This window comes from Nothobranchius furzeri, chromosome 3 (genome assembly GCF_043380555.1).
Source record: "Nothobranchius furzeri strain GRZ-AD chromosome 3, NfurGRZ-RIMD1, whole genome shotgun sequence".
Taxonomy (NCBI): domain Eukaryota; kingdom Metazoa; phylum Chordata; class Actinopteri; order Cyprinodontiformes; family Nothobranchiidae; genus Nothobranchius; species Nothobranchius furzeri.
This window is the reverse complement of record NC_091743.1, coordinates 82591278-82729992: the sequence shown is the minus strand read 5'-3', so window position 1 is coordinate 82729992 and position 138715 is coordinate 82591278. Positions and strand designations below refer to the sequence as shown.

At 43.4% G+C, this 138715-nt stretch overlaps 9 protein-coding genes across 21 annotated transcripts in view; 4 read left to right on the top strand and 5 right to left on the bottom strand.

Moving 5' to 3' along the window:
* The window catches only part of alkal2b (ALK and LTK ligand 2b), a 16891-nt gene extending 1512 nt beyond the window's left edge, over positions 1 to 15379 (top strand). The window contains exons 3-6 of the mRNA XM_054735024.2: positions 7256 to 7309; positions 9214 to 9294; positions 14074 to 14153; positions 14832 to 15379. Coding sequence (XP_054590999.2) covers positions 7256 to 7309; positions 9214 to 9294; positions 14074 to 14153; positions 14832 to 14870 — 254 coding nt within the window. The 3' untranslated portion in view covers positions 14871 to 15379. The remainder of the gene's footprint in view (positions 1 to 7255; positions 7310 to 9213; positions 9295 to 14073; positions 14154 to 14831) is intronic.
* Positions 15380 to 23469: 8090 nt separating this feature from the next.
* Positions 23470 to 33660, top strand: sh3yl1 (SH3 and SYLF domain containing 1). The gene is made up of 12 exons (XM_015957970.3): positions 23470 to 23611; positions 25575 to 25685; positions 25767 to 25880; positions 26813 to 26877; positions 26950 to 27062; positions 27343 to 27471; positions 27542 to 27686; positions 31470 to 31551; positions 31634 to 31690; positions 32169 to 32201; positions 32465 to 32497; positions 32701 to 33660. Coding segments are annotated over exons 1-12 (1092 nt in total). The 5' UTR covers positions 23470 to 23610; the 3' UTR covers positions 32910 to 33660.
* Positions 33661 to 37739: 4079 nt separating this feature from the next.
* si:dkey-190l8.2 (solute carrier family 22 member 13) lies at positions 37740 to 47523 on the bottom strand. Of its 2 annotated transcripts, none has more exons than XM_054734970.2 (10): positions 47198 to 47523; positions 46349 to 46446; positions 46008 to 46162; positions 45453 to 45621; positions 45279 to 45381; positions 45075 to 45214; positions 42765 to 42976; positions 41420 to 41528; positions 41108 to 41350; positions 37740 to 41023 (listed from the first exon to the last, which is right to left on the bottom strand). In XM_054734970.2, the coding sequence occupies exons 1-10, from the start codon at positions 47408 to 47410 to the stop codon at positions 40951 to 40953; spliced, it is 1515 nt and encodes a 504-aa protein (XP_054590945.2). In that variant the 5' UTR covers positions 47411 to 47523; the 3' UTR covers positions 37740 to 40950. The 2 variants fall into 2 exon arrangements, with proteins under 2 accessions (XP_054590945.2, XP_054590947.2); XM_054734972.2 differs by having other exon boundaries at positions 46349 to 46442; positions 47198 to 47390.
* Positions 47524 to 48376: 853 nt separating this feature from the next.
* Positions 48377 to 49957, bottom strand: LOC129154818 (required for drug-induced death protein 1). Its single transcript, XM_054735041.2, has 2 exons — positions 49612 to 49957; positions 48377 to 48630 (listed from the first exon to the last, which is right to left on the bottom strand). The coding sequence occupies exons 1-2, from the start codon at positions 49813 to 49815 to the stop codon at positions 48511 to 48513; spliced, it is 324 nt and encodes a 107-aa protein (XP_054591016.2). The 5' UTR covers positions 49816 to 49957; the 3' UTR covers positions 48377 to 48510.
* Positions 49958 to 50749: 792 nt separating this feature from the next.
* LOC107384615 (uncharacterized) lies at positions 50750 to 65094 on the bottom strand. Of its 4 annotated transcripts, none has more exons than XM_070549632.1 (15): positions 64898 to 65094; positions 63701 to 63972; positions 63242 to 63622; positions 62444 to 63172; positions 62284 to 62330; positions 62086 to 62194; positions 59979 to 60276; positions 59828 to 59903; positions 59611 to 59750; positions 59420 to 59523; positions 59171 to 59222; positions 58991 to 59076; positions 58601 to 58714; positions 51497 to 54782; positions 50750 to 51362 (listed from the first exon to the last, which is right to left on the bottom strand). In XM_070549632.1, the coding sequence occupies exons 2-14, from the start codon at positions 63875 to 63877 to the stop codon at positions 54765 to 54767; spliced, it is 2331 nt and encodes a 776-aa protein (XP_070405733.1). In that variant the 5' UTR covers positions 63878 to 63972; positions 64898 to 65094; the 3' UTR covers positions 50750 to 51362; positions 51497 to 54764. The 4 variants fall into 4 exon arrangements, with proteins under 4 accessions (XP_070405733.1, XP_070405735.1, XP_070405736.1 ...); XM_070549634.1 differs by having other exon boundaries at positions 62444 to 63169; XM_070549635.1 differs by having other exon boundaries at positions 63761 to 63972; positions 64898 to 65093.
* A 775-nt stretch (positions 65095 to 65869) lies between these two features.
* lipt1 (lipoyltransferase 1) lies at positions 65870 to 69929 on the top strand. 2 transcript variants are annotated; one of them, XM_015957968.2, is made up of 4 exons: positions 65870 to 65931; positions 66405 to 66948; positions 67082 to 67303; positions 69334 to 69929. In XM_015957968.2, exons 2-4 carry the CDS (start codon positions 66417 to 66419, stop codon positions 69744 to 69746), a joined length of 1167 nt encoding a protein of 388 aa, XP_015813454.1. In that variant the 5' UTR covers positions 65870 to 65931; positions 66405 to 66416; the 3' UTR covers positions 69747 to 69929. The 2 variants fall into 2 exon arrangements, with proteins under 2 accessions (XP_015813454.1, XP_054590975.1); XM_054735000.2 differs by lacking the exon at positions 65870 to 65931 and adding an exon at positions 65940 to 66174.
* A 647-nt stretch (positions 69930 to 70576) lies between these two features.
* Positions 70577 to 87640, top strand: eif5b (eukaryotic translation initiation factor 5B). Of its 3 annotated transcripts, XR_001572881.3 has the most exons (28): positions 70577 to 70696; positions 73313 to 73429; positions 73584 to 73641; positions 73714 to 73866; positions 75619 to 76123; positions 76191 to 76324; positions 76400 to 76477; positions 76548 to 76698; positions 76781 to 76873; positions 77135 to 77221; positions 77292 to 77351; positions 77445 to 77468; positions 81717 to 82006; positions 82088 to 82195; positions 82278 to 82388; positions 82454 to 82521; positions 82611 to 82752; positions 82818 to 82949; positions 83022 to 83204; positions 83274 to 83435; positions 83615 to 83746; positions 83829 to 83960; positions 84094 to 84170; positions 84245 to 84409; positions 85660 to 85798; positions 86827 to 86988; positions 87060 to 87249; positions 87393 to 87640. XR_001572881.3 is itself a non-coding variant. In XM_015957963.3 (27 exons), the coding sequence occupies exons 1-27, from the start codon at positions 70662 to 70664 to the stop codon at positions 87165 to 87167; spliced, it is 3606 nt and encodes a 1201-aa protein (XP_015813449.1). In that variant the 5' UTR covers positions 70577 to 70661; the 3' UTR covers positions 87168 to 87356. The 3 variants fall into 3 exon arrangements, 2 of the variants coding, with proteins under 2 accessions (XP_015813449.1, XP_015813450.1); XM_015957963.3 differs by lacking the exon at positions 87393 to 87640 and having other exon boundaries at positions 87060 to 87356; XM_015957964.3 differs by lacking the exons at positions 77445 to 77468; positions 87393 to 87640 and having other exon boundaries at positions 87060 to 87356.
* Positions 87641 to 93816: 6176 nt separating this feature from the next.
* bco1l (beta-carotene oxygenase 1, like) lies at positions 93817 to 105837 on the bottom strand. Of its 2 annotated transcripts, XM_054734950.2 has the most exons (12): positions 105677 to 105812; positions 104600 to 104784; positions 103112 to 103240; positions 102891 to 103020; positions 100063 to 100210; positions 99833 to 99980; positions 98677 to 98897; positions 98157 to 98423; positions 97972 to 98077; positions 97801 to 97895; positions 94267 to 94378; positions 93817 to 94185 (listed from the first exon to the last, which is right to left on the bottom strand). In XM_054734950.2, exons 4-12 carry the CDS (start codon positions 102926 to 102928, stop codon positions 94031 to 94033), a joined length of 1290 nt encoding a protein of 429 aa, XP_054590925.2. In that variant the 5' UTR covers positions 102929 to 103020; positions 103112 to 103240; positions 104600 to 104784; positions 105677 to 105812; the 3' UTR covers positions 93817 to 94030. The 2 variants fall into 2 exon arrangements, with proteins under 2 accessions (XP_054590925.2, XP_015813453.3); XM_015957967.3 differs by lacking the exon at positions 104600 to 104784 and having other exon boundaries at positions 105677 to 105837.
* Positions 105838 to 112506: 6669 nt separating this feature from the next.
* The window catches only part of LOC107384612 (kalirin), a 50142-nt gene continuing 23933 nt past the window's right edge, over positions 112507 to 138715 (bottom strand). The window contains exons 34-58 of one of the 5 annotated variants that reach the window (XR_008560033.2): positions 138638 to 138715; positions 138438 to 138549; positions 138164 to 138357; positions 137823 to 137924; positions 137373 to 137527; positions 136721 to 136823; positions 135335 to 135496; positions 135074 to 135260; positions 128562 to 128618; positions 127495 to 127598; positions 127288 to 127419; positions 127100 to 127213; positions 126472 to 126542; positions 126327 to 126393; positions 126145 to 126248; positions 125996 to 126065; positions 122716 to 122802; positions 122503 to 122595; positions 121984 to 122034; positions 121365 to 121442; positions 119933 to 120118; positions 119681 to 119852; positions 116709 to 116854; positions 114639 to 116628; positions 112507 to 114446 (exon numbers count right to left, since the gene is read on the bottom strand). The exon at positions 138638 to 138715 is cut by the window's right edge and continues 15 nt beyond it. Coding sequence is in view for 4 of the 5 variants with exons in the window: in XM_054735062.2 (XP_054591037.2) it covers positions 116443 to 116628; positions 116709 to 116854; positions 119681 to 119852; positions 119933 to 120118; positions 121365 to 121442; positions 121984 to 122034; positions 122503 to 122595; positions 122716 to 122802; positions 125996 to 126065; positions 126145 to 126248; positions 126327 to 126393; positions 126472 to 126542; positions 127100 to 127213; positions 127288 to 127419; positions 127495 to 127598; positions 128562 to 128618; positions 135074 to 135260; positions 135335 to 135496; positions 136721 to 136823; positions 137373 to 137527; positions 137823 to 137924; positions 138164 to 138357; positions 138438 to 138549; positions 138638 to 138715 (2811 nt within the window). In the remaining variant the exon portion in view is untranslated. Of the gene's footprint in view, positions 116629 to 116708; positions 116855 to 119680; positions 119853 to 119932; positions 120119 to 121364; positions 121443 to 121983; positions 122035 to 122502; positions 122596 to 122715; positions 122803 to 125995; positions 126066 to 126144; positions 126249 to 126326; positions 126394 to 126471; positions 126543 to 127099; positions 127214 to 127287; positions 127420 to 127494; positions 127599 to 128561; positions 128619 to 135073; positions 135261 to 135334; positions 135497 to 136720; positions 136824 to 137372; positions 137528 to 137822; positions 137925 to 138163; positions 138358 to 138437; positions 138550 to 138637 lie in introns of all 5 variants that reach the window. The other 4 variants (XM_054735062.2, XM_054735072.2, XM_054735071.2 and 1 more) reach the window with 4 other exon arrangements.

The window sequence follows — 138715 nt, the reverse complement described above, 5'->3', positions numbered from 1 at the left end:
AGAAGAAGTACCATTGGAGCTAATACAGCCATGAGTCATATTGATAAAGATGTTACAAGTTCCTTGGGGATCCTCTGGCATTGGTCTTATCCAAGCAGAAAATCTTATTTCACCCAATCTCTGGGTCCTTCAACTGTCTTTTAGCAAACTCCATGCTCAGTAGCTGGACGGCCTGAAGGGTTCTGGTCATCCCAAAAATCTTCCATTTAAGGATTATGGAGGCCACTGGGCTCTTAGGAACCTTAAGTGAAGAAGAGATATGTTTGTACCCTTGGCCAGATCTGTGCCTTGCCACAATCTGAGTTCTTCAGGCAGTTCCTTTGGCCTCATGATTCTCATTTGTTCTGACATGCCTTGTGAGCTGTACAGTCTTCTAGACAGGTGTGTGGCTTTCTTAATCAAGTCTAATCAGTATAGTCAAACACAGCTGGACTCTAATGAAGGTGTAGGACCATGTCAAGGATGATCAGAAGAAATGGAAAACACTTGAGTTAAATACATAAGTGTCACAGCAAATGATCTGAGTACTTAGGACCATGTGATATTTCAGATAGTCTTTTTAATAGATCTGCAAAAATTTCAAAAATTCTGTTTTTCAGTCAATATGGGGTGCTGCGTACATTAATGAGGAAAAAAACTAATGTAATACATTTCAGCAAATAGCTGCAATATAACAAAGTGTGACAAACTGAAGGTGGTCTGAATACTTTCCGTACCCACTGTAGCCCATTTATAAGTGTTTACACACTCAGCTGGTTGTGATCAAACCAGCCAATCAGCAGTAGATCAAAACATCAACATGAAGTGTTTTTCATGTTTCTATAAACACACTGAATCAGCTTGTACAGATTTATTGTGTTTAGTACCATCTCTAAATCACACAGTTAATAAGCAGAGTGCAAATCCAACCTTTCCTCTGGATTTTATTACCCAGCAGACAGCTGAACTGTTGCTTGTCACCTTTACCTATCCACTCAAAAGGAACCTAAACTCTGGTTAGCCTTTCATTAAGATGGGCCCCAAAACAGCTGGAGACCTGGAGGAGAGTTAAAGAACAACCCAGTAAATCACCTTCAGATAGACTTTTGATTTTTTCATCAGATTTGTTTTATCTGTAGCTTCATGAAGGCAGGGGCGCCTCCAAAAAATTTTGATAGGGGTGGCCAGATGGGGCCAAAGAAATTTTTTTGGGTGGCACACCAAATTGGTCTTTGTGGTAACTCTGGTTGAATTTAGTCTGTGGCGATTTGCTGCATTGTGCCTTTGTTCATTTTGATTAAAATAACAGTATGTATCCAAAACATTTACCTTAAATTTTACAAACACAAACATTTTAGAAAAATACATTTCAGTTATTTTAAATGTTTTTCCTAATTTAATTAAAAACTGTAATTTTTGGTTAATTCACCTGTGTTGCTGTGCTCACAAAAAACCCACAAAAAACTATGGAGATAAAAACTTTTATAAAATGGTGGGCAGCAGAAACATATTTTTTTATTCTGATTATTTCTTTACTCATTAATTGTAATATTTCATTTTGTTTTACAATTATGTCTTGATAAACAAGATAAATATATCTTTTGACTGAACATCAACATGATTTGTTAACACTGGCTTTTCCTGGGGGGCCACCCCTGACCACCCCTTGGGGGCACCCTTGCACAAAGGTCCAGGCAGTCTTTTCCTGTCACTTTGTAAAATAATGAGTTTGAGTCCAACTCATCCAACTAACTCTCTTCTCCTGAACCTTCTATTAGACATTGCTTTAAAACCTCCACCTCAGCCACATTGCAGCTATTTCAGCTGAATCAGAACCCCCTGCTGGACTGGACCAATTGACACAGACATGTCTTGTTTATTTCCTAAGGATTTTACTCATCTAGTTAAGTCTGTGATGTCCAGTCCTCCTGCTGATGTGCTCTTGCTTTAACACACCTGAATCTGTTGGTCTGTGAAGGGATCCTGCAGAACTCGAATACAGGCTGAGGAAGTGCAAGGAGCAGAGGGACATTTAATATCTGCAGGACAATGGTGCTCAGGAACCAGACTTGGACTGGTGAGAGTCGTTTCAACACTGTAGGCAGAGGATGACTCTCAGCTAACAGCAGCTAACAGCCAGAACAATCTCCAGTTTAATTTCCCAGGGTTGATACAGATTTTACAGTCATCGAAAATACTAGAACTCTTTCAGAGTTTTGAAGGGGCCTGTACCGTTACAGTGATAATATGTATTTTTTCTGATGATGGGTGGGTAGTACATACCTGAATCATTGCAAGTACGCAGTATTTTTGTGTTTGAGTAAGACCTTAACAACGGATGGCCATTAAATCCCTGGGAGAGCAATCTCCAGCAAAATGACAATCACATAAGACTCCTTTCATCAATCAATCAATCAATCAATCAATCAATCAATCAATCAATCAATCAATCAATCAATCAATCAATCAATCAATCAATCAATCAATCAATCAATCATCAATCAATCAATCAATCAATCAATCAAGTTTTATTTATATAGAGCTTTCCGCCACCCTCAGAGGGGTCCAAGGGGCTGGACAAGAAAAGTAACAAAGATAAAAGTAGCAAGTCATAAAAACTTTAAAAACAAAATGAGAACTTAGACATTTGTGAACAATAAAACGCCAATGAGATCAAATTTAGATAAAAGAAAATTTAAATTATTTAGTTAAAAGAAGGCAATAAATAAACAAACAAACAAATAATTAAATTCATTAATTAATTAAAACCAGAAACCAAAAGCTTTAAGAGAAAGCCTTCCTATAAAAATTTGTCTTCAACTTGCTCATAAAGACTGTTTGATTGTGAGTGGGAGATGGTTCCAGAGAGAGGGTGGAAGAACTTGAAAAGCCCATCACCACGAGTCTTAAATCGGGTGCGAGGGACGATAAGCAATTTCTGGTGAGCCGACCATAATGACCTTGAGAGAACATGCTTTATTAAGAGCTTCGCTAAGTATGTGGGGGCACTGCCTTGGAGGAACTTAAACACAAAAAGTAGAATTTTAAACTGTGCCCGGTATGAGACTGGGAGCCAGTGAAGAGAATCCAGCACTGGAGAAACACGGTATCGTTTCCTAGTTCCAGTCAAAAACCTAGCAGCACTGTTCTGCAATAATTGCAGGCGATGCACAATAATCTGACCCAACCCAGTATAAAGGGAGTTACAATAGTCAAGCCTAAAGATCAAAAACACATGGAGTACACGCTCCAAGTGAGTTCTGGAAAGAATTGTCTTGAGTTTAGTAAGGCGACGTAACTGAAAAAAGCAAGACCGAACTACTGAGTTGACATGAGAGTCTAATCTAAGAGCATAATCTTGTCTCACCCCCAGGCTATTGACAACTGGCTTCTGTAGTCATGAGAAGGTGCACAAATCTACAGTAGAACATAAATCTGAGCTGTAGCCTGGGTGAAACATGATAAATTCCGTTTTTTTGTTCATTAACATACAGGAAATTAGCTGCAAGCCATGCCTTGACCTCATTTACACAGGTCTCAGGGTTTAAAAAAAGAAGCTCCATTCCCCAGAGACAGTGGAGAATAGATCTGGCAGTCATCAGCGTATGAGTGGAACTTAATGCCATGTCTGCGGAAGATGGACCCTAACGGCAACAAATAAATTGCAAAAAGCAGTGGTCTGAGAATTGAGCCCTGTGGAACCCCTCAGCAAAAAGCCTCCCAAGAAGAGAGAGCTTCCCCCCAATCTCACACAGAATCTCCTACCATATAGGTAGGGGTGAAACCATTCAAGGGCATACCCAGTGATCCCTACACATAGTTCCAGGTGATCAAGCAGTGTCACCACCATGTCAAAAGCTACCGTAAGGTCCAATAAAAAAAGTGCCACAGAAAAACCCTGATCTAAAGATATACAAATGTCATTCAAGACCCTTAGCAGGGCTGATTCAGTGTGGTGCCCATGCCTAAATCCAGACTGGAAAACCTCAAATAAATCAGAGTCAGATAAGTGAGATACCAGCTGCTGGTTAACAATCTTCTCCAAACTTTTAGAGGCGAAAGGGAGGGTCTAGATTAGCCTATAATTGTCAAGCACTGTAGCATCAGCACCAGTTTGTTTGAGGATTGGCCACACCACTGCGTATTTCAATGAGGATGGAACAACCCCAGAGCTCAAGCTACCATTTATAATGGTACCAAGAAATGGGGCCAGGACGGAAAAAGCCTCCTTCCAGAGGCGGGGTGGCAGAATGTCCAGAGAAGAGCCTGATGGCTTCTGTCCTGATACCAGCTTACTCAACTCAGAAAGGGAAACAGGTTCAAAAACGCTCAGGGTAGCCCTCGATGAGGCAGCAGGAACAGACTCAGTAGGAGAGCCGAGGATAGATGCTCTAATATCAGAGACTTTCCTAACAAAAAAATTGAGAATGTCTTTACAATCACCAGCAGTAGAAATAGATGTAAAGCCATGTTCCTGATAGACCAACACTGTGTTCAGTGTTTTGTAAAGGATCCAGTTATAATTGGGATTTGTGTCAATGATAGCAGCATAATATGCAAATCTTGCATCCTTCACAGCATCCTGATGAGCCACTAATGATACCGGAAACATCTCATAGGAAAGCTGCAAGCCACACTTTTTCCATTTTCTCTCTCAAACTCTGCAGGCTCGTCTGGAAGCCTTGGTGCCATCAGAGAGCCAGGCTCCCCACTTGGCCTAGACTTTCTAGTTTTGAGAGGTGCAACAGCATAAAGGACTTTTTTACAGAGCAAATCAAAATGCTGAGAGAACTCCTCAGTGTTACTGGACTCAGTGGTCCGACTTTCAGACCTAGCAGACACACGGCTGACAAACTGTAACATTCTCAGCATTTAATACTCTAGAACTATTGACAGGAACATCGGTCACCGGGGCGAGGAGAGGCAATGTAAAGTCACAGAGAATGGTAGAGGGGTCAGAGAACACAGGTGGCAAAGTCACAATATTAATAGGGGTGAGGCCAACAGAAAAAAACATGTCCAGCGTGCGGCATTTAATATGGTAGGGCCAGTGATCCACTCTGTTAAATTAAAAGAGTCCAAAACATTCATAAAGTCGTTGACAACGAGTGAAGAGGTGAATGTGTAAAACAACATCAATGCTGAAAGTTTTGTAATCGTTTGGTACAAATCAGTAAATGCATTTTGTACTCACAAGCTCCAGAAGAAGGAAACATTGCGTCGCCCAGAGACTTAGATTCTCTACCGTGTATTTTTGACCTGATTTTTATGGTTATTTGTTACAAAGCTGCCATTATTTTTCAACAACATTTCAATGTGTATTTCCAGAGATTAACAGTAAAAACTACACATTGTCTCTTTAACTGTACTTGTCACATTAATGTAGCACAGGGGTGAAAGACTCTGATAGAATTCATGATCGTGAAGATCATCATCACTACATGGTCCTGAAACCTTTATAAGCTCACATGAAAGTTCTTGAAAACAGTTTGAATTTAACATTGGTAAGTTTAAGAACGCTGAAAAGCACCAATTGTTTTCATGGTTCTACTGGACTGGTTCTGTTGGGTGTTTGATCAAAGTGTCTCTGTCCATGGTGCTGATCTGTGTTTTACCTGTTCTGGTAAGTCAGTTCCTTGTGAGGATGAAGGTTTGAGTCATACAATCTTAAACTGAAACACAGCATTATCATGACTCAGCAAATGTTGTTCAGTTCTTTTGAGATTTGAGCTCCTTAAAGAAGATCTCTTCAACTTCAGCCTGATTAAATAAACCCCTCTTTCTTTCCCTGGTCAGCTCACACAGTGGCTCTTCATCAGATAACGTTTTTAAGTTAGGGAGTACATATATTATCTCTCTTTTTCTTTTCCAGAGAGTCAATTTGGAGATCCAAAACACAAAGAAACGTTCTTTGCATACCTGACAGGTATGAACATCTATGTATCTAAATATAGGTGATTGAGTTCATTTTTTTAATAAAATAAAGAAATGTGTTAGTTTTTAACAAGCAACAAACTTTTTCTTTTTTTTTTTTACCATGTCCTATCCGGCTGTGAAGCAATCAGAATTGATACCTGAATACAGACGACAAGCCTTACAGTTTTATTCTCACAGGTGGCGCTTTATAGCCTCTGCTATTATGCCACTCCTGATATCAAAAACCTTATTAGAAATATGTTGGTTGTTTTAAATATCAACGGACACGGAGACAGAAGTGTAAGAAAAACGGGGAGAGAGAAGGAAGAGGTGGGGGAGGGGGTTCACAAAAATGAACAATAAATGATGAACAAGAATCTGCTTCTAGACCTGGATAGAGAGAGAGAGAGAGAGAGAGAGAGAGAGAGAGAGAGAGAGAGAGAGAGAGAGAGAGAGAGAGAGAGAAGGACACAAAAATACAACAAGACCAAAATATCACTGCGCCAACAGCTTGAGAGTTTATAAAAGTCATTGTTCCTGAGAAACACAAGGTAATAATTAGAAGAAGAAGAAAATATAATTTCTATAGCGCCTCTCAAGATAAAAATCACGAGGCGCTTCATACTGCATTCATACTGCATTTAGTGCCAACCACAGCCTTAAGACATGTGTGGAAAATGCCCAAGTCCATCCTTTTTAGAGCACCATGTGAGCACCTGTGTGCATACACGCACTTGTATATGTAAGGTTTCGCCATAGGAGCGTCCAACAGTGAGTGTGAGGGCCCACAGACCTGCCCCCAAAGACAGGTGGAAGATGGAGGAGTTCCAAGCCCTAGAGATCCAAGGGTCTTCCTGAAGCACAGGAACCCCAGGGAGACAGCCGCCGGAGATGCCCCAACCCTCCTTCCGAAAGGCGCAGAAGATTACCCCGGCCCCGGGGGTCGCGACCAGCAGCCACCAGACCCCTGGGTGATTACAATGGCAAGTCCCCAGGCTCGCCCACAGCCATCCACCCCCGAGCTGGCTGAACTTGGAACAGAGCGGCCCAGGACCAGAGGGCTACAAACCCTGCTGGGTACCTGACAGAGCCCAGGGATCCAGACCCCACCAGGCAGCCACCGGGAGCGAACCGACAGATCTCAAAAGCTTCCTGCATTACACAGCATTATCATGACTCAGCAAATGTCCTTCAGTCCTTTTGAGCTTTGGGCTCCTGAAGGAAGAAGAAGAGCTCTTCAACTTCAGTCTGATTAAATAAACCTTACTTTGTTTCCCTGGTCAGCTCACACAGTGGCTCTTCATCAGACAAAGTTTTACAGTTAGGTGGTCCAAATATTATCTCTGTTTTTCTTTTCCAGAGGGTCAATTTGGAGATCCGAAATACAAAGAAATGTTCTTCGCACACCTGACAGGTATGAACATCTAACCTCTGTCTCTAAACATAGGTGGTTGAGTTCGTTTTTCTTAAAGAAATAGAGAAATGTGTTTAAATTCAGAATGTAGAGAAGATGCTCCTACATTTAATTAGAACCCATTAAATGTGAAAAATCATAAAGTATGAAATATCACCTTAATGGATCTTTAAGTAAATTTAATCAGAAGATCGGATCTTTTTATTGCAGGGATTGAGCAACACTTCGGGTTAACTTCAAGAAAAGAGTCAAGTTTAAAAAGTTTAAAGATTTATTACTAAACAAATTAAAACTAGACTAACTTTAAACACTGTGTTTATACACTAATGTATGGTGTAACTAAGGTGAAATAAGACTGAGAATGGTGTGTGTGTGTGAATATGTTCAGAACCAGCAGATCCGGAGAAACGATTAGTTCTGATGGGATTGAAGAGGATGTTTCGCGCTAAGCTTGGTTTGGGAGATTTATAACACACACTGAGACAACATTCTGTCGGTCTACATACCCTTGGCGGAAGCCCCCGTTAGATCAGGAATGTCGAGGTCCAGCTTGACCTCCTCTGGCACTGAAGCCGGTGAAAAGCAGCGGCTGCTGACCAGACCAGTCTTGAGATACTTCCAGGTCACGACAGTTTTATTGGCATCTAGCGAGACCCAAAAAGGGGTCGTGATGGTTCAGCTTTTATTCTGAAAGGAACCGTTGCGGCAGGTGGAACATGTTACCGATTTAATCCAGCTTGTCGTTAGGTTATTTTGGCTGAAGAGGAAAGTTTACGGATTGGCCACTCCGACAACTTCTCTAGAACGCTTGAACTGAAGTTAAGATGACGTGGGCATAGTTTTATAATTTGGATGTTTTGATTTACGGTCAAATCAAAAAAGGACAGATTTACCAAGCACCAACAAATCCACGCCTAGCGTCAGATCTGGAAGGCTCTGATTGGATCAGAAAAAGGAAACGTGTCATGTGATTCTTAACATTATGTGGATGAGAATGTCTAGTAGAAATACTTAATTATATTACTTATTATAATACTACTGATCATAACATTGTCATTTCACAGATTGGTTCACATTTTATTATTGGACTAAAATTTTGTTTGATTAGCTTTATTAAAAATAGAGTTCTTCTGGTTTATTAAAAGAAAGAGTCCCTTGTCTTCATTCTTCTCTTGAGCTGGTAAAGGAAGACAGTTTAGAAGCAGAGCATGAGACCTTGAGCAATATCTCATGCAGATTAGTTCTGTGTCAGAAACTTCTGGTTTTGCTTTGAGCGGAGCAAAACAGAGCAGGGCCTTTTAGGTCAGAAATAGACAATTCATCACGCTACAAGAAGAAACTGGGGCTCTACAACAATCACAGCAATTAAAACTAGTTAATAAATTCAAACAGGATGCTTTTCAAACGTCATCAGGTTTTTCTTTATTGCTCATCAATTCCTATACATAACAAGGTTTTAATGCCACAAACTAATACAGGTATTTAAATCCCTGAATATAATCAAGTCCATCCTTTGCCTAAATCAGCTGCGGTGAACCCTTGTCCTCAGCAGGTTTTAGATGTTTCTCTGCTCCAACACCAGATTCAGTGGCTGAATCTCCTCCTCAGCAGGTCCTACAGAATCATATTCATGACAATTGATCAGTTTAAAGCAGAGAAACGCCTGAAACCTGCAAGATAGTGGTCCAGCAGGACCAGGACTGGACACATCTGGACTAAAGCAGGTTATTTGTACCCTGACTGAGTCAAACAGGTTATGCTTGAATCTGACTTTTAAAGTAACTAAGATATCATAGAATTAAAGTACAGTAACTGTAAACCACTAAAACCAGCTCAGTTCATCAGTGTTGAACATCACGGGTGTTTGATCCGGAACCTTAACAAGTATCCTTTCATGTCCTCAGGTCCTCTTTCCATCAAACCTCAGTGCCAGAAACAGTTCAACCGACTCTACCACAACACCCGGGACTGCACAGTTCCTGCCTGTGAGTAACATCACACTCCAGTCAAAGAGCTGCAGGTTCAAATCCTCTCACTGTCACTTAAACTACTTGTTAAAAAAAGCCATTTTCCAGGAATGGAGTTTGTTTGGTACATGGGAACGTGACTGACCTAGAACAACGCTAATGAAGTTCCAGTATCAACGTTTTATGCATAAAAATATAAAACACTAAATGTTTAAACAAACATGAGCTTAAAGCAGGTTTAAGAGAAGCAGATCTATCAATCCAGCATCGAATCAGTGAATTAAACACCCAGAATTTCACCAGATATCCTGGTTTTAGAGTGAGCCTGTGCTGGTTGCTGGTTAAATCGCTCGAGTATTCCCCGTTGTGTCATGTTCCTGAAGGAATCGTAGATAAAGCGCAGGATAAGGCGTGTTGTAACACTCAGAGTTACTCTGTTATCGGGCCAATCGTGTCACGACAGCTGCAGCTATTATGGTTTTAAATCACGCATGTAGTTTAATGTTTGTGTTGGAGCGAGAGGGAGGGAAGCGGTGAATTAGGCAAGCTGTGTGTGTGTGTGTGTGTGTGTGTGTGTGTGTGTGTGTGTGTGTGTGTGTGTGTGTGTGTGTGTGTGTGTGTGTGTGTGTAGTCAATCGGTAATGAGATTCAAAGCCTGAAAATCAGGATTTTTAATACAATAAACCTAAATCACATGTTTTAGAAACTCGTGGTTCTTTTGCTGTAAAACAGCAACACTGAACCTCCTGTACTGTACATCCTGTAGGTTTATCAGGTCTGTTTAATTTAAACTTTTACATAATCTATAATCTTATTTCATACACCCTTTAATATCATGTGAAAAAGCTGTATGCTACAGTTTATGTTCCAATTATTATGAAAATAAAATCACGGAGGTATTTGACGCCATTATATTAACTTGATCTTTAAGCTTTGATCATTTTAACGCAATAATCCTAAACAGAACTAATCTGAAGTAATCTAACAGCTTCGACTGATGTTTTGGAGTTTCTTGGTGTTTTTGTTTGTAATTACAAAGTTGAAACAGGAAGGTGTTTCATTCCTACACACCGTAACTTTATAACCATGAATGCTTGTGTCCCTGTTGTGCATCTTCATCTAGAGTACTATCACAGATTAGTGTGTGTGCGTGCACGCGTGTGTGTGTGTGGGAGTGTGAGCGGCTAAAGGTGAAAGTTACAGGAGCTGGTGAGGTTCAAACTTGTCCAGCGGTTGTTTACATAACCCTGACAGTTTATTGGCTGCCGTTTGTCAGACGACTCTAGTGGGAAGTTGTTTACTTTAGCGGAGTTGTCTTAACCTCGCCACAGAGTGCTGGTGTTGTTGTGTACTAAACGATGGGACTCAATGTGCCGTGCAGAAAATGGATAAAGTGTACAACTGTGACAGAACAAACTGAATCACAACCCAACCCAGGATTTACTTGGTCTAAGTGACTTGTGTGAAACCTGCAAACCATATTTTTATTAATTAAAGGAGGTCATATTTTGACAAGACAAGAGCTGTAAGTATGAACCTGGAAACTTTGCAGCTGTTGCCCAAAACCATCAACACCAACTTAGAGAAAATTGTCATCAAATTAATAATGTTTGTTTTGTGAAATAAAAAAAGAAATGTTAAAGCTGCTGCCAGTGGGTCATGACGGTGGCCATGGTAACCACCAGCGATTATATGATTTATACTTCTCCGTCTGCATTGGTGCAGACATACGCACGTCAAGGGCTGTCCAATTGAGTCACAGAGGCTGTCGGAGACACACCCAACTTTTTGACTATCCGTCAGAAGTGACAGACTGCAAGCTTGTGATTGGTCAGGACGGTGCTTCCGTTATATAAGTTAACACCACCATTACCAATTCCCTTGTCCAATACTTTTCTATACACAGAGGAATAGAGATTGTTTTTTCCTTCTTGCTGACATGTTTCCGCGACCAATGGCAAGGCTCTGACAAAGGCAACAGCGATAGCCGAAACATGTCAGCAAAAAGGTAAAAACAATTCTCTATTACTCTGTGAATGTAAAAGAATTGGAAAATGGAATTAGATGACCAACTCAGAGCAAACGTAGCAAAGATGTACAATGTGCACGATCTTGGACTGGATACATGACTGTAATGGTGGCAGGAGAACCCAGAAAAGTGTTGCACCTTCTGTTGTGCTGGAGGGGCATTGCTTGGCAACACTCCCCAGGTGACGGAGAAGTCTGAAGGGAAAACATCTCCATCAATGCGTGTGTGCGACTTCGCACTAAACCTTTACGCCCAGAATATATCAGACGAAGAAGTGCGACAATGCCCCGCGAAGCGCCGTGGGATAACGAGCGCTTCTATTCTGTGCCTCTGTTAACTTACGGTCTCGGTCCCATCAGCTGCAAAGCGCCGTGCAGCGATCGTTCCAGTGTGAGCTCTAATTTTTCCCTGAGTCGTGAATGAGCCGCGTCAATTCTGGCAGAAAGTCAAACCAAGCAGAAGAAGCAGGGCAATACATTTATCAAAATAAAAGAAGATTTTCAAAATAAAACATCACCATTGATAAATGTGATCATTTTTGTGTATCTAAACAGACAAGAGATAAAAATGAACAAACACACACACACACAGCACGGGAACGGGGTGGTGTGGGGGTTTGGAAAACAGTAGGTGTGAGCAGAAACGCTCCTTGCAAATTCTTACCTGATGTGAACAGAGGAGGGGTGGACAGCGCACAAATTTCGTGAACGATCCACTTCGGGCGCTTTGCAGCTGGTGTGTTCCGGGCGTTGGAGTCCGATTTGTCCAAGAAAACCAACATGAGGCTGAAAAATCAAAACTTTAGTATTTAAAGTGGCAGTGTGTAGTTTCCTGGCACGAGGGGGCGGTACATACATTCAGAAATGTATGTACTGCATTTCTGGGTAGTTTTACACCATATCGTTGTGACTGACGCTAGTTTAAAAAACTTTACAGTAAATGTTACCTGTGGAGCAGAAAGCACGCAACCTCAGTAGGACTCCTCAAACTTTAATGGTCCTTCAGTTAATTCCATCAAGAGAATGCAATGCCGATGGTTTTATGGCGCTGTAGTTTCCTGATCTGCTCGAGGTCCTGTGCCTTCCAATGGCATCATCATCTACGGCAATACCACTCAACCAAAATATGCTGCAACTCTTTTTTGATTCTGTTCTTTCACAAAGGTTTTGGAAAGGGTTTAGCAGTTTTGTTATTAAATTCATGTTTCTTACTGCCAAAATGTTTTTGAACATCCCCCAAAGACACCTGCACCCTTTGTACTTTAGACCCATCGACATATATACACTGGACAGCTCATGTCCATAGGCTCGTATTATCAGTTTTTTATCTGAACTGGAACGGGGCCACCACCGCCATTTTGATTGTGTGACACATCTCGTCACACCCAGACATTTCCATAAAAGGGGAAAGAGATGGAGCTGAGGGTGGGGCTGTAAGGCTGGGATCAAATGACGACACCCGTTGAACTGAAGCTATGTAGCTACATGCTAACCCAAAGCTAACATGGAGGTGGGAGCTAAGCTAACAGAGGTTCCATTTTATTAAACAGCACTAGTTCTCATGAAAACACGGTACCCGGTCGTGGCTCTTTGTGGACAAATTAGTTATTTAGTCGCACCCCACCACCAGTATTTTACAATTATGCAAATAAATAAATAAAAAAATGAGCGAGTTTATGTGATGGCTTACAGACGACTAACATCAAGCACTATCAACCAACTCCCTCCACATACTGGCAGCCCGTGCAGCAGACAGGTATCGCTGCGGTAAGAGATGCGCTGAGCTGCCGCTGAGGGGAGGGAGTCTGTACCGATAGTCCGAACCCAGCTCCACCAGCATGTCATATTTCAACCCATTTTCCAAAGTGCAGCATTGTTAAATGCATTGGGTTTTACCCTATTAAATGTAAATATCATGGTTAAACTGTACATATTAAAATGATAGTTAGCGAGCTACTTTGATAAGCTCAGCTAGCGTAGGAGTGGCAGTGACCTAAAATACATCAATATAATTTTACTTACCAAACGAAATTAAGTGGAGACTCCTTGGACGCTCTATTAGTGCAATTACTACCACAGCAAGTCATTTTGTCTCACAATTGCACAAATAATATGCAAAAAAGAACGCACAAACCGCACAACTAATGGTCTAAGTTGAGAGACTGAAAATCGCGGAAAAGTTTTAAGGCGAGGCCGAGGCGCAACTGAGGCCTTTCCCCGGAGCTAGCTCTGCGGTCACGTGGGTCTGGTGCTCATTAATTATACACAATTTATTTAATTTATTTCTGCTGTGAGATTGGTATTTTTAACATGGGAGTCAATGAGGATTTGCTCACTTCTGACACGAGCCCCTAGTGGATGAGGGTGGAACTGCAATTTTTGTCACTTCCTGTTTAGCTTCATATCCAGACCCGAATTATGGGGGCTTGTTTAGACCCGATGTTTATGGTTATATGTTACAAAGCCACTAATATTTTTCACCATTTAAATAATTTTCAACAGCGTTCCAATGGGTATTTCCAGAGATTAACGGTACAAAATACACTTTAAGGAGATTTGTTTATTATGATCTGTAGCGCTGATGTGAAATAGATCATTTTACTTTTAATTTTTATTACATCAGACAGCCTTTGACCCAGATGAATATTTTTTCAGGGCTTCCTGTCTTTACACACTCCATCACGACCCTAGAGTTGCAGGTCTTATTGTTTTAAAAGCTGGTTCTGGTCAAGTTTCTCAGACACGCTTTGTTCTTTGGTCCTTCTGCAGATTTTAGGAGATGTGTTCGTATGCTGACTCAACTGGCCAATAGCCCTTGCTGTGCTAAGAAAAAAAACACACAAGAGTTGGTAAGACTGAGCATGAACACTGACATTCATGTACACAGAGCAGAATATACATCCAGAGCCAGATCCTGGAGGCAGGAAGCTGGATTCTCAGTGCAGCTAAAAACAAACTAAATCAGTCGTGTGAATGAAAGAAGGAATTCTAATAATGTCAAACAGAAAGTTTAAATCTAAACCTCTGATGACACATCACTCTGAGTCCAGCGATGTCCGACCCAAAAGCAGCTTTATCTGGTATTTCTGCATCGCTGCTGGCAAACCGCCAACGCAGCACAGACCACAAGACCCAAGAAGAAGAAAATAAACACTGTCAACGCACAATGTGAACTTTGTCAAAATATGAGCAGAGCCTGATAAAGTAAATACTGGAGTTTAGCCATAAGATGTCTCCCAGCAGTGCACTCAATCTGGAACCAGGAACCCAAAGAACGTTCAGTGGTCCTCCAAGCAAAGATGAAGGGACGAGTTCAACAAAGGGGTGGGAATAGAGGTGTGGCGGCAGGGCTGATTGGAGTTTCAGAAGCTTCAGAATCAAATCAAAGATGTGGTGAAACAACCTAAACCCAAACCTGATAGTACAGCCTGATTCTGGTTCTGAGTTTCAAACATGACTTGGATCACCTTTGACCTCATTAAATAGCTCTTCAGGTTTCATATCTTCTCTCCTTTCTGCCTCTACAGACTCTGGACAGGAAGTGCTGGCTACGGGACAGGAAGTGAGGCTCCTGATCCAGGTTTTTCCTGTCTTAAGGACCACTTGAGGATGTTTCCCTCCCAACAGAACGCTGACGTTGGTCTAAAACCAAAGATAAAACTGTTTCCAACAATCAGATAATCGTCATCTCGTCTGGATTGACTCTTAAATCTGCAAACTTCATCAGAAACATCTGGCCTACTCTCACCTGGACTCTCCTGGTATCACATGGAATAAGTCTGTCTTCCAACTCATCCTTCATACTCACAAACAGTACATCGTCACTCCTGTTAGTGCAGATTATGTGGGTATTTTTTGTGTCCTGCTTCAGTCTTTCACTGGACTCTGAAGAAGCACCAGGAACCAAATCTTGAGACTCTAAACAAGATGTTTTGGTTTCTGATGGTGGACTGGAGAACCATGGTTGGAGGACACAACCCCTGAATGTATTTAATGGTTATTGTTGTAATAAAGAAAGATAATCTGGTATATTTATAATGTTGAGATGAAGCAGGAATAAAACCTGTTTGATATATTTGAGAAAAGTCTGCTGGTTTTACTGGTTCTGAGGTAGATTGATGAAACGGGTTTTAGTTGGTGATGTCAGCGCTCCGTGGTGCTTTCCTTTGGTGACCTTGCAGGAATCTTTTCCGGTTTAATGAAAGCCTCTGGAATGGGAGAGGAATTCTGATCAGCTGGTTTTAAATGTCATGGCTATAATCTGAATGCTTTGTTGATTACTATATTAGTTTCAACCTTGATCTTTTAGATTAGATTGAAATCCATTTGTTATGATGATTTTGTTTCTATTTTAGCTGAAATAGTTTGTGTCTGAAGTCAGAGCCAGTCAGAGGAGGACTCTGGTCACTGTGGCTTAATGTTGCGGATCTATCTGATAAGCCCATTTATGTCTTATTTTAGTTCTTTTGGTTAGATTTTGTGCTGATTTAACCTCAGCAGAGATTGTGGTGCTTTGAGTTATTTATCTATTAGTTTAACTTTGTTGTTTGATCATTTGAAAGCAGTTTATGAGTGATTTAGTTTGCTTTTGAAGTCATTTTACATCAGTTTTTAGTGATTTCAATATTGTTTTCAGATCAGATCAGATCAGATTTATTTATAAAGCACTTTTCAAACAAAGTGCTACTCAAATGGCTTTACAAAATGACCCCAGATTCCCATAACAGGTTAAAAACATTAACAGACATATGCAAGCACACACACACACACACACACACACAAGTAAAAATTATATTTGGCTGAGTCCAGATGAGCCAAGTAAGGTAAGGCAAGGAAACGCCATCAGAGGAGCCGTCTGCCCCGGCAGCATCAGGTCTTCCACACTAAGTCAGGGCGCTCAGTGGAGGGGGAGCCCCCACCTAAGCCCAGGAAGGCTGCAGGAGGACACACGAGGATTTATGGGGATTGGATGAGGAAAACGAAATAAAGAAAGTAAATCTGTGTTTTGTGATCAGTTTAATTTGACATGAACACGACAAACACGCTTTCTTGACAATCTTTGTGAGTAAAAAAATGTGTAGAAATTAAAACGAACAACGTGTGTTATTAGGGAAATAGCGGGCGAGCGGTGTTGATGCAGGATTGCGCATGCGCCGTGAGCGGTTCTGATACTTTTTGGGTCGCAGCTGCTCGCAGCGCCGCATCAACAGTGCGATACCCTCACGAGGGACGAGCGAAATATTAAACACGCCAGAAGTCCGTGCGACCTCACGACTGCTGATCGGCGGCTGGTCACGTGGTGTTAATCGCCTCTCGTAACCCCCTGTACACTACACGACCGCTCGGCGCAAAACTCGCCCCGATGTCATCGATTCTCGCACAACTGGAAAATCGGCTCAAAAAAGTGAAAAAGTCGCACAGTGTACGCCCGGCTTAAAACGAGGAATAAAACTGTAGTAAATATTTAGATAAAAGCTAACCTAAATAGACGGGTCTTGAGCCTGGACTTAGAAACATGAACGTTCTCTGCAGCCCTGAGGTCCTCTGGCAGCTCGTTCCAGAGGCGAGGGCCATAACACTGGAAGGACGCCTCGCCGTGAGTGTGTGTCCTGACTTTAGGGATGACCAGGAGACGCCCGCCAGAGGAGCGCAGAGGCCGTGAGGGTCCATATGGTAAAAACAGTTCTGAGAGATAAGAAGGCCCAAGACCATTAAGACACTTAAAAACCATTAGAAGATCCTTAAAATGGATCCTGAAACATACGGGGAGCCAATGCACTCTCGTCTCTCTCGTCTCTCGTCTTCCTCCGCTTATCCGGGTCCGGGTCGCGGGGGCAGCATCCCAACTAGGGAGCTCCAGGCCGTCCTCTCCCCGGCTTTGTCCACCAGCTCCTCCGGCAGGACCCCAAGGCGTTCCCGGACCAGATTGGAGATGTAACCTCTCCAACGTGTCCTGGGTCGACCCGGGGGCCTTCTGCCGGCAGGATATGCCCAAAACACCTCCCCGGGGAGGCGTCCAGGAGGCATCCTGACCAGATGCCCAAACCACCTCAACTGGCTCCTTTCGATCCGGAGGAGCAGCGGTTCTACTCCGAGTCCCTCCCGAATGTCCGAGCTCCTCACCCTATCTCTAAGGCTGAGCCCGGCCACCCTACGGAGGAAACTCATTTCGGCCGCTTGTATCCGCAATCTCGTTCTTTCGGTCATTACCCAAAGCTCATGACCATAGGTGAGGATTGGGACGTAGATCGACCGGTAAATCGAGAGCCTGGCTTTCTGGCTCAGCTCCCTCTTCCCCACGACAGATCGGCTCAGCGTCCGCATCACTGCAGACGCCGAACCAATCCGCCTGTCGATCTCCCGATCGACTCGATTCGAGAAGAGGGAGCCAATGCAATGATTCTTAAACTGGTGTAATGTGCTCCCACCTCCTGGTCTTCATCAGGACACGTGCTGCTGAATTTTGTAGAAGTTGTAAGCCTGAGATGCTCTTTTTAGGAAGACCAGAAAGCAGGGCATTGCAGTAGTCTATCCTACTGGTGATAAAAGCATGCATCAACGTCTCCGTATTGGCCCGAGAGAGAATGGGGCGGACTCTGGCGATGTTCTTTAGATGATAAAAACCTATTTTTGTGATATTTTTAATGTGTGGGATAAAAGTCAGCTCAGAGTCAAAAATCACACCCAGGTTCTTCACTTGTTCAGATGGATTAAAAGACAGAGATTGTAATTTCGGTAAAAGCTTCTCTATCTGGGCCTCAGGACCAATGACTCCTGGTTGAGCTGGAGAAAGTTCTCTGCCATCCAGGATTCAATGTCTAAAATACAGTTAAAAAGTGCATCCGTTGACCGAGAGTCATCAGGAGAAACGGAGATGTACAACCGTGTATTTGTTTTATCTTTGTTTTCTTCTGCTTGTGAGTAAATTTGACATCATTTTTCTAATTTTAGCTCTGCTGGACCTCCTTTATACCTTGTTGTTTATGGTAGCTTTCTTCATCAGTTATTTGTTGTCATTTTCACACAGTTTATTTTAGGGTTTTGTTGATATTTTCGTTTCTTCATATTTTATTATCCTTACACTGAAGAGCTATGGATGAAGCAGCTTTAGGGGAAGCAGCTATGGATGAAGCAGCTATGGAAGAAGCAGCTTTAGGGGAAGCAGCTATGGATGAATCAGAAAGAAGCAGCTATTGAAGAAGCAGCTATGGATGAAGCAGCTATGAAAGAAGCAGCTGTGGATGAAGCAGCTATGGATGAAGCAGCTATGAAAGAAGCAGCTGTGGATGAAGCAGTTTTAGGTGAAGCAGCTGTGGATGAAGCAGTTTTAGGTGAAGCAGCTGTGGGTGGAGTACCTGGATGCAATCCCAGATGTTTTTATCTGACAGGATGAACCACATTTCACGTTTGTTGACTTTGGCTCAGGGACAGGTTCAGGTTTAAAATGAATATTTCCTGTCAGGGCAAACCCTCAGCCATACAAAGCAACAAACACACACACACACACACACACACTCAAAAACATACAAGCCAACGTGCACAAACACACGCATACATTTTCTCACCCGCATGCTCCAAACTTTTTAAACCTTATTTTTGTGTTTAGAGAACAGAAATCCGGAGTTGTCTCTAGTGTAAAAATGACTCAAACATGTTCACAGCTGCGTGCGTGTGATGGACGTGTTGCTATGGTACCTAAGGGTAACAACACAGCTGGATTGATAAAAATTACGCTGTAATTAGGTTGAAGGTTTAATGATCAATTTAATTGTTTCTGGCTTCATTCCTCCTGTCATTTTATTCTAGTTAGGTAAACCGTGTGTGTGTGTGTGTGTGTGTGTGTGTGTGTGTGTGTGTGTGTGTGTGTGTGTGTGTGTGTGTGTGTGTGTGTGATTAGCTCTGCTGTGGTTTTGGCATCAGCTCCTATTATCTGACACAGTAACAGTTAGCGTGTCATAGTTCTGCTTCACATGGAAGCTGTCAGTCACATCCAGACATAGACCTGGTCTGACTCAGAGTCCCAGGCCAGGTCTTGGTCTGCGTCCAAAAACCTCTGATGAATGGATTTTTATTTTAATATTTTCTAGATAAAGATGATCTTCAGTCTGCTCCCGATTTTAATCAGAGCGTTAGTTCAGGGTTTAGATCAGCATCAGGCTCAAGGTCCTGACTAAGATCCATTCATGGAGTCTGGATTTCACTGAGGATCTCAATTGTTTACAGCTTTTGGTCCATTTTCAGGTGTTAGGACTGTTATGTGGTGGTCTTGGAGGATGGGAATGGCCCACGGTCCTTGGGAGTGGGCTGGGAGTCTTCTATGGTCATTTTTAATCAGTTTGACTCGACATTGTCTTATATTCTTTTCATTGTTATTTGGGCTGGTGTATGTGATGTTTCTACGTGTGTGTGTGTGTTTATGTGGTGTTTCTATGTTTGTGTGTGTGTGTTACTGTGTTTTTTGTATGCTTGTGTGTGTTTTTGTAGTGTTTGTACATTTGTGTGTGTTTCTGTGTTTCTGTGGTGTTTGCATGTTTGTGTGTGTGTTTCTGTTGTGTTTATATGTGTGTGTTTATGTGGTGTTTGTGTGTGTTTATGTTGTGTTTATATGTTTGTGTCTGTTTCTGTGGTGTTTGTTTGTGTGTGTTTCTGTGACATTTTGTGTGTTTCTGTGGTGTTTGAATGTTTGTGTGTGTTTCTGTGATATTTTGTGTGTTTCTGTGGTGTTTGTGTGTGTTTGCAGGTTTTGTGTGTTTGTGTGGTGTTTGTATGTGTTTGTGTGTGTTCTGTTGTGTTTATATGTGTTTGTGTGTGTTTCTGTGGTGTTTGAATGTTTGTGTGTGTTTCTATGACATTCTGTGGTTTCTGTGGTGTTTGTGTGTGTTTGTGTGGTGTTTGTATGTTTCTGTGACATTTTGTGTGTTTCTGTGGTGTTTGTGTGTGTTTGTATGTTTGTTTGTTTCTGTGACATTTTGTGTGTTTGTGTGGTGTTTGTGTGTGTTTGTAGGTTTTGTGTGTTTGTGTGGTGTTTGTATGTGTTTGTGTGTGTTCTGTTGTGTTTATATGTGTTTGTGTGTGTTTCTGTGGTGTGTGTTTGTTTGTGTGTGTTTCTGTGGTGTGTGTTTGTTTGTTTGTTTGTTTGTTTGTTTGTGTGTGTTTCTGTGACATTTTGTGTGTTTCTGTGGTGTTTGTATGCTTGTTTGTTTCTGTGACATTTTGTGTGTTTCTGTGGTGTTTGTGTGTGTAGGTTTTGTGTGTTTGTGTGGTGTTTGTGTGTGTAGGTTTTGTGTGTTTGTGTGGTGTTTGTGTGGTGTTTGTATGTTTGTGTGTGTTTGTGTGGTGGTTGTGTGGTGGTTGTAGGTTTGTGTGGTGTTTGTATGTTTGTGTGTGTTTGTATGTTTGTGTGTTTCTGTGACATTTTGTGTGTTTCTGTGGTGTTTGTGTGTGTTTGTGTGGTGTTTGTATGTTTGTTTGTGACATTTAGTGTGTTTCTGTGGTGTTTGTGTGTGTTTGTGTGGTGTTTGTATGTTTATTTGTGACATTTAGTGTGTTTCTGTGGTGTTTGTTTGTTTGTGACAGAGTGTTTCTGTGGTGTTTGTGTGTGTTTGTGTGGTGTTTGTATGTTTGTTTGTGACATTTAGTGTGTTTGTGTGTGCTTGTATATTTGTGTGTTTATGTTGTGTGTGTTTGTGTGGTGTCTGTAAGTTTGTGTGTGTGTTTATATTATGTTTGTATGTTTGTCTGTGTTTCTGTGGTGTTTGTATGTTTGTGTGTGTTTGTTTATTTGTGTGTGTGTTTCTGTGATGTTTGTATGTGTTTGTGTGTGTTTCTGTGGTGTGTGTTTATTTGTTTGTTTGTTTGTGTGTGTTTCTGTGACATTTTGTGTGTTTCTGTGGTGTTTGTGTGTGTTTGTGTGGTGTTTGTATGTTTCTGTGGTGTTTGTGTGTGTAGGTTTTGTGTGTTTGTGTGGTGTTTGTATGTTTGTGTGTGTTTGTGTGGTGTTTGTATGTTTGTGTGTGTTTGTATGTTTGTGTGTTTCTGTGACATTTTGTGTGTTTCTGTGGTGTTTGTGTGTGTAGGTTTTGTTTGGTGTTTGTATGTTTGTGTGTGTTTGTATGGTTGTGTGTTTCTGTGACATTTTGTGTGTTTCTGTGATGTTTGTATGTTTGTGTGTGTTTCTGATGCCTACCGGGTCTTTGAATGCTCTGCAGCCTTGTTCTTTCCTCTTGCTTTCAGGCAGTTCAGATGAGGTTTCTGCCTCTTGGACCCAGCCGCCTGATCTCCAGATGACTGAAGAAAGTTCATCAGAAGTTTAAGAATCAAACTCTTCTGCTTCCATGTGATACCTCGGAGAGCAGCGCTGCCTTTTCACATGACCGTGCACAGGCCTGCTCCGCTCATCTTTTTCCATCCGTGCATTCTCCATCTTTTATCTCCTCTGCATCAATTCAGAGTGCAGCTAATTTTAGTTTGAGCAAATGTGAATGTTTTTTTATTCGACCTGAGGACACCTCAGGGATGCAGCTTCTCTGTAGCACTCAGCCGTTGCCTTATTTATTAATAGTGACATGATTACATTAAGCAGCATTGCTGGGAGGTCAGTGACGGTGATCTGAGCAAACACAAAAGAAGAAAAAGAGCAATGAGTTGACTAACAGCTAAGGCAGGTGATGACTAAGCTGGACTATAGCCAGCTCTGCTTCTGTCTAAAGACTCACACTTTCACAGGTAGCTGCTTTAAATGAACACATTCCAGCACTCACACACACGGCAGCACACACTCGCCTCTGAGGAGGTATGTGACTGACAGGTGGTGGGCGTGGCCAGGTGAGGTTTGTGTGCATCTGAGACCAGCCGTGCCGTGGTGTGTTTGCTCAAACGCTGCAGGCTGTTTCTCTGTGATGTAAACAGAGTGTTCCACCAGAACCAGAGATGTTCTAAAGAAACGGATCAATGCGGGATGGGCTGAACCAGATGATGTACGTCTGCAGATTGCAAAGGATGGGTTTATTTGGACTGACAGGTTCTTCTAGCCTGGCCAGCCAGACTCTCTCTGTTTAATTCTGCACAGAGGCTGGCCAGGCTAAGGTTCTTCTGGTCTTAAACACATAAGAAACTCAAATATAACAAAAAGAAGCAAAGATGTGAATAAGAAAGAGATAAAACCATACACCAGAACCACAACGGGTCAAACACTCTACATATAGCTTCAACTACAAACTCAAACATAAACATATTACAGAGAATATAAGTACCTCAGACAGAAGAGATGCCAACTCGTCTGGACTGGTTCAAATATGTTCCTGAAGTTCTATAGTTAATTATGAGGTGGAGATCTTGAAAGGGGGGCCTTTTGGAACTGGTATACACTGGAGGACAATGTGGACTTGTGATAGACCAGCATACTCGGAGACCCGGGTTAGTCAGGTGGACTTCAGGAGTCAGAGAAGACTGGAAGATAAACAGGCTCTGATTTAGAAGACAATGGCCTACCAAGCGCTATATGGGGTCATCCCGGTCAAGAAAAGACCCAGCTTTTCAGAGAGCATGTCCCACCCTGGCTCTGCGTGTCTGTTTCTACACCATCACCCTGGTTCTGGAGTCTGGGTGGTCTCACATGAATGGAAACACATCAGAGAGACTGATGGCTGCGGTCAGATGTTTATCTAGGGAAGCTATTCAAGGAGAGGAGCTGGTAGAAATGATTAAAACATGGGAGTAAGGTCCTGAAAACTCACATCTTATTAGTTTACTGTTTTTCAGATTCGTTCAGGTACTAAACAGCTTTTAAATGACAGTAAAATATTAATTAATGTTGATAAAAGTTTCCTTAAAGTCGTATTTTAACAGTTTATTAAAGCTGTTTTAATGTTAGTTTAACACACAGTGAGTGTGTGTCGGTCTCTGTGATGGACGGGAGACCTGTCCAGAGTGTCCCCCACCGCTCAGCTGATGACTGCTGGAGATAGACACCGTGGACAGCCGCCTGCATCCCTACTGAGCATGAAGCGGTTCAGATAATGAATCGATTATAAAAGAAAGGTTGGGTGTGATCCGTGCGCCTGTCAGACTGAACTCAGGAAAAAACAACTCTGACAGGAACCCGCAAACAGACTCGGGAACGCGCCCAGCTGACAGAAAATCAACACTCCACCAGCTACGTGAGCATGCGCGCGCGGCACTTGTCAGCTTTACGTGCACACCTGTGGACAGTTGCGTGATTTCCGGCTGCTGTTGTCAGGTGAGGCGGAAGTGAAAAGCAGCGAGAAGCTCACCTGTCGGCAGGTAAACGACCACCGAAGAAAGAAAAGTAAGTTAAACCTGAAAGTGCGACACATTCAAACCTGAAGCTGGTTCTTTCTTTGTGTTCTGGTGGTTTCGCTCGGTGTCCGGTGGCTCTGATTTCAGGTTCCACCTGTTCTCCATTACACCTGCGAGTGTGGTCAGGCCTGCTGGAATAACTCACGTTAACCAGCAGAATGAACCTAAAGCAGGTGTGGGGAACCCTGGTCCATCGTGGGCCGCTATCCAGCATATTTTAATTTCAACCCAGCATCATCCCACCTGATTTCAATCAGCAGGTGATTAACAAGCTTCCGCGGAGCCTGAAAAGCTGCAGAACATGTGAATCAACCCCTGAATCAGAAGGGTTGGAGCAAAGACATGCAGGATACCGGCCCTCGAGGACCAGGGTTCCCCACTCCTGGCCCTAAAGTGTCAGAGTACACTGATTTAAGGGTGTTTAGGCCTAAATAACGAGGTTTGGGTTCTTTAAGGGGTCAGATGTTACTTTTCACACAGCAGGATGCACCTAGAACACCAGATCAGGCATAAAATGATTTGTATGTTTTATTTACTTATCATTTTTATTCGTAAATCGTTTAACAACAAACCCTTTACAGAATCGGCATCATGCTTCATGTCTGAAGGTGTAAAAAGGTCGTCCTGAGTTACAGGAGGGGGTTCTCCTGATTCAAGATGGCTGCTGCTGCTGCCCAGCATCAACAAACACCAACTATGTCAGGTGTAAACTCCCTCCCCCAGGGCCGGTATGTAGCATGTTTTCGTTAGACCTGCTACAACACACCTGGTTTAAATCAGCAGGCCTATCAGGCTTCTGCAGAGCTTGGTGAGCTACTGAGCAGGTAGATCAACCTTGTTGGAGCAGGGAAACGACTAAAACATGCTGAACACCGAGTCTCAAGGAAAGAAGTAGTCTACCACTGACCTACACAATGTTACTAGTGGAGTCATTTAACATGATTTCAAATCTGATGACAGATCCTCTGGATCATGAGATCCAACATTAGATCAGATCAGCTGGGCTCCATTCCTCTTGGACATGAAGACCCTTTCAATTCAAACTTAAACCGTATAATTTAGATTTCCTTTTTCAATAAGGTTAAATTTTGACACGCTCTGATATAAATCGATTACAAATGGCATAAAAACAAACTTAAACCAAGTCGGTGGTTTAGTGATGACAGCTGAATCCCCTTGTTCCTGTGGAGGACGTGGATGTGTCGCCGTGACAGGAATGTGCTACAGCAGCAGGTTGGATCATCTCTGCTCACTCACTCCCAAACCAACACTCAACTCTCCCATTCATCACAGGTTGTCTTTAAAACAGATTACAGACAGGAGAACGCCATGGTAACATTCAACAAATCAGCCATATTTATTATAGCTGATGCTAAGTTTTTTCAGGGAATTAAAATTGATATTTTGATTATTTTATTGTTAAAGAGCAAGTCACCCCCTACAAGAAACGTACTTCACTCCCACTTCATGTTTGAAAAATGCAACAAATGCTGTTGCTTGGCAGACCGAGAGGGCGGAGCCGCTAACAAATACAAACACACACAGGCTCACAATGGAATTATGACATCATAATATACCAGATGACATCATAGCATACCTCTTAGCCAATAGCGGTGGCAGGTTTAAATTCAAATACAGTGCAGAATTTTTCCCTGACGACGGTGCAACACTGACAGTTTTAGGCAGAATATTTGAATTTTAACCAAGATGCACTGAACTGCCAAATTATTGACTACACGTGCCTGTAGCATGATTAGACACTCGTTTATATAGTTTATCAGCAAAAAAAATGTGATTTGGGGGTGACTTGCTCTTTAATAAAGAGAACAAAGAACCCAAACATGAGTCACCCATCAGAATTAACACTTCTCCTCAATTTTATTTAGCTGTAGAGTCTTTGGGTCTCAGAGGTAAAGACAACTTTTAAACACAAACATGTTTCCTGGTTTCAGTGAGTAACCCCATCCCATCCAACCTGAAGTCTGAGGCCAAGAAAGCAGCCAAGATCTTAAGGGAATTCACCCAGATCACCAACAGGGTTGGCCCGGACAAACTCATCCCCCGTAAGGAGCTGTACTCTACTAACCGAGTAAACTTTGACCTCTTATAAACAATCTTTCAAAGGCAGACTTGTTCTGTTGTAGCTCATGTCATCGCAAAGGCTGAAGGTTTGGCCATCATCTCCGTCATCAAGGCTGGCTTCGTGCTGACGGCCAGAGGAGGCAGCGGGATCGTCATCGCCAGACTCCACGACAGACGTGAGTATGGCTGGACGCTGTGTGGAACGTACTCTCACTCAAACTTTGACTATGTTGCAACTATCAAGAAGGAAAAGGACACCTGTTAGCTGGTTTGTTTTGACCTACCATTATTCTTTCCACGTGCTTCCTCACCATTCGGCAAAGGAGAGGAAGTTGGCGTCCCTACCCTCAACTGTGATGAGATGGATTTTGTTTATCTGCGGGTGTACAGATGTTAACGGTATTGTATTTAGCCTTTAAAACATCGAGACTCGTGTGAGTCTTTGAGAAAAGGAGAAAGTTTTTCTTTTATTGTTCTTTACAAAATGCGAGCATGCACTAAAAGCAGATTGAACAAAATAATTCCAACAATTGCTTTAATTATGTAGAGTTTTGTGGTAGTTTAGAGCTGAAATATGAATATTAATGACATCCATAATTACGCAGGCTTGACATCTGGTCTGGGTTTGAGTTGTCGTCTTGTTGCCTCCTCATTTTCTGGTTTATTTTTTATTTATTTTTTTATCTTTTGTGATCATCACTGTTATCTCATTTGTGACCTTTAACCTCTGAGTAGTCCAATGTTGTGTGTTTTGTTTTCTGCTTTCGATGCAGTTTAGAGTTGTTATTTTTGGGAAACTCCTGTCAGGACCTCTGTGTTTTGGGACCTTGTGACATTTTGTGTTTACATGACAACAAACCAACCTCCCTGCAGCACCAGGCGAACCCAGTCATCTGACAGGGTCTGAGCTCGGTCCGGTGCTGGCAGGCGGATTCTGGTGTGATGGGACTCTTCGTGTTTTAGAACCTCCTGAAGGAGGTGAACACCCGTGGTGTTAAAGGAGAAGTCTGGAGAATCCGGGAACTCTTGAGTTGTTTTATGCAGTCAGAAGAATAAAAGCTGTCAGGATTTAAACCAGAAGCCTCGGCTGTAACGTTTTACTGTTCAGGTTGGTCAGCGCCTTCGGCCATCGGTATCGCCGGTCTGGGTGGGGGCTTTGAGATCGGTGTGGAGGTAAAACCATCTTAAACCAGAAATGTGTTTGAAGATGGTGAATTGTCCCTGAAAGCTTCGTGTTGTGTTCAGGTGTCGGACCTGGTGATCATCCTCAATCAACGGAGGGCCATCGAGGCCTTCACTAAGGGGGGGAACCTGACGCTGGGTGGGAATTGCACCGTTGCTGTTGGACCATTGGGCAGGTGAGTAGTTAAAGCTCCTCCCCTTCCTGTCTCTGTAAGGATTTGGAGACTCATTAGTTTTATCAGTGTTCTGAGACATGAAACAGAATCTGTTCACATTCAAATCTGATTTAATTGATCACCGGGGCATTTTCACCTAATTTATTCACCGATGAGGAAGTGCTCATCATTTAAAAGGCAACAAGATCATGCTCACAACGTAGATGGGGGAAAAAGCTGTGGATTAGGTTTTGAGCCAAACATGTTAAAAAGCACAACTCCACACGATCCTATGTCTCAGGAACCTGGAGGCTGACGTGGCCCTGCGCAGCACCGCCGCCGTCTTCACCTACTGCAGATCCAGGGGTTTGTTTGCAGGGATTTCTCTGGAGGGTTCCTACCTGATCGAACGTAAAGAAACTAACCGCAAGTATGAAGAACGGCCAGAATCTCACCTGCTGGATGGGTCATCATTCTTTAATCCAGTGATTTGGTTGCAGGTTTTACTCCCAGGACATCAGAGCGTCGGCCATTTTGAACGGTGACGTGGAGCCTCCGTCAGAATGCTACGACCTTTATCACATTCTGGAGGTCTACACTGAGGCCTACACCACCGACTGGCAAAACAAGCACATGAGGGCTAAGGTATGCTCTAGATCCAGAGTTTCAAACGGGAGCGAAGCATTTCACTGGTTATTGGCAGATATTATCACAAGTTAATTGTCTTAAGTGAACGTTGATTATGTAACTGTTGTTATGTAGTGTATTTTGGGGGTTTAATGATGATCAACAAGTGATCAATGTGATGATTCTATACAAACAGAATATCAACCTGACTGGTCTTTGAATGTTTAGCCAGAAGAATTTAGGATTCTTTGCTCATTCAGTGACCATAAACACACTTCGTATTCAGACAGTCAAGTATGTAATTAAAATAAACTTTATTTTCTAGACTAGTTATATTCCAAGACAAGTTATGAAATGGATGAATAATTGTGGAATGTGGTGTGTGATGATGGCATGTGATTTTTATCAGAACCTTGTATCTGAAAGAAACGGTGAGTTCTGGGTGGGAAAGAATTTGGTCTGCTATAACTGGAGAGTTGATTTATTAATAAAGCATCATCAGACGCAATCTTGCTGTGTCTACGTACCCCTTTTCGGAGACCCCCTTTGCAGATCCGCATGGTCAGGAAGTACGGTGAACCTCAACGCACCGAGCTTAGCAGAATAACCGCAACACGACCAGTTCCAGTCTAGAGATGTCTCCAGGTCACAACAACAGGTGGACTTGTTTTATGTCTCGAACGGACTCTTAAGGAGTCTTGCTGTGTCAGCTTTGCAGCATGCAAAAAGGTTTTGACTGTATGTCAGAGAGATGTTTCAAAGAGACTGGTCCCGGATTGGCCACTCCGGAGTCTCAGCTGGAAGCAAACTTACTCAACTCGGCTCAATGAGCTGAATAACTCAGGAAGTGATCTAAGTTTTATTCCTATGTTATGATTTTCTGGCAAATCACAACATGCCATGTTCAGGAGGTTTTACTGAACAAACCTCAGAACACTACTCCTCCAGACAGAAGATGCCCTGATCTTGTGGAAAAGAAAATTGCTATCTGTCATGACTGTAGCCTTGTGTCAGGAAGGTGTGTGTGTGTGTGTGTGTGTGTGTGTGTGTGTGTGTGTGTGTGTGTGTGTGTGTGTGTGTGTGTGTGTGTATCAGGATTACCTTGTCATATCAAACATTACTGATCATAACATATAAATCTTTCAACGTAATAATAATATTCATTTCAACCTCATTGATTTAGGCACAGATTAATCAAAACATTAACACATTGGCCATTCATTATGATTATTTAAGTATTTAATTTAACCATATTGTTTATTTCATTTCATCATTATTTTAACATAGAAGTTCATTCTTTATTCTGTGAGGAAAAGACTAGATAAGCAGCAGCTTGGCAGAAAGAACTTGGTGAAGCAAAACACTGCGTTAACAATCTCAGTGTCGACAACACTGTAGAACCTTTCTTGCAGCTTGGAAGATTAGAGGGCACCAGAGGCAGAATATGTCTGTAGATGACCGGATACTGAAGAGGTCAAACTGTAGATGAAAAATGACCCTTCCTGAACATTACAGTCGTCTTAGAGATTATAAATTATATCCAACAATCGACTTTTGAGAGAATCTTTAACACAGCTATGGATCTTTCTATAGATTTTGATGCATTAGTGTGAGAAATGTTCAGAAACAAAAAAGGACAACTTTAGAAAACTATGCAGGGGTTAGATGGGTCCTTGATGATGGAGAGTCTTCGTGAACCGCTCTGTAAAAACTTCAGTAAGTTGAAGTTTGTGTCGCCATTTTAGATTTTTTGTCCTTTGTTGAAACATTGCGTTGGAATCAGTCATGAAAACTACTGTAGTTAGGGATCAAGCATCACAATGAAGGTAAACAATCATGTTGCCATGGTGATGCTAACACCCTCTGGAGCATGGTCGTAATTTTCACTTTAGAAGTGGGGGGACATGGAGGGGGGGGGGGGGTATCTTTACAGTATGCTCTAATGGGAAACAGGCTTCAACACAAACGGTTGTTTTCCACTTGGTCCTAGAGCTCAACCAGTGTCAATTTAATATAGAGTAATATTGTTTTTGGATGGTAAAAAGTTCAGGGGTCAAAACTTGACTTTGGAAAAAGTGGGGGTGGCATGTCATCCCCCCCCCCCCCCCCCCCAATTACGTCCATGCTCTGGAGGTGCTGCTGGAGGCTTATGGAGGAGTTGATCTATCCACCAGCAGAACAAATCAAAGCTGGGCTGGGGGCGGAGCAAATGGCCGGGCCCTTCAAACCCTTAAAGGTCATGATAACATGATTTTAGCCGTGGCATCCTGTATTTGGTAGCTGGGTCTTCGGTGCCTGTTTACTGACCTAATATGATGTTACAACGGTGGTGGACAGACCAGCTGTGAATTCTGGAGAATCCCAGAACAGCCAGTGTTGGCCCTTCCCCCACCCCACCTGTTGGAAACTCCCCGCCAGGCTGCGGGAACGTCTAGCCTCCCACCCGGTGCTTTGAATGGACCGTTACGGCCACTTATTTAGAGTTTTTCCGGTCATTTACCAGTTGAAATTTGCGAGTTTTCTGATAATATCTGTCAGTCATCAGACATCCACGCAGCGCCGCCCCTCCCGATACGCCGGACCAGTGCTCCACGAGGGGCCACGTTTTGCACACAAGGCGCATCACTTCTGTGAGGCGCGATGCACCTGCAGCACCTTCAGTCCAGGCATAGGAGAGGGAAAAATAGACGAGTTATCCGACACCGTGCTCGTTCCCGACTGATGGCTGCGGCATCTGGCCAACCTGTGGTGAAATGTGCCGACAGGCAGGTGGAGCAGACAGTTGGAACCCAAACGGAAATGTAGTGAGCAAGCATAAGAAAGAAAATGTCAAAACAAGAGGAGTGTGCTTCATCTGAAAGTGGGCATGCTGTTGAAAAAAACTTTGTGGTCATGAACATCCCAACTGCTGCAGATCATGAGACAGAAGAGATGATCGTTCTGTCTGGATGTGGATTCACTAATCGTGTTTTATACTAATGAAAAAGGGAGAAGGCTGTTGAAATACTTTATTCAGAAGATTTTTTACGTACTTTATCATCATGCAGCAGCTGTCTGTCTCTTTCTGCGCCGTTCAGTGTGCCACCTTTCTGGAGTCCGGTGTCACATGAACAATCCTGTGCAACGGCTAAAAATTGAACAGTGTGAACCTGGCATTAGGGACATATTGTAGACTTTTTTTTTGACACATGGCCAGCTGTGAAAATTACATATTTTGATGCCCATTCTGATTGGTTGGTGAAATGCTACAGTAACCCCCGGCGAGGCGTTTTTGTAGCTCAAACAGCCCGACCCTGCTCCATCCATCTGCTTATTTCGTAGGTGAAGTTTATTGATCCTAAGATCTAGATGTTCTTTATTCCTGATTGTATGTTTTAACCAGTTGGGGGAACATTTTCTAAGTATGAGGATCTTTCATATGCCTCTCTTTTTGTTTGAATCTTTTTTTCACTCGTTGCTTCATTTAATAATGAAAAAATTTTAGTGATTTCTGGATGTTTAGGTTCCTTTAGGACTTATTACTGTCCCCTCTAGTTGTTTTAATCTAAACTACATCCAGCTTGATTTATTGTGGTTTTTATATCTTCAGTTTCTGAATGTTAAAAACATAGAATTGGGAATACATCCAATCCAAAATTTTTTTGGTTTTCTAACCCGACCAGGTCACTAAGTGTCTCGACTCCATCTTCTCCCAAACTCATCTCATTTCTCATCCTTCTGACTCCCAGATGCTAAACTGAGATGGGTCCTAGAGGGCTACTCGTTCAAACGGTGTTGTCCATTTGTGTGCTTTTTCTGCAGTCACTTGAAGCTCCATCCAGACCTCCACCTCCATCCCAGCGGAGACCTCAGAGCAGTTACCAGCAGCCAGCAGCAAGTTCAGGTGGAACACTCGTCCAGAACCATTTACTTGGGCCATGGTTCCTCTGATCCATGTGTGATATGTGTGTGATATGTGTGAACAGGAAAGAAGACTGGTCTCTACCCAACTGCTTCTGTTTACAGGTCTGAAACCACCACCAGTAAGTTACTTGTCCTTTTGTTGTAGTCAAGTGTGGATTTTAGATTTCTGGTGTAGTTGAGCAGGGTTTTCCACAGAATCCAGTGAGTGAGCACAGAATCCAGTGAGTGAGCACAGAATCCAGTGAGTGAGTGAGTGAGTGAGTGAGTGAGTGAGTGAGTGAGTGAGTGAGTGAGTGAGTGAGTGAGTGAGTGAGTGAGTGAGTGAGTGAGTGAGTGAGTCTTGTTTACAGCTTTAGGGTCAACAGAGGATAAATCTGTGGTTCTTGCTGTGATCTATGAGACTGCAGCGGCCTCTAGTGGTTGCTTAATGCTAAGGTTCCAACAGGAACGGAACCCAAAGTCAAATCTAGCATTTACAGGACAAGTTTACTCACCTTTGTTTATTTATTTATTTTTTGATTTAGTGATTTTTGTTTTCCTAAGTTGAGAAACGAAGATTATTAGAAACAGATTAACTGGATGTTTTCATTGTTTCAGCTCAGTTTGTCTCCAACAACCCTCCCAGATACGGTACGATAATTAACCTGACGTTTACACACACACACACACACACACACACACACACACACACACACACACACACACACACACACACACACACACATCGTAAATCTCACTTTCTGCAGGTTTACTTGTGTTACTTATCAAATATAAATGTAGATAACTCGGAAACTTTTATCTAATCCAAATTGAACCCCTTTTAATGAGCAGCTCTAATTATTTCATCTATTCTGCCAGAATAGAAGTAAATGTTGATTCTTCATTAATTTCAGATCCTTTTGACTCCATCAGCCCTCCAAGTTACGGTTCGTTAATCTTTAATGTTGTTTTGGTAAACGGGAAAACAAATTATTTGTTACTTAATGAATTTAGTTTAGTTGATGGAATTTTTAAAACTTTTATCTGCTTCTTTAATTCAAAATGTACTTTAGTCTAGTAACATTTCATTATTATTTTATTATAGCCAGACTATCTAGATGTTCTCCATTAATGATCGGTTCTCATACAGATGAAGGACTGTCATTGGCTGGAGCCACAGGGTCTCTGGTTGTCACGGCGACCCATCCCTTTACCGGTCAGCATCCTGGAGACCTGAGTTTTCAACCTGGAGACAAGATCACCGTCATCACGAAGACAGTGTCCCAGTACGACTGGTGGGAGGGGCAAACGGAGGACGGACGTGTGGGAATTTTTCCTGCTAATTTTGTCTCCTTTTAGTGTTGGGTGAAGGAGGCGGAGCTTAAAGGTCACCTAAAGGTTACATTTACAAGCTATTTTATTCCTAAAGTTGTTTTGGTTAGAGACTTAACAGATTGCTAAAGTTTTAGAATTTTCTCTCATTCGATTGAAATATGTGGCTTTTGGGACATGTTAACACCTAAAACACAGTTTGTTGCTTTGTAGCACGTAAGGGTTTCTGGTTTTTATTCTGTTATAGTATTTTTTTTAAGAATGGTCACTTTTTATACTTAAAAACAAATGAAGGTTACAATTCTGGGTGATTATGAGAAATGAACAAACGGGACTTGGAAATGAATTATGATTATTTAGATAATTCTGGTGTAAATCTTGAACATTTAGCTAGGATATTTTTCACTGTTTTGATTTCCAAGTATTATTGAGGTGATTATGGGTATCATTTTGTGTTTTATTCTCTACAGGAGAATCTGACACAATAAGTAAGTTTAATCTGATAAATTAACATAAATACCTTTAGTAACTAACTACTAAGTCAGAAATAATCTGTTAAAGATTAAAAGGAACTGGCTTGTGGGTCTGGATGCTGTTACAGGTTCTTTCTAAAGGTCTGAGAAGAAATTAGATTTATTTTTTTATGGGGTGTCAAGAGACTGAGTTCATGTGATAAATTTTAAATGGCAGCAGGGCCATTCTGTCTTTTACTTCTGTATGTGGTGCTTTGGAGCACTCATAGAGGTATGTTAATAAATTGCATTTTAATAAAATAAAATTTAGCAGTTTGTGTTTCTTGACATTTAGATGTTTCAGAGGTTATATTGAATCCTTTAAGAATATTGATAAGGTAGTGATGGTGGCAGAGGAGTTGAGTGCACAAGTGTGGAGGAGTTCTGCGGTGTGGTGGAGTTGCTAGTGCTAATGGTTAGTTTCTACTAGTTGAATTTCTCTGCTGTTTCCTGGATTCTAAAACAGCTCTCCATGTCATGAGAAGAGATGGGTGAACATTCGGTGACGGTGTGACCTGCCAGGATTCTCAAATCCTAGAGATTTACCATCTATTTTCTCTCAGATGCTAATGCAGGAGATAGGTGTAGGAGACTATTTTCATGTTCAGCCAACATGAAAAATGCAGTGACCAATTATACTGACCTGAATATAGAGCTCTGGACATCACATGACTCTCAGAGTAGACGCCATGTTGGCAGGCAATAAAGGTAAACAAAATTGACGGGATTGGCTTGGATTTTACTCCGTCTGAGTTTACTCCACACTTTAAAACTGAAGAAATTCGTTTTGTATAGTCAGAAATTAAATGGACTAAACATCTCCGACCCTTACCATGCCCCCGGGATACTTTTTAACACGCCAGAAGCTGTCGGAGCGGACGTCTTACAGGATTTGAGATACCCTGACATTTATAATTTCCTATCTAATTTTCCCTCCTACTCCGGAGCATCGCTAAGAGCATATAAAAGCCTGGGGGGATACAAATGGACTCAGTCAGGGTTTGTTGTCGGTATCCAGATCTGGATTCTTCCTGCAAAGGACAGCCCTGTTGTTACCGGGAGGGTAAATGGAGATTTTTGTTACCATTAGCCACAACCCGTTGCAAGGTTATGTCTGTGTGAAATGTTGTGTGTGTTCATAAACCTCAGAAAAATAACTTCAGTATTCTTTTTTTAAACATAGGTGTGAAACAGAACTGTCAACTTGCATCACTTAACTCTTAAGACGCCAAAGGTTCAAAATAGCGACAAGCAACATTTCTGACTGTAACGAGCCACAGTTGATCATTCACTCTGCCAGGAGGTGGCAGACATCTGTAACTTCAGTCTTAGGCACCTTTTATGTGTGTTATGTAAAATGTTGGAATAAATACAGTTTGAAATAATAAGTTTTAAAAGTGTCCTTACAAATGAAATAAACTGATATTCCTACTAGCTTCTAAAAAATATGATCCAACGTTTGCGGCGTTCTGGATCTTGGGGAATCCTGTAGAAGGCTCTTCCCTTATCTCATCCGTGTCTGTTCTGGCATCCTGGGGCACAACAGGAGTCTACAAAATTTCCCGTTTGATTGACTTTACTGACAATAACAAATAGCCTAGCTGTGGGTTACTGCCCGCCAAGATGGCGCCATTCGATTTGAACTGTTGCATGCCGGGAGAAGTGAAGTCAACTCCCTGAGCCCTATAGCACAAGAATTTTTTCATTGAAAATTATTTTAAAATGTGGGGTCATCTTATAATCTACGCATTCACACATGCTGATATTTGTCTGGGGTCTTTACACATCTGTAACAGCAAAGGGCGCCAGGCTGTATGTTCTCAACAGGAGAAGAAAATGGAGATGAGTGATCCGGAGCGGAGTTAAAATAGTATATTTGCTCCGTATTTGTTCCAACATTTATAATAGTTTATTTAAAAAGTGTTATTTTTTTTTTTCATTTCCTGAAGATAAGTCTTGGACAGGCGAGTCATTTAATATACGGGCCAATACGGTGATAAAACCACCTTTTTTTCAGGGAACCACACCTTTAACCCGTGTTGCGTGCGGGTGGTGGCAAAGGGTTCGGTGGCACCAGCGTCCAGCTGTGGCTACATTCTAGCTCATTGCCACCAAAGTGTGAATGTGAGTATGTGGGTGAAGAAGAAGAAAATATCTTTTCTATAGTGCCTCGCAAGATAAAAATCACGAGGCGCTTCACAAAAACAAAAAATGTAAAAATAAAAAATAATTCAAATGAGCAAAAAATAGACAATTGTGATTAAAAAAATATAAAGAAAGAGAGTGAATAGGAAAGAGGGAAATCAGTGGATCCTGAGGAAGGTGGAATAGGTGGGGAGAGCAGAATAAAGAGAGAGAGGTGAAGAAGGTCATACAAAAGCCAGCTTGAACAAGTGAGTCTTCAGCTGCTTTTTAAAGGAGACCACTGAGTCCACTGATCTCAGGCTCAGGGGGAGAGAGTTCCAGAGGCTGGGGGACACAGCAGCAGATGATATGTCACCTTTGGTCTTTAGCCTGGTGCTGCACAACCAGTAGGCTTTGATCACTGGACCTCAGGGACCTGCTGGGGGTGTAGGGACTAAGAAGATCACCAATGTAAGATGGTGCTTGTCCATGTAAGGCCCTAAAGACCAGAACCAGGATCTTGAAATGAACCCTGAAGTTGATTGGCAGCCAATGAAGCTGGAGGACAAGCGGGGTGATGTGGGTGTGTTTGGAGGACTTGGTCAGAAGCCAAGCACAGGCATTCTGAACCACCTGTAGACGGTTCAGGGAGGTTCTGCTCAGACACGTGAAAAGAGAGTTACAGTAGTCTAAGCATGAGGAGATGAAGGTGTGGAGAACTGTCTCAAGTTCAGAGCGGGACAGAATGGGACTCAGCTTAGCAATGTTCCTGAAATGGAAGAAGGAAGTGCGAACAAGAGAACTGACATGAGAATCCAGGGTGAGAGCTGGGTCAAAGGTCACACCAAGATTCCTGACAGAAGGTTTGGTGTGAGAAGCAAGCTGACCAAGAGAGTCTCTGACTTTGGGAACCAGCTTGTCTGGGGCACAGATGAGGATCTCAGTCTTATCATCATTCAGCTGTAGAAAGCTCCCAGCCATCCAGGTTTTGATAGAGTCTAAGCAGGTGTGTAACAGCTGCAGCTTAGACATCTCATGGGATTTAAAGGAGATGTACAGTTGGATGTCATCTGCGTAAAGATGGTAGGAGATTCCTTTGAAGGAGCTCAGGATATGCTGAAGAGGAAGCAGATAGAGGAGGAAGAGCAGAGGCCCCAGCACAGAACCTTGTGGGACACCATGGGTAAGGGAGGTGGTGGAGGACCTAAAGTTGGAGACGGCCACAGAAAAGGAGTGCTCAGAAAGATAAGAGGAGAACCACTCCAGAGCAGATCCTGATAGGCCTACCCAGTCTCTCAGCCTCTCCAGTAGCAGATGATGGTCAACAGTGTCAAAGGCTGCAGTCAGGTCCAGCAGGACCAGAACAGAACAGTCCCCTGCATCACTGTGAGTCAGAAGGTCATTAGAGACCCTAAGAAGAGCTGTTTCAGTAGAATGAGCTCTACGAAAACCTGACTGGAAGCTATCATAGATGTTATGTTCATCAAGAGCAGCTGTGAGTTGTTTAGCCACAACCTTTTCCAAGATCTTGGAGATGAACGGAAGTTTAGAGATGGGTCTGAAGCTGCTACAGAGAGAGGCGTCAAGACTCGTTTTTTTAAGAAGTGGATGGATTACAGCATTCATAAAGTAAGCAGGGACCTGACTAGAAACCAGAGAAGCATTAATTATAGAGAGCACAGTGAACTACTGGTTGTAATGTAAACCACCTTGGGGGGTTGTAGAACCCCAGAAGGCACTGTGCAGATACAGGCCATTTACCGTTTGGGCTTCTTTCCTGGTGGTCCGTCGTGCTGGAAAAGACATTGTTCTTCACCAAACTGTTGTTGGATGGTTGGAGGAGTTCCTCTGGGAGGATGCTTGGGTACCATTCTGGATTCATGTTTGTTTTGAAGTTTAACTGAGTCCACTCCCATCGGCTAAGAAGCATTCACCCACCCGACACCTACAAACATGTAATCAGATCTCTGAAAAATCACAGGAAGGAAACGTGATTTATAATTTTTTATATATGTTAATACAAACTGAAGAAAGTATTTTAAAACTGTAAAGGAGTTCATTTACATCTAATTAATGGACCATAAGACGTGAGATTCCATATTACATATGAAATCAACCTTGTGGACCTTGGGGTTATTTTAACCAAAAGATTGGAACTTTTTATTGCAGGGATTATGTAACACTTCGTATTAACTGAGAGACAAGAGAAGAGAGAGTCACCTTTAAAATGTTTAAGATTTATTTCTAAACAATTTGAAAGAATTTTAAACAAGACTAACTCTAAACTCTTAGTGATGAGTGGATCTGGTGTGAATGAGACGTGAGATGAATGGTGCGTGTGTGAGTGATGTTGTCATCAGAACTCTCGTATCCGGAGAAGCAAGTCTAAATGATGTTGTGATGTTTTGCTTTAGCTATGATCGGAGTTTGATCGGAGTTTCATAAACACATGAGAAGCCATAATTGTTGCTCCACACATACCCTTAGGATGAGACCTCCGTACAGATCCAGAATGTCAGGTCCTCAAACCTCCCTTTTGGTACCGGAGCTGATGAAACAGCATCAGCAGTACGACAGACTAATCTTTGGATTGTTTCCAGGTAAAAAGCGTCAGTTGGTTGACAGCGTCAGATGGACCCTGAGGGTCAGTGAGTTCAGCTTTTATTCTGAAAGGAACCATTGCTTGGTTGGAAAAATGCAACAGATTTTATCCAGCTTGTTGGTTCGTTGCTTAAAAAAAGAAGTCCGGGTGGCTGGTCCGATACTTCTCTTAGCATGCGGTGAACTGCAGAGAACAGGCCCGGAGTGGCTAATCGGGAGGGTCTGGAGAATTCCCGGTGGGCCGCGCGATGTTTGGGCCGCATGGGCCGGTGCTCTCGTTTTTGTTTTTTATCATTTTATTTTTATTTTTTGGTGCCGGTGTTCAGTCATGGCACTGAGGCCGCCGGGCTGATCTCATACGCTCCTCCCGGCTGTCTCTACCTGCAGGCTGCAGCTCGTTTTTTTTTCTTTTTGCCCAATATGCGCCTGTGCGCACCACGTGACCTCGCAGTTGACGGAAAGATGGAAAGTAGAAAGAGCAAGGGTGGCGCGGAGAAGGCAAGAATTAAAAAGAGGAAAGCGCTGGAAACAGATGCAGCTAAATGTGCAAAAATGAGCACCTTTTTTTCTCAAACAAGCTCGCAGTCTTTAACTTCAAATGAAGATAAAACGGGTAAGGCAAGTCAAGATGTTAAACTTTACCGGCTGCAAATCACCATTCAAGTTAATTAAGCATCAATAATGAATTATATGGCGTCATGACATAACGTTATGTAATATAGTCAACAGTATGATGTGACTGATGCCACCAAACTGTCTTGTAGCCCACAAGATCCAGTAGGCCTAATAAGCACCAGGCAGAAACCCACCATTCCAGAGTGGACATGTACAGGTAGGATTACTTATTGAGTCAGTGAACTGAATATTATTAAAATTTATATGATGAAAACTATCCTGGCTCTATATGAAAGTGTTCTAAAATGCTAGATGATTCAGCATTGATCAGAAAGCGTGTAAAAAGGAAAATGAATGCTGAATTGTGACAATTTTCACACAATGTAGTGTCAGAAGAAGAGCCAGGAGCCAGCAGTGAGGGTATTGCTCCTGTTGGGATAGAAGGTGAGCCAACTCATGTGCAAACAAGCAAACATTAGTTTCATTATAATAATTTTAATGTCCAAATAATAGTAGTGACCTGTTGTATTTTTATTAGTAAATGCACAAAGCCCACAACAGATAGTTATTAGAATGAAAGTAAAATGAAATAAGCCTGCATATTTTGCCATAGAAAATATTTTAATTGGTTACAAAAAATGTGTTTTCCATATCAAATGTGCTAAAGCTTTACAGATGATTATTTTAATTGTGTGCAGGTGAGTATAGGGAAACTGGAAAAAGTGTGAAAGGGAGTGCTGAGTCATTTCATTTTAAAGGTTTGAAAATCTCAGAACAGCTGTTTGAACAGAAGGTAGATTGTTATATTGTTAGAGAATGTGTTGTAAAGAACAATGTTGGAGATGTGCACTGATGTTCAAATAAACCTACATTGTAAAGCAACTCTTTCTTGCACTGAATTACAAGGCTTTACCGAGTAGTGTGCTTTTGTAGACTATACATATAAAGTTCTAACATGATTTTAATAATAATTCATTAAGTGGGCCGGTCTGGGGTCTGAAACTCCAGGGCTGAAAATGTGTCCCACTCCGGCCCTGGCAGAGAACTCCAGTAAACTGTTCAGAACTGTTGAGAACTGAACTTAAGATGGCGTGGGAACTAGTTTTATTAATCTGGATGTTTTGATTTCTGGTCGAATCAAAGTTGGCAGATTTATAAACACCACAGAGACTATGCCACGCCTCAGAAAGGAAGGTTCTGATTGGATGAGTAAACAATGTGTCATGCGTTTACATTACGTGTAGTCAGGATGTCTAGTGCAGCTAGATTAAAGTCATATTACTTATTAAAGCATATTAATCATAACATTGTTAGTTCACAGATTGGTCAGCATTATATTATTGACTAACACTTTGTTTGATTAGCTTTATTAAAAATAATTCTTTGATTTATCAACAAGAAAGAGTCCTTTATCTTCAATCTTCTCTTGAGCTGGAAAGGAAGCAGTTTAGAAGCAAATGCATGACCTTGAGGCAGTCTCATGCAGATTAGTTCTGTGTCAGAGACATCCGTGGAGAGAGGGTAAATAACCTTCGGGGGAATGGCACCTCCGTCACGTTACAAAACTAAAGGTGCTGCTGTTTAGATCAGGGGTGTCAAATATGCGGCCCACAAGCGGGTTAAATCCGGCCCGCGAGATGGTTGTGAAAACTTTATTTTCATACTTTACAATGTAGAGTGAAAATAAACTTATCTTTGTGAGCAAGTTTTCTCTGTAACGAGTATAAATAAAACAAAGCTGCGCTCAAGGCTCACACAAGAACTTGAATCACATCCTGAAGTTGGCCGCCACTCAGGATGTGACTTCTGATATTGATGTGCTGGTGAAAGCTAAAATGAGTCAAATATACTTTAAGTGCTGCATGAAACTGATCTTGCCATGTGATCTGTAAGCTCTTTGAATCACTAAGGAATGTTTTATTTATTGATTGATTTTTTTTTTTTTTTTTTTCAAATTTTCAAGTACACTTCAGGTGTTGTACTTGTACTACATTGTCCTCAGGCTCCAGCCTTGTTTTATATTGATTGTATTAAAACAAAGAAAACAATCTGAAGTTTTTTTTTTTTATTTACCGGCCCGGCGCACTTGGGACTAGATTTCCCTCCATGTGGCCCCTGAGCTAAAATGAGTTTGACACCCCTGGTTTAGATGATTTTCATGTCCTTTGGTCTGAATAAGAATGCATCATTTTATTTGTGCTCTCCAAAGAAAACGGTCAATTTGATGTTTGTGTGCCAGCTTTCTCTGAAGAGAGAGTTTCTGTTTTCATCTGGCTGCTCTGTAGCCTCCTGAACAAAAGAAAAACACATCATGAATTAAATAATCCATGCAGGAAACGGGTCGGCCAATCAGAGTTGGGACTGAATTCTTACTTTGGCCTGAGTAGGGCGTCCATGCTGGCAGGGTGAGACATGTCACAGTCCTCCAGTGAGTCGGGAAGTGGAACGCCGCTGGTTTCTGGAAGCAGCAAACACAGGCTACAGCCTACGATTGGTCCGCTGCTATACACAACCATGGCAACCAATGAGATGGCTCCATTTGGACCGGAGGGAACGAAGGTCGTGGCCAGACAGCCAAGACGGTAGGACAGGTTGACCAGGGATATGCAGCGCTGTCTAGATCAGATTTATCAGCTGTTACTGGAAATGTAAACAGGTGAAGGTGCAGAAAGGCGAGTCTGGTACCTGACGACTGTTGGAAACAGTTCTATGCTGTACAAAAGCAAGATGAAGGAGGCAGCCAGGATGCAGAGTTTTCCCAGCAGGGCCAGACTCATCACCAGCACCGGTTCACCTAGAAACCAGTTCATCACAAACTAAATGTAAAGTACATGGTGTCCATTTAAGGACATCCTCACATCTGGAGACGATAAATCTTCAGGCTTCAGACTACAACACAGATTTTCACCATTTGGGTTTAAAAACTAAACTAAATATCTTCAACTTTCACAACCAGAGTAAAGGTTTCAAAACGCTTCAAACATGGGAGTAAAAATGGATCCGGTTCTGAAGATGGACCTGCAGGTCAACAGCACAGGTTAGTCCTGTTTCTAACACCTTAGGCGAATTTCTAAATTAAAGCCCATCCTGAGTGTCCCTCTTCTAGAGTCGGTGATTCATGCCTTCATCACATCCCAGCTAAACTGCTCCAACTCCTGTTTATACGGCATCAGTAACACATCTCTGTCCAGACTTCAGCTCGTCCAGAATTCAGAGGCAAGGTTCCTGACTGGAGCTGGCAGAAGACAGCACATCACACCCATTCTTAAGTCACTGCATTGGTTGCCCGTTCAATTCAGAATCAAATTCAAAATTCTGCTCTTTGCATTCAAACCTTTGAATAGTCAGGCTCGTGCTCTTAGGTCCGCAGATCAGCTCCTCCTCACCGTCCCTAAGGCGCGTTTGAGGACTTGCGGGGAAAGGGCTTTTCTGTCTGTGCCCCAAAACTGTGGAAGTCACCACCCTTCAGGTTAGGCAAGCAACCTCGCATGCCGTCTTTAAATCTCAGCTGAAAAGAAATAATTTCTCCCTGGCCTTCGATTCATGAAGCATTACTCCTTGTCATCCCCCTTCAACTTTTGTTCTTTAATTTTAAATCCCTGGTCAGTTTGGTCGACCATTCTTTGTTGTACTTTTTTATATGGTTTTTCTGATATGACTGTTTGATGCTCTGTGTGCAGCTCTTTGGTTGGTTGTAATGCCATGTTAAAAGCTTCATAAATAAAAGCGGTATGGTAAAAGTTCATTTTAATAATTCAGCGTTTAGCAGAAAGTGATCCGGTACAGTTCTGGACAGTCTGAGTTTGAAGATGGTTCAGATGATAAAAAGTCTTAATCTGAGGTTAACTTTGTGTTTCTCCTAAGAGCGTCTGGTCTGATGTCAGATTTCCTCATATTTGATGCTTCTGAAGTCATCTGAGGCTGAGGAGGCCATTTTCCCCTTAGCATGCTGGTCTCTGGAGGCCTCCCAGCACCATCTAACCGGTACGAACTTCAGCTCCTTTCCAGCTGTTAGACAAGACTGGCTCACCGTTGTATCTGGACAGCAGTAAGGACAAACAGCAGGCAGACCCACTCAGGAACAGAGCCAGCATGGTGAGGAGTCGACGTCCAAGGCGGGCCAAAGGAACCAGCAGACCAGGAACCTCTGAGAGGCCAGAGAAAAACTGAGCGGCGTAAACACTAACGCCAAATGAGCCGATGTTCAGACAGATGCCATAGTACGTCAAGGCTACAGCGGCACTGCAGGGATTAACACAAAAGGTCAGATTATTCACTAAAGTTTAAAAAACAGCACGTTTGATTTGCTTTAAACTAAATAAAACCTTCAATACCAGCCATGATGTACCTACCCAAGAAGAACAAACACCAAGTTTGTAAAAAAAAATTAAAAAAAGCATAAATGGTTTTTTTAAATATTTTTCAAACAAACTGAATCTCAGGAGAATACCTTTTACTTGAAATAACCCAAATCACATAAATAGTTCAGAATTACGACTTTTGGTATTTCTGCCTAAATTTGAATCTTTAAGCTGGAAAACACTGAGGCAGAAGCCTTGAAAGGCAGGAGGAAATGAATAACATTGCATTAATTCTGAACAACTTTTTGTTTCTGTAAAAATAAAAAACTACAAACATTTTAGCCCAGAAGAAAAACACAAGTTTTGGGGGCTGTAAATGTTAGTTGTGGCCACAAGAGGGCAGGATTCACCTATGTTCATGCTGAAGTTAGAACAGAAACTAGATCTGTTTGTTTGTTTGCATTTTTAAACTTCCATCTTTGACAAACTTTTGAAAAATTTAGATTATTTTTATTTCCCTTCATATTTGTTTGGTAACACTTTACAAAAACGGACCCATTATTCACGTTTATTAGTGCGTTATTAACTATTAAATAAAGAATAACAACTGCTTAACCATATTTTGTAATGCGTTACTAAGCAGACACCCCCTCGACCCTTTGTCCTAACCTTAAAGTGCTAGTCACCCCCTACAAGTTCGAACTCCACTCCCATTTTCTGTTTGAAAAATGAGCCAAAAGAAGGCGTGGCCTGGCAGACTGAGAGGGCGGAGCCACTAACAAACACACACACACAGGATCACAGTGGCATTGTGACATCATAATGTACCAGCCAACGTCATAGGGTACCTCTTAGCCAATAGCCATGGCAAATTTAAATTCAGATGCAGTGCAAAGGTTTTACCTGAAGAGGGCGCAACACTGACAGTTTAGTCAGAATATTTAAAATGTAACTAAGATGCATTTAAGTGCCAAAAGATTGACAAAACGTGTCAACAGCACCATTAGACACTCGTTTATATAGTTTATCAGCAAAAAAAGTAGATTTGGGGGTGACTTGCTCTTTAAGGTCAACAATAACGAGAATGTCAATAAAGGGACTATTACGGTAAAGTGTTACCAATGTTTTAAACCTACTTAAGGATAAATAAATAAATCTAAATGTCTGAGGACTTAGAGAATGATACAGTCCTTACTTGTTGTTTTCCTCTCAGGATTTCTGTACAGCGTCCAAATTAATAGTAAAAATATTCCAGACAACATTTTACTGAGGAGACACGGTCCATCTCCTCTGAACTGGCTGATGGAGCTATTCCTGCTTAGGTTCATCTGAACGTGGGTTCGTGTTGCTTTAGTCCTGAACCTTTACCGGAGCTGACCCTCTGCTCTTTTATCTGACAACACTGATCCAAGAATTGTCGCCTCTCACGTGACTTGAAACGGAGCAGATCCAGATGTTTCCCAACCCGTTACCAGATGTGTGTTCCTTCTGTGTCAGATGATCCAAAAGTCTGTAAACAAACATCTAAAAAGCAACTCTGTGGTTCATTAAACTGAGAAAATGCTGATTTATTCTGTCAGTTATTTACAAATAATTACTTCAATAGTTAAAGATACTAAAGAATATCTGGTAGAAACTTTTACGTGGAACAGAAGTATCTTCTTGGTCCAGAGTAAGTTTTCTAGATGTTTCTTTGTGACAATGGTGATCTCTTTAATTATTGGTTGTTGATAACATTTTTGTGCTGAACTACTGAAGCCAGTCTAAAGTTGCTGTTTGACTCGTGTATCAGATGTTTTGAACGAGAGGACAAAAGTCAGAGAGCATGTGAGTCTTAATCTTTTCTCTGACTGTTTTTGTTGCAAAATCATGTAACTTTGAGTCTCAAGCCTGCTGAAGGCTCCTGTTGGACGCTGGAGTTCCAGACAAGGTCTGCTCCTACAGCCATGCTGTTTCAGGTCATTCGAAGATCTGAACTTTATTTTTGTACTTCTTGTTAATTTTACGTTCAATGGTAAGGTGTTATGTGAGTGCAGTACCTCAGGAAGCTCATGATGACCAGTTTCAGCAGGATGGATCCCAGGTGGGCTTTACCTGTGTGGGCGGGGCATCTACTGCCAGATATTTGTGTCTGAGCATCCGCAGCTTTCTCCAGGTCGGACTGAACCGAGTCCAGCAGCTGGACAAAAACAGGCACTCAGTCGTGTAGTTCACCACTTAGAAAGTTAGCCACGTCTTCTCACCAGGGTCAGATGCTGTTTATCTGCTGGGCTGTTGCCATGGTAACGCTGCAAAACATCCACATTCTTCTGTAGCAGCAGCCACCGAGGAGACTCTGGGATGGAGCTGGAACAACAGGAAAACCGTCAGCAGGTTTGAAATCACGGAAGCGACATGCCAGATGAGCATCAGCTTACAAGTAGAGGGGCAGACACATGAGCTGAGGTAGGGCAAGGGTCAGGTGCAGCTGAGTCCAGGTGGGACTGAGCCAGGCCAGCGGAGCCCCGCCCATCGTCCCCAGGCTGAAGCAGAATGACAGGAAGGCAGGGGGCCAGAGCCGAGCCGCAGGGAGAGTCCACTCCACCGCTGCCAGGAAAACACACAACAGAGGAGTCAGGAGGGTCAGGGACTGCAGAACAGTCCATAAATATAATAATTTTTACAATATTACTTTGTTGTGTTTATTTGAGCAATATTTTACTTTAGTAAGAGTACTTTGAGTCATCAGAAATGTTGTAGAAACTCATCACCAAAGGAGTGTGTGTGTGTGTGTGTGTGTGTGTGTGTGTGTGTGTGTGTGTGTGTGTGTGTGTGTGTGTGTGTGTGTGTGTGTGTGTGTGTGTGTGAGTGTGTGTGTGTGTGTGTGTGTGTGTGTGTGTGTGTGTGTGTGTGTGTGTGTGTGTGTGTGTGTGTGTGTGTGTGTGTGTGTGTGTGTGAGTGTGTGTGTGTGTGTGTGTGTGTGTGTGTGTTACCCAGGCTGAAGGCACAAATATTGATAAAGTAAAAGGAGATGGCTGTTAGACAGCGGGTGGCAAGGAAAAGGTGAGGTTGAGGAAAGATGGCGGGTACAACGCCACAGAAGGCTTGGATGAATCCGGCTACCAGCAGCATCCGACGCTTCCCGTACCTGAACACATACAGCGGGATGCTACCAGAACCTCACCACCAACAGGTCAGAAACAAAACTGAAGAATTTACTCGTGTGTGCGTGTGTGTGTGTGTGTGTGTGTGTGTGTGTGTGTGTGTGTGTGTGTGTGTGCGTGTGTGTGTGTGTGTGTGTGTGTGTGTGTGTGTGTGCGTGCACGCGCCTTACCTGTCTGCTAAAGCTCCTCCCACCAGAGATCCCAGCAGCATTCCTATCATGTAGACAGTCTGACCATATGACAACCAGTCTGTCCAGCTGCACACTGACTGACACACACACACACACACACACACACACACACACACACACACACACACACACACACACACACACACACACACACATACAGAGATCAATCACAACTCTGTCTTCCAGATTTGACCATAGCAACTATTCCTCCATCATCAGATCACCTTTGACCCCGGTGCTGCTGGAGGAATTCCTCCAGGGTCGATGTTTGTTTTGTTTTTAACTGAGTTGTAAACCTGCTGCTGGTGTCACAGATTGTGAATTCATTATCAGTTATTAATAAAACACCAATGATGTATAAAGTCCCAGTGGCTCGCTGTAGTAAAGATGACTCAACACAACATGTAACTCAGTCCCGAAGTTCTCCAGAAAGGGTCAAGATCCACCTGTCGCGGAGCCAGCTCAGCAGAAAGCAGGAAGTTTTGCCCTAAACTGTTCATTAACATCCTTGTGGTGATTATTGACTCTTTGTTATGTTGAGTAATCTGTTATTCTTCACATCTATAAATAATAATACATTATTTGCAGCTTTGAATCCCTGCAGCTAAAATCAGAATCAAGTTTCTGTATCAATAATCTAAACAGATCATCTCATAATTTAGAGAATAACTTGGATTAATTACCGAGTTATTCCTATCCTATGCAGCTGCAGCTGTACGATAGATGATGTGATTTAATCCAATTTTAGTCCGATTTCAAGTTTTAACTTGGATTCTGAACGGTGAATACTGGAGCTATTAAAGCAGTGATAAAGTCATTTTCACTCACATCTTGGCTCCACCAATCAGACTCCATCTCTAAAATTTCCCCTTGCTCTGATTGGTTGCTTCCACCCCAGGAAGCTGGGGCGTGTGTGGCGTTGTCATGACGACATGTATCAGCAGTTATGGCTGCTGTGAAGATGTCCATAAAGAAAAGGAACGGAGTGAAAGAATAAAGAAGTGAAAGACGCCAGTAAACGGAGAGCTGCAGCGGGGACATCCCGGTTCCTGTTCTGGTTCGGAGCGGTTCTCATTCAGGAGCTGATCTGGAGCATGTTGTTCCGCCTGGGTCGCTCCCGTGTCTGAGCAGCTGCTCCTGTCACAGGACGGTTATGGAGCAGCCAGCAGGCGGGTCGGATTCACGGTGAACTTTCACCAGCCCCCACCTCCCTCACCTCACACTGTCCCTGAGCAGAGGCCTGTCCCAGCTGGTAGTAAGCAACAGCGACACCCAGTGGTCAATTAGCCTCACTGCATGAGAGAAAAGAAGCATGCAACAGTCTTTCCTCAGTTTGGAGTCAGCTGTTTGTGGACAAGAGGAGGGGGACACACTGGACAGGTCTCCAGTCCATCACAGAGACAAATAGAAATACACTCACAGCCACAGGGACCAGTTAACCTGTCATCCACAGGTGCAATCATCTTTTTGCTGCCATCTTGAAACTATTTCAGGACATTTGGAGTTCAGGTGAATGGAATCTGAGACATGAAGACTGAGAAAGAAGCAAAGATAAGAGATGTGGGGAAGGGGACGGATGATAAATGAATGATAAATGACCTGCACTTACTCTCAGAGTAAGGACTCCAAAGCACTTTACACTACAGTGTATCATTCATCCATTCACATACACATTCACACACTGGTGGTGATGAGCTACGATGTAGCCACAGCTGCCCTGGGGCGCACTGACAGAGGCGAGGCTGCCGAGCACAGGCGCCACCGGTCCCTCCGACTACCACCAGCAGGCAACGTGGGTTAAGTGTCTTGCCCAAGGACACAACAGCAGAATTCTCTGTCCGGAGCCAGGATCGAACCTGCAACCTTCCGATTACTGGACAACCTGCTCAACCTGTTGAGCTACTGCTGCCCCCGGAAGAGGGAAGAGGAAGTGGTAGCAGAGAGGAAGACTACTCGAAAAGGATGCAGGAAAAAAAAGCTGGATTGACCAAACCAGAAACATTCCAGAAAGTTTCAAAATTAGATTTTTTTTATTAAAATGCTTAAACAGACTTTAAATACAACATAATCCACATAAGTAAACACAAGTAATCTAAGAGTCCAATCCCCTCTGTTTCCCATCATGCTTTGCTGCTGCTCGCTCAGTTCACCTCTGTTGCCACGGTGACCACAGCGGAGAGAGGAGTGGAGTAGCTGGAGGCCATGCTTTGCAGACCGGCCAGCAAGCAGTGCCAGCTGAAGCTCAGAGCCTTCCTCACGTTCTGCACCACAGAAGAAGAAAAGGGTTAGTGGTTCAAGTCCCTGCCATGCAGCAAGGCACAGACTGTGTGTGGGGTTAGGGGTCGAGACAGTGCCAACATCCGACCACAAAAATTTAAATTAAATTCACAAAATGTTTTTTACTCTGAGTTTAACCACATCAAACATTTATTTATTTGACCAAAAATAACAAAATTATAGTTGATTCTGTATTAAAGGGTCGGTATGAAAGGTTCTGGATTGTTGGTGTTGACAAAAACGATTCATTAGATTGATTGTTTTCTAGTTTCCTGGTTCTGATTAATAAATGTGATTCATGAGAAGCAACAAGAAGTAGATCTTCTGCTGGGTTTTGATCTAAAAGGTTTTCTTGAAGCTGTGTTTATTTGTGTGTCGGGGTCAAAGGTCATACTAGAGTCAATGTTTAACAGCTGTAATGTTGTCTGAAGCCAGCTGATAAAAAAGCTGCTGGAATTTCAACAAAATCTCTTTTATTCTGACACACTGTTTATACTTTGATCCGTTTTACCATAATTATCACCAGTTTTTGATTCCGATCAAATATTTGACATCATTTTAAATGAACTGTCATCATAAATGAAGGCTGTAATTAAAGGTTTATTTCTAATCAACTTGCCACGAACACCTTTCTAAATATCTTTATTTTAATAATTTATCAGACCTTGTTTGTTTTCTTTGACTCGTGTAATTCATATTATTATTTAATTAAATGCGTTATTTGACTTGTTGTCACTTATTTACCTTCATTATATTGGTTTTGATTTTATATTGTAAAAGCTGTTAATTAATTCTCTTTAATAATTAAAAATGTGAATTAAATGCATTAAATTTTGTTTGTTTTATATTAGAACCGCCAAAATAATGAAAGTGTTTTTAGCTAAATAAATCAGCTGCCATGGCAGTTTAGGAACTATGAGGGAGTTCCCACACTCCTCTTAAGGTCAAAGGCCATCACTGCTTACCTTCCTATACTTTCTGTATCTGTCCTTTCTCTTTCTCTTCTTGTCCTCCTTCCATTTCCTCCTCTCCTCCTCTGTCTCCTCCTCCTCTTCGATCAGAGGTTCATATTTATCTGGCAGGACGCAGAAGTAAACTTCTTTAGACGTTTTCTGTTGTTTCCTTTCTTCTGACGGAGCTCCGTCCTCCTCCTCCTGCTGTGCTCCCATCCCTCGCTCCTTCTCTCTTGGCTCTCCACGTCTGTTTTCAGCTGGGAGGACCTTTGGAATGAGGAGGAGTTCAACTTTTATTAGTTGCCCGAAGCTCCCTCCACACAGGAATGGGTAGATTACAGAAGTATGTGGAGGTTCGTGGGATTTACCTCACCTGAGCAGCTGATGGTTCTGTGGGTAGGCGCTGTTGTTTACAGGATAAACATCGCAGGGTCAACGACCTCGTGAAACAGATTGACCTCTTTGTTAAAAGAACACAACAAATCTTCCATCTGCTGATTCACCTGGGTCGAGTTTAATATTATGTGAAACACCAATAAATACTCACGTCCTTCTGGTGACCTTTGACCTTTCCTTGTTCTTTAAACCACCAGAGTTTTGTTTCAGCCTTTTTCCGTTTCTTCCTGCTTTCATGTCACTTCAACCTCAAAGACAAGTTATTCTGATGTTTTTTTCTTAAGGACGACTTGACAGACCAGTCAAGAGTTCTCAGCAGAATCCTGTTTTGTGGATTTGTTTTAGGCTCTGTTGTCTCGACTCGGATTGTAAAATGGGACTAACTGAATCACAACTAAACCTAAAACTTGACTAAATCCCGTCTTTAATTCAGAGTAGATTTGGAATCTGTTTGGTGGGCTAGAGCTTTACCTGGACTCTGCGTCCAAAACTGGTACCTGAAGATCAGTGGTTCCCAACTTGGAGTCCATGGCCCCAAGGGGGATCCCCACAAGATTATACAGGGTCCCCACCATTTTGTCTGGACTGAGGTTACCAAGATTATATTTGTAAAGGTTACATGTATAAAATCCCAATAGTATAATGGAAACTCTGTATAATAGTTATAACTTAGTGTGTTCATGCAGGTAAGAGTTGGCTTGTGCTGGACACAGGCAAGGAGGTTCCTAAGAAATGAAGGTTGGGAACCACTGCCTTAGATTTTAGTTTTTATTGATTAGCAATAAAATATCACACTGCAATTGAATTAAAGGCTGTCTCAGACAAAGTAACACACAAACAAGGCCAATCAAAAGGTGTTGGCTGAAACACAAGCTTATTATGCCAACCCCTTTCAAGTGTCATGTTTGGGGAAGGTGAACCCAAGACATGCAGAACACAACACAAACCAAAGATGGGGGGGGGGGGGTGGATTTGTTTTATTTTCAAAATAAGAAACTGAAGATGCACTAGAGAGTCAGTGGTTGGGGCAGATACGGGAGCTCTGCGTCTGGAGGAGGGAGAACACTGGCGAGTATGACTTCAGTTCCTGAGGTCCATTTTAGTCCCAGGTTAGTTCAATGAACGTACAGTAAGGTGAGAGTAGCTGGCTGGAGGAGGGAGCAGGTCGAGAGCCGGGGAGAGCGCAGGAGAGGGAGCACAGGCGAAGACAAGCAGGGCGTCCCGGTGGATGGGAGACACCGAGCCGAAATGTCTGGGGAGAATTATTGAGAACGGTGAGTGGGTCCTGGAGGATCGGAGTTTCCAAACCCAGGAGTCCTGACGTGAGTATCCTAAAGCACAGTGACCAGAGGAAAAACACTGGAATCCTGGAGGGGAGAAAGAATCCTGAGTCAGATCCTGGAGGTTAGTAAAATCCCAAAAAAGTCTAAAGCCTAGAGTAAAAACACTTTTGGAAAAGCTAATCCTAGAGATAGCGAATACACGAGCGGCTGGATACTACCAAGCTGTGGCAATCTTCCGGCATCGAACTGTGTCCTCCATCCACCTTAAGCAGGAAGCACCCCGCTGATTGCAGATCAGGAACAGCTGGTGGCACTCCCTCTCCTGGCAAGAGACTCAGAGATGTTTAAGAGAATGAGTACTCACCCCGGCTCATGACATTTAGGCCCGTCCACACGTAGCCGGGGATCTGCCAAAACGTAGATAATTTTTCTACGTTTTGGCCTGTCATCCACACGAAAACAGAGTTTTTTCACACGAAAACGGATCTTTTTAAAAACTCCGGCCAAAGTGAAGATCTGCGTTTTCTCCGTTTTGGGTGTCTGCGTGTGGACAGACAAAACCGGAGTTTTAAGGTCCGCAACGTCACTTTCCGCGACAAACAAATGCTGACATCACGTGTGTGACCTGTGTTTACACTAGCCAACAGCATGGATGCCCTCAGAGCTAATAATAATAATAATAATAATACATTTTATTTCAAAGCGCCTTTCAGGACACCCAAGGTCACTTTACAGAAAACACGTGATAAAATACAATAAAACAATAATAAAACCCAAACAAGAAAAAACAAAGAGAGAAACAGTTCAATAAAATCAGAGGTTGTAGGCAGATTTAAACATGTGTGTTTTGAGTTTTGATTGGAAAAGGTAAAACTGTCGATGTTCCTGATGTCTGGGGGAAGTGAGTTCCAGAGACGGGGAGCAGAGCGGCTGAAAGCTCTGCTCCCCATGGTAGTGAGACGGGCAGAAGGAACCGCAAGATGGATGGAAGAAGAAGATCTGAGTGAACGGGACGGGGTGTGAATATTTATAAGGTCTGAGATATATGGAGGAGAGAGGTTGTGGGTAGCTTTGAAGGTATGGAGGAGAATTTTGAAGATGGACCTGAATTTAACTGGGAGCCAGTGAAGCTGCTGGAGAACCGGGGTGATGTGGTGAAAGGAAGGGGTTCTGGTGATAATACGGGCTGCTGAATTCTGGACCATTTGCAGTTTATGAAGGAGTTTGTTGGGGAGACCATAAAGAAGTGAATTGCAATAGTCGATACGGGAGGTGACGAGGCTGTGGGCGAGAATGGCAGCAGTGTGAGGGGTCAGTGAGGGACGGAGACGGTTTATGGAACGTAGATGGAAGTATGCTGACCGAATTATGTTATTAATGTGAGCTTGAAAAGAAAGTGAGCTGTCAAGAATGACACCCAGACTCTTGACGTGAGGGGAGGGGGAGACTATGGCGCTGTCAATAGTTAAAGAAAAGCTGTCAGATGTTGAGAGGGTGGAGTTAGTGCCAACTAGAAGAAGTTCAGTTTTATTGCCATTGAGTTTGAGGAAATTAGAGGTGAACCATGATTTGATTTCAGAGAGTCAGAGTGTAAGGGAGGATGGTGGGAGAGTTGAGTTCGGCTTACTGGAAATGTAGAGCTGGGTGTCATCCGCAAAGCAGTGAAACTGGATATTGAATTTGCGGAAGATTTTGCCGATAGGGAGGAGGTATACTATGAAGAGGAGGGGCCCCAGGACAGAGCCCTGGGGCACACCTGACTGAGGTCCATTTTAGTCCCAGCTTTATCAATTGTCCAAGCGCTTTTTGCTTGTTTGTTTTTGCAAGTGGAATTACTGCTCCTTGCGGAATACCACAGACCAAGGACGAGGTTAAGAACGGGGGAAGTACTGCCGCCTACAGGTCTGGCATGTCCTTAACAACGTATTTATCCGGGTATGTGTGGACAGAGTTTTGTTTTAAAACGAGGTGGTGTGGATGCAAGTTTTTTGAGGGGCGGACATTCGTTTTTAAAAAGACCCGGCTACATGTGGACTAGGCCTAAGAAAGCAAACTACTTTTTCACATAGTTCATATACATAAGGCTTAACACCAATGGGAAGAGCCAGACATATGTAAACAAAAAAACTAAACAAGATTAAAGTAGCTTTCCACCTTAGATAAACGCATACATTAGACTCATTTCATACATATAATAGAAATATACATAACAAGACCAAAGTTTCAATACCATGATCTTGTACCTTTCATTCGTCTTTTATATATTCTTCTAATAATCTACTTTTCAACCTATTTTTAAACACAGAGCGAGCTAAACCTTTTTAAGTCATTTTCATAACTGTTCCACAAATTAACTCCTCTAACAGAAACACATCTGTTTTATATTCGTCCTCATCTTTTTCTTTTTAAGTCATTCTGACTGTCTCTGACCTCAAATAGTTTCTGAATACTACTAGATGACCTGGATCTTGGTGGTTCTGACCATGCACCTGCTGGCCTGGTCCCAGATTTTCAAGATCATGTTGTTCTTCAGAGGTTGAACACTAGCTTTGACTCTGGACCCGGGTTTGGTCTGATCTAATCAGAACCGTGATCTCTTCCTGATCCAGGTCCTTTGGACTACCAGCCTCAAACACATCTGTTGCATTGTTAGAAAGAATGAGTGTTGGCCTGCGTTTAACAGCCAAACTGAACCAAACTGTATTTTTTCAGTCAGCTCAAGGCCTTTCGTGTGTTTTTTTTAATATTATTTAAAGGCAGTAATAAGCACTGCTTATTTCAGCTTCAGGCCCCAAAAACAAAGACAAAGACTGGGAGGATTATGGGGAAAAAAAACAATATCCTAACATCACTGATGCTGTAGCTCTTCTCAGAACAGAGTCCTGGACTAGTGTTCAGATGTCCTCGTGTTGTTTTATTAGACGTCACAATTAAAGGGGCAGCAGTGGCTCAGGTGGTAGAGCGGGCTGCCTCATGATCGGAGGGTCATGGGTTTGATTCCAGCTCCCGCCAGGGGTATCCTGCTGCTGTGTCCTTGGGCAAGACACTTCACCCAACTTGCCTGTGTTAGTGGTGGTCAGAGGGGCCGACGGCGCCAAATGGCAGCCTCGCCTCTGTCAGACCTCCCCAGGGCGGCTGTGGCTACAAGTAGCTCACCATCACTGGCAGTGTGTGAATGTGAGAGTGTGTGAAGTTGTCTTTGGGTGTCTAGAAAAGCGCTATGTAAGTTCAATGCATTATTAGTATTATTATTAAAGACAGAACTTTGTACAAAAGTATCAAACAACTTTACTGCAGAATCAGAACAAAGAAGTCCTGGTGAAGGTTTAGGAATTGACTCCTGAGTCTAACGTTACGGTTACTTTTGCAAGCATGACCCCAGTTAAAGTTGTTCTGGTGAAATTTTAATCTGTGTGCTTATGTTGCCACGTAGTGTGTAGCTCGACATGTTGGTGGTCCGTTGCTTCATCTGAGATCTCCTGAGATTTACACATTCTTTTCTCCCTGAAGAAACACAAAGAAAAATGAAGTCATTATGGTCTTGGACAAGAATGTGATCAGTAATCAGATTTGAAGGGGACCTGTGCTGAACTAAGTTTTGTTTTTGTAGCCTTAAGGAAAGGTCTGAGTTTGAACCTGGGGCTGACTTGTCTTATATTGTGTAACAGAATGAAATGACTGTTTTCCACCAAAAGTCATTTTCCCCCTCTCCTCTGACACAGAACTAGTCTGCATGAGATATGGCCTCAAGGTCTCATGCATTTGCTTCTAAACTGCTTCTTTCCAGCTCAAGAGAAGAATGGACTCTCTCCTTTTAATAAATCAAAGAACTCTTTTTTTGATAAAGCTAATCAAACAAAGTGTTAGTCAATAAATAAGATGTGGCCAATCTGTGAAATAAAAATATTAATTACTTTATTATAATCCTATAGAATATAATAAGTAATATGACTTTAAATGTTTCCACTAGGACTGATCTCACGTAGCGTCAAGAGACGACACATTGCTTTACTGATCCAATCAGAATCTGCCAGATCTGACGGAGGCGTGGTTTTGGTGGTGCTTGGTAAATCTGTCATCTTTTCATTCGACCATAAACCAAAACATCCGAAATATAAAACTATGCCCACGTCATCTTTAACGCCAGTTCAAAGCGTTCTAGAGAAGTTGTCGGAGTGGCCAATCCGTAACTTTCCTCTTCAGCCGAAATAACCAAGGACAAGCTGGATAAAATCTGTTGCTGTACCAACTGCTGCAACGGTTCCTTCCAGAATAAAAGCTGAACCATCACGACCCAGGCTTGGGTCTCGCTACATGCCAACAAAACTGTTGTGACCAGGGAGTATCTCAAGACGGGTGGTCGGCTGCCGCAGCTGCTTCTACAGGCTTCGGCTCCATAAAGTCAAGCTGGACCTTTACACCTCCTGATCTAGACGGGGACTTCCGCTAAGGGTACGTAGACCGACAAATGGCGTTGAATTTGTTTATGAATCTCCTAACCAAAGCTTAGCGTGAAGACATCACCTTCAGTTCCCATCAGAACTAATTGCTTCTTCGGATTTGCTGGTTCCGATCAACATTTCACACTACACCACTCTCTGTCTCATTCACCTTAGTTACACCATACATTTAGTGTTAAAGTTAGTCTAGTTTAATTTGTTAGTAATAAATCTTTAAACCTTTAAACTTGACTCTCTGTTCTGTTGTCTCTGAGTGAATACGAAGCTGTTATCTAATCCCTGCAATAAAAAGTTCCAATCTTCTGGTTAAAGTAACCCACAGATCCATAAGGTTCATTTCATATTTCCTATGGAATCGTATGTCTTATGGCTTATTAAATAACATGTAATTTAAAATCATTACAATTGGAAACATGATTGTTGTTGTGATGACTTGAGCAAATAGACACAGAAGAGCTTTAAAATATGTTCAAATGTGTGTGATACCAACAAAACACACAGGTGATCAAATTTAAGCACAAAAAATAAATTTAACCAAGTTTAATCATGTTAAGTAGACCATAAAACAGCATAAAGGCAACAGAATAAAACTATACAAATAGAATCTAAATGAGTCTGATGGAAACAAGAGTCAACCGAGGTGTGACCACACGTAGACAAACTCACTGGCTACTTGAAATGTCATGTAACAGTTTTTTCAGAAACATGACAGTTCAAACAGGAAGTGGGCATCCTGTGTGTGTGTTTCAGTTTGTGTGTTTTCTGCTGAGAGTCTATGTGAGGTGATAACCGGAATTTGGTTTCAGTGGTTTTCATTTGACAAGCCTCTAGTTTCGTTTGTGTTCACTGACCTGAAACGCTTCACCAAACACATCGATGAGAACTCGGGGCTCTTCTTCTAGTTCACGGACTGACTGACAGTAAAACTACACGGTGGAATTTGAATAAAAACCACAACTTCATCAGAGGAACACAAGACAGTCCCATCTAGAGACAATAGAAAAACCTCAAGCTGTCAAAGGGCTGGGCTGTCAACATCTGAGACAAAATTAGGTCTAAGACTAGGTTAACAGATCTCAAGTCAAGTTTCAAGACAAAGAATCTAAGACAGGACCAATAAACAGGCCACAGAGTACTGAGTCACATTACATAAGGTTGTAATGAGTCAAAGACAACGTTAATAAGGGCCAAATGTGATTGCATTACAAGTCAGACAAGGCAGATCTTTGAGTCATCAGGCTCCTCTCTTGTGAAACCAGCTCCCATCTTTAGTCTGTGAAGAAGACACCTTGTCTACTTTTAAGACTAGGCCTAAAACCTTTTTATTTGATAGGGCTTACAGTTAAATTATAAAATTAATTAAAAATGATAAAATATTGTTCTAAATTCTGATGTTAGGAGTGGAGGAATGGAGGGAGGTGGAGCCTACAGTGGAGAATACAGTCGATAAAGATGGCTCTTCCTGGCCCTGCCTTTCACATGCCTCCATCTTTGTAATTATGCTGCTATAGGCTTAGACTGCAGGATGACATACTGACCACTTCCCACCCTCTGATACTTTCTTCTACCATTACTGTCTCAATTGCATAATATTCTGCTATTTCAGCTGTTAACTTTATATCCCCCATAAGTGTTTTTCTCCCCACAAGGAGCTACAATGGTGTTCTGCAGAGCAGTGATAGCCTCATGGAAGGTTTTTATTCAAAAGGTCTCAAGACAATGTAAAGAAGTCCCAAATCAGAGCGTAAACCAATACCAACAAGGACAATAACAACACTACCAAGTCCCAAGTCGTGTCCCAAACTAAACCCTACTGGTTCCAGCTGGATTGGTAAAGGTCTTCAGAACCAGAGTCAGGCACAAACACAAGTTTATAATCAAACTAGAGAACCAAGTCCAAGTTTCAATTCATGTCTGGAAACTTAAAAATAAACAGTAACAAATACCTTTAGGTTAAAGAATATTTCTTATCCAAGTTACAAATGTTAAAACAATAAAAGACCCCAGTGAGTCGTGGTGGATGGCTGCTTATACTGATCCAGGATCCTCTGGAGGTTTCTTCCTGTTAAAAGGAAGTTTTCCTCTCCACTGTCGCTAAATGCTTGCTCAGTATTAGGATTGCTGTAAAGACGTTGACACCAGTCAGTAACTCGATGCAATCTGCAGAGGATTTTAACTATTTGGCATAATGAACTGAACTCAATGCACTGGTGAGTAAGTTCAATCAGAATGTCTCGTCTCTCGTCTTCTTCCGCCTATCCGGGTCCGGGTCGGGGGGGCTGCATTCCAACTTGGGAGTCCCAGACTGTCCTCTCCCCGGCCACCTCCACCAGCTCCTCCGGCAGGACCCCAATGTGTTCCTGGGCCAGTTCGGAGATGTACTTTCTCCAACATGTCCTGGGTCTACCAGGAGGCCTCCTGCCAGCAGAACATGCCTGAAACACCTCCCTGGGGAGGCGTCCTAACAAGATGCCCAAACCACCTCAAATGACTCCTCTTGATATGAAGGAGCAGCGGCTCTACTCCGAGTCTCTCCCGAATGTCCACGCTTCTCATCTAAAGCTGAGCCCAGCCACCCCATGGAGAAAACTCATTTTGGCCACTTGAATCCTCAATCTTGTTCTTTCGGTCATTACCCAAAGCTCATGACCATAGGTGAGGTCTGGGCGGTAGATCGACTGGTAAATCGAGAGCTTTGCGAGCCAATTAGAATGTTAACTTTTTAAAAAACCTTGAGACAACTTGTTGTGATTTGGTGCTAATATAGAAGAAGAAGAAACGGTTTTGATCATCACAGCACAAGGAGTTTCTGGAGTAGTTCTAAAGGTTCTGTTGAAAGCGGGTCACCATCTTGTTTCTTACCATCACGTCCGGCTGAGTGAAGGTCAGCTCGGCACGAGTCTTCATGTTCAGACTCAGCTTCTTCTTCCACAGATAATAAAACTCAACACAGTTGGACAGGGACTTGGTCCGGACCTGAAGACACACAATGTAAAAATTCTGACTCATCTGAGGTTCGAACCCTGTAAAACAGACTCAAGACCAGTTAATGTTCACTACTTCATCTTCATCATGCGATCTACAAAAATACACTAATCATTCAGAGTGTTTTCACTTAATCTAAAAAGTCATATCAGTTCTATTTGTGCATTTGTACTGCTGTAAAAATTCCGAGTTATATTTTTATAAATGAAGTTGAATTTTAACATGTGAACAAACAATCAGGAGCTGAGTTTGAAGATCTGAGCTCACACTCCTCTGGATCCTGCTGAAGTCCTTCTGATGGAGTTGGAAGGATTTCATCAACAGCTTTTTCTCTGCTGAGCTCCATCTGACTCCTTCAACACAAATGTGACAGGAATGAGTCTTTGAATGTATCTGGGAGTTTTTGGGTGTGACACAATCTGTCTGGATGGAGGAGGAACAGCTGACCTGTCTGGTTGTTGGAGGTTTCAGGAGGTTCCAACAGCGTCTCCACCGTCAGCTGAAGAAGAAAACACTTGACCCACCAGAGCTTGGCTTTGCATGTGTGTGTGTGTGTGCGTGCGTGCGTGCGTGCGTGCGTGCGTGCGTGTGTGTGTGTGTGTGTGTGTGTGTGTGCGCGTGCGTGCGTGCGTGCGTGCGTGCGTGTGTGTGTGTGTGAGTGTGTGTGTGTGTGTGTGTGTGTGTGTGTCCTTTTACCAGAAAGTCTCCTTTGCTCTCTGATAGGAGTTGCAGGGCACGTTCTGGGCCGGCCTGGGACTCTGGTACCACACTGGACTGAACCATTTTCAGCAGAAACTCGACTGTTGCAAAACGACGAAAGAAAACATCAGGAACAGATGGAGCCGCCAAAGGTCTGATTTGTGGCTGTTTTTTCTGAGTGTGCTGACTTCTCTGTTGACTGGCAGGATTTTCCAGTTCATCACATGGCATCCACAGCAGCAGAGCATTGTGGGAGTCGGTTTGAGCATACTTTTCATCTCGTAAAGGCGGGATCTCTGCCTGGAAGCTCCGCCCTAAATTGATCCGTCTGTGATCGATAGCTCTTGGTTATTGTTCAGTCAGTAAGTCACTGCAAAAGTTATTTAAAATAGTTTGATTACATACGGTGCGATGGTTCCCCATGCTAACTGTCCAGATGGAGGACAGGATGTTGTTATGGCAACAAGATCACCTAATTCATCTGTAACCCAGACATTGACATTTCATGTTGTTCAGTTGGTGTTGCTGGTTGACGATTGTTTCTAATGACACTTACTGTCCAGCTGAACCGTCTGTGCTCTCTGCTGCCTCCTGGTGGTGAGGGAGCAGTATAGCCCTGGCCCCTCCCTCTGAGGACACAGCATCGGGGGAGGGGTGTACTGACCATAATCAGCTGTTTTAGCCACCTTGTTGGCCACAGGTTTAGCCTCCTCCTTCTCCTTTTGCCTCATCAGGCTGTGATAGAGAGCAGCTCCTCTGTTGGACAGAGGGAGGAGGCTGCACCCCTTCAGTCCAGACGTCCCTTTCCGGTGGACAGGGATGGAGACCTGACTGGGTGTGGGTGGGGAGGTCTCCTAAACAAAAACAAAGAAACACTTAGATATATGTACCATAGAAGCCAGTGGGGGGGCAGCCTGTAACAATATGCGTTAAAGGTTGAATATGGAACAATTTAATAAAAAACTATTTATTTTTAAAAATACCTCCACAAGGTGTTTAGAGGTGTGCAGAATGAAGGTACAGTATTTCATTTAAAAGCCGTATTTTAATTAAAAAAAATAATTAAAATATTTACTTTGACGGTGCGACACTGGGTTTGTGTTTACGTTTGGGGGCACCGTTGCGGGTTGCCAGTCAGTCCGCTCGGCACAGTCAGGCTGGCCCTGTGGAAAGTGGCGGACTCGGCAAGTCAAGCAGCTGCTTCTGAGCCCAGAAGATGTTCGGGGAATCAGGATTACTGTTCTTGTGGGAACAGCCAAATTGTTGTTGCCTCAAATCAGCTCAAATTGTCCAGATTTCCAAACCCCGGTCTGTTTCACGTCACAGTTATGTATGTGGAATTCCGTGTTTTTTCAGAAGGAATTCTTTGGTCCTTTGTATGCTGTCAGGATTTATGGGGATGAGGCCCTAAACACAGGGAAATCCAGCAGCAGGTAAATGTTTTCTTACTACTAACGCCAAAGCACAGGCACAAATAACTACAAAAGAAAACTCAAAGTTGCTGGGTACTGAAACTGGGCTTATATAATACTGGGAGGGGACCGGTGAGCTGAGTGCTAATTGCTAATGACTGAAACAGGGAGACACAGAGACTGAGAGAAAAACAAAGAAACACAAGAAACACGGAACATGACACATGCATAAATATCAGCAGAAGCTCAAGTTCAGCAGAAAGTTCTTAATGTATTAATAATAAAACAACATGAGTATAAATATTTATCTAATTATCTCATATGTGCCACTTTGGTCGTTATGCATATTGGCCACCAGCTCATCAGTCCTGAACAACATGAACTCTATTTCCCTAAACAGAGGCTGTTCAGGAAGCAGGAAGTTCAGGATCAAGCTTCGGGGCAGCAGTAGCTCAACAGGTTGAGTGGGTTGTCCAGTAATTGGAAGGTTGCAGGTTCGATCCCGGCTCCGGACAGAGAATTCTGCTGTTGTGTCCTTGGGCACAACACTTAACCCACCTTGCCTGCTGGTGGTGGTCGGAGGGACCGGTGGCGCCTGTGCTCAGCAGCCTCGCCCCTGTCAGTGCGCCGCAGGGCAGCTGTAGCTACATCGTAGCTCATCACCATCAGTGTGTGAATGTGTGTGTGAATGGATGAATGATACACTGTAGTGTAAAGTGCTTTGGAGTCTGTACTCTGAGAGGCGCTATACAAGTGCGGGTCATTTATCATTTAACAAAGGGGGGGGGGGGGGTCCAGCTGCTCTGTTGTAGGAAAACAAATGTTGCCTTTAAGACTTCCTAATTTTTAATTATCAATCAATCAATCAGTTACACTACTATAATAACCGTTCAGTTATTTTAGACATAATTCAATGTTTAATCCATTGTTGTTTTAGTTATTTATCTCAGCAACAGCATGAAAGTATTTGTCTCAGCATCTCTTTTCAACCTCAGATAAATTAATTATCTTTTTTTTTAGTTCCACAACTCGCTTTAACCTAAAATATCGTGAAAAAATTGTACTTTTTATTGCTTAGACTCTGCCCTTAGCAGGGGGGGGGGGGGGGCACAAGGGGGACCAAGCTGACTGTCAGGGTGGCACAGGCCCACCTTGGACCCAGAACCGCCCCTGGTTAAAACCCAAGTTGGTCCTCACACAGCATAGTGTTTAAAACTTGTTTTATAAAAACATTATTTGATGTTTTAGGACCTTTTTGGGGCGCTTAGGTGACCTGGAGCCACTGTGGGAGCGCATGTGGCCGTTTAATGCTGGCAGGCTCTTGAATTCACGGTTACACACCACACACAGCAATCTGCATCTGCAGTCAGACACAAAGGAATCGTCACAGTTCAAAAATAAACAGCCCAGATTGTTCGGGTTATGGTTAAAATCACTAATTCAACCCACCTGGAATTTAGAGCTTCTGTGCTTTTTTCAGGTTTTATTCTTTTTACCTGGAAATCAGGGGAAATAAAGCCAAGAGGATCAAAGGAAGTGACTGTAGTAATCAGATTACTTAAACATGCTTCATTTTCAAAGAGGAACAAAGACCAAATTAGTGACAAACCCAGTTCCAGTCCAGTGGATCCTGGTCTCGTTTCCTTGAGCCTTTCCTTCTTCCTCCTCCTTCTTCCTTATGAGTGAGCCCAGCAGGATGACCCAGACTCTGTCCTCTCTCCTGAGAAGACCAGCTGGTCTCAGCAGCTTTCAGGAAGCTCTTCAGATCCTGAGTCTGTGTTGTTTGTGTCATCAGCTGCTGCTGGCTTGTCTGATGAATTAGTCCAAGACCAGGGGGCATGAAAAAGCTGCTGGGCTCATTAAGACAATAATCTGAGGTGTGATTATCATTTGGCTGTTTTGTAAAAACTGTCCTGGGATGGATTTGAGGACCTGGACTGGAGACAGCTGGGGTTAGGGGGTAGTGAGGACTTGGACCTGGGGTCGATGGGCTACAGAACGGCTGTTGGTTGTTGTTTTCATTGTAACTTTCACTGAAGAAATGGTTGTTTGGGAAGTCCTCAGCAGATGCTGAGCTTAACTCGGTCGAGCTCCATCTCCATTCGGTACCTCCTGCAGATGGGGAGCCCAGCGGTGAGCACTGTACCTGGGACGGGATCCAGGTGTGCTGACCCAGCTCATGTATGTCGCTCTGGTCAAACGTGCTGCTGACATGACCTGCATGAGAGCCGTAGAGTTTGTTTGTGTTCTCCAGCTCGTCCCTGTGAGCAGTCTCATCAGTGCCAAACTGGGTCTGGTCCTGGAGGTGGAGGTCCATATGAGCTGCTGTCTGGTTCTGCTTTAGATCACAAACAAACCTGTCAGAACCATCAGATGTTCTGTTGGATTAAATACGTGTTATCCTTACCTGGTAGGAAAACCCAAAACCATTCTGGAGACACGAAAGGTCAGAGGTGGGCTCACACCTAGTCCAGTTTGGATAATCTAAGTCAGGATTCTGGTTGTAGAGAAGGTTCTGGTGTTGGGATCCGAGACCAGGAGAGGATGCACGGGGGTCAGGGAGGGGAGGGGAGTTTACCTGAGGTGGAGCTAGGTATTGAGGAGAGTAAACCTTGGGTAAAGGGAGGTGAGGAGAGGTCGTATGGGGCTGATAGAAAAGGTGGGAGGGGGGCGTCTGCAGATGAGGGGAGGTTACCTGGGATTGGGGATACTGAAACGAGGCCACCTGGGTCTGGAATGCAAGATTAGGGGAGGTAACCTGGGGTGGACCCGTGTGAGGGGAGGTTACCTGGAGAAAAAGTCCAGTAAAATTAAATCAGCAAACTGAGAAATACAAACTTTTATAAAAAAACAAATGAAGAAATACATTTTTAAAGCCATATCTGCAGCTGTTCAATAAACGAGTGATGTTTATCAGACCAGAGACCTTGGCAGGGGGGTGATTTCCATGGTTCCTGAAAGACAGGGGTGGAAGAGATGGAGACAGAGAGGAATGATGGACATTTGGGGGAGCTGCTGCCAAAAATGTCCACAACTCAGACATGTTTTCACACCACACACTTATTGACCTATAGGTGTATAAAAAACCATGATGACGGTGGAGCAGGTGGAGTTTTATCTGGACGTCTTCATTAAAATCTGTTGGGACACAAAAAAAATCCGATCAGTATCTTCAGTTAGATGTGAAGCTCGTTGCGTATCAAAGTGTGAAAGTCCAAATCCACGTGTTCATTAAGAATCTGTGGATGGCTGTGGTTCATTTGGATAGAAACAGATCAAATGGGATTCTCATTACTGTCTCCTCTCGGAGACTTTACGTGTAGCTGCAGCAGTGTTTACAAGAGAGGTCTCGGGGGGAAAAAAGGCTGAACACAATTAGCACAAACTACAATTTTAGCAAATTAGCAAAGAATATTTAGAAATGTTTATAAATAGTTTCACACAAGACAGAAAACTTGGTCTCTCTCTGAAAAAAAAAACAGAAGTCGGGTTAGGATGAGTTAAACTGTTCAGAAACAAACAGGAAACAAACACTTTCTGTACATTTTCGGTCTGAGAGACATCTACGTATTATTATATGTATGTGATGATTTTATTTTTGAACCACATACAGATTAAGGGAGCTTATCAGAACGGATCTTTAATGCTGATGATGTTCAAACCACACTGAAGCTCTATGTGACTAAGTGTGAATGTGTGACAACACTCCATGTCATTGAATTCATTCTCAGAAATGATGAAAACCTTCTGCTTTTTCTGGAAGCTATTTTCAATAAAAATACATTTCCATGACAATATCTGTATAAATAAATGTGTAATTGCAAATGTGTTATCATTTAATTAGTGGTGACATTATGAAACTTTTAAAGGAAGAGCTTTTCTTATAAATCTGACTTCCCTCTTCGAATCATTCTGATAAGATCAAATAAAAAAAACCTGCATGTGCATTTTAAAGGTTTCCTGTAATAAACAGTAAACTATAAGTTAACGATAAAATTAAAAGTTAAGAAAATATTTAAAAGGAAAACTTTTAAAGTGACATCTTAATTAGCCAAGCTCTCACCTGAAACACCACTAGCTCCGACGCACTGCCTCTGAATCTGACGTGTGTGTGTGTGTGTGTGTGTGTGTGTGTGTGTGTGTGTGTGTGTGTGTGTGTGTGTGTGTGTGTGTGTGTGTGTGTGTGTGTGTGTGTGTGTGTGTGTGTGTGTGTGTGTGTGTGTGTGTGTGTGTGTGTGTGTTGTCAGGAAGTGGTCACATGTTCTTCCTCTCTCTTCTCGCCTCTATAGACTCAGCTTTTTCCTCATTACTATAGAGGCCATTAAAGAGCTCGGAAATAAATGTGAGATTAAAAAAATACATAAGAAAACAAGTGAATGAAGAAATATTTTTGTTATTATAGTTACTAAATTATTTTCAAACCCTCACTCAAAATGTGTTGATTAACAAAAAATACAATCATTTTAATTGCTTCATTTAATTTTTAAAGAAAACTGAATAAATGTTGTTGTTTGCCACATTTTAACATCGTTTTTATTTTAAAATCTAATGAATAGGAGATTGGATGTTGGGCCAGCAGTTCATCAGTGATCATTCATATAAACTGCAATGAAAAAAACGACACTAACTATGTAAACGTTTAAAAGTTGTCAGCGCAGCGGAAAACAAGTCCAGCACACAAGCACAACTCCGGTAACATTTAAGTGACGGACTCGATCAAGTTACCGGAAATACAAACGGGAAACAGATGTTGGACTTTCAATAGTCTTAAAACTGCCACAAATTTTTCTTGGGATTTGAAATAATAAATGTGTAATTTAAAACATTTAGGCAATATAAAAAGTACACAACCAAATACTAATGATATCTGTTTCAAACGTTACTTTTTACAGGACTGATATATATTTTTTTCATTTATTGAGAGTATTAGTTTCATCAACTAAAATGTATTTATTCACAGTAATCAAATTGAATTGTGATAAATCAATAAACAAAAAATAAAATTTAAGTCAGCTGAACACAATGCTTTTACTTTGAAGGCTAGACGTGGAAACGCTTGTGTTTGACAAGGTTAGAACTAGTACCGCTTCAGCTCAGGTCAGCAGCTCGTTTCCATTCATGTTAGATTGTTTCTGTCTTCACGAATGTATTCATCAAAGTGTAACTGTTAACTCCATGTTTTTAATTTTAGTGACAGCATGAAAAAAGACCAAGAACGACCGGAGCTATTGCTAATGCTAGCTCTCGCGTACTGTTGAAAGGCGGAGTCTCTCTGTCGTCACACGCGTTTGTGGCTAATCTCGTTGTGCATCCTGCAGACTGAATATGTTCTTATAAAAAGTTAGTTGAATTTGATTGAAACAAATGTTAATCAGTACCAATACCATGAATTAATAACTATTAATTTCATGATCACTGATTTCATGCTGAATATTTTCCTCCACCATGGTACTTTCTAATCTTGCAACTATAAGTGTTGCACTTTCTGCACATACGTTTAAAGTGATACACAAACCCAATCAAAGGTGCCTACAAAATTCTCTCCTCCGATTTGATTTCTCTGCTGACAGATTTGACTGAAGATGACCCAGCAGAAATATGGATTATTGATGAATCAGCTAAGAAGGACAGGTTGGTTTTTGAGAACTGGAAACCAAGAACTCTGGACCAGATCCAGTTCCATCTTCCTGGAGTCCTCCTGTAGCAGCAGTGCCGGACTGGTCCTTCAGTCTCAGTCCACTGATGTGCACCAGAACTTGGCCTTGGAGGACTGGATTGATGCCCACGTGGATCTGCAGCAGCGCAGCATCCTTCTGCTTTGGAGGAACAGACCAGCTGTTGTTATCGGACGGCACCAGAACCCCTGGAGCGAGTGCAACCTGCCAGCCATGAGGAGGGCTGGGATCCCTTTGGCTCGGAGGCGGAGCGGGGGCGGGACGGTGTACCACGACCTTGGGAATCTCAACTTGACATTCTTTGCCTCCACAAAAGCATATGATCGACAGAGGAATCTAAAGGTGGTTACCGAGGCCCTGAGAGGACTCCGACCAGATCTTGACATCCGGGCCACAGAGAGATTTGACATTTTAATGAATGGATGCTTCAAAATCTCAGGTAGGAAGTCCATCAAGGCGACCAACTGGTTTTAAAACTGAGGATGTTGTGTATTATTTATTTATGTTTTAAAAACTAATTCTATTGACAATCAAATTGGTTGTTGTTAACATCGTGTCGTTTTTGGTGACAGGTACGGCGTCCAGACTCAGCAGGAAGTCCTCCTACCACCACTGTACCCTGCTTCACTCTGCTGATCCAGTCGCCCTGTCCACTTTGCTTCGCCCCTCATCTCCTGGTATCCATAGCAACGCTACACCCAGCATCTCCTCACCTGTCGCCAATCTGACCGACCACGCCCCCTCATTGCAGTGGGAGGAGCTACTTGAGGCTCTTGTACAACAATACAACAAAGGTATCTTCTATTCTGCAGTTTACAGCTCAGAGATCTAAAACAACCACTGAGAAGAAAACAACAGTATGAAGTAATTGTCAAAAATATATATTAATTTGAGTTTAAAGGTCCAGGTAGGTTACTTAAAGTGTCTTTTCGGAGTATTTCTCTTATCCCATGGCACCATCTAGTGGCTGACAAGCATATCACACAAATAGTTTCTCCTTCCATTTTTTTAAAATGGCGACTTCACGTTTCTAGTTTATTTGTGTCCTTCAGTAGCAGACAAACAGCTAAAACATGTTGTTTTACGAGTATTATTCTCATGTCATGTTGTGTTCTCATATACTTATATTTTAGAGACTTACTTGTCCGTGAAAAGTTCATCAACTCTGCATCAGCCGAGGTATTCCTTAAATTTGAAGCAAGTAAGCTGTAGTGTAACGCTATTGGTTAGTACTGGTTGGCGCTCAGTTTCCTATTGCACGGAGCTCTGTGCAGCAGGGGCGTGCTTAGCAAAAAAGATGTGTTGCTTACATTATATCACAGTACATGACGAGACAATCACTTTTATAGATTTCTGAAAAGTCATACACCATTTCTGAAAGGGGAAATCTCTGGAAAGCTACTTTAAAGAGCAAGTCACCCCCAAATCAGCCTTTTTCCCCTGATAAACTGTATAAATGAGCGTCCAATCATGCTGTAGACACATGTAGTCAATAGTTTTGCACTTTAGTGCATTTTTGTTAAATTTTAAATTTTCTACCTAAGACTGTCAGTGTTGTGTCGTTGTCAGGTAAAAACTCTGCACTGCAGTTGAATTAAAATCTGCCATCGCTATTGGCTAAGAGGTACCCTAGAATGTTAACTGGTACCATATGATGTCATAATGTCGTTGTGAGCCTGTGTGTGTGTGTATTTGTTAGTGGCTCCGCCCTCTAGGTCTGTTAGGCAACAGAATTTGTTGCATTTTTCAAACAGGAAGTGGGAGAGAAGTAATACTCTGGTAGGGGGTGACTTCCTCTTTAGGTCCAGCAAGAGTAAAATGACCCTGTTGTTCTCCTAAAGCTGGCTTTATTTGTTCTATTTTAGGATTATGGGTGATTTTACTAAGTAAACTATAAAAATCTGGTGTTTTATTGATGATGAAGAGCAGCCTTTTGACTACTTTAACAAATTTCACAGCAGAATTCAAACGTTCTTGAGTCCTTCACAATATGAGTCTCAAACAAATGTGGTTTGCACAACTCTGGACATTATATATATATATATACCATTTAATACTTGTTCAGCCGCTGTTTTGTACAGATATTTTTATTTCTTCATACATTCTTATACATTTACATACTGTGTATTTTGTTGTACAGTTACTTTATTCTCAGCTTCAAATTATATATATTTTATCTTATTCCTTCCCAGCTAAATTTACCTTTTATTCTAATTTGTAATGTGTTGTGTATTTTGTTGTAAAGCTATTCTATTATTCAACTTTAATTCTGATATATTTTACCTTACTCTTTCCCAGTTAATTTACCCTTCATTTTAATCTGTGGTGTACAGTCTTTTTATTTTCAACTCTTAGGTCACGAGCAGTTGTGTAAGGCATTTCACTGCATTTCGTACTGTGTATGAATGTGTATGTGACAAATAAAATTTGAATTTGATTTGAATTTGAAACTTACACAGATACCTCAAAACATCTGAAGCTTATAAAATAGATTATTAATAATGCTCTCCACTTAGATTCAAAGTACATTTGATCAGTTCTGGGTGTTCTGAAGTATGTTTGTGTTTTTGAGACTCTTATCGTGATGGATTTAAGGACGTTTCTTAAGTTTCTTTGTGGATACACCTGCAAAAGTTGCCAAAATATTGAACCTCATTATTCTACTCCTGAAAGTCTTTTTTCAAATGTTTCTGGACATTTCAGCTTTAATCTAGTCACTTCCTCCTTGTCTGTACATTTAAAATTTGTTGTGGTCTTATGACACTGTTGTAGAGATGTGAGAACGTGTTGATGGACTGATATTTTATCTCCTCTCTGACATCAGAGTTTGGACTCTGCGCTACGTCCATCCTCATCGACCCATCCGATGAGTCGCTGTTTCCTGGTGTAGGAAGGATGGCAGCAGAGCTGTGCAGCTGGGAGTGGACATTTGGAAAGACGCCTAAATTCAGCATTGAGACACAGCTGGAGCTTACAGACAAACATCTGGACTTGTGCTGCTCTGCTCATTTACTCATGGAGGTAAAGAACGGGCTTGTGGACCGCTGCCAGTTAGACGTCCCGACTGATTGGCTGCCCCCAAATCTGAGCGTCCAGATAAGTGAGGTTCTGGTGGGAGAACGGTTCTGCCCTCACAGAGCAGCTGCAGCTGTCACTGTGTTGCTACGATCACAGAGCGGCCAGCTGCACAGACGAATGCACCTTCTGTGTGACGCTGTGCTGTCTGTGATTGGCTGAATGAAGTCACCAGTCAAAAGACGACTGCCCCCTTCGGGCTGCTGAGGGATTTACAGCAATCTGTATGGAGAAACAACAGAAACATAAAGACAGGGTTAATGGACCCCTTCTGGATTGGTTGTTTTATGTAGACACAATTTTATTACGTACAAAAATACTTGATAATAAAATTATTTTTCAACATTTATGTTTTTTTCTGTCTCCCTTCTAGCATGTAGCTGAAGATCCTTCAAGTTTTATATCAGCAAAAACAAAAGAAATAAACCTACCTGGTCACATTTTACAAAGTTCTGGAAATGCATACATAAACAGTGCAAAAATTTGTTCTGTCTAGGCCATTAAAATCTTGATTTACAGCAATAGCTTTAATGCAATATTTATACTAATTATTTGTTTTCTTCCAATGCGACAGACCTTTGCAGTAAAAAAAGTAGTTATTTTCACATGTTTTTGCAACGGGACTACTTTTACTCATTTTTCAATCATCAGGTTTATCTCACTCCTCGTCAGACACGTTTTGTTTGTACCTCGTTATTCGGTTTTTAAAAGCTAAACTGGACAGGTTGAAGTACGCATGCGCAAAATCCCTAACCCGTGCGTAGAGAAGTTAGATGTAAAGATGTTTCACTCCAACATTTTCTTCAGAAATCGTTTTTCGTTTTAGTTTAAACAAGAGTTCTTGAACAAAAACGTAAGTTTTGTCTTAGGTTAGTATGACTAAGACAATAAAGAGTGGCAATAATATATTTGGCGTCGCAGAAAAACTGACGAAGTAATGTACTGTGATATCACACGCAGTTACTGGTAGTTAACCATCCTTATTGATTTGCTAATAGACGATCTTTGACCAATGTGAGCCGTCGTGTCGTGTGCGGCTATTAGCAGGGAGCGAAGTTCCAGAGACGCAGCGGCAAAATGGGGAAGAAACAGAAGAAATCCGCAGAGGACAGGTAGGAAGACAGTGAGCTTCCGCGGAGAAACACATGTCCACGTTGGAAACCGAGTGGTTTAAGCCTCTCCACCCAATCAAAACCCCCCAAACTGGCGTTAATCGCTTCTTGCCCCGTTAGCTTAGCTGCTAGGTTTGCTAGCAGATGCTAACCACGAGTCATTGTACGCATGTGAGCTCAGGTGCAGCTGTAAACAGTCAGAGATGATCAGAGTTAAGTTTTACATGGAGCAATAAGGCTAAAATGGGCTCAAGCAAACCGAACCGAGTCTATGTTGGGTTCTTGCTCACTGAGACGAGTTTTCTGGATAATGTATCAGTAACAGCGCAGCTAGCCTCTAGCTCGTACTGAACCTGCTGTTTGGTCAGTCTGACACGAGTTATCACTTTAATCTATTTGTTTACTTACGGTAAACTCAGGTAGTTTTATGTGTATTACCTGCACGAGCCACGGTGTTGGCAGCTAACCCGATAATCACTGATGTAACACTCAACACACACCTGAGGGGCTGCAGGTGTTCTACCAGAGTCGGCTTTATAAAACTCATCAGCAGGTTTTCTTTCATTAACACCAGAAGCAAATGTGATACGATCAGATCTTCTGAATGAAAGCAGCTGTTGGTGTGGATCTTTCTGGTTCTGACACGTGTTGTTTACCTGTTGTAAGTCAGCGTGTCCAGTGTGAACTTGTCTCATGGTGTTGAGCAGCCTCTGTATCTGGCTTGTTTTCTCTGTCTACAGCCATGTTTACATCTTTAAGCTTTATTAGCTACAGATCCTGTTCTCACTCTGTTCCTGAACAAAATCAGGACCATCAGCGCCTCACCTTGTCTCAGACATCAGTTTACCCAGGCAGAAGTCCTTCAGAAGATAACCTACCCACACGGCTACAGAGAGGACTGAACATCAGTTCAGATCAATAAATCTACAACAGTTGATTGTAGTTTGAAGTGTTTTGGTAGTAATCTCGGTTGGACAGTGTGTAAGTGTTACAGATGGGAACTGAAGTCGCTTCTGGAGTTATTCACAAGAGCACAACTCAGGTCTTGTGAATAACTTATCTCGCTGAGTCAGAGGTGAAGTGAATGCCTGCTGGACTGATCCAGTGTTTGTGAATGGAACGATGGAGCAGCCATTAGAAGACGACATTGTTGCACCTTCAGAATCGGATCCATTTACCCGTTAGACGAAACGTCTGCATCCTCTTAAAAAGCTGTGCGCTTGAATAAATGTAGCGGTGCTTGAAGAGGAGATCAGCTGTAGACTCGTGTTTGGGGGCATCTCAGTTTCTCATTAGGGACTCCAGAAGAGCTTTAGTTTAAAAATAACCGAATCAAACTATCAAAATTTCTCTGAAGAAAAACAAATATCTTAACCTGTGTTTTAATTCGTATAACACAGAAAATTCTCCCCACTGCTTTTATGAAAGAGCATCACCTACACCTGCTGTTTGCTAGTTTGAACCTTTTGCACTAGGGCTCACTTCAGGTTTGATAAAAGTGTGTTTTCCCAGCAATATCGTTTAACACACACGGGCTGCCTCTGATTTGACTGAATCACGTATTTTGGGAAATAGTTGCTAAATAAAGTTTGAGCAACTTGTTTTTTTCGATAAATTCCACAACTTGTGATTGAAAACAGTAATCTCATTAAAAAACACCGGAGACTGCTGCTGGTTAGGTTTCATGTCCCAAACTGAGTCTGACCCGGAGCTTAGAATTGTTTCAATTGAGACCAGACTCGTTTCAGTTGTTTGAAACTTGACCTGGACGTGAAGGAAATGACCCGTAGACTTGTGTTTAGTCACAGTGTAGTCTTATTTAAACATTAATGTTACGTTGATTAATAAATATAAACGTGACAGGGGTGCGGGTTACTGGCCGTGTACCTTCCTAGATGTTTGATTTCAGAATAAAAGCATCTGGACTCTGGGTTTCCTTCATTTTGAAGGTTTTGTTATCAATGTCTCTCTGTGACCATGTGGATATCATCTGGAAACGAGGTTGTTTCCTCCATTTCTCTACTGGTCACTAGTTTTAATGAGAAATTGTCCAAAGACTTGCTGCTGATCCAAGTAAACCCAACGAGTGTGCCATCTCTCAGCACCAAGTCACTCTGGCAATAACATCTTGTTTCTTTTTAAAGAACCGAAATGTTCTAGTTGACCAGAAATCGATGCAAATGGAAATAGATTCTGTTAGTTCTAGTCTTGTGTCGACAGGTCAGAGTGGATGTGTCTCAGGTGTTGAGGAGAAGCTCTAAAATGCTGTGACGAGTGTTTTTGTGTTAAATTGGCTCAAAACCCATTAAATCACGAGTCCGTTTTATATTTTATCAGTTAGTTTAGCATCATCCTGTCTTGCTTCTGCAGCATTAGTGACTTTTTGTGTCTAAGCTGAAAGAAACGCTGTTGTAGAGGGAGAAAACCCGCTTCAGCAGCTCTCAGATCAGTTTCTGCTCTCTGAGCTTCATCATGGGAAACAAAAGGAAGTGAAGCGTCAGCAGCGGCTCGTCGGTTTGTGTTTTTCTGACACAGAGTCAACCTCCGTGCTCTCCACTGAATGGACAATCATGTGACCAAGCCTCTGTTCATCGATCCCTGTTGGTTTATGTTCAGTGCCAAAGATGAAGACGTCGACATCGACGCCCTGGCTGCAGAGATCGAAGGAGCTGGAGCCTCCAAGGAGCAGAAAGGGAAGAAGAAGAAGAAAGCAAACAAGAAGGAGGACTTTGAGTACGACACCGTCATTTCCTTCTAGTCCTCAGTTTGTGTAGACATGGTGTGAACAGTGTGTGTGTGTGTGTGTGTGTGTGTGTGTGTGTGTGTGTGTGTGTGTGTGTGTGCGTGTGCGTGTGTGTGTGTGTGTGTGCGTGTGTGTCTTCTACAGTGAGGAGGACATCCAGAAGGAGCTAGAGGAGCTTTCTCTTGCGGCTCAGGGAGGACAGGTAAACACACCTGCAGGACGCTTTATTCACCTCATCAGGACGTTTCCAACAGTCTCTTCATTTCTCCTGCAGAAAACAGAAACCATAGAAGAAGTTGAGCCTCCCAGACCAGAGAAGAAGAAGACCAGGAAGGGGAAAAAGGGTGGAGCCAGTCCTGAGGATGAGGAGGGTGATGAAGGCCATGCTGATGGACAGAAGAACGGAGAGCAGAAGGACAAGAAGGCGGTGAGATGATCTACCTGTCTTCTGATCTGTTCAAATGTTTTTCTTCGTCTTCGTCTTCCTCCGCTTATCCGGGTCCGGGTCGCGGGGGCAGCATCCCAATTAGGGAGCTCCAGACCGTCCTCTCCCCGGCCTTGTCCACCAGCTCCTCCGGCAGGACCCCAAGGCGTTCCCGGACCAGATTGGAGATGTAACCTCTCCAACGTGTCCTGGGTCGACCCGGGGGCCTCCTGCCGGCAGGACATGCCCGAAACACCTCCCTGGGGAGGCGTCCAGGAGGCATCCTGACCAGATGCCCAAACCACCTCAACTGGCTCCTTTCGATCCGGAGGAGCAGCGGTTCTACTCCGAGTCCCTCCCGAATGTCCGAGCTCCTCACCCTATCTCTAAGGCTGAGCCTACGGAGGAAACTCATTTCGGCCGCTTGTATCACAAATGTTTTTCTCCTTCAGAATAAAAGGTTTATTTACAACTAGGGATGGGTACCTTTGACATTGATCCGGTACTAATTCCCGGTACCTAGGAATCGATACCGGTACTTAACGGTACCAATTTTCGATACTTTTGAGTGTTTAATATTTAAATACACTTTTATAATTAAATATATATTTTTCTCAATATATAACAATGTTTGATAAATATCACGATAAATAACATTCAGCTGTTTGTATTTTAACATCGTCCTTGTAGTTTTATAAGCTGATAATTAAACTGAAGCAAACATCTTTACTGTGAACTAAATTTACTGTGTATCTTCATTCCTTTGGCCGTCTTTTTTCATTTGATTTTTCCTACTGGGAAGTTAGAATTTCCGAGGAGAAAGCGAACGCACCATTAGCTGATAATGATGGCAATGGAAGCTAACATATCAAGCTAACGTTATCTTAAACAGTTTATTTAACTGCTGGAGCAGAATAAAACGATGATGCCTCACACTCAGATCGTTGTCGCTGGTTTCATCTTCACCCAATCACCCGTCGCATTTAGTAAAGTGAAGCCAAACTTGAGAGCGCGTTCATGTTCATCTAGTCGGAAATTCGGAGTTCCGAGGAGAAAGCGAACGCACCATTAGCGAAACGGAAGCTAACATATCAAGCTAACGTTATCTTAAACATTTTATTTACCTACCGGAGCAGATTTAGATGAGGATGTCTCACTTAGATCGTTGTCGCTGGTTTCTTCATCACCCAATCACCCGTCGCATTTAGTGAAGTGGACCCAAGCTTTAGCGTGCGTTCTTTCTACCACGCTGCTCTGTTTACAACTCGCTCGCAGCGAGCGACGACATAACGCTCTTGCGCATGCGCAGCTGTCTAGGCAAGTTCTCGTTATGAAGGACGGGTACCGAAACGAGGCACCGTTTGAAATGACGTGAATCGGTGCTCGGTCGGTACTTTGGAATTCGGTCGGTACCTTAAAAAGTACCGAATTCGGTACTCATCCCTATTTACAACATAAATGATTTATTTTGTTCCTGAACTTTTTTGAAGGGTGGTAAGTGGTCCAGAATGGTGTTACTACAAATGACCTGTTTGTCAGAGAAGTCCTTAAGCATGTCCCCGTCTCCTCCAGATGTCTTCAAAATGTCCCCACCTGTATGCTTGTCCTTGCTATGCTAGTGTCTTCTTTTTAAAAGTAATGAGTAAAGAATCTGACCAAATTCTGGGTTACTAAGAACCGTTCAGACCAGACCGAGGTCTATTGTTGTTGTTGTTGTTGTTTTAGTCTGATTAGTGTTTTTCTCTGCTCCTTCAGGCACCTCCTGCTCCTCCCTCTGACTCCGATGATGACAGCTCCTCGCGCTCTCGCGTCAAGACAAAAGGAGCAAAAAAAGGGGGCAAGAAGCTGTCCGTGTCTGACGAAGAGGAGGACAGAGATGATGATGGAGGGAAGAAAGGAGGTGGGGGAGAGGGGAAGGAGGATGACTCTGAAGATGACCAGGAGTTTACCTCCAGGAGGGACAAGAAGAAGAAGAACAAAGGGAAGGGTGAGAAGGCTGAGAACGAGGCAGACGAGGAGCTGGAGGATGAGGCGGGAGGCTTCAAGATGAAGACGGCGGCGCAGAAGAAGGCGGAGAAGAAGGAGAGGGATAGGAAGAAGAAGGAGGAGGAGAGAATGAAGCAGAAGAAGCTGAAGGAGAAGGAGGCTGCTGGGGAGGTTAAAAAAGAGCCAGAGAAAAAGATTGAAGCCACGCCCCCTCAGGCAGAGCTACCTGCAGCGGTGACAGAGGAACAGGAAGGGGCGGAGCTAGCAGCAGAAGGTACGGCATCATCGGCTGATTTATATTTTTACAAAAAACCAGTTGTTTATCTGTTGTTGTTCTGCAGAGGAACTGGAGGGTGACAAAAAGAAAAAAGATAAGAAGAAGAAGAAGGATGACAAGAAGGAGGAGAAGAAGACCAAGGGTCCCAGTAAGGCCACGGTGAAGGCCATGCAGGAGGCTCTGGCCAAGATGAAGGAGGTGGGGAACTCTAGGAAACGTAGTCCTGGTGCTGCTGCAGTAGTCCCGTTTCTCTAAGGATGGCTGACTTTACAGGATGAGGAGCGAGCCAGGAAGGAGGAAGAGGAGCGGCTGAAGAGGCTGGAGGAGCTGGAAAAGCAGAGGCAGGAGCAGGTAAAGTCCCGCCTCCTCCTCCGTTGTCTGCTGATGATGGCATGGCTGACGTAGGAGGTGTCTGTTTTAGGAGCGTCTGGAGCAGGAGCGTAAGGAGAAGAAAAAGCAGAAGGAGAAGGAGAGGAAAGAGCGGCTGAAGAAGGAGGGGAAGCTGCTGACAAAGACTCAGAGGGAGGCTCGAGCTCGTGCTGAAGCAACGCTGAAGCTGCTGCAGGCTCAGGGTCAGTGGGCGGGGCTTAGCTGGCTGGTGGGCGGGGCCTTTTTATTTGCACTGGTGTAAACTTGTTAAGTTGGTACGTTCAGGAGTGGAAGTGCCATCCAAAGACATGATGCCAAAGAAGAAACCGGTTTATGGAGACAAGAGGAAGAAGAAGCTCAACGCCCAGACTCCTGAAGGTACTCCTCTTCCTCCTCCCCTCCTCCTGCGGAGGCTGAAAACCTGGAACATGCTTCACCATCATAGGAGAAGGTTTCCTACGGTTTATAATTATATCTGCTGATGGTTTTCTACAAAGCAGGGACAAAGTAAGCTAAACTATAGAAAACAATGACATTTTGAAATGTCTTTCTAACACACACTCACACACACACACACACACACACACACTAACCTCATCATCATCATAACACATTCTAATGTATTGCTTATTTCTGCAGAAGCATTAGAGGTGACCTCCCCAACCTCGGACACTCCAGAGCCTGTTGTCATGGAGACGGAGGCTGAGACACCGGCTGCGGAGCCAGGTGAGGGAGGGTTAGAACAGGGAGGGAGGAGGAGGGGGAGGTGAAGGTGTTTAACACTGTGTGTGTGCAGAGGTGAAGCCGGACGCAGCTGTAGACGACTGGGAGGCCATGGCAAGCGACGAGGAGAAAGGTGAGGTCATTCCAGCTGCCGTGGCTCTACTGATTGTTTACATGTAACGTTTACAGTAAATAATGGTGTTCTTCATCCTGTTCATGAACACAGAGAGGATGAGGAGGCGTAGAGCAGGTACTGGTGCCTCACCTCCTTTTGATTTCCCACTAAACGCCTGATCTTAGCTCAGTGTAACGCTTTGCAGCAGCAGGTGGTTTGACTCCTACCAACTAGCGCGTGTGTGTGTGTGTGTGTGTGTTGATGTTTAAATGGATTAGGCCGTGTAACCCTCTGTGTAGATGCATATTCATGCCATGTTTTTGCATGTTTCTGGAATCTCTCAACCCTCTGGGCTGAGTTTATTAAGGCTCAGGACGTCCATGCCGACCATGTGTAACCCCCCACCTCACAAACACTCTGACTTCAGGTTTAGATCCATGTTCAGGCCTGAAGCGCCGGTATCCAGCACGTTTTAGTGGTTTCCCTGGTCAAACACACTAGACTCAGTGGTTGAGTCAGCTGTGCAGCAGTTCACCAGGCTCTGCAGAAGCCTGTTCGTTACCTGCTGAATGAAATCAGGTGTGCTGAAGCAGAGTTAAAACCAAAACGTGCTGGATGCCAGCCCTCCACGCCCGGAATGAAATAGCCCTGATCGATGGTAGGAGCTGAGGAAGGCTGCAACAAACAACTATTTGGATCATCGATGGGGTCTCGACTCGATTAATCGGGAAAATTTAAAAGCTGCTAGGGAAAACTTTTTTCTGTCCTTCCTTCACTTTAACAACAGAACATGATTAATTAACAGTTCAAAAGCGTGCAAAACAACATGCGATCACCTAAATATGTCCATCATTAAACTATGATCAGTAAAATTTATTGTATTTCATTAACATGTTCAGAAGGAAGCTACTGGAAATGCTAATAACATTTCATTTCTACCACAAAAAATGTAATGGTGACATATCTACTATGTATAGGTTTGTAATAATCTAGTGGAAATTATGTTCACAGATAGACGCGTTTGTGAAGTACATGCTACAGTGGCCTGCCTCAAGTGGAGGAGTTTAAGTATTTCGGGGTCTTGTTCACGAGTGAGGGTAGGAGGGATCGGGAGATCAACAGGCGGATTGGTTCGGCGTCTGCAGTGATGCGGACGCTGAGCCGATCTGTCGTGGTGAAGAGGGAGCTGAGCCAGAAAGCCAGGCTCTCGATTTACCGGTCGATCTACGTCCCAATCCTCACCTATGGTCATGAGCTTTGGGTAATGACCGAAAGAACGAGATCGCGGATAAAAGCAGCCGAAATGAGTTTCCTCCGTAGGGTGGCCGGGCTCAGCCTTAGGGATAGGGTGAGGAGCTCGGACATTCGGGAGGGACTCGGAGTAGAACCGCTGCTCCTCTGGATCGAAAGGAGTCAGCTGAGGTGGTTTGGGCATCTGGTCAGGATGCCTCATGGACGCCTCCCTGGGGAGGTGTTTCGGGCATGTCCTGCCAGCAGGAGGCCCCCGGGTCGACCCAGGACACGTTGGAGAGGTTACATCTCCAATCTGGTCGGAACGCCTTGGGGTCCTGCCGGAGGAACTGGTGGAGGTGACCGGGGAGAAGGTCTGGAGCTCCCTAGTTGGGATGCTGCCCCCGCGACCTGGACCCGGATAAGCGGAGGAAGACGACAACGACAAGTGGCCTGCCATAATCCTGCAGCGGTGTTTAGCCCAGCAAACTCAAAGCTGACAGCGATTCTCGTTCTGATCTGCCTCGGTCTGCTCTGCTGCCGCATACAGATGAGCGTAACGTTGACTGTCACATACAGGCTGCACGACACAAAAAAAGTTGCACAACACGACGAATTGATGTCGTTGCCAACGCGTTTCTTAATCGATTTTATCGATTCGTTGTTGCAGCCCAGGAGCTGAGAGTCACTCGTAGCGACCACCAGGGGTCCCACGTGGACCAACCACAGAGTTCAGAGTTAAACACACACTTCCTGACTCCCATCATTTTCCATCATTTTACATTAGATGGTCTTGCACATAAACTCCTGTCTGAATCATGGCGAGGAGAGAAGGACCTTGATTGAACTAATGAACTTTATTTAAGCACGTTTGTTGCTAACAGCCAGGCCTTTAACTGTGACTTTGTGACCTTTTACGTTTAAAGCCTGAGCATCTGTAGGGCCAGTCGGACCTTAACTTAGTGTTTGCTCTGTGTGGCTTTTATTTGTGTTAACGTTTACTTGTTTACCCTTTGACATCACGATTAATCAGTTATTGGTAAACATTTTAATTTCTTTATCTTACCGAAGCAACCAGCTAATAAATAAGAAATCTTCTAAATAACATAAGTAGAATTTTCTTTCGATTCTATTAGTTAAAATTGTATTGCTCTAAAAAAATTAGTCAGTTCTTTATTGTAGACATCGTCTTTTATTGTGGTTTTGTTTTGGAGGGCAAGAGGAAGTCTGAGCATGTGACACTGATCCTGGCAGCTTTACACGGGCTTCCTGTCGCCTCTAGGGTAGAGATTTCTCAGTGGCAGGACCAAAGCTATGGAAGGAGCTTCCTCTGTTGGTCAGGGCTTCTTCTGTGGTGGTTTTTAAAACAAAGCTGAAGAGCTACTTTAATAATCTGTGTGTTCACTTTCATCTGATCTTATTGTTTTACTTCACTTTTTGTGTTGTTGTGCTTTTTAATCACTTTTATTGTGTCTACATCACCTTCATGCCTGTAAGGTGCTGTGTAAATAAAGGTGGAGAGACAAAATCACAAGTTGTGCTCGCTGCAGAACCACAAAGGCGGAGCTGCACCAGAGTCAGCCCCGCCCATTCCAGAATCAGCCCCGCCCATTCCATCAGAGTCAGTCCAATTCCTTCCAGTTGTTAGACTTGATAGCATTCTGGAACCAAAGAGGGTGTTATAGCTAACATCATCTAAAATGCAAGATTAGGACGGAGTTGAGAAGTTAATTAAACAGTTTTTGTAAAGCTTTCATATAATTAAAAATCTAACTTTTGGAACTTTTTACCATGTTATATTGTCATTTCCTCATAAGAAACACACCAAAGCCATTTTTGGCCTCATTCATGCATTTCCCTCCCATCTCAGCTTCAATTTGGTCTCCTCCCCCGATGCGGGTCTGGTCTTGGTTCTCAAATCTGGATATTCTGTGAATTTTCTGACAAATTATCTCTCAAATGACTTCTACTGAGACACCGCCGAAAAATCATACATCCCATCTACAAAAACACACTAGATGGCACAATTACATGTGACGCCATGTGCTTTTTATCAGATGTAGTGGTGAAGTGGTTATGGAGTCAGATTGACATGCAGTTTTGTGCAGGTTCGCCTCCCAGTAGCGGCAATATAAAGGTAGTTTATAACCCTTTTTCTACTTTTCTAGCTGCACCTGCCAGTACTATGTTTACAACAGTTTATTGGTGTACTGTTTAAAATATAATGACTAGTGTGTTTTTTTTATTTGTTTATTTAGCCAGTGTGAGTCCATTTGTGAGCAGAGTTTCAACTAAAATGCTGTTTAGAGACATGAATATTTTGCAGAAAATAAACATTACAACTAAAATATAAACAAATTAAATGTTTCAGCTGGCTAAATAGATAGCTGACGACCCCACCGAGAGTCGAACCAGCATCAGCTGAGGGAAAGCTAAACTAAAGACTGGTGATCTTGCCACTGCCCTACCAGAAAGCACACAATAGTTATAAATGCTGTTGCATCTCGGTTTTGTTGGAACGGCTGTGGGCAGATATTTGCTAAAAGAAACCTTTTCGTTTCGGGATATATTCAGGCTTTGTCATGTAGCAAGTTATATTTATCTTGTTTAATTGGAGCATAGAACGTGGCATTAACATTTGTAAAGTAGAAACAGCCGTAATTCATGTGGGTCAGGTTAGTTTGCGATGAAGTAGAAAAACAGAAGCAGTCAGTGGGCTAGGCTGAGTTTGCGTGAATGGGCGGGGCTGACTCTGGTGCAGCTCCGCCTTTGTAGTTCTGCAGCGAGCACTCTCTCGCAAAATTATGACTTTCCAGGCAGCAATTTGTGATTTTGATTATTTTCTTCAAATGTTCACAATGTGCTGTAACAATTACAAACCTGACAGAAATGACATCATACCATCAGAACATAACGTGTCAGCTCAAGCCCCTCCCCCAGCGCTGGCTGCTACCACCTTAACACGACTAAAACCCGGATGTGTGAGTTAGTTGACGTAACAGATCCCGGGTCAGTCAGGGGAGCTGCAGACAAACGTAACTTTGATGATCACATGATCACGCTGCAAATCAGCCTCCACCCTGACAGGAAACGCCTGTGAGTTCTGAGGTCAGATGGCGAAAGTCACATATTTGTTTATTTTCTCTTTGTCAGAGTTGAAGAAAGTTCACATTGAAGTTAAAGAGGAGGCGACTGCTCCTTCTCAACCTGCAGCCAGCGATGAGGAGGAGGACAGAGATGAAGAGGACGACGACGAGGAGGACGACGATGAGGATGAAGACGAAGAGGAGGAGGAAAGTGAGGAAGATGGTGGCGTGGAGAAGCCTCCTGCAGGTCACGGTAAAAGGAGAGCGCCAAGCGAAGATGAGAGCAGCGACAGTGACGAGGACGATGGGAGGACGAAGGAGGAGCTTCTGTATGACCGAGCCAAGAGGAGGATCGAGGTGAGTCACGGAACCACGGGAGTAGTGAGACCTCCCCCGACTGGCCCATCGCTGACCAGCCACCTGTTTGTGTTTCTATAGAAACGCAGAGTGGAGAACATAAAGAACACTAACTTTGATCAGCTCCGAGCGCCGGTGGTGTGTGTGCTCGGACACGTCGACACAGGAAAGACCAAGATCCTGGACAAGGTACACTACTGGTTACCCACTGGGTACCGCCATGTTGGCAGACGATCTTGGTTGGCGTCTCTCACTGACCGCTGTCGTTTAGCTCCGTCACACCCACGTTCAGGACGGTGAGGCCGGAGGAATCACTCAGCAGATCGGAGCCACAAACGTCCCGAAGGAGACGATTGAGGAGCAGACCAAGATGGTTAAAAACGTACGACGTCTCACTCCAGCTCATCCACTTTGTGTCTTTGGTTTGCTGACGATCCGTTTTTGTAGTTTGACAGAGAAAACATCAAGATCCCCGGAATGCTGATCATCGACACACCTGGACACGAGTCCTTCAGGTGGAGCCTGTCTGTCCTCTCTGAGCCGTCCGTCTTCGTGGACACATCTGTCCTCTCTGACCTGTCTCCTTGTCCTCGTGTCTCTGCAGTAACCTGAGGAACAGAGGCAGCTCTCTGTGTGACATCGCCATTTTAGTGGTGGACATCATGCACGGCCTCGAGCCTCAGACCATCGAGTCCATCAACCTGCTGAAGGAGAAGAAGTGTCCCTTCATCGTTGCCCTCAACAAGGTCGTGTCCCACCCCCCCACCCTTCCTACTACCCCCCGACCTCTGACTGTCTCGTGCTCCTTCAGGTCGACCGTCTCTACGACTGGAAGAAGAGTCCAGACACGGATGTGGTGGCCACGCTGAAGAAGCAGAAGAAGAACACTAAGGATGAGTTTGATGAGCGCACCAAGGCCATCATTGTGGAGTTTGCCCAGCAGGTGTGGATCATGACATCCTCATTGATCAGCCAATCACGGCTCTGGTTTTAATTTAGTTCCTGTTGTTTCCAGAGTCTTAACGCCGCCCTGTTCTATGAGAACAAAGACCCCAGAACGTTTGTGTCATTGGTTCCCACCTCGGCCCACAGCGGGGACGGGATGGGGAACCTGATCGCCTTGCTGGTGGAGCTGACGCAGACCATGCTGGCCCGACGGTTAGCACACTGCGATGAGCTGCGGGCTCAGGTCATGGAGGTGAGTGTGGACCTTCTGAGGTGTCTTCTGTTGAAGACAGTCCCAGCTGAGCGTGGTCTTTGTCCTCAGGTCAAAGCTCTTCCTGGTATGGGAACCACGATAGATGTCATCCTGATCAACGGGTGTCTGAGGGAAGGGGAGACCATCGTCGTCCCTGGGGTGGAAGGACCAATCGTCACACAGATAAGAGGCTTGCTGCTGCCGCCGCCTCTGAAGGAGCTCAGAGTCAAAGTAAATACCTTCAAAATAAAAGCACCAAGCTTACTTTGTGGCGGTGGTTCAAGAGTTAAAAGTTCGCCTTATAACCGATGGGTTGCTGGTTCGGATCCTCGGCCTGTTTGTCTCAGTGGGTCTCTCTGAAGAGTTCAGGTTAGTTGTGGTTTTAAGCTGTGGTCTGGTTTTGTCTCCAGAACCAGTACGAGAAGCACAAAGAGGTGTCCACAGCTCAGGGAGTCAAGATTCTGGGTAAAGACTTGGAGAAGACCTTAGCAGGGCTCCCCCTGCTGGTGGCCCACAGAGAGGACGAGGTCCCCGTGCTCAGGGTATCGTATCCTCCCCCTCTGACACGTTTCAGGACATCATCATGTCTGCTGCTCCAGTAACATTGGCTCTACTGGTTCTCAGGATGAACTGGAGAGGGAGCTCAAACAGACCCTGAGCTCCATCAAACTGGAGGAGAAAGGAGTTTACGTCCAGGCGTCCACTCTGGGGTCCCTGGAGGCTCTGCTGGAATTCCTCCGAACATCTAAAGTCCCGGTGAGTTGCTCCCTCTTTTTCTCTGGTCTTTAGAGGTTCTGCTCCAACCTCAGTGGTCTTGGTACCACTCAATAAGGTCGCTCTCAGAACCTTGGAGAACTCAGGTGTGTGTGTGTGTGTGTGTGTTCCACAGTACGCTGGCATCAACATCGGCCCGGTCCATAAGAAGGATGTGATGAAGGCCTCCACCATGTTGGAGCACGACCCACAGTACGTGACCTGCTGAAAGTCTCAAGGGTCTGTAGAACCTCACGTCGGGTTCTGGTAACGTGTTCTGTCTGCAGGTACGCAGTGATCTTGGCGTTCGATGTGAAGGTTGAGAGGGAGAGTCAGGAAATGGCCGACAGTCTAGGGGTTCGGATCTTCTCTGCTGAGATCATCTACCACCTGTTCGATGCCTTCACCAAATACCGAGAGGACTACAAGAAGTCCAAACAGGAGGAGTTCAAGTAGGACAAGTTCTAGTTTTAGACTGGAGACTAGGAACATCTAGTTCCTCAGCTGATTGAGTCTTTCAGGACCAACCTGCACCTTCCAGACCAGAAGGATGTCCTCCATTTAAACATGATTTTAGTGATTTCCTGTTTTTGATCTTAGATTTTTTCTGTTTAGACAACCCTGGTCCATGAAGGCCACTATCCAACATGTTCACGTTGTTTCTGTGATTCAACACATCTGATTGAATAGTTGAATCACCTCTGCTGGTCGTCTAGCTCTGGAGATTAACTCCTTAACTGCCAATGACGACTAAAGTCGTCATTTGCATTTTTTTACTGTGTGGGCGTCCGAACGAGCCCCCGCACCGTGAGAACAAACATCCCAGCTCTAAAGCCGATCTTCATCCGCATGCGTCACACGTCACGTGATCAGGAAGCAGAAAATCCATGTGTTAGGAGATCGTTTTGGGCCGCTGCTGTAAAAAAAGTGAGGCGCAAACCGGAGAAGCGTCTGCCGATCACAATTCAACAACGGATTATGAAAGAACGGATAACGCTTGAAATGCGTAGATTCCTCCTGATGTAAGAGGCAAGTCTCCTCTTTGTTTTGGCGTTGACGTCATCCTAGCGCGCAACGTTCTGTGACTCTTAACTCATTCACTGCCAGCCGTTTGATCGCTAACGGCTTTCGCTGCCAGGGTTTCTCGCCGTTTTTACTGTTTTTTAAAGTCACAGAACGTTGCGTGCTAGCATGATGTCGATGCCAAAACAAAGAGGAGACTCACCTCTTGCATCAGGAAGAAGCCGCGTGTTTCGAGCGTTATCCGTTCTTTCATAATCCGTTGTCGAATTGTGATCGGCAGACGCTTTTCCGGTTCGCGCCTCACTTTTTTTACAGGAACGGCCCAAAACGATCTCCAAACACATGGATGTGTTGCTTCCTGATCATGTGATCTGTGACGTATGCGGATGAAGATCGGCTTCAGGGCTGAGATGTTTGTTCTCTTAGCGCGGGGGCTCGTTCCGATGCTCAAACAGTAAAAAAAATGCAAACGAAGACTTTAGTCGTCATTGGCAGTGAATGAGTTAAAAAACAGTAAAAACGGTGAGAAACGCTGGCAGCGAATGAGTTAAGATCAGGTGTGTTGGGGGCTTGTGAGGACCGTGGTTGGAATCCACTGATTTATCTGAAGGATCCGACCTGAGTTATGAACGCCGTCAGACTGAAGGAGGTTCTAAGTTTAAGTGTTCTGTTTCTGCAGACACATCGCCGTGTTCCCAGTGAAGCTGAAGGTTCTTCCTCAGTTCATCTTTAACTCCAGAGATCCCATCGTGATGGGGGTTTCAGTGGAGGCCGGCATCCTGAAACAGGGAACACCTCTCTGCGTTCCAAGCAAAGGGGTGAGTCTCTAAAGACCACGGTTGGGTTTTAAAACTTTTGCATGGGTTACGCCGGGGACACACTGGCAGCGGAAGCGCCGCGAAAATGTGACCGCCTTCATTCGGCGCCCTTGTTAAGCTATTCTATAGACCACATGGGCCGCCGAAGCGCCGCGAATCGCCTCGCGCCGTGCAGCGATCATTTCGGCGTCGGCTCTATTTTTTTCGCGAGCCGCGAGTGAATCGCGTCAATTCTGGCAGGAAGTCAAACCTAGACATAAGAGGCAGGCCGGTAAAGTTAACAAAATAAAGCATTTCAAAATAAAATCACGCAATCAAATGTGTTCGTAATCAGACACTGCAGAAAAACCACACGAACACACACACATACACACATCGAACTTGTTTGCGTGTGTGACCGCGTGAAGGGGGGTGTGGTTTTGGGTGTCTTTTCACGGAGCAAACAGGACAGAGGCAGAAAGTCTGAGGCAAGCAGTTAAGATGGATGACTTTAAATTAATTATGGAAGTTGAGAAACACAAGGAGCTGTACGCCCCCCGAAAAACATGTTTATTTACGTACCCATTTCTGAAGAAACTGCTAGGATACAGCTGCAGAATTGGAGCGGGTTCCAAGAGATTCAACTGGCAGAAACATAGGTTCACACACACACACACACACACACACACACACGCACGCACACACACACACACACACACACACGCACGCACGCACGCACACACACACACAAGGTGTGTCCACGTTCAAGGAAAATATTTATTTATAATATTATTTCACACACACACGTATGCGCGCGCGCGCACAAACACTCAAACGTAGAGGAAAAGAGCTGAGAAAAGGCAGAGAGGAAATGGAGGACACCAAGTGTTTAAAAGAAAAACTACAGCTGAGCCGATGCGCGCCTCGACTGGGGCGCGTCTGATCTGAACTGAGGAGCGGCGAGCAGCGGCCGAATTTCGTGAGCGATTCGCTTCTCGGCGCTTCCGCGGCCGGTGTGTCCCCGGCGTTAATCTGAGTTTGTGTTCCAGTTTGTGGAGATCGGCGTGGTCACCAGCATCGAGATCAATCACAAATCTGTCGACACTGCCAAGAAGGGTCAGGAGATCTGCATCAAGATCGAGCCCATCCCTGGAGAGTCGCCTAAGATGTACGGACGCCACTTTGAAGCCACCGACATGATCGTCAGCAAGGTGAGGACACGCCCCCCCTGGGGGAGGAGCCTGATTAGATATCGGTAACTAACATCACAATTTGGTTTCAGATCACCAGAGCATCCATCGACGCCCTGAAGAACTGGTTCAGAGACGAGATGCAGAAATCTGACTGGCAGCTGATTATGGAGCTTAAGAAGACCTTTGAGATCATCTGAAGGACCTGAGACACAAACACAATCCTCCTCTGGCAACGTAGGACCCAAACCGGACAAAAGCATCAGAAGGAAGTGTTTTTCTGTGAGAAACGAACCGCTCTCCACTGTTTTAAACAGTGATATTTTAGTCACATTTCACTCAGTATTCCAACGTGCCTGTTCTTCAGCATCAACATTTTGATTTCTCTTCTTGGTCTGATTTGTGACTGCTGCTTCGTGTCCTAGGCTCCGCCCCCTTGCCTGTCCTAACGAGAATGGTGAGCAGCTCGGAGGATCTAGTTCCCCTCAGAACCACAGAAAGGTCACAGACTTCACAAAGCTGACTTTGACTGCTGAGTGGCTCGGCGGCCATGTTGGAAGGCTGGGTGGGGCCTGAGGGGGCGGGGCTCATTAGTGACAGAAGATTTAAAAGTTTTTACTGCAACTGTTGATGTAATAAATTCCCATGATTCTAATAAAACTTGCAGATGAGAGTTTTCAGTTTACGGATTTAAACTTCCACTGTGTGTAAATACAAATAAATAAAATAAAACAAAATTATTTTTCTCTTGAACTTTAACTTGTGATTTTGGAAAAAAAAATTTGAATTTGAATTCACTGAAAGCAAATTCTCTGATCATCTGTAAACAACTTGTAGGTTTTCTGTGAATAGTCAGTTTAGTTCCACTTGTTTGGACTTTGTCCTCATGGATGCAGCCGTTTAGTACTACATTTTATTTCACTCATATTAAGTGCAAGGTGTATATAATGTGTTTGCAAATCCTACCTTACAAGTTTTTAGCTCAGCTTTGGTACGAATAGCTCAAAGTTGAGTAATGGTGTAGGTAGTAGGTGAACCTTGTTTGTGCGTTAAATAAAAGGCATGGAGCTTGTTTCTGTATTCAGAGAACTGGCGCCAATATAATGGGCTTGTTTGAGTTGAGCAGCGCCTCGCCTGGAAAACAGACGAGAGCAGACGGACGCAGCAGGGGGAGTGGCTGAAAGCAGGTGTTGTGCCATAAATCGACTGGCTGCCAAAAAATGATTAGCCACTGTGGGATCGTGCACGGTTAGGGTAATTGCATTTCTAGACGAAATTCCCCGGGATTTCGCCTTAAAACTCAGCATATCTAGCAATATGGACATTGAGAAAGCAGAAAGATACTCAGACACTCCTTCTCAATCTGTGCGTAATTTTGTTCTGTTGGAGTCAGAGCCCGTGAGGCTGTCCCTCCTGCAGAGACAGCAGCCCAGTCCTTTCTGACTAGCGTTGCTCTGGCTTGGTTACGTCATAGTATTCCAGAGTTGGAGCTGTCGTGACCAGCCGCTTGATCTCTTCTACAGCGGTGTCATGCTTTGGCAGCCAGTGCCATGGGACGTCCCTGTCCAGCAGCCTCTGGAGTGGCTCACACGCCTCTACTTGCTTTGCACTGGACCTGGTCAGTTGGTCTCTCAACGCGATTGACAAAAATGTTTCAACGATGAGAACGGGCTCCCAGATGCCCCTCTGGGACAGAGTCAGCTGAGCATATCATGGACTCCTGGAAACAGTGGAACCTGATCTGCCCCTCTCAACTGTCTGTAGAGGATTCTGAAGACGTCTGGATATTCGTGGTGATGGTGTCAGGTTTCTTGCTTTTCAGCCTGAGTGGTTACCTGGCTTACTGGAAAATTAATGAGCTGTCGAGGAATATTGGCTCAGTCTCGGAGCTCAGGGATGGATTGCTCTACTTGCAAGCCAGACTATATATGCAAAGCAAGAATCTGGTCTGGTTCACTAGGCTAACATACACAGGCATAGACACATGACAAGAATTGGTGACTGTGGTCATTCACAACCCGAGTCGCGCTACCTTAATAGAGATCAGAGGGTTTACATGAGGATTGAGTCAGGTGGAGGAAATAAAGGCACTTCAGAGTTACCCTCCACAGGGAGGGCAGCTTTGCTATGCAAAAAACACCTCAGACAGAAATGCAACAGACTTCAGACATTACACAATGTGTGTGTGTGTGTGTGTGTGTGTGTGTGTCTGCTCTGTCTTCTCGATCCCCAGTGAGTCGTGGCGGATGGCTGCCTGTACTGAGTCAGGATCCTCTGGAGGTTTCTTCCTGTTAAAAGGGAGTTTTTCTCCACTGTTTCTAAATGCTTGCTTAGTATGAGGATTGCTGTAAAGTCACTGACACTAGTCAGTGACTTGATGCAATTGGCTGGGTTCCTTATATAGGTAACTTTTTTCTGATTGGCTTAGTGAACTGACCTGTATTGGAATGTTTACTATGTGAAGTGTATTGCGACGACTCTTGTCGTGATTTGGCGCTTTATAAACAAACTTGAAAATAAACTTGAATTTTGCCAGGCTCTGATGTACAAGTCCCCTGACAGAAGCTCAACTCTCTAAAGACTTCAAGTCCCTCAGTTTACATCGGAGACCTTGTAGTGCTCATCTAGAGCAGGGGAACACTGTCCTGCTCAAGTTTGACTGGGAGACAATCAGGACACCACGACCTGAGTCCAAACAGCAACTTGATGCCGTTCTGGGTGAGTATCTTAAATTGTGGTTTAATTTTTTAAAAAGCATCTTGCACACTATCCCTTGTTAATGATATTCTTTGTTGATGTTAAGAATGACATGAGTTGAATCACTGAAATAATTTATACAACCTGACACCATGAGAGGAACTTAGACACTTACATCCTGGGACGTAATTTTGGGGGGGGACGGGTGGGACATGTCCCCCCCACTTTTTCAAAAGGCAGTTTTGGTCCCCTGCACTTTTTTCCGTCCAAAAACAATGTTACGCTCCATTAAATGGATTTGGTTGAGCACTAGGACCGAAACGGAAACCGGTTTACTATTAGACCCGCCTAAAATCTAATCTATTGGCGCTGCTGATACTTGCTAACATATTATTGGCTGTTGCTGCTGTCACTCAAGTTGTAAACAGTCAGAACGTGCTCACGTTGTTTTGCTAGTTTGGAGCCGCTAGGGAACACCGGTACTGAGTCACATCGTCAACTAGGCTGTGTAATATCAGAGGAGCTCAGCTCAGCTTTCATTACATAACATTTGAATAAGTGTTCATTTGTGAGTCTTTGGTAGTTAGGCACAGCCAGGAGGCAGCATGTCAAGAAAACGAAAAGTGGATAGAAGAGACTTCTTTCAAAGTCAAAATGTAAGTTGGAACATGTGACACCCCTGCATTAAGCTCAGACTCACCTCCTCCTTCACACACATACTCAAAACTAACTTTTACAAACTCATCTCCTCCACATAACTGACTCCTCAGACACAATTTATTCGTATTATTATAATTATTATTATTTTTATTATTACTATTATCATCATAATTATTATTACTAGTAGTAGTAGTAGTAGAAGTGTAACTTCAAAACTTTTATCATTTAACTTTATTGTAAACCTATCTATTGCAATGTATATGTTCACATTAAAAAGCTCTGAAAAATGAACAGTATCATCATCGTCAACAGATTTTTTAAGCTTAATGTCAAAGATGTACACTTTTCATTAGATTTATCTTATTTTTTCCTTTTATTTTTTGTGTGTTGAAATGCAACAACTGTTTAAACACTTTTAAGGGAAAAAAACATTTAATATGTTTTTATACACTCAAATGTTAGGGTGATGATCATGTGTAAAACATTAATTCAGCATGTCCTCTAACACAGCAAATGAACAAACGGCCAGATCTCAGGAGGGACCGTTTATGTATAAATAATTTTTATACTTTTGACTAGGCCTGGGAAAGTAACACATTTTGCTGGACGATATTTTGTCCAACAAATTGTTGATGATAAATGATATCAATGCCAACATTATCTAGACCAAAATAACCACTAATATAATGTTAATATATCATAATAATGCAAGTACGTCCTTTAAAATGCAACAAATAAACCTTCATTTAACATTGAAATGTCCAGAACCAGAACTTCTAAATGAATAAAAATAACAAACAAAAATTAAATAAAAAAAGAATCTCACTCCCTGTTAGAAAATGTTGCACCAAAAACAATAAAAAAAGACCCAAAACAATAAATACAATGGCCTATCCATTGTCAACAGCCAAAACTGCACTTCAATAATGATAATAAATAAAAATAATAATAGAGTTGTACATTTTTTAACTTTGATATATATATATATATATATATATATATATATATATATATATATATATATATATATATATATATATATGTATATATTGAGGATGGAAAAATTATTGAGATGGGCACGTGACGTGTCAAGGGGTCTTTACATAACACCCCCCACCCCAAATCCGCACAAGCCTGCTTTGTCCCCCCCACTTCTGAAATCAAAATTTCGTCCCTGCTTACATCATTACTTTATTTGTAGCTTTGAGTGGATATTAATGTTTCCTTTTTATGTTTGTTGTCTTTAACGGGCCAGGCTCTGTCAAAGTTCCCAGGCACAAGTGTGCAAGACGTCAGAAGAATCATCAGAAAAAAGTTCAGCAACAAAAGCTATAAGCAGGCTTTGGCAAAGAAGTCCTTGGACACATATTGGACATTGTTTACAGCTGATCACACACACATGGACTAATAACGCACATCTAGTACACAATGGTAGTTTATGTGCAATATTTCATGAGTGCAGTTTTCTATTGTAACATGTGCGACCATACACATATATTTATATTTCCACTCAGGACATATGTACATACATATATACCATTAGGGATGTGTATTGGTGAAATTCTGACGATACGATACTTATCACGATACAGAGGAAGCAATACAATATATCACAATATATTGTGATACATTCAGTCAGACGATATTAACAATTTTTTAGACTGAATTTACTGTAGGAAAATTCAATAAACAGTCCAAACTAATATGTGACATGTTTAACATGAGGTATCTGAACCATATAGGGATTTACGTTTCAATGGTGGAAACAGAACCGACTGTACGCTGCTGCCAACTAGTAGTCCACATTTGAATTGCACCAAAACAAAAGAAAAGACACAAATGTTTGCATGTGAATTCTTCCAAAAATTAGATACACGGCTTTTGAATATAGATATAATATCGCAAGAAAAAATATCACAATATTTTGCCATATCAATATTTTCTTACATGCCTATATACCATTAACCCTTTGATGCATGAATTATGAAATCTTCAACCATGATTTTTTAAACATTTTTTTTCATTCATCTTTAGGTGTGAATGAAACAATTGTCAACACATTTTTTTGTAACATTTTGTTAATTTACAAATAATTTATTACACGTCCACCTCAGTGGACAGCGTGCATTCTGAACATGAAATATGTTGGCCTGACTTACTGAAGTCCAAATGGAGGGGCTCACATGCAATAAAGTCTTCAACAGCTGTGCTTAATAGCAAAAATAAATAAATAACAATTTTGAGTACCTGTCCACTGTAGTGACCATTATGCACCAAAGGGTTAAATATTTCAACACACACATACACATGTATAGTTCTAGACTGTTTGCACAGTGTACTGCTATGTTGGTATAGCTTTTCTTCTAATGTTTATTTACTTTTATTGATTTTTAAATTTTTATCTTGTATTGTCCACTTTCTGCTGTGACAATGCAAGTTGTGAGACTAATATAAGATTATCTTATCTTACCTCTTATTATGTTTTTACTCTCCGTTCTTTTTCTGTGGATTTTTCTTCACACTGCCGTGCTGTGGTTAGTGAGTGGAGTTACATTTTACTGGAAATCTTTGGATCCAATAAATTACCTGAATTCTATTTCTGTCACATTTTTTTTACTTGGCATTAAAACGCAGAGAATAATGGAAGTTTATTTATAGTACTAATGGAAAATCTAAAAGGTTATATTCAGTATACATCATAGTGTGGTTTTTGTAAACTAAAAGGTTACCTGGTACTAAACTAATAGTGTACACTGAAGATTGCATTTAGACTACAATAAAGCGTACTTTCATAAACTACAAGTATACTTAAAGTTCATCACAGGTTAACTAAAAGTATACTTAAAGTTCATTACCAGTAAACTAAAAGAACACATAAACTTCATAAGTAAACTAAAAGTTTACTCAAAGTTCAAGTAAACTAAAAGCATTCTTAACGTTAATCACAAGTAAACTAAAAGTACATTTGGAAGTTTACTTTAAGTGAACTTTGAAGTATACTTTTATGAACTTAAAGTGGGCCAATTTTGCCCGAAGAAGTATACTTGATAGTAAACTGTATGTATACTTGTATACATATAATACATGGAGAGATAAAAGTATACTTGGGAACATGTACTTTTGTATACTTTAGTGTACTTAATAAAATGTACTTGAAGTATACTACTTTTGGCTGTGGAGAGGGAAGTCTGGTCCTGTCGGCTCCGCAACCCAACCTTCAATAAGCGGACGACGGCATGGCCCGTACTTGTATAGCGCCCTCTTAGCGTTCTACAACCCCCCAAGGCGCTTCACAACACAACCAGTCATCCGCCCATTCACACGCTGGTGGGGATGAGCGGCACATCTGCACAGCTGACAGAGGTGAGGCCTGCCGAACAGGCGCCACCAGTCCCTCCAACCACCACCAGCAGGCAATGTGGTGTTGCCCAAGGACAAAACAGCAGCATTCTATGGTTTAATTTATATTGTAAATTATAGAAACACCTGAAAAAAGTTTCAAATTTCTTTTTTATTCAAAAACTAAAACTCTAAGATTTCTGTTTTGCTTTAAAACAATAAATAGCATTTAGCTGCCGCTGAGCTAAAACTTCTGTTTGCTAACAAGGCAACATTTGTTCTTAAACTCATTGCTAAAAGTGGTAAAACTTCATGAGGGAACATCCTCTGATAGACCAAGCTCAAACTTAAGCTGGAGGCTGGAAGCTCAAACAGCTGCAGGGATAAAAAGTCCATGAAGGTCTATGTGGACCGGAGCAGGAATGGAGGCACGGGCAATCTCCTCAAATGTTCTGGCATTTAGGATGAGCAGGAATGGAGAAACACCGGGATCCGAGCAAATGATGGAGGACAGGATGACACCTTAAACCATAAAGAACCAGATAATAAAGCCAGTCAGAACCAGACAATAATAATCTGTCAGAACCTGTAGGAGAACCTCACCATCATCTTCCTCTTGTGCTCCTGGAGAGGCAACAAACACTGGTTCTGAAGGATAGCAGTTCACTTGGTGCCACTCGACGTGCGTCTTGGTGGTGATGTCCACTTTAGCGATCTGTTGGACAGATTTCTGGAGTCAGTTTGGTTCTGACTGAAACCTGGATCCTGTTCATGTTTCAATCTCATGATTTCTTTTGGAAACAAAACTGAAATGAGATCACAGAAAAGGGTTGTTTTACCCTTTGTTGCTGACGTTTCGACTACTCCTGCAGTTGAAATGTCAGCGAAAAAAGGTAAAGCAACCCTTTTCTGTGTTCAAAAAAGAACCAAGTAATTAGAAGAAACATAGAACCAATGCACAAAAGATGAAATGAGATCAGTTGCTGTAAATAAAACTTTTATCTAATAACAGCAACATTCAGCCTAATCACGAGTAAAATGTTTCCTCAGTTACAATTAAAGCATTACGTCAAAATATGTATTTCAAAATTATTAGTTGAAGCAAAACGTAATCAAACTTAGCAGCTTTACTCATTGGCTGTTGAAGGATTTTTAAAATGTTTAATCACACATGTAATCCTTAAACTTAATTCTAGTCATTCTCATGTTAATCCTTATACCCATTTTGATTGATTCACCTATGATTTGTTAAAGTTAAAGTTAAAGTCCCATTAGTTGTCACACACACAGGTGTGTGTGCGAAATTTGTTCTCCGCATTTGACCCATCCCCTGGGGGAGCGGTGAGCTGCAGACACAGCCGCGCTCGGGAACCATTTGGTGGTTTAACCCCCCAATCCAACCCCGTAATGCTCAGTGTCAAGCAGGAGGCATTGGGTCCCATTTTTTTCAAAGTCTTTGGTATGACCCGACCAGGAGTCGAACCCCTGATCTCCCAGTCTCAGGGCGGACACTCTACCACTAGGCCACTGAGCCGGTGCACCTTAATATTGATTATCACCCATATCTGATGTGTGCATGTTTATATTGGTTGGAGTTTCAGCCAAGTGCACAAGGCGCCACAGGCTGTGTGAAGACCAGACTTGGGGTAATAAAAGTTGAAGCTTCAGGCTGTCCAGAGGCAGAGGTCATGTCAGGAGGACCTGGGTACCAAAAGACCAGAGCCAGATGCAGTCCCAGCGACTCATCTTCAGGGTGAGATAGCCATAGAAATGCTGTTTACCAGGCCGACAGGTTTATGACCTTCCGCTACGTTTGAAGAGGTACCAAGTTCTGACTTAACATCAGGGTAGGATAATAAAATCTATTCATTTAGAAGATCTAGTCAGATTCATCACAGGGAAACCAGGAGGGGACGAATCTCCCCAAGTGTACACGGATAAATAATGAGTGGATTGATTGAAACAAGGTGTGTGGTGGCTTTCTCTTCCTGTTTGATCAGAGTTCAATGAATCGGAAGGTGAACAAATAGTTTGCGGAGTTACAGAAGACCAGAGACGACATCATTGCTGCAGCTGGAGTTCTGATGAGAATTTAAAAGAGAGATCATATCTCTCCTGTCTTAGCTCCCCTACATTGGCTGCCTGCTAAATTCAGAACAGATTTTAAGATCCTTCTTCTCATATATAAAGCTCTTAATAATCAAGCTCCGTCATATATCAGTGACCTGATTGTTTCATGTGTTCCTAACCGAGCACATCACTCTCAGACTGCAGGTTTATTGGTGGTTCCCAGAATATCTAAAAATAGGATGGAAGGCAGATCTTTTAGCTATCAGGCTCCTTTCTTGTGGAACCAACTCCCAGCTTTAGTCCGTGAGGCAGACACCTTCTCTACGTTTAAGACTAGGCTTAAAACATAAATATTTGATAGGGCCTATGGTTAAAATCTGATGTTAGCCTAGATCTGGACAAGTGGGGGAGTCGAGGGAGGTGGAGTGTACAGTCGGTAAAGACGGCTCTCCCTTGCCCTGCCTCCAACATGCCTCCATTAAAAAGGCTAGGTTATCCAGAGTTATCTCTGTAGTTATGCTGCTATAGGCTTAGACTGCTGGAGAATACACTGACCACTTTCCACATTCGACTACTTTCTTCTACAATCTGCTCTTTAACTATATTATTTGGCTTGAACGCTGCTGCTAACCACTTAAACATTCTCCCTCTCCTGATAATAACACTTTACTTTCCTTGACATTGGATGTGCTACTGCTAGTTTACCCGTTTAATTATAGATTCACTATGACAAATACAATAAAGCTTGTCTCTCACCAAATAGAATATTTACTAAGAAATCACAATGTAACCATAGAAACACTACTTGGTACATATATTGTGTATGTGTGTTTGTGTGCGTAAGTGCGTGTGTGTGTGTGTGTGTGTGTGTGTGTGTGTGTGTGTGTGTGTGTGTCTGCTCTGTCTTCTCGATCCCCAGTGAGTCGTGGTGGATGGCTGCTTAAGCCGGGCGTACACTGTGCGACTTTTTCACTCGCAGCGTTCAGCTTCAGCTCAAACTGTACGACTTCCTCGCAGAGCAGATCTCACGAGTCATGTGCTCACACTGCACGACCCAGTTCTCGCATGCGACCTGACTGCTCACACTGTACGTCTAGTAGCAACACGTCGGCCCTAAAAATGTGCTAAAAATAGCAGTTTTTACTCAACACGTCAGACTTTTTTGTCTTGCCTGTTGTCCTTCGGGAGTGCTGCAGGAGGAAACACAGGGATTTATGGGGGTTGGATGAGGAAAACGAAATAAAGAAAGTGAATCTGTGTTTTGTGATCAGTTTAATTTGACATGAACACGACAAACACGCTTTCTTGACAATCTTTGTGAGTAAAAAAAACGTGTAGAAACAAAAACGAACAGCGTGTGTTATTAGGGAAATAGTGAGCGACTGGCGTTGATGTAGGATTGCGCGCGCATGCGCCGTGAGCGGTTCTGATACTTTTTTGGATCGTAGCTGCTCGCAGCTGCTCGCAGCGCCGCTCCAACAGTGCGATACCCTCACGAGGGACGAGCGAAATATTAAACACACCAGAAGTCCCTGCGACCTCACGACTGCTGATCGGCAGCTGGTCACTTGGTGTTAATCGCCTCTCGTAACCCCCTGTACACTACACGACCGCTCGGCGCAATACTCGCCCCGATGTCGTGGCTTCTCGCACGACTGGAAAATCGGCTCAAAAAAGTGAAAAAGTCGCACAGTGTACGCCCGGCTTTATACTGAGTCAGGATCCTCTGAAGGTTTCTTCCTGTTAAAAGGGAGTTTTTCTCTCCACTATTGCTAAAAACTTGCTTAGTATGAGGATTGCTGTAAAGTCACTGACACTAGTCAGTGACTTGATGCAATTGGCTGGGTTCCTTATGTAGGAAACTTTTTTCTGATTGGCTTAATTAAATGACCTGTATTGGAATGTTTACTATGTGAAGTGCCTTGAGAGGATTCTTGTCATGATTTGGCGCTTTATAAATAAACTAGAATTGAATTGGATTGAATCATCTTTTTCAGCATCTTTTTTTTTCTTTTAACACAGTTAATTTTTCCACATTGCTGTAGGAGACCATAGAACAGGTTTTACCTTGTTGGGATGAGGAGACCACTCCAACCTGGAGCCATAGAAGTATCTGTACTTTCTGCTGTTGAAGCTGTAGTTGATGCCCGGCAGCTCCAGACCTGCAGAGGGGTCAGATTCATCAGATCTGGTGTTGGCTGGTCATCAGCTTTTAGTGGAACCAAGTTCATCACAAACCTTCAAATAGAATGTCTGGCTGGCAGTAAACAGATGCATCCTCCTGCATCACTGCCTGAGCCGTCGTGTTCTTTAGAGTTACCAAGTTAGTTCCTCTGGGAGATTCCTGAAACATTCACCAGCAGTGATGATGAAGGAGAAGAAAATCTTCTAGGTTTCATGGTAAAATCTGGGTTTCTCTGTACCTTTTGAACATCAAGCGGTAAAACAAATCTCTGGCAAACTGGCGGTGAGAAGACCTTGTTCTTCTCGATGAAGTTGTTGGTTTCTTGTTTCATGTTGTGGAGATAGAACATGTTATACAGGTTGCTGTCCTTGTAGCTGATTAAATCAAACACCACGTGGCCGTCATCCTCGTAGGCGTTAATGTGGTGGAAAACAACAAGAGCGTCTCCATAGAAACGAGTGGACACTCTCTTTCCTGTCTTTTTGTTGATGACGTGAAACACCGTCTAGGGAAAAAAAAGTGTTAGGATGACCTGTTTTATGGTTGCTTGTGCTGATATTGTAGTTAAAGGCCCCTTGGTAACTTGGTAAGAGACAGTCCTGTCACCATTAACCCACAGAGTGAAGGACCAACGTTCCAAATAAGGAACACCTACATCCTTAGTTCAGTGTTTCTGTGGTATTGAGTGTTTCCTGTTGCTGTTCAAGTGCTAGGAGAAATGCAATTTGTGTGAAACCAACCAACGAGGCTCCACTTACAATGTCGTTCTCATCGAATTTGAGGCAGTTCCCCCAGTTGAGTCCTCTGAAATAGGCAGTTGCGAGTTTGACAATGTCCAGTTTGAAGGGCTGCTCCACAAATACGATGTAGTTCTCGGTCATGCCAAAGCTGTGGTAGTAGCCCGGGAACAGAGTGGACCGGAAAGGGATGGAACAGACCTGCTGTACTTTACTGAGAGCCAACTTTGGGTTTTCTTTATCTGAAACAAACAGATTGGAGATGGGGTTGGCAATGGGTTTCGGGAGCGTTGTCTTGCTATAAGTAGCCCAGTGAACTAGACCAAATTCTTGCTTTGCAAAGTTTGGTCTAGAGTGGAACAAGATGGCGACAGCTAATTTAAAATGGCTTTTACATCAATTTTGGACTATTTGGACTTGGGCTTTATTAGAATCAGGAGCAGATAGATGTATTTAAGTTCTTTTTTTTAGATAAAAGTATGTATTTTCCCCTTCTTCAACAGCGGACCGGAAAGGGATGGAACAGACCTGCTGTACTTTCCGGAGAGCCAACTTTCTACATCCGTTGCGGTGAGTACGTCACATTGTTTACTGTCCAGTAGCATGCGGAGATCGTTTGAAAGACAATGGTAGAAACCGCCCCACGATCGAGAGCTGTCAATGGAGTGTTGCCAGACTGAATAATACATTTATTTAGTCTGACTTGCCAGGCTATGCTCTTCACATGGGAACCATCAAATAAATTTTTTTTCCCCAAATAAAGGCATAAATGTAGCAGGGCGGCCAAATCTCACACATAGAGTGTGAAACACACACATCTGACTTTTCTCACACACTCTCACATCACACTTCCAATTACTTTCATTGAAAAAGCAGCAGACCACCTGAGCCTGACCCTTTGACCTCAGTCAGTGGTGCTGACCTGGATTATGACTTGTGTTAACCCAGTTATACGTTTACCTACCAGTGGTCCATCATGACTAATTAGTGTTTGGAGCTCACACAGCATTCTAATTTGTTTTTGGAACAGGGTTGTAAATACTAGAAGAAGTGCTGTAGACGGTGGATTTTTATCTAACACCTAAACACGATCTGATGTCAAACACTTTTACAGTGTTTTGATAGCAGCCTTGGATAAATCTGTAAACGGTATCTCATTAGTATTAAAGCATCGAACCTGTGGTGCTCGCTGGGACTTTAAAGATGATGTACTTTGGCCCACTGAGGCCCATGATGGCGGTGCCCATGTTGTAGGTGTTGCCCTCTTGGTCGTAGTGAGGGTGAGCAGTTGCCAGGTTCAAGGCTATGTGGTTCCTGTAGTTCACCTGGAATTGAGCAGAAATGTGTGAAGTGAGAATAAACGCCTAGCTGTGGAGTTTTTAATAACTCGGTGGTACACAAACACACCCTGCCAACAGTCTCCAAGGTTTCTGGGTCTATCTTGTTGATGTAGTTGATCTCAGATGAGGCGTAGTAGTCCTCACCGTAGCGGATTATGTTGATCAAGTTGTTGTCTGTGAAGTCGGGGATGATGTTACGGAAGTGTGACATTGCCCTGTGAGAAGGGTTTAGAACGTATTTGTAATAATTCATTTAATCTTTTGTCACGAGTGAGTATGTTGACCCGTAGAACCACCTCAGCTGGCTCCTTTTGATGAGGAGGAGCAGCAGCTTCACTCGGAGGTCGCCCAGATGGAGCTCCTCAGAATCAGAAATCAGAAAAAGCTGTAGGAGCCAAAAGTAGTGTTCCGTGTACGTGCAATTTGACATCCTGTTGTTCAGTCCAGCTTATGTAACTTCCAGTAAGGTTTAACTTCTAGGACCATATTGGGAGGTGAAAAACAGCACCCCATCCTCTTCTGAAATCAAAGGAATGTGGGAGCAGCGCCAGGAACACGAGTATAACTGATGCTGCGTGTTGAGGGCAGGAGGGGCTTTGCAGAAGGTTCCAGCCGAGGCTATCTTAGTTCCGGGCTGGATGCTGTCCCCATGAGTTGCTGGTGATGTATTGCTGAATTGTACAAATAAATGCCCCACGCTGTGTTTGGACAAAGCTGTCTGTCTCTTGTGTTTTGATAAGGCAAAAGAACCACAAAGCTTTATTGCCAGCGCTCCAGCAAACCAGAGCATAGGAACTTGACTCCGCAGCACAGCCTGACCAAGGTTACACACACACATGTAGACAGAACAGACACAGGCAGACCACGAGAGCAGCCATAATGGCATTCATTTCAGTTAGATGAAAAGGGGATCACATGAGGATAAATTGGGGAGGGAAAAAAAGGCATACCAGAGTTACTCCCAGCAGGGCGTAGCTTTACTGTGCAAAAAAACGCCTCAAGCATATAAGCACGAACATCAACAGTTCACAACATGAGACACTGAGAGGAAGGCGGGGGGGCTGGGGGGGGTGGTGGTGGTGGGGGGGCTGGGATCCTGTTTCCCCAGCAAGAGCAGCCCTGTATGGCACTCATCCACTGTAGCCACAGGTGGGAGGGAGATCGTGGGAGGAGCGCAGGGCACATTTACACCTGCAGGTTGGTGACCTCGCCAGGCTGAAGTCCACCAATCCGAAGGTGGGGGGGGGGGGGGGGGGGGGGGTAGGTCGGGTTTTCACGGCATCTGTCTGCATTCCTTCCTTCGTGGGGGTTTTGTTGTTGGCATTCACAAGGCTGCCATGGCGTCAGATTTGGATAACAAGACTTTGTTTGGGTAAGGCAGAGATAATTTTCCTCTCTGCCATCAAGTCTGTAACTGATCATTCAAGTCCTCCAGTGAAGCCAATTCAGGTTTTAAACATCTCCACACCGTCCGGTGACCCTCTCCGAGATGACATCCATTTTGCGCACTAATACCGGTAAGGCAGCTAGAACACTGTCCAGCTTACGATTCACCTCGAGTAACGTCCCAGTCTGTGAGGTCTCCACACGAACGGTGCTTTCCGTGGGTGCGGGACGCCCTCCAATCGCTCCTGTCTTCCCAAATTTCCAGAAAACCAGATATCCTCCCACTCCAATCAGGAGAAATCCAGTGATCATTAGGCCGAATATCCACACATCTTCAACGTCCTCAATGGACAACTGGGAGAGGCATACGATCCTCCATTCTTTCCAGGAATCTAGCATATACCCCACCGGGCCCCCTGCTCCGTTCTCATCGTTGAAAAAATCTTAACAATCGCGTTGAATGACCAATTAATTAAATCCATATCGGAAAAAATAGTGATTTTCAGGAGAAGTGCAGAGAAGCGCTCTGTGGGCAGACAGGACAAAGAGCCTTGGGAAAAAAAAGATAAGGGAGAAAAAGGGAAGCGTCTGTACTCTGCGAGTGCCAGAAGAAAATGGCCTCCTCACCTTATCTTTAAAGCAGAACCCATCCACCCTAGGGAGGACGTTTATTCTAGTCCTGATCCAAATGTTACAATAGTTGAGGGTATAGATAGCAGAGGTGTGACCAAGTCACTGCTTTGCAAGTCACAAGTAAGTCACAAGTCTTTCCAGTCAAGTCTCGAGTCAAGTCCAAGTCAAAGACAACCAAGTCCAAGTCAAGTCCAAAGTCAGTTATGTGGAAGTACAAGTCAAGTTCAAGTCTTTAACTTTGAATTTTCAAGTCAAATTCAAGTCATTTGTCAAACTTCAATTTAATGATGATGATAAATAAATTCCAGAAATAAAGCTTCATTGATTTGCTCAAACAAGCAGAAAGTGCAACTGAAACTGTTCATAAACAAAGTGCTGCTAAATTTAGCAGTAAATCAAACCAAGAACGAAGAATCATTCACGATTTTTGTTCATGTCGTGCCACTTTAGTGCTAAAATATCATATGTGCTCAAGTCATCATCAAGTCAACAGATGCAAGTCGATTCAAGTCGCAAGTCATTGGCATTCAAGTCCAGTCTTTATAGAGTTTATCAAGTCAAGTCAGAAGTCATCAAAATAATGACTCGAGCCTGACTTGAGTCCAAGCCATGTGACTCGAGTCCACACCTCTGATAGACAGACAGCCTCATTACTTCAGATGAAGCTCTAGTCTCTTGAGCCATCTCTTCTTCATCCTACCATCACTGAGTCAGGAACAAGACACCAAGATAGTAGAAGCTCTTCTTTGGAGGCAAACCCACTCCCAGCTAAAAACATGAATACTTTCATCAAAACAAACCTAACTAAAGTCTGTAGAAAGACTCACTAAGACCAAGTTGTTGACCCCGTTCCTGTATGTTGTCCATGTGCTGTACCTGGAGAAGATGTTTTTGCAGGGATCAGGATAAACCATGGTCCCAAACTCGGAGACGACGATCCTGTCTGCCTCGATGTTTCTCCTGTAGGTGTCACTCTTCAGAAATTTGCTTCTGTAGGTCACCTCTCCTACACACATCACATTTATTTATTGTCACTTGCTGTTTATATTGACTGTGATGGTCCTGCTACATTCCAACAGGGTTTATTAAACTCTGACCATTACTGAAGGTGAAGCTGTGGATCAGCGACAAGCCGTCAAACCAGTGATTGTACTCAGAGTTACCGATGGAGAAAAGGCCCGGTCCGTTCCTCAGCAGCGTGCCCTGCAGCCAGGTGGGGACAGACCCTGGAGGTCAAAGGTAACAATGGTCTTTTTACATTCGAGATCCAGCTTGATGTTCATTCATGTTACAAGAAGGATAAATGTAAAACTCGTCTGTTCTGGTTTAAATGTGTTTTGTAAATGTTTTTTTAAACAGGTGAGTTGCTCATCATATCTGAGATGCTCTATGTGCTGTAAATGTTTGAAGAAGAAAGAAAAACTCATGAATTCTTGACTAAAAATGGTAAATGTCAATAAAATCGACTTCATTCCATCTGAAACAAAGATTTCGTACAAAGATGCTTTTATACATTTTTACAAGGTGATAAAAAAAATTTCTGCTCAAAACAAAACATTTTTTATTTCTGACATGCATTCAAAAAGCAAAATCTTTTATTTCTATGAAGTTAATATTTATGAAACCATTTAGAAGCAGTTAGAAATCACGATATTTGCAGCAGCCTGTCTGTTTTTTGGTCTCATTCTCAGAATTTACCGGCATAATGTCCGACAGTAAAAACGGTCCCCCGGAAACATATATGACTTTAATCTTATTATATGGTTGACTTTGAGGAATATAACTAAAAATCATCTCTGCTTTCTTAATCATAGAACTTCAAAATCTCTCAAAAATGTGTTTAACGTTCAGATTAGAAAACCTGATCTAATCAGCATCATTACTTATTCATTTTAGTTTTAAAAATATGCAACAGATGAATAAAAGCAGTTAAAACACTATAAATGTGTTTCATTTGCTTGAAAATAAACAAAATAAAAGTTTTATATGTTTGGTTTTTTGTAAGAAAATGAGAAATTACAGAACAGTTGTAAATACTAAAATAAATAAAATAGAATAAAAGCCTTCTCCGGGTCAGGGATGAGGTCCTGCCCCAAGTGGAGGAGTTTAAGTATCTCCAGGTCTTGTTCACGAGTGAGAGAAAGCTGGAGCGTGAGATCGATAGGCGGATTGGTGCTGCATCTGCAGTGATGCGGGCGTTGTACCGGTCTGTCGTGGTGAAGAGAGAGGTGAGTCAGAAGGAGAAGCTCTCGATTTACCGGTCGATCTACGTTCCTACCCTCACCTATGGTCATGAGCGAAAAGTGACCGAAAGAACGAGATCGCGGATACAAGCGGCCAAAATGAGTTTTCTCCGCAGAGTGGCTGGGCTCTCCCTTAGAGATAGGGTGAGAAGCTCGGTCATTCGGGAGGGGCTCGGAGTAGACCTGCTGCTCCTCCACATCGAGAGGAGCCAGTTGAGGATGCTCGGGCATCTGGTCAGGATGCCTCCTGAATGCCTCCCTCGTGAGATTTTCCAGGCTCGTCCAACCGGGAGGAGACCTAAAGGTAGACCCAGGGCACGGTGGAGGGACTATGTCTCTCACCTGGCCAGGGAACGCCTTGGGATTCCCCTGGAGGAGCTGTCCCAAGTGGCTGGGGAGAGGGAAGTCTGAGCCTCTTGACTTAGGCTACTGCCCCCGTGACCCGACTCAGGATAAGCAGATGAAGATGGATGATGGATGGATGGATGGATAGAATAAAATCCCCTCTACAGCTGGAGCAGCTGTTTCTGCTTAGTAGAAAAACATAATTAAATAATTTAATGCAGTAAAGTCCCATAGTCTTCATCACACACACTGGTGAAATTACATGTCCACATTTGACCCATCCCCATGGGGAGAGCTGAAGTGTTTGGTGGTTTAAACCCCTAATCCAACCCCTAAAAGGTTGGGTCCCATTTTCAAAGTCTTTGGTATGACCTAACTGGGATTTAAAGTCCGATCTCCCAGTCCCAGGGTGGACACTCTGCCACTGACCACTGAGGCTATAGAGACAGATAAACATCCATCCATCCATCCATCCATTGTCTGAACCCGCTTGTCCACGTAGGGTCGGGGGGGGGGGGGGGGGGGGGGGGGGGTTCTGGTGCCTATCTCCAGCGGTCAATGGGCAATCGGGCGGGGTACACCCTGGACAGAGAGCCAGTCCACCATAGGGCAACACAGAGACACACAGGACAAACAATCACACTCACTCACACCTAAGGACAATTTAGACAGACCAGTTAACCTAACAGTCATGTTTTTGGACTGTGGGAGGAAGCCGGGGTACCCGGAGAGAACCCACGCATGCACAGGGAGAACATGCAAACTCCATGCAGAAAGACCCCAGGCTGGGAATCAAACCCAGGACCTTCTTGCTGCAAGGCAACAGCTCTAACCAAAGTGCCACTGCACAGCCCCAGATAAACATTAGGTACTAACAGAAACAATCTGTTTATAATGAAGATTTTAGAAAACCAACAAATATAAAAGTATGTTTCAACTTTCTGGGACAAAAATACATTTAGTTTGTTTCTGATTCCAGTTTTAAACTGTTGTTTTAATGCTGAGTTTACATAAAACCGTTTTAGAAGTCAGTGACAAACATGTTTCATCAAATTATTGAATGCAATATTTTACCTCTGACTTGAGCTTTCACCGGTTCTGGAGTTTCGGACCCGTTCTTTGAAATGATTGACTGCATGTTTTATCTCGTCTTCTGCAGAATAAACAAGCAGCTCTCCGAGACGCTTTATTTCTTTTAGCCTCGGACTATGTGAAGTGCTTCAGGCGCTGGTGTTATATAACCCTGCTGCTAGGAACTTTGGTCCGAATTTCACATTAAAAGTCTGTTTCATGTGGTCCTCAGATTAGCAGACTAACCTCATAAAATCATGAGTTAAAAAAAAGGGATTCATAAACCACAGCAGACTTTTGAAGTAATATGTGTTTTAATAACTTAATTGGATTGTTTTAGTTTAAAGAGAAACTTGTTTTGATCGGTGAATCTTTGAACGATTGCACATTAATGGTTTATTTGTGTTATCTCTTATCTAAATGAGAAAGCAGAAACTCCCTGCTGTAAAACACATATCACTGAACCCATATTATGTTTTATTGACTTGCATAATTAGATATATCCTTATACTCATTATGTAAATCCAGTTTATGATGATAAGAAATGTGAGAAAACGATGCTTTGTTTTCTCCTTTCATATCACAGAAAATGTATTTAATAACACACAAGGCAGGTTTTGGTTCAATTATTTAAAAATCCTTTCCTGTTTGTGTTCTTGTGAACATTCCAGCAGATGTTTCTCATGTAAACCAGAGTTAAACAGCATAAAACAGTGGATTATGTCAAAGTAGTTTCAGGGTTTTTGGGGTTAAACTTGTTGGGTTTTGTACTCAGCTGAAGACGTGTTCTTGTGTGAACTTGCCCCATATAGTTGGTTACATCAGTTTAGTGCTTTCCAGCTGCTCCTATCAGTCTCCACGTCAGATTTCCTCTCTGCAATAGAACTCAGCATGGAATTAGAGATAACTTAAAGAGCAAGTCACCCCAAATCAGCTTTTTTTCCCTGATAAACTGTATAAATGAGTGTCAAATCATGCTGTAGACACATGTAGTCAATAGTTTTGTACTTTAGTGCATTTTTGTTAAATTTTAAATTTTCTGCCTAAAACTGTCAGTGTTGTGTCGTTGTCAGGTAAAAACTCAGCACTGCAGTTGAATTTAAATCTGCCATTGCTATTGGCTAAGAGGTACCCTAGAATGTTAGCTGGTACCATATGATGTCACAATGTTGTTGCGAGCCTGTGTGTATGTCTGTGTGTGTGTATTTGTTAGCGGCTCCGCTCCCTCGGTCTGTTAAGCTTGGTTTATGCTTGACGCATTCACTTTCCGCTTGGTGATGCGGCTCGCGGATGGAACGCGCTTGTCAACTTGCAGCGTTTATGGTTCGTGCGGCTTGTCTCTGCGGTGAACCAATATTCTCCCAAACTGTAGGGGGCAGCATGGAGCTCTACGGCATGCATCCAACACTACACCGTAGTAGAAGTAGAAATTACTGTTGTTTACAACATGGCCTTCCAGCATTTTAAACAGCGTCCTCGTCTTTTCCGACAGTGCGAGCTATTTCTCTCCAAGAATTATTAACAACATGTTGATCACGGTGATCTTTGAGAGCTGAATCATACAAATGTCTGTATTTACGAACCTCTGCCATACTAGTTCTTGCCAGTCCGCCATGTTTTTCCGCATCCGACCGTCCGCGTGGTTAGAAAATTTAATAGGTGCGCGGTGCGGAAAGTTTGGGCCGTGCGGAGGCGCGGTGGAGGGGCGTGGTTGTTAAAATGATGCAACTTTTCCGCGCGAAGCCGTGCGGACCTCGCGGACGCGTGAAGCATAAACCAACCTTTAGGCAACAGCATTTGTTGCATTTTTCAAACAGGAAGTGGGAGAAAAGTAATACTCTGGTAGGGGGTGACTTCCTCTTTAAACATGCTAAAGCACACAGCAACAGTTCCGATCACTGCTTTCACAATTCCTCTGCTTTCTAGTTAAGTTGATGAGCTTACAGCCCACTCAGCTCCAAGAGCTCCATCTCAGACTAAACAGGCCTCAGTCAGCAGGTCAAGGGTCCTGACGGCTCATTTAGCTGTTTAGAATCAGAATCAGAAGGGTTTTATTGCCATATGTGTGAGAAATCACAACATTAGGAAATTGCGGCGGTACTTGGTGCAAAAAGAAAAATAAAAGGATTAAAATAAGAGATAAGTAAATATAGGAAGTAAGAATATGATTAAAAAATAATACAAAGTGGCAGATGGTTTGCAGGAGAACTTCTGTTCTCCAACTAGAACAGAGCAGAACAACTTCAGCTGCAAGTTTCCTCTGAACCTGACAGACTATTTTAGAGGTGACCTTTAACCCTTCCTGGATTGATGAGCAGCAACAACAGCTTCTCTTCTGCTACTGAAAACTCAAAATATTAATATTACTATGGCTTGTATTTATTGGGTCATCAGTGTTCTTCGTTATAAAATCCAGAAGGTCAGAGTTCACCTGTCTGACACCACGATAAACACCTGAAGGTGTTGTAGTGATTTGAAGTTGTATATTTATATACTGTAATTAGAATATTTAATTATCTGATTTTGTATATTTATACACTGGAATTAAGTCTAAGTAATCAATCAGAAGTGGTTGTTTTTATCATCAGGGAGTTTACTTAAACACTCTGTATTGACTGAGAGACAAGAAAAGAGAGTTGGGATCGTTTAAGAATCTTTAATTTCTATAATTATAAATTCTTACAATCTACCAGGACTATCTCAATGATGAATGCATATGGATTTAGATGTTTTGTGTTGGTGTGTGTGTTTTTTGTTCAGAATCTCTAGGCTAACGTAGTGAATCTGGTTTGTTATGACTAGGCTACCACGAGGCTTCAGAAGCTGATGACATGAGCCGCCATATTGCCACGTACCGTAGATGGAGTCTCCCGTGTAGATCAGGAATTGCCAGGTCCTAAGACCTCGGTTGTACTGGAGCTGGTTGAAACAGCGGTCACAGCACACAACGCCCGTCTGAGGATAACTCCAGTAGTCGGCAGGCGTCAGCAAGTTCACTCTTATTTTGAAGGAACGTTGTATCGTTGGTACAAACGAAGGAAATCTCCAGCTTGACAGATCTCAGCTTAAAATAGGAAATACAGATGGCCAGTCTGTACTCCTCTTTGCGGTGATGGATTGAGAGCTGGTTGAAAACAATGTTGAGAGTATGATGTAACTCCTTTGGAGCTCGGATCGAACAGAGCTGATGTCAACATGGAACTTAACGTGGAACACAACTTAAAATGGCGTTGCCTTCTTTTTATATCTCCCAGTTGTTTATGAATCTTAGTAAACCGGATTGGACTACTTTCATAAACAAACCAGATTCTGCCCTACCACAGACAAAAGTTCTGATTGGTTGAAAATAATGTGTCATGCGTTTCCATGGTAAAGTATATCAGTCTGTCTGGTGCATTTAAACACATAACTCATGACATCTTTATTTCACAGATCATTCACCTGATTATTAATGATCAACAAATGCTTTGATTAGCTTATCACAAATAAAGTACTTTGATTAATCAATGAAAAGCGTTCTTCTTCTGTTCTTCTGTCTCTTCTCCTGGAATGTAAACATACTGAACCAAGCGTCCGACCTTGGCGATGTTACTGTGTGAAGGGGCAGCTGTTAAGGGCAGACCATTATAAGCTTCATAACGCTACAGTGTCTTCTGTTTCTTTCTGTAAGTGTTACACTTTTACCAGGTGTCACATTACCACATGATAAAGCTTTAACAAGTCTCTAGTTCAGTGTTTCCTACCTTTTTGACCTATGGACTTCCTGAGCCATTTTCTCGTACCACGAGTACTCTTTTAGTAAAGTGTGTTGGTGATTCTCCAAAAGTAGAACTTTAACATTGTTTCTTTTTAATGTTTTAATTATATTTTCTATCCCATTGGTTTTAATGTTCTTGCTAATAGAAAGCACATAGTCTCTGTGTATGAAACGTGCAACATAAATAAAGCCTTGAATATTAAATAAAAATAATTTCGTTCAACTCACTAGCGTTGAAACACATCTCACTTCCTGTCTGGCTCATGTTTGTTCTTTAACTTTATGACAATCCTCACGCGGCGGATCCGCACCACAGCTGGTGTAAACGACTCGGTCCGACTGGACTCAACTGATCTCTGCATTTGGTGTGAATGAGGCATCCTGACCTTTCAGTAGCAGAGCATCATGCGGCTGCAGATCTGCTCCGGTTCTCCTTCATGTTGTTTATAACTTTTTCTCTTTTCATTGATTAAAGCTGGTTTAAATCATCTGGGTAGGAATGGCTCATATGGCTTTGATGTTAACACATGGCTAGAGCATTAACGTGCTAAACTTGTTTAAAAAATACAAAAACTTTCAAGGAGATTTTATGTTGTCATGATTTTTTCTCCAAACAATGCAAAACTTCTCATAACATGAATAAAGATAAATGTTACGAAAACACAAAGTTCTGAACTATTTGAGGAATAAAGTGATGTGAGAACACGTTTCCCTGTAGCTGGCTTTTCCCAGGCCACATATACCAGCTCGTGTTTGTTTCATTTATTTATATCACTTCCGTTTTTAATATTTTAGGGATAGCAGGGCTCTATCATAGGATTTTAGTCTTTAATGCAGCATTTTAAGACCCACCATGAACCACTGACCATCCTTACCCTCCAAGGAGAGGCAGCACAACCGGTGGGATCCTGCATGTAGAATTGTCCATTGCTCAACTCCAAAAGGAGCCAGTCCAGACCAGAATCCTGAATCCACCACCACGTAGATCGTGCAGACAAATAGCCTGCATCCAAGCACATGGAGTCCCTCCACAATCATTAGCTTTTATCAGGAGGGAGTCAGACATCTGTTCCATAGACATGCGGCCGCAGGTCAGATGAAACAACAAGGAAGTCGGTCATCGAGCTGCGGCCCAAGGTATCCTTGTGCCAAGAGCACATGTGGACACCTTTATGTCTAAAAACATGGTGTTCATTATGGACAATCCATGACTAGCACAGAAGTCCAATAACAAAACACCACTCAAATTCAGATCGGGGGGACGTTCCTCCCAATCACGCCTCTCCAGGTCTCACTGTGGTTGCTCTCGTGAGCATTAACGTCCCCCAGCAGAAGGAGGGAGTCACCGGGATGAACGCTCTCCAGCACCCCCTGCAAGGTCTCTACAAAGGGTGGGTAATCTGAACTGTAGTTTGGTGCATAAGCACAGACCACAGTCATAACCCGTCCCCCCACACACGTATGCGGAGGGAGGCTACCCTCTCATTCACCGGGGTAAACCCCAACGTACAGGCACAAGATGGGGGGGCAACTAGTAGCCCACCCCTGCTCGGCGCCTCTCAGTGGGAGCAACTCCAGAGTGGTAGAGAGTTCAACCCCTCTCAAGGAAACAGGTTCCGGAGCCAGAGCCGTGCGTTGAGGTGAGTACGACTAAATCTAGTCGGAACCTCTCAACCTCACACACCAACTCAGGCTCCTTCCACACCAGAGAGGTGACATTCCATGTGCCAACAGCTAGCTTCTGTAGCCAAGGATCAGACCGCCAAGGTCCCCGCCCTCGACTACCACCCGTCACACACTACACCCTACCCCTTTGGCCCCTCCCACGAGTGGCGAGCCAATGGGAAGGGGGACCCACGTTTCCTCTTCGGGCTGTGCCCGGCCAGGCTCCATGGGTGAAAGCCCAGGCGCTCGCCAACGTGCCCCACCTCCAGGCCTGGCTCCAGAGGGGGGCCCCAGTGACCCACGTCCGGGCGAGGGAACACGGTTTCCATTTATATAATTCATCATAAGAGGTCTTTGGGCTGCTCTTTGTCTGATCCCTCACCTAGGACCTGTTAGCCATGGGTGACCCTACCAGAGGGATAAAGCCTCAGACAACTTAGCTCCTAGGATCATTAGGACACTCAAACCCCTCCACCACGGTAAGGTGGCAGCCCAGGGAGAGGGTGCATAACGCCTGCATCACTGCAGATGCAGACATTGTACCGGTCTGTCATGGTGAAGAGAGAGCTGAGTCAGAAGGAGAAGCTCTTGATTTACCGGTCGATCTACGTTCCTACCCTCACCTGTGGTCATGAGCTTTGGGTGGTGACCGAAAGAACGAGATCGCGGATACAAGCAGTCAAAATGAGTTTTCTCCGCAGAGTGGCTGGGCTCTCCCTTAGAGATAGGGTGAGAAGCTCGGTCATCCCGGAGGGGCTCGGAGTAGATTCGTTGCTCCTCCACATCGAGAGGAGCCAGTTGAGGTGGCTCGGGCATCTGGTCAGGACGCCTCCTGGATGCCTCCCTGGTGAGGTTTTCTGGGCACGTCCAACCGGGGAGGAGACGTAGAGGCAGACCCAGGACACGGTGGAGGGACTATGTCTCTCACCTGGCCAGGGAACGCCTTGGGATTCCCCTGGAGGAGCTGGCCCAAGTGGCTGGAGAGAGGGAAGTCTGGGCCTCTCGACATAGGCTACTGCCCCCGCGACCCGACTCTGGATAAGCGGACGAAAATGGATGGCACCTGTACTCTTTTCAGAAGCTCCAAACTCAAGGTGACAGGAAGTGCTTGGTGAGAGGTTTAGATTGGTTGTTGAATCCAGGCGAGCTGATCATGAACAGGTTAGCAGAGACCCAAACATCCAGGCTGATGATGAACACCTGAGTCAGAAAGCGCTGACCTCCTGGTGACGCCGCCCACAGAGATGTTATCAGGAACATGTGACTCTAAGGACAGGTATCATGATGAACATCCTGTCAGGAACATTCATCAGTAAAGTCAGAACCGGCTCATTCATCCTGTTATTCTGCAAACTGAGGCCCGTTAGAACAGAGCCGACCCAAAACGCCCACAAAGACGCCACACTGATGGTTCTGGATGAAAAATGAAGTTTATTACAAACAACAACAGAGAGCTGTTAGCAATCAGTTAGCAGCTGTTAGTTCTGTACAAATAACACTGTTTGATTGGTTCATTGAAAATGCCGGGTGGCAACAAGGCGAGGTCTCAAACAGCACCCTTTGTCCTGTGTAGTGCACCACCTCCACCCTCACCTTTAAAGCACCACCTTCAGTTCTTTCTAGTGCTCCGTGCACGACTCCAGGCCTTCTGTAGTGAGCTTCCTTCCACCTAAACACAAGCCTAGTGCACCACCGCCCAGTCTCACCAACCTGCACAATTTTCTCTTTAATCACTTTAAAATGTGCAACTTTTAAATTAAAACCATTTGTAGTGTCCTTGTCCAGCCATAAACTGCATGGTGGCGCAGTTGCTAGCACTGTTTCCTTGCAGCACGAAGGTCGCAGGTTCGAAACTCGGCTGCGGCCTTTCTGCGTGGAGTTGCGTGTTCTCCCCATGCATGCGTGGGTTTCCTCCGGGAACTCCGGCTTCCCCCACAGATCACAACATGCCCTATAGGTTATAAATCGTAAGTCGCTTTGGATAAAAGCGTCTGCTAAATAAATAAACATAAACTCTTTATAGTGCACGTAATTCCACCTTAAATTCTTCAAAGTGCACCATAACCATCTTGTGCCCTTCCAAGAGCTCTGCAATGCCACCTTAACTTGTGCACTCCGAGTTCAGCTGATTTAATTGGTTTCAGGCTTTTTTTTTAAAAATAGTTTTGCATCGATAATCTTGACACCGACATAACAAACACAACATCATTATTTCAGAACAAGCAGGTGAAGGATAACTTTGTGTCCCAATAAGTCCAGGAATCTTGTCTGATGGGATCAGAAAATCCAGAATTTTCTGTCTTTAAGTTTGAATTGAAATATCAGGAGTTTTAGTCTTTGTTGGGTTTGTGTTTCTTATTTTCTGAGACAGCTTTGCAGTTTTTTTTAGCTCCGTTCTCAGTTTCTAGTTGGATAAAACTGTTGATTTGAATTGTTTCTATGGGACTTGAACTCGGCATTAAACCACTTTCACGTCAAAGAGCTGATTTCACTTGTTTGTATTAAATCATATTTTTACTTTGAAAAAGACGTTCTGTATTTGCTGAATTTGTGCATTTTCTTTATTCACACATTTTTCTTGTTGGTAAATTTTGGCTCCTTTTTAAATGAATCGGGTTTTATTCTGACTTGAAGCTGATGTTTGGTAGAATTTGTTTAACTTTTCTGATGTTTTTAGCTGATTTTCTAAAGACTTGCTGGTTTTGATCGTCCTTGTGCTTTTTTATAAAACCAGTTTTTGTTTGATGAAGGTTTTCTGTAATGTGATGAAACATCAGAGCAGCGTTGATCCTGATGCTCTTTGTGAAGCCATCAGTGATGATTAACAAGAGGACAGTGGGGGCAGTTTGGTCTTTTTTGAAGCCCAAAAAGGGTAGATTATCTTTTAGGGTTTAAAGATGTCTCATTTTTATTCTGAATAAATTTCCTTTTCCTCTTGACTTTATGATTTTAGGCAAATAAAAATTTCTGGGTTAAAAATGTCTGTGTTGTAAAAGATATTTTTCTTTGGATATTTTTTAAAATCAAGTTAAATTAGTGACACTTTTGTTGAAATTCATCCAAAACTCTGACGTTAAAGATGCTTATTTTTGCCACAGTGGGTCTGACCGATCTGTTACTGGTGATGATTTTAGTTGAAACCTGCAAAGAACAAACTGGATCTCAGAGACAGTTAAGACATTTATATGTGTTAAGATGGACTTCTAATAATCCAACCTGTTCCACCTTAAACCCTAACCCTTAACAGTGTGCTATGTGTGTCCTAGACCCTTCGTAGTGCGCTCCTTTCCATCCTGACCACCCTGCAGCGCACCGACAGGCTGCAAAGCTCCTTAAGGACCAGGGTGTTGTCTGAGAATGGCACCAGAGAAACAGAGAGACGGGGACAGAGAGGTAGAGAAGGAGACGGGAAGAGAGACAGGTCGAAGGTCACTGCTTCTGTTTCAGTAGAAGACAGATGTGGGACAGATGTGTTTAGAGTCCACAGTTTGTGGAGTCTGGTCTATATACAGAAACAAGGGATGCATAATAAGAATATCCAACCTAACTGGAGGTGGGGCTGCCATGCCAACTCCTCCATCGCTGTTGGTTGCTATGGTAACGGCGACGGGGGCAACCAGGCATGGGGGAAAGGGTAGGAGGCAGCGGCTCCGGTTTGCTAAAAAAAACTCCAAACTCAAAATGAAAAAAGCATCACCGCAAACACGAGTAATCATGGCTACGCTACACCAGGACACCATGACTGTCCGTGAAAAAAACACACACAGGAAGGTGTCACAACCACACACATTCACTCTGTCTCTCTCTCTCTCGCACACACTTACTCAGATATACACAGATATCAATTTGACAAACAGTTTCTCTCGTCTCTTCTCTCTACTGAGGTGAAAAACAGAACCTATCATTCTTAATGATCTCATAGTCATCTTCATCAGAGGGGTGGCATGTGCACAGAGTGTGTATATGTGTGTCCTCAGTCTTTATACACACTATAAACAGGACCAAGAGCTAAGTTCTGATTGGTCAACGAGTCCACTCCTCTTCTCATCAAGAGGCTTTGCTTGTCTTAAATACTGTCTCTGGTTGCTTGGCAACGGCAGCTTCAGGGTGTGGTTTTGTTTATAATGAAGTCAAGGACCCCCCCCCCCCCACACACACACACACACACACACAGCTTCACTTAGGAAATGGATGGTGATGTCAACAGTGTGTGTGATTGGCTGCTCATGGGTTGGCTGCAGCATCTGATTGGATGAGGTGAGGGCAGAGGGGGGTCACTTTGTTTTTGCCGAAATTCAAAGCACCAGGAAGTGGGCAGAGTTTAACAGTACCTGCTGCTGTGAGTGTGTGTGTGTGTGTGTGTGTGTGTGTGTGTGTGTGTGTGTGTGTGTGTGTGTGTGTGTGTGTGTGTGTGTGTGTGTGTGTGTGTGTAGAACATTCAGTCAGTACCACAGTCTTGAAGGTGAAGCCTAAAGGATAGTGATGTGAACCAGTCCGGGTCCAAACAGAACCAAGCACACTCTACGGTTCTGGGGAAGGTTTTCAAAATAAAATCCAAAGGAAGTCAAGAACTGGATCCAGAGAGGAATCTGGAATAGTACATGTTCAGATGTATTCATCTGATCGTCCCTCCACCCGGCAAACTAAACTAAACTCACTGGTTTCCAGTTAGTAAGCGAAAGTTTGACACAGACTTTATCACTTGAACACTTCCTGCCTCTTAAATAGTTGCATTTGGTTTTCAGTTTTTGACTTGTTCAACGGTAAAATATCCAGGTGTGGGGAAAGTGGAGGATCATCTGCATCACACAGTCCATATCAAGCAATAAGTGATTGAGGACGTTAATAATAATAAAAAAGTCCAATATCCTGCCTGAGATGGCAGACAAGTAAAATTTAAGTTTTGCATTTAAGTTTCAAACTTCCAAACAGCTTTAAGAGGTTTTTATGATAAATTCTGTGCTTTACGACTTCATTTGTTGCAGCAAATTCCCTTGAAATAAATAGCTGATTTCCTTTTAAGACTTTATATCCACTCAGAGAAGAACTAAGGCACACATGGGAGTACACGGGAGGATGCTCGCTCAACTCAAAGCTGCTTGTTCATTTGTATTTACACTGAAATTACTGCAAAATGAAACCTTTGGATGATGTTTCAGGTTATAAACATGGGTGAGTTTTTGGTTTCGTTTCAGACCAACACGTTGAACCGGTCTACGTCACCATTTTTAGGCTTCTCGCTGAGTTTCACGTTGTGTCCTTGACCCTGTTGGTTTGCAGACTTAAGTGTGTGTAAAAATTGTAAACTGGACTCTGACCCTGCAGTCAGTGTGTGAGTGTGTAAGTGTCAGTGTGTTCTGAGCACGCTCCGTGGCACCCATCCCTCTGCAGCAGGCGACTCGCTGTTGGCCGGACGATAAACCAGACTCTGACCCTGCTGGTTGGACGACAGGATCTGGACTTTCTCCCCCCGAAACACAGAGATTTCATCTTCCCGCACCGCCACAAAGTCCTGCAGCACCAGAACCAGCTCCTGGTGGGTCAAACCACGGTTTACTTTCAGTCTGAGTTTATTGATCAGGAGACTTTATATTAAGGCTGACGGATCCAGACCTGGTCATCCTGATCGCTGTCAGCAGGAGGCTGAGTGGCATGGCCGTTAGGAGTAGGCGGGGCAGATGGTGGTCGTCCTGATGACAGCGGGCGGGTCACAGAGATCCCACCCTCTTTCCTCTGGTACTCAATGGGTGATTGGAGAGCTGCGATCAAAAGCAAACGTTACATCTGTTTAATGAAAAAGACTCCGATAAAACGTTTCTAGTGCTACTTCAACATGTTTTATTCAGATGAATCCTGGAATGTTTGAAGATGAAACGTAAGGTGTGAGTCACAAATCTGAAGGTGGGTTTTAAATGGAGGCCTAAACTGGACCGGAGATCGTTTGAGGGTGAATTTCTGATGCCTGAGAAGAAGCTGGACTTTAAGACATTAACTAATTTAATTAATGATTCAGACCACCACCCCTTCCCACGTCTGCCAGCTTACCATGGTGGAGGGGTTTAAGTGTGCCAGTGACCCTTGAAGCTGAGATGTCTGAGACTATTCCTGTGGTTGTGCCACCCATGGCAAACAGGTCCAAGGAGAGGGACCAGACATATCAAAACAGTGTTCCCTCCCCCCGGGTCACCAGGGCCCCCCTCTAGAGCCAGGCCTGGAGTTGGGACACCCTGGTGAGCACCTGGTAGCTGGGCTTTCACCCATGAGCCCAGTGAGGCATAGCCTGAAGAGGAGAGATGAGCACCCCTTCCCATGGGCTCACCACTAAAGGGAAGGGCTAAAGGGGTCGGGTGCATTATGTGCTACCTTGGCAGTCTGATCCTTAGCTACAAAAGCTAGCTCTCGGTACGTGGAATGTCACCTCTCTGGTGGGGACAGAGCCAGAGTTGTGGCATTGTGCGACATTTACGGCTAGATATAATCTGACTCATTTCAACACATGGCTCCGGCTCCGGAACCAACTTTCTCAAGAGGGGTTGGACTTTCTACCACTCCCAAGAGTTGCTCTCGCTGAGAGGCGTAGAACATGGGTAGACAAACTGTATTTTCCGGACTATAAGTCGCTCCGGAGTATAAGTCGCACAAGCCATAAAATGTATAATGAAGAAGAAAAAAATATATATAAGTCACATTTTGGAGGGAAATTTTATTTTATATATATATATATATATATATATATATATATATATATATATATATATATATATATATATCTATATATATATATATCTATATATATATCTATATATATATATATATATATATATATATAAATCTCAGCATTTCATATTGCAAGACAAGTACCGGTAACAATAACAGAATAAACAACCAGCTATTGCATCAGCGGTGTGCGCAGCAGCACGCCATAATCTGCAGCAGAGAACGGCCGTGTTTCAAACCCTCCCAGCGGGCGGGGAGAGCCCATTCCTGGGTCGGAGCCGCCGGCAGCAGCGTGGTATAGCCTACATAATTTCGTTTATAAGTCGCTTTAGTTTATAAGTCGCAGGACCAGCCAGACTATGAAAAAGACTGCGACTTATAGTCCGGAAATTACGGTACTTGTTGCCCCCCATCTTGGTGCCTGTACATCGGGCTTTACCCCGGTAAACAACAAGGTAGCTTCCCTTCACCTAGATGTGAGGGGACAGGTTCTGATTCATGTTTGTGCTAATGCACCAAACTGTAGATCAGAACACACACCCCCTTTTGGAGTCTCTGGAGGGGGAGCTGGAGAGCGCTCCTTTTTGTAACTCCCTTGAGGGACTTCAATCCTCACGTGGGCAACGACAGTGAGACCTGTTCATACATAAAGGTGTCCTTATGTGCTCTTGGTACCAGGATACCTTAGGCCGCAGTTCAATGATCGACTTTGATGTTGTCTCATCTAATCTGTGGCTGCATGTCTTGGACACTCAGGTGAAAAGAAGGGAGGAGCTGTCAACTGACCACTACCTGGTGGTGAGTTGGCTTTGACGGTGGGAGAGGATGCCCGTCTGACCTGGAAGACTTAAACGTATTGTGAGGGTCTGCTGGGAACATATGGCAGAGTCTCCTGTCAGAAGAAGCTTCAATTTCCACCTCTGACAGAATTTAAAGAAGCGCGCTACCAACACCTCAAATCGGGACGTTCTAGATCGGTGGGCAAGGACCTCCTCAATCCCACTGGCACATCTTTCATTGGGGAAACACAGTCTAGGAAATTTGGATTTGACTCTCCAATCTCTGGGGCTGAGGCCACTTAGGTGTTCAAAAAGCTCGGTGGCAGGGTCCCCGGGGTAGATGTGATTCGCCCAGAGTTTCTTAAGGCTCTGGATGTTGTGGGGGGGTGTTGGTTGATGCAGCTCTTCAATACTGAGTGGACATCAGAGGCAGTTCCACCGGATTGGCAGTACAGGGTGGTGGTCCCCCTATTTAAAAAGGGGGATCGCATGGTGTGTTCCAATTACAGGGGAATCACACTCTTGAGCTTCCCTGTTAAGGTCTATTCAGGTCTTCTGGATAAGAGGAGAAATGCATTTTTTGTCCTGGCTGTGGAACAATGTACCAGCTCTATAACCTTAGGGGGCTTCTGGAGGGTGCATGTGTTTTGTAAATTTTGAGAAGGTATTCAACCACATCTCTCGGGGGTCTTATGGAGGATACTCCGAGAGTATGGGGTACCAGGCCCCTTGATTCGGGCTGTTACGTCCCTGTATAACCAGTGTCCGCCTTGGTCCGCCTCGCGGAAGTAAGTTGGGCTCGTTTGGACTGCTCCTTGTCACCAAATCTTTTCATAACTTTAATGGACAGGATTTCTAGGCACAGTCAACATGTCGGGGGATCTAAGTTTGTTGTCTAAGAATCAGGTCTCTGCTTTTTGGAGATGGTGTGATCCTGTTGGCTCCATCAGACTGTGATCTTCGGCATTCGCTGGAGCAGTTTGCAGCTGAGCGTGAAGCAGCAGTGATGTTTGACACACAGAGACCCACCAGTAAGTATAAGAATTTTTTGTTTTTATGTAAAAATTTGGTTAAAAAAACCCTCCTCACCTGACAGGAAGTTGTTCTGGGCGTCCAGCAGTGCAGCAATGGTCTCCACCCAGGTCATCTTGATGCTGGCGGAGGACGCCTGCAAAGTGAAGCGTTCTGCGGATCCACGAGACCACAAAACGAACTTACAGGGATCTCCGTCCACGCTGTCCTGCATCGCCAGGTAACTCACCTGATGGGGCACAAACATGACTGATAACAACTTACAGGTCCCCCCGGACCCAGAACCCAGCTCTGAAGCAGGAATCTCACCTTGATGCTGTTCTTGAACTGATACCCGGGGTTGCTGGAGCCTTTTCTTAGCAGTTCGCTGAAGATGACGATCTGCTCAAACAGAAAAACTCTTCGCTCTTTACTCCGAGATAAAACTCCTCCATCCTGTTCCCAAACACAGAAGGTCTCTTGCTGCAGCAGCTTCCCGTGAGATGTCAGCTTCCCCTGAACACACAGGGTCACACGCAGATTCAAATCTTCACTCAAAAAATATCTGAGCACTTTTCAAATATGTTGGACAATATTATCTCATGATTGATTTACTTCATTCGCAGCATTTACCGTTATATTTAATTATTATATTTCAGTCTCCTTTAAAGTTGGTAGATAAATTATCATCTTTGTAAAAAATAAACTTTGTAGCCACTAGGAGGCAGAAAAGTGTTGTAAAATACAAATTTATGACACTTTTAATGTGTTTTAACAGTTAAATTTTAATTCTTATTTTAACTTGAGGTCCCTGAGCACATCAACTCCACGTTTTTTCACATGACAATTAAAGGAAATAAATGTTGGTGTAGATGTTAATATGTTTGTATTTTATTTAACCTTTTTTATGAGGAATAATCTTAAATGTTGGTCAATCTGACAAAATTGATCCAATCGTCATCGTCATCGTCTTCCTCCACTTATCCGGGTCCGGGTCGCGGGGGCAGCATCCCAACTAGGGAGCTCCAGACCGTCCTCTCCCCGGCCACCTCCACCAGCTCCTCCGGCAGGACCCCAAGGCGTTCCCGGACCAGATTGGAGATGTAACCTCTCCAACGTGTCCTGGGTCGACCCGGGGGCCTCCTGCCGGCAGGACTTGGCCGAAACACCTCCCCATGGAGGCGTCCAGGAGGCATCCTGACCAGATACCCAAACCAACTCAACTGGCTCCTTTCGATCCGGAGGAGCAGCGGTTCTACTCCCAGTCCCTCCCGAATGTCCGAGCTCCTCACTCCATCTCTAAGGCTGAGCCCGGCCACCCTACGGAGGAAACTCATTTCGGCCGCTTGTATCCGCCATCTCGTTCTTTCGGTCATTACCCAAAGCTCATGACCATAGGTGAGGATTGGGACGTAGATCGACCGGTAAATCGAGAGCCTGGCTTTCTGGCTCAGCTCCCTCTTCACCACGACAGATCGGCTCAGCGTCCGCATCACTGCAGACGCCGAACCAATCCGCCTGTTGATCTCCCGATCCCTCCTACCCTCACTCGTGAACAAGACCCAATCTGATCCAATCTGCATCAAATTTGTTTGAAATAACTTTATTTCACGCATGAACAGAGCCACCTAGAGCAGGTTAACGTGGTGGTGGTGGTGGGGTCTCAGTCGGCACTCAGGTGTGTTGCTGCTGCAGCTTTAATTAATAATTTAATCATTATGATGTAAAAGATCAGACACAGACATGAGCTGATTGACTGTACCTCGTATCCCTGCAGGCGTCCCAGGTTCATCATGTCATTACAGCGTTTGGGGACCAGAGACATCAGCTCCACTGCTTTCTGTACACACACACACACACACACACACACACACACACACACACACACACACACACACACACACACACACACACACACACACACACACACACACACACACACACACTTTACAGACCAGTGATTCACTATCAAGGGTGAATCATTTATTATCTTCTCGGCGCCAACAGAAGCAGCTCTCTGGTTGGAACACAAAAGCAGCTGTCAAAGACAACAAAAACTCTTAATAATTTTTAGAGTTTTTAGTTTTGGGACTTTGGACCCTGCTTATGTTTTTAAAGAAGTTTCAGTTCTTCACCAAACTGAATTGGAATCAGATTTCGCTTCAGATCAGAATAGAAGCAGAACCAAATAAAGTCTTAGGATTTTTAATTTTCCGAGAGACAAAGAATCTCCACAACAATCTGCCTCAGGTTTTAACTCTGATGCTTAATTTTTACAAGTCTGATCACATGTGTGGCCTATTACTACAACCAGCCACTGGGGGGTACATTAGAAACATTTTAAAGGTCTAGTTTTGTTGTGATCAGCTGTTACAGCTCACCTCAATCTCCTCCGTGTCCAGTCCGGCTTTAGAAGTGTATTTATGGAAATCCTGGAACATCAGAACCAGTAGAATCAGAACATATGCGAGAGAACTGAGTCTATTATTCCTGTGAGACATCAGTAAACACACACACACACACACACACACACACACACACACACACACACACACACACACACACACACACACACACACACACACACACACACATGCACTTGTCTCTGTATCCTTGTGTGGACCCTCCATTGACTTCCATTAATATTTGGGACTCCACTATGCCTAACCCATATCCTAACCCAACCAATGCTGCTCTTTTCCTAACCCTAACCTAAACTCATCTAAACCAAAAGTTCATTTACACCATACCTCTAAAACTATGTTTAAGGGTATTTTGTCATTCTGTGGACCAGCCAAATGTCCCCACAATGTCCAATGTCCACACACTACATGTTAAAAGTTTAACTTTGTCCACTTAAGCATATAAAGACAAGTACACAAACACACACACACACACACCTTGAGCAGCAGTTGGTACTTGGTGATTCTCTGGATGGGTTTAATCAGATAGTCGCTGACAGACATCCTACAGCTGATTTCATGCTGGATCTCCTGCAGGTGGGAAAATGAAACAGAACACAGAACTTCTTCAGGGCTTTTTCAGCACTGATCAGAGTCTGAAGGAAGTACTCTGAAACTGTCAAAATAAGGGGACGTATGGCGCCGTGTTACCTCAAAGAAAGTCTCGTATTCGATGACGATGAATTCTGACCTGGGTTTGTTCTGACAGTAAACCGTGTACATGTGAAGTCGGCGCTCCTGCAGAAAAATCACATTTCATCGCTTCAGTGACTTGTTTCTATGAGAAACCAAACACCTGACAGGGCCACCTGGTCTGAAGCTCTTACGGCTGATAGTGGTCAGATATGGCGCTACCACAGTAGACACTGACAAAATAGTTGGTACCCTTTGGTCAATTAAAGTAAAACCCACAAGGGTCACAGAAATAACGTGAATCTGACAAAAACAATAATTATTAAAATTCAATGAAATTTTACCAAAGAAAGTCAAACATTGCTTTTCAGCCATGCTTCAATGGAATTATTAAATAATAATAATAAATTCATGGAACAGGCCTGGAACAAAGAAAAGGCTAAAAATAATGTGACCATAGGGACCTGTCGATTAGCATCGCAGGTGTCTACAATCTTGTAGTCAGAAGCCCTATAAACAAAGCTCCAGGAAGTCACTGTGTTGTTTGGTGACATGGTGTGTACCACACTCAACATGAACCAGAGCAAGTGAAGGAAAGAGTTGTCTCAGGAGATTAGAAAGAACATTAGAAGCAATCATGTTAATGGTAAAGGCTGTAAAACCATCTCCAAGCTGCCAGATGTTCTTGTGACTACAGCTGCACATGTTCAGAAATGTAGGTTCCACGGGACTGTAGCTAACCTTCCTGGACGTTGCCACAGGAGGAAAATTAATGAAAAATCAAGAAGGATAGTGTGAATAGTAAAAGAGCTCCAACATCTTCTAAAGAGATCCAATGTGAACTTCAAGCTCAAGGAACACCAGTGTCAGATCACACCATCCATCGTTGTTTGAAGCAAAGAGGACTACATAGGAGATGACCAAGGAGGACACCGTTGTTGAAAGAAAATCATAAAAAAGCCAGACTGGAATATGCCAAACTACATATCAACAAGCCACAACGCTTCTGGGAGATTGTCCTATGGACAGATGAGACAAAAAAATGAACATTTTGCTAAGGACATCAGCTCTATGTTCACAGATGGAAAAATGAAGCATTTCAAGAAAAGAACACTGTCTCTACTGTGAAACATGGAGGGGTCTCTGTTATGATCTGGGGCTGCTACTACAATGAAATCTCAAGACTATCAAGGGATCCTAGAGAGAAATGTGCTGGCTAGTGTCAGAAAGCTTGGTCTTCATCACAGGTCATGGGTCTTGCTACAGGACAATGACCCAAAACACACAGTTAAAAACCTCCAAGGATGGCCAAGAGGAAAACACTGGACTACTCCAAAGTGGCCTTCTATGAACCATGACCTCAATCCTATCTTATTAGGCATCTTTGGAAGGAGCTGAAACACAATGTTTGGAAAAGGGGCTCTTCAAACATGAGACAACTGTAGCAGTATGCTCATGAGGAGTGGGCCAAAATACCTGCTAAGAGGCGTAGAAGTCTCGTTGACAGTTACCGGAATCATTTGATCGTGTAACATCCAGAAATGGTCAGTTTTCACCTACAGATTGAGCTACATGCCACCGGTCATCTACTGACATAAATTCCATTCTCTAAGGTGGATTTTATGTTCCACCTTCCAACAAGCCCAGAAGGTTCTACAGCTCTGAACACATCATAACATATTGTCAACATCATGTTCCCTTCTCAAGGTTCTTCTCTGCCAAGCCTGTCTGCTTATCTAGGCTGTCCTGCACAGAATAAAGGACTGAACCGTTTTAATAGTAAATAATCATGTGGTCGAATGAACAAGAATGGCTGATGAATAATAATAATGTTTTGATTAATCTGTGCTTAAATAATAAGGTTGATTAATCTGTGCTTGAATTACTGAAGTTGAAATTAATATTATTATGATGATCAGTAATGTTTGGTTTAACAAGTGAATCATTATCTACACTCAGACACATTGTTCATTAGAGATAAATTAAAGTTAAAGTAACGTCACTGCACATAGATATTTTCTTAGCCACAAATCAGAGCATCCTGTAGCTGAAAGAAGGCGTGACGTTCTGGGGTTTGTTGTTAACACCCCTTAACATGGCATGTTCCGATTGGCCAAGTAAATCATAATATGAGAATATTAAAACAGAATCGCTTGCGGAGTGAATCATCATTCCAGCATTCTGCGAGATTCAGCATCCTGTTAGTTGAGCTAACTCTGACTGGCCATCGGAGGGAAACTCTGCTCACACCGCATCTCTTGACAAGCTTTCGACAAGCTAAAAGCTGCCTACAGCTGACACAGCAAAACGGTTCCTTCAGCTATTCAGAAACAGCTGCTCCAGACGCAAACTAGCTCCAACCCGTGTGCCTGGCGACATCTCTGGACTGGAGCGTCGGTGCTGCGGTTAATCTACTGAACCTCGGTGCCCAGAGGTCATCCGACCTCCTTGACCTCCGGATCCGCGAAGAGGGTCTCCAAAGAAAGGGTGAGGCAGACACACATGATTGCATCTGCATGCCGTTTTGATGAGAACTAACTTCATAGTTTAATGCAAACCAAAGTCTTTTTCCACACCCAGAACTCCGTACTTCTAGATACAAGGTTCTGATAAACACACACCATTCAGTCACCATACATCACATCCCATCCACTTAGATTCATCCATCACAGTAGCCTTGGTTAGCTTGTCATGTTTTTAATGGTTTAGAAAATAAATTTCTTGCCTTTATAAACCTGACTCTGTCTGAATCGAGACGAAGTGTGTTTGAGCCCTGAAAAAGCAAAGAATCCTAGAATCTTCTGATTAAACATCCGAGCATTCAAGCAGGTTGATATTCTATATTTATACAGAATATCACATCTTATTGGTCATTAGTAAAGGTAACATATTAAGCTTAAAAGCAACAATATTTGGCCCCTACAATCGCAATGATTGCTTCAAAAGGCTGTGCAACAAAATGTCAAGTTAGGGATACCATGATTTATGTCGAGGCCTGTTCCATCAGTTCATCTTATAATAAGTCAGTTGAAGCATGGCTGAAAAGCAATGTCTGACTTTTATTGGTTACGTTGCATACCACGCAAGGTACCAACAATTGTTCTCAAGTCTCAGAGAACCCATCACGTTACTGCTAACCCCAACATCAGTTATAAACCAAATCCTGAGTCAGGTCCTGTGTTCAAATTAAGTCCCAAATCAAGGTCCAAGTCCAGCAATGTGTTAGATCCAAAGTCAGGTCCTACTGTTTCTACCTGGTCCTTAGAGAGCCCAGACCACGTAAGGTGGTACAACTCACATGTCTGATGAAGAGGTCAGCCAGCAGGTCATGGTTCTGGATACATCGGTCCAACTCCACCAGGAAGAAGCTGCAACACAAACCAGCAGTGAGGACCTCTTGTGTTTATTAAAGTGTGTTTAGGTTTCTGGGGGTGTTTTTAGACGTACTCGCGGTGCCAGTCATAGATCTGCTGGATGTTTCCAAAGACGATCTTGTCTTTTCCTCTCATCTCCTCTGGAATCCCTCTGACCTCTAGCCTGGACATGAAGCCCTGAGAGACCACAGCAGTTCTGAGTTAATCCAGTCTTTACTGGTTTAACCAATTAGGAGGTTTTTAATCGGGTCCTACTTCAACAATCACTCCCAGGTCCTTCACATAGTCCTTCTCTGACTGGACCATCTCATTTACAACAAACCTGCACAGGTAGATGTTATGTTTAGATGTACATCTTCAGTTTTTACTTTAGTTTGTAAAAGTTTAGTGTTCCTCTCACATCCGTCCTCGCAGCGCTTTGTTTCTCTGTTCTGTGTCGGACTCATTAGACCCCTGATCTGAGTCCAGAGCCTGAAAAAACAGAAAAGAAGATCAAACTTAAACGTGGTTTGTCTGCAGGTTTCCTCACATTCCTCTCTCTTTCCCTTCGCCTTGTCACTCACACACTATTGGAAGTTATTGTGCTTCACTAATAAAATATTTTTGTGAAACGATGAAATGACTTAAACAGTTCTCTGAAGCTTCTCCTACTTCTTCTTTCCACTGATGATTTATGAATCTTTGGCTGGTCTCAGGAGAGTTTCTCAGCTCTTACCTGTCTTTGAACCCTCTGGTTCTGCAGGCGTTGCAGATTTGCAACAGTTAAAACCTACCTACCTGGTTACTCTACATATGTACTTCATGAGCATTTTTTAACTCAGAAGTACCCCTGAAGGACTTAGTTGTTTGTACTTTTATCCAAACTTATTTTGAGCCTGAGAGGGTTCAACTCTGTGAGGATTTGTGACATTTTGAGAATTTTAGATGTTTCATAAGTTGTGGCTGAAATTATTGTAAACCTGTTTGTATTTTGTTGTAATTTTACCTCTGGGAAAACACTTTTAGTACACAATGAACTTTATTTTTACCTCTGGGTTATTAGGGTCCTTCATTATCTGCATGGGAGGTGGTAGAGGGGTGTGGCTTTCCTCCTCAGGCTCCTCCTCCCCTCCACTTTGCCCCGCCTCCTCCTTCCTCGCCTTCTGCAGAATTACAGAAATGTTTTAATTACGATTTCATGATCTTGTTTGTTTTCTGGTGTTTAGAGTTTATGTACCGCTTGTGCATTGTCAGTGAGGGGTGTGGTTAGCTCTGGCCTGTTGTCCTGCCTCCTGGTTCTGATTGGAGGTTTTTTCTGTCCATCAGCTTTTCCCTGACTTAGTCTTCGAACCGGACTGGTCAGCCAGCGCTGGAGCAAACAGGTGCAACACAAAGTCAATACTACTGTCTCCATCACTTTGATCCTTCACCATTCAGACATTACCTTTAGGGTATTTCCAGTTCCAGAGGCTGTGCGTTTTGGCCCCGGAGACCCTACGGCGCCCCCTGGAGCTCCGCCCACTCCATACGCCGTTGGGGACGTGGAGTCTGACACAAAATGAATGATTAGGTAAAGGCGGTGTGCTCTGATGTTGGTGAACATTACGCCGGGGACACACCGGCCGCGGAAGCGCCGCGAAGCGCCGAGAAGCGAATCGCTCACGAAATTCGGCCGCTGCTCGCCGCTCCTCAGTTCAGATCAGACGCGCCCCAGTCGAGGCGCGCCTCGGCTCAGCTGTAGTTTTTCTTTTAAACACTTGGTGTCCTCCATTTCCTCTCTGCCTTTTCTCAGCTCTTTTCCTACGTTTGAGTGTTTGTGCGCGTGCGCGCGCGCGTGTGTGTGTGAACCTATGGTATGAGTTGTTTCTGCCAGTTGAATCTCTTGGAACCCGCTCCAATTCTGCAGCTGTATCCTAGCAGTTTCTTCCGACATGGGTACGTAAACAATCATGTTTTTCGGGGGTCGTACAGCTCCTTGTGTTTCTCAACTTCCATAATTAATTTAAAGTCATCCATCCTAACTGCTTGCCTCAGACTTTCTGCCTCTCTGTCCTGTTTGCTCTGGTGAAAAGACACCCAAAACCACTCCCCCCTTCACGTGGTCACACACGCACACAAGTTCGATGTGTGTGTATGTGTGTGTGCGTGTTCGTGTGGTTTTTCTGCAGTGTCTGTTTACGAACACATTTGACTATTGCGGAATTTTATTTTGAAATGCTTTATTTTGTTAACTTTACCGGCCTGCCTCTTATGTCTACGTTTGACTTCCTGCCAGAATTGACGCGATTCACCCGCGGCTCGCGAAAAAAATAGAGCCAACGCCGAAATGATCGCTGCACGGCGCGGGCTGGAGCGCCGGCGCGAGGCGATTCGCGGCGCTTCGGCGGCCCATGTGGTCTATAGAATAGCTTAACAAGGGCGCCGAATGAAGGCGGTCCCATTTTCGCGGCGCTTCGCGGCGCTTCCGCGGCCAGTGTGTCCCCGGCCTTACGAGGGATTGTTGTGTCTTACTTTGAGTGGAGGTTTGGTTTTGGAGGCCTGACACATCAGAGTTGTTCAGACTGGATTCTGCAGACACACACAGGACCAGAGACGGGTTTATCATTCTACTTTATACAAACAAAGTAATCGTTACTCTAATATAACGTCTAGTGATGTGTCGGTCGTGGACGAACCGGCTCTAAGAGCCGGCTCTTTGAAGTGAACGACGGGAGCCGGCTCGTCATTGGGAGCCGTCCCCTCCTCTCCCCCCTCCCCCCCTGCCTTGGTGAAAGCTACAGGCGATTGGTCAACATGTGTGACTGTGTGTCCAGACTGTCCACACACAGAGCAGTAGGGGCGGGGGAGAGGGAGGATCAGACTCAGGCACACAGCGGAGCACGTGCGGGTGGAGAGAGACGAGAGGGAATGAGGAGGAGGAAAAAGGCGAGGGAGAGAGAGGACAGTACAACGAAGACGGTGAGAAAATGAGCGACAGCAGTCGGAAAGTTGAGATTTCTTAAAGTGTTCAGTTATTAAGTCCATGTAAATGATAAATATTTGATACATCACATTTTTTACATTAGTAAATAATTTTACATATAGTTTTGCATAATTTTGGTTATAAATGGACTCTAGGCAACAGAAAATCTGAGGAGCCAATTGGGAGCCGAAAGAGCCGGCTCTCTAAAAAGAGCCAGAATTCCCATCACTAATAACGTCATTTCTTGGTAACGACTAATCTAACGCGTTACTATTTCCACACTAGTAATCAAATTAAAGTTACTTGTCCAAGCCATACTGCGTTATTTTATCCTTTACTCTGAATTCTCTCTGCTTAGGAAAATCCTGAGTGAAGGAAATAAAATGTGTCAGAGGAGGAGCCAACATCAGATTTGCATAATGAATTTGACCAATCAATGCACAAGGGAAGCAGCGTATTCCTTCACCGAACAATAGAACGGCACCGCGGTTCAATTTGTTGGAATATAACTCACTCGTGGTACAAAATTAAAACCAACAAAAAAGCGCAGTCATATTACTGAATAAACGACTAAAAACATCAAACAACCCTGCAATAAAACCCCAACAAAACACACAATAGAGAATATAAAACTGGAAAGCTGGCTACCCATAATGCACTCTGGAGCCGCATGCGGCTCTTTCATCCATGTGATGCGGCTCTCTGCTTGTTAAATAATTCATGAATGTTTAATTAAAATATATTTTATTTTACTGCATTCATTTTTATCTGTATGCTAATTCTAAATGTAAAGATAGTCTGCGTAAACCTGAGCAGGTCCAACGGTTGACAGGACATCTGCTTGTGCGTAATCAGATGTCTCCATAGGAGCTTTCTGAGCTGAAGAGGATGTGAGATTCTGGACTTTTCCTCAGACAGGCTCATGGAGGCGTCGCCACGTTGGAGACAGGAACAAGCACTATTCAGCCAAAGATTCATAATCAGGGAACATTTTTTGAATGACAAGTCTCTCTGAGAGACAGGGTTTGGGAAACACTCGCTTCAGTGAGAGGAACCTCCCCGCATGGCTCTGGTTCTGCAAAGCGCTCCAAGCCCCCGATCTACACATCTTCAGCTCGCTGTCAGCTCCTCACGTGTGCACTGGCAGCGAGCTGCGCGGAGCTCAGTGTCCAGCTCAGATGTTCTGATGGGAATCTTTTCTTGATTGGTGTAGCTACCTCCGCGATGTGCGTAACGATAAAAATATCAGCGCATCTGCAGCCTTGAGGTTTCTCCGTCAAAATAAATGATCAAATACGGGAAATGGTAAATGGCCTGTATTTTGATATAGCGCCTTCTAGAGTTCTTGAAACCCCCCAAGGCGCTTTACAACACAGTCATTCACCCATTCACACACACATTCACACGCTGGTGGGGATGACGGAGGCGAGGCTGCCGAGCACTGGCGCCACCAGTCCCTCCGACCACCACCAGCAGGCAACGTGGGTTAAGTGTCTTGCCCACGGACACAACGACAGCGACGAACTGAGCGGGGCTCGAACCTGCAACCTTCCGACTACGGGGCGAGCACTTTTTACCATCCAAAAACAATATTACGCTATATTAAATTGACACTGGTTGAGCTCTAGGACCAAGCGGAAAGCAACCGTTTGTGTTGAAGCCTGTTTCCCATTAGAACATGCTGTAAAGATACAACCCCAAAAGTGCAGGGGTCAAAACTTGACTTTGGAAAAGGGGGGGGGGGGGGCATGCCCCCCCCCCCCCCCAAAAAAAACCTACGTCCATGGTTGAAAGATGACTTCAAGGTACATGAGCGACTGGTATTGGTTGCTGTCACCTGTTGTGATCAGTTAAAGCAGCTCTCTGCTGTCTGAGGGTAGGCCCCGCCCACAACGCCGCAGCTGATGTGGCTCCCAGTGTTTTCGTTACTGTGGGAAACGGGTAATAATGGCTCTTTGATGGGAAAAGGTTGCCCACCCCTGTACTATAGCGTGATCAAAAATGGCGGGAGGAGAGAGAGAGGTGCATTGTCTAGCTGTTAATAAAGTTGTTGTACACTGTGTGCTGGCTCTGTGTGTTTTATTTTTTATGAATACTATTTATTTTAAGTGAGGTCAAGAAAGACTGTTTTTAATTTTTACACAAACATGCATTATGTCAGGCAATAGATGTTAAGTTCAAATTAAAATGTAAGAAGTCAGGTTGTTGACATTACTGTTAAAAAGCATTTGCAATAAAGTGAGTGTTGGTAAAACCAGTTGTTTCATGTTGAGGCAGTGGAGAGTGTTTTTGGTAGATGCTGAAAGTAACTAATAAAGTAACTTGTAATCTAACGTAGTTACTTTTTAAACGAATGAATCGGTAAAGTAACTAAGTTACTTTTGGAAGGAGTAATCAGTAGTCAGTAATCAGATTACTATTCCAAGGTAACTGTGGCAACACTGCAAAGAGCACAAACAGTTTTTTTTTTAATCACCACAGAACCACAGACAGAAAATCTTGTTTAAAAAAGTTCTGAACTTTTCACCGGTCATGTGAGGATGTTTGAAAGATAAAGTAAAAGGAACTCAAATGATGGAAGTAGAAATGTTTCCAGGATGTGGAATTGTCATGAATCAGAGCAAACTACACAAATATTGTATTTTTTTTTACATTTTTAAGTATTTACCATGTTTATTTTATTGCATTAATTGAGAAACTTGAGGATTATTCGAGCTTTTATTTAAACCTAACTTTAGATCTTTTAATTTAATTACTATTTAAAAATCATTTTAATGACTCACAGTTAACCAGATAATTTATGATGTGACCTGAAGGGTTTGAGTGAAAGCAGCAGAGGACGGTTTCCTCTTTTGTTCATTAACAGAATAAAATTCAACAACCAACGAGATTTTTATTTCTTTCATCTGAGTTTTGTTTTGATTAGCACGTAATCACTCTGACTGGTTTGTGCTCATCAGAACTTTGTCCTCTCGAATTGTTGTAAAATGGTTCAATTCAATTCAATTCAATTCAAAAATACTTTATTAATCCCAGAGGGAAATTGATTAAATGATGGCTGCAGCCATGAGATCAAACAACCTGAAAATTGTCTCATAAATATCTTTATTCTGTAGATTTTGTGACCAGAACTATGAAACTAAACAGTTAAAACATAAAAACAAATCTCCTGTTCTTTATTATTTTGTGGGTTTTTTGCTCTTTTCTTCCATCCAGATGAAAGAAAACTGCTCAAAATATTCTCAGCTTTCTGTTCTTGAATAATTCAGAAACTATTTGCTGTAAGTCTGAAACAAAGTGAAAACAAAGTGAGCCACAGTCACCTTGTCCTGTCACTCATTAACCAACAGTCTTCTTTCTCTTCTCACTTTGTCTCTCTCTCTCCTTCTCACAGGTAACCCACCTTGCTCGTCCTCTCCCACAATCCATTCCCACATGCCTGAACAATCCCAGCATGCATCTCTGCTTCTCCGCATGCTTCCACATCAGTCCACTCAGGAAAGAGAGGTGAAGATTCACACAGCAACACAGAGCACCGTTTCCGTGTGCGGAGCTGAATGTAACTACTCAGAAGGCTGAGGTAAGTGGGGGCGGGGCTACAACTATAGGGGGTGTGGCCTGTAGTGTTAGCTAAAGCACATAATACTTTTATATAGTGTTCAGTAAAATTAATATATTAAATAAGTTTTTTTAAATATAAACTTATAGAATAAATTAACTTTATTAGAGTATAAAAATACTAAATAGAAAGGCTCCTTTGTATAAAAAGCTGATATTACATGAAAAACAAACTGTATTGTGCAAATAACGATGGCAAATATGTAAAATTATCAAGTTTTAGGAAGTTAAAAAGTTCTTAAAATCTACTATGAAACAAAATGAAAAAGTGAAATCTGGAGGCAAAATAATTCACTAGAAAACCGATTCAAACAAAGGAACTGTTTGTTCTGCAGCTCCTCTCTCCCTCTCTCACTCACTCACTCACTCACTCACTCACTCACTCACTCACTCACTCACTCACTCACTCTCTCCCTCTCTCACTCACTCACTCACTCACTCACTCACTCTCTCCCTCTCTCACTCTCTCACTCATTCACTCACTCACTCACTCACTCACTCACTCACTCACTCACTCACACACACACACACAGGATGTTAAACTGCAAGTTCCTGTTGGGTGAAACTCATTCAAGTCAATGTTTAACCCTGAAACCAGTTCACCTCTGGACCAGTTCACCTATGGTGTGTGTGTGTGTGTGTGTGTGTGTGTGTGTGTGTGTGTGTGTGTGTGAGTGTGAGTGTGTGTGTGTGTGTGTGTGTGTGTGTGTGTGTGTGTGTGTGTGTGTGTGTGTGTGTGTGTGTGTGTGTGTGTGTGTGTGTGTGTGTGTGTGTGTGTGTGAGTGTGTGTGTGATAGGACACATCTTGTCCAACCAGATCACAGAGGAAGTTTAGAACAAGGGTATCTGATCATCTCAAAGTTACGTTCTCAAGTAAAACTTCAGACAGGTCAAAGTTAACGGAGATGTTGGAACACGTTTCTCCAGTTTCAGTCATTAAACCAGCAGTGTCGTGATCAGGATTTATACATTCCTGACACGTCATCAGAATAAAATATCATGAGTCTCAGTACAAGTCTTACATTATGTCTACATTTTCCAACCCAGACTTTCAAACTTCAGACCATCAGAACATTAATGTTATTAAAATTGGACTGCATGGTGGCGCAGTGGTTAGCACTGTTGCCTCGCAGCACAAAGGTTGCAGGTTCAAAACTCGGCTGCGGCCTTTCTGCGTGGAGTTGCGTGTTCTCCCCATGCATGCGTGGGTTTCCTCCGGGTACTCCGGTTTCCCCCACAGATCACAACATGCCCTATAGGTTATAAATTGTAAGTCGCTTTGGATAAAAGCGTCTGCTAAATAAATAAACATAAATAAACATAAAATGAGTTGATGGAGAGGATCACAGTGTCTTAAAGGACTAAAGAGTTTGTCTCATTATTCCTTCAAGCAGACATCTAAATTTCTCCAGTTTGTTTTGTAAACACCGTTTTAACAACAGCTGATGCATGTGAACTCCCGTTGTTAAACTCAGATCAGTATTTGTTGAACGCTGCAGTGAACCAGAGTTAAACACCAGTTAAGCCTGACTTATACTTCTCCTTCTGCGTGGGTACAGAGATCACAAGCCTATGATTGGTCAGGATGCCACATCTTTTAAATTTGTCAACAGGACTGTCATTCCTCCTAAATTATAGACAAGTCCACATAAGATCCCTTCAGCAAGTCCTCTAGAGGTGTCAAAGAGGGATCCCACCACACCTGAACTGCCTCAGCTCGCCATCTCGATGCGGAGGAGCAGTGGTTCTCCTCCGAGTTTATCCTGGATGTCTCTAAAGACGGCCTTTAATCCGGGGGATGAAACTCAGCGGTGGATCTCTAAGCCTGAGACCTATGGTGGCCCCACATAGAGAACTGTATTTGTGATTCTGGATCCGTGTCGTTTTTTTATAATCACAAGGACACCGTAGTGTCGTTATCACTGCTGACGCAGCTCTCTTGTGGTACATTTTTCTCCAGAGATGTCACGTTTCATGTTCTGATGAGACGTTTTTCCAGTTTTGTCAGATGGCGGTTCACTGAAGCAGAATGTGTGTAAAGGACACAGATTGTGACGTTACTGTGAAGCAGCGGATCACGACAAACAAGTCGAAATGTTTTAAGCCTCCGTGTCCAAAAGAGGGACGAGAGCTGAGGTCCTGTGTGTCTTTACAAATACACAATCGTGGACAGGACGTGGGACATCTCACACACACAATCAGTGTGGACAGATGTTTAAACATTAGTTACATAGGAAGTGACATCATACAGATGTTTTCCTGTGATCGAGGCGGTGTGATGGCTGTTCCTGTGTTGTTGTTTATTTGTGTGGAAGCTCCTCGGAGCTCCTCCTGACAGCTGCAGCTGCTTGCAGCCCCTCAGAGGCCATGCGTCATTAACATCCATCAGGTTTGACACAGAAACCATGTAAACAAGCAGAACAGATGTAATCTGATTACTCACCCCTCCCTGAGCTCACGGCGGAGGACGAGTTGGTGGTGGTGGTGGTGGAGGAGTTGCAGGTGGAGGAGGTGGTGGTGCAGGTGGAGGAGGAGCTTGAAGCGGTGGTGGGGGTGGGGACAAGCCCATCCATGTCGGCGGCGCTGTGGGAGTGCGACAGGCAGAGGGCGCTCATTGGCAGTAGGCCCTCCTGTAAGGACACGGGTGGGGTCAGTGGTTCTGTCACTCCTATCGGGTCGGCGCCTGATCACTTCGATCTGTTACCTGCTGAGGCGTCTGGTCCGTGGTTCTGGCCAGACACCAGCCGGGCCGGTCAGCTGAGCGCTCCACCAGCTCCACCGTCTGACCACACCGAACGCTGAGCTCTCCAGGACCGCCGGAGGAGAAGTCCAACAGAACCACCACTAGCTCACAGCCTCCGGAGAGCTGAAATACAACACAGGGTTCTGTTAGAGTCGGGTCGGAGCTGTAGCTCTATCAGAACCTCATTGCTGCAGCTGGATCAGACAGGCGGTTCTGTATGAGTCGGGTCGGGTCACATCAGCATTTTTTCTTTTATCTAACATCTATCTATTTATGTTTTACATCATTTCTGATTTCTTTTCCAATTTATTGCATCAAGTTTATTCATTTTAATGCTTTTGCAGGTTTTATTAATATGTTCTGAGATTTGATGGGTATTAAAATCCTTGTTGGGAGGAACTTTTTCTCACGTCTGCAGCAGATTTTAAACGAGACTAACGACACATGAAGCCTCACACATCATCCTGCTGCTCGACCCACACCCACATTCTGATTGGTCCGGCTAGAACCACATGATACAGTCAAAAAACAGGGTTGCCATGGTTACCGCTGACTCAGGGTGTTGGCTAATGGTAAAGTGCATCACATGATCTCCAGCTGGGCGGAGGAAACACTCTGAGTCCAGGGGGATCAGAGGGGAGTTCCTGACTAAACACAACACAGCTGTGATCCACTCAGAACCAGAACCATCAGATCCAACACAGACATGTTTAAATATCAGAGGTGTGAACTTTTTGTAAATATTGATCAGTCTGAAAATAATTTAACGTTTCTAACTATAATCTTTTAGATCATTTCTTCCTAGAAATAATATTGCTTTGGGTACATATAGAAAATGTGTTCTGGCACGTTTTTAATTTAAAAATGTTAACAACATCAAATCATTTCTGATTATTTAGGTATTTTCTTCGATCATTTTTAAAGAAACTACTTTAAATTATTGCGTTTGCTCCTTAATTGTGTCCTTTCCTGTCTGTCAAACAGAATCCCGCTCAGATGCAGAACAAACCTTCAGACAAACGACCTTTAATGTCGTCTGCCTTTTACTTTACGATGTCTGCCTCATTCTGCTTCTTCCTCCCCGCTCAAGCTTCAACTCTCTAAACATAACTAACAGGCCACAGATCTGGGTCACAGGTCACAGCCTCTGACCCCACCCTCCTCTAACTAGCTGCAGGTAAAGTAAATCAAACGTACCTCATCAGCAGAGCGGAGAACGTCTGGAGAAGACGCTAGAATGCTGGAAACTCCCTTAAACTGACACCAAACACACCCATCTAGCTGCAGCAGTGGTGAGGTCATCACAACCCAACACACCCCTCTGTGCGCGTGTGCATGTGTGTGTACCTTATCACTGTCTGCAGTGTTCTGAGAGGTTCTGGAGGCGATGGAGACGGTGTCGGGCTGACTGCTGGCATCACCCAGACTGTCTGCGTCTTCGCTCGTATCCCTGAAAGTATCAGACCGGATTTATTCAGGGGTCCAGGAGACAGTTGTGTGTGTGTGTGTGTGTGTGTGTGTGTGTGTGTGTGTGTGTGTGTGTGTGCGTGCGTGCGTGCGTGTGTGTGTGTTGTGTGTGTGTGTGTGTGTGTGCGTGTGTGTGCGTGTGTGTGTGTTGTGTGTGTGTGTGTGTGTGCGTGTGTGTGCGTGTGTGTGTGTTGTGTGTGTGCGCGTGCGTGCGTGTGTGTTGTGTGTGTGTGTTGTGTGTGTATGTACGTGCGTGTGTGTGTGTGTGCGTGTGCATGCGTGTGTGCGTGTGTGTTGTGTTTGTGTGTGCGTGTGCGTGTGTTGTGTGTGCGTGCGTGCGTGTGTGTTGTGCGTGCGTGCGTGCGTGTGTGTGTGTGTGTGTGTGCGTGCGTGCGTGTGTGTTGTGCGTGTGTTGTGTGTGCGTGCGTGCGTGTGTGTTGTGCGTGTGTGTGTGTGTGTTGTGTGTGCGTGCGTGCGTGTGCGTGTGTGTGAGTGTGTGTGTGTGTGTGTTCACTGATGAAACTGCACTCACCTGCGGGAGATGCTGCGCTGTCGTCCCAGTGTGGGGTTGGGTGTTTTGGGGAGTGGGATGGGCTCCCTCAGAGCGCCCCTCAGGTGGCCCCGCCTCTCCTGGATCACCTGTCGGATGCTGCGGACCCACTCCTGCTTCAGCTCCAATGAAGTGGCCTGAGAGTCAAAGGACAGCAGCGAGTCACGCTTTCATACATCATGACACTAACGTTCTGATCTGTCATCACCCAGAGTGTGATCAGTCTGGTTTACTGACATGGCAAGTACACTGAGTAGCAACACGAGGTCACATTTGTTTATTTATTTCATCCAACAGAACCTTTTTTGGACTTAAATATGTGTAGCAACATTAAGATCACTAAAGAAATAACAACAAAGACATCAAACTGCAGTCATCGTCATCATTGTCGACAGACTAGAGTTTAACCTTTGACCTAAGGTGTGAGTGTACCTTCAGCACCGTCTTGTTGTCTGAGGTAGGCGTTCGTCCGACCCACAGAGCGAACTTACAGGGATCCCCTTCGATGTGCTCCGTCACCCCCAGCTCTGACGTCTGAGACACAGAACAGTTTCCTTTGATTTCTCTGAAGCTCCAGAACAAAAATGCTGCAGATTAAAACTTAAATCACTGTCATATATGGACATGGATTGTATATGTAAACATTTTGTTGATATTATTTTATGGACTTCAGCACTGCTATCAGACACTTTTCTGACCTATCGTTGTTTTTTTATTTGCATATTAAAACAATCTGAACAGGACGAACTGAAGGACTCTGCGGCGGTGATTACCCTGAGCCTGCTCTTGTACAGGTATTTGGTTCTTCCAGAAGAATCTTTGATCTCCTTGCTGAAGATGAGTGACAGCTCAAACAAGAACAGGTGTCTGTCCCGCCCCTTTCTGATCAGAGATTTGGGCTCCCACACCAGGAAGGAGTCCTGCAGGAGGAGCTCTCCCTGCACCTCCAGACCCTCCTCCAGACCTGCTAGGCACACATGGACCAGGTTTAGATCATAAAACCTTCTGGTGTGTCCTAATTAGGTCCAGATGACACCTGTACACTACCTTCCAGCATGCTAACATGCATAGCATCGTTAGCTCTCTTTGGGACGCTCAGCATCACATCCAGGCCTTCCTTTATTTCCCCTTTTCCCTCTTCGCAGCACGCCAGCAGCTCCTGCAAATACACAGCAGTCAATCAGAACCAGAACCACAGAACCCGGGTGTTTTATAATGTGTCACTCATTCTGGTTCTGATCCTTTACCTTGAGAAGAAGCTGGTACTTGGTGATCCTCTGGACCGGTTTAATCAGAGCTGAAGAGACGGAGTTCGCCAGACCATG

What these genes read in the sequence shown, in the direction of transcription:
- sh3yl1 (XM_015957970.3), top strand. An exon ending in CGTAAAGAAACTAACCGCAA is followed by an intron (nt 27,472 to 27,541) that starts GTATGAAGAACG and finishes ATTTGGTTGCAG; the next exon opens with GTTTTACTCCCAGGACATCA. An exon ending in CAGGTCTGAAACCACCACCA is followed by an intron (nt 31,691 to 32,168) that starts GTAAGTTACTTG and finishes TCATTGTTTCAG; the next exon opens with CTCAGTTTGTCTCCAACAAC.
- si:dkey-190l8.2 (XM_054734970.2), bottom strand. Translation starts at nt 47,410, where the DNA reads ATGTCCCCGCTGCAGCTCTCCGTTTACTGGCGTCTTTCACTTCTTTAT. An exon ending in GTCATCATGAGCTTCCTGAG is followed by an intron (nt 42,977 to 45,074) that starts GTACTGCACTCA and finishes TAATCCCTGCAG; the next exon opens with TGCCGCTGTAGCCTTGACGT. An exon ending in GACGCCCTACTCAGGCCAAA is followed by an intron (nt 41,024 to 41,107) that starts GTAAGAATTCAG and finishes TCTTTTGTTCAG; the next exon opens with GAGGCTACAGAGCAGCCAGA.
- LOC129154818 (XM_054735041.2), bottom strand. Translation starts at nt 49,815, where the DNA reads ATGGGAGCACAGCAGGAGGAGGAGGACGGAGCTCCGTCAGAAGAAAGG. An exon ending in GATACAGAAAGTATAGGAAG is followed by an intron (nt 48,631 to 49,611) that starts GTAAGCAGTGAT and finishes TCTGTGGTGCAG; the next exon opens with AACGTGAGGAAGGCTCTGAG.
- LOC107384615 (XM_070549633.1), bottom strand. Translation starts at nt 63,877, where the DNA reads ATGTCTGAGTTGTGGACATTTTTGGCAGCAGCTCCCCCAAATGTCCAT. An exon ending in ACAGACGGTTCAGCTGGACA is followed by an intron (nt 59,904 to 59,978) that starts GTAAGTGTCATT and finishes TCTGGGTTACAG; the next exon opens with ATGAATTAGGTGATCTTGTT. An exon ending in AACCTCCAACAACCAGACAG is followed by an intron (nt 59,077 to 59,170) that starts GTCAGCTGTTCC and finishes TTTGTGTTGAAG; the next exon opens with GAGTCAGATGGAGCTCAGCA.
- lipt1 (XM_015957968.2), top strand. Translation starts at nt 66,417, where the DNA reads ATGACCCAGCAGAAATATGGATTATTGATGAATCAGCTAAGAAGGACA. An exon ending in TGGATGCTTCAAAATCTCAG is followed by an intron (nt 66,949 to 67,081) that starts GTAGGAAGTCCA and finishes TTTTGGTGACAG; the next exon opens with GTACGGCGTCCAGACTCAGC. An exon ending in TGTACAACAATACAACAAAG is followed by an intron (nt 67,304 to 69,333) that starts GTATCTTCTATT and finishes CTCTGACATCAG; the next exon opens with AGTTTGGACTCTGCGCTACG.
- eif5b (XM_015957963.3), top strand. Translation starts at nt 70,662, where the DNA reads ATGGGGAAGAAACAGAAGAAATCCGCAGAGGACAG. An exon ending in GAAGCTGCTGCAGGCTCAGG is followed by an intron (nt 76,699 to 76,780) that starts GTCAGTGGGCGG and finishes TGGTACGTTCAG; the next exon opens with GAGTGGAAGTGCCATCCAAA. An exon ending in TGAAGGAGCTCAGAGTCAAA is followed by an intron (nt 83,436 to 83,614) that starts GTAAATACCTTC and finishes TTTTGTCTCCAG; the next exon opens with AACCAGTACGAGAAGCACAA.
- bco1l (XM_015957967.3), bottom strand. Translation starts at nt 105,740, where the DNA reads ATGCAGTCAATCATTTCAAAGAACGGGTCCGAAACTCCAGAACCGGTG. An exon ending in GGTGAAAGCTCAAGTCAGAG is followed by an intron (nt 103,241 to 105,676) that starts GTAAAATATTGC and finishes TTTGACCTCCAG; the next exon opens with GGTCTGTCCCCACCTGGCTG. An exon ending in AGCACAAGAGGAAGATGATG is followed by an intron (nt 94,186 to 94,266) that starts GTGAGGTTCTCC and finishes TTATGGTTTAAG; the next exon opens with GTGTCATCCTGTCCTCCATC.